Consider the following 144,179-nt stretch of genomic DNA (forward strand, 5'->3'; position numbering starts at 1 on the left):
CTTTGAGAAAATCAACAAGATAGATAAACCCTTAGCCAGACTAACGAGAGGACACAGAGAGTGCGTCCAAATTAACAAAATTAGAAATGAAAAGGGAGACATAACTACAGATTCAGAGGAAATTCAAAAAATCATCAGATCTTACTATAAAAACCTATATTCAACAAAATTTGAAAATCTTCAGGAAATGGACAATTTCCTAGACAGATACCAGGTATCGAAGTTAAATCAGGAACAGATAAACCAGTTAAACAACCCCATAACTCCTAAGGAAATAGAAGCAGTCATTAAAGGTCTTCCAACCAAAAAGAGCCCAGGTCCAGACGGGTTTAGTGCAGAATTCTATCAAACCTTCATAGAAGACCTCATACCAATATTAACCAAACTATTCCACAAAATTGAAACAGATGGAGCACTACCGAATTCCTTCTACGAAGCCACAATTACTCTTATACCTAAAGCACACAAAGACACAACAAAGAAAGAGAACTTCAGACCAATTTCCCTTATGAATATCGACGCAAAAATACTCAATAAAATTCTGGCAAACCGAATTCAAGAGCACATCAAAACAATCATCCACCATGATCAAGTAGGCTTCATCCCAGGCATGCAGGGATGGTTTAATATACGGAAAACCATCAACGTGATCCATCATATAAACAAACTGAAAGAACAGAACCACATGATCATTTCATTAGATGCTGAGAAAGCATTTGACAAAATTCAACACCCCTTCATGATAAAAGTCCTGGAAAGAATAGGAATTCAAGGCCCATACCTAAACATAGTAAAAGCCATATACAGCAAACCAGTTGCTAACATTAAACTAAATGGAGAGAAACTCGAAGCAATCCCACTAAAATCAGGGACTAGACAAGGCTGCCCACTCTCTCCCTACTTATTCAATATAGTTCTTGAAGTTCTAGCCAGAGCAATCAGACAACAAAAGGAGATCAAGGGGATACAGATCGGAAAAGAAGAGGTCAAAATATCACTATTTGCAGATGACATGATAGTATATTTAAGTGATCCCAAAAGTTCCACCAGAGAACTACTAAAGCTGATAAACAACTTCAGCAAAGTGGCTGGGTATAAAATTAACTCAAATAAATCAGTTGCCTTCCTCTATACAAAAGAGAAACAAGCCGAGAAAGAAATTAGGGAAACGACACCCTTCATAATAGACCCAAATAATATAAAGTACCTCGGTGTGACTTTAACCAAGCAAGTAAAAGATCTGTACAATAAGAACTTCAAGACACTGAGGAAAGAAATTGAAGAAGACCTCAGAAGATGGAAAGATCTCCCATGCTCATGGATTGGCAGGATTAATATAGTAAAAATGGCCATTTTACCAAAAGCAATCTACAGATTCAATGCAATCCCCATCAAAATACCAATCCAATTCTTCAAAGAGTTAGACAGAACAATTTGCAAATTCATCTGGAATAACAAAAAACCCAGGATAGCTAAAGCTATCCTCAACAATAAAAGGACTTCAGGGGGAATCACTATCCCTGAACTCAAGCAGTATTACAGAGCAATAGTGATAAAAACTGCATGGTATTGGTACAGAGACAGACAGATAGACCAATGGAATAGAATTGAAGACCCAGAAATGAACCCACACACCTATGGTCACTTGATTTTTGACAAAGGAGCCAAAACCATCCAATGGAAAAAAGATAGCATTTTCAGCAAGTGGTGCTGGTTCAACTGGAGGGCAACATGTAGAAGAATGCAGATCGATCCATGCTTATCACCCTGTACAAAGCTTAAGTCCAAGTGGATCAAGGACCTCCACATCAAACCAGACACACTCAAACTAATAGAAGAAAAACTAGGGAAGCATCTGGAACACATGGGCACTGGAAAAAATTTCCTGAACAAAACACCAATGGCTTATGCTCTAAGATCAAGAATCGACAAATGGGATCTCATAAAACTGCAAAGCTTCTGTAAGGCAAAGGACACGGTGGTTAGGACAAAACGGCAACCAACAGATTGGGAAAAGATCTTTACCAATCCTACAACAGATAGAGGCCTTATATCCAAAATATACAAAGAACTCAAGAAGTTAGACCGCAGGGAAACAAATAACCCTATTAAAAAATGGGGTTCAGAGCTAAACAAAGAATTCACAGCTGAGGAATGCCGAATGGCTGAGAAACACCTAAAGAAATGTTCAACATCTTTAGTCATAAGGGAAATGCAAATCAAAACAACCCTGAGATTTCACCTCACACCAGTGAGAATGGCTAAGATCAAAAACTCAGGTGACAGCAGATGCTGGCGAGGATGTGGAGAAAGAGGAACACTCCTCCATTGTTGGTGGGATTGCAGACTGGTAAAACCATTCTGGAAATCAGTCTGGAGGTTCCTCAGAAAATTGGACATTGAACTGCCTGAGGATCCAGCTATACCTCTCTTGGGCATATACCCAAAAGATGCCTCAACATATAAAAGAGACACGTGCTCCACTATGTTCAACGCAGCCTTATTTATAATAGCCAGAAAATGGAAAGAACCGAGATGCCCTTCAACAGAGGAATGGATACAGAAAATGTGGTACATCTACACAATGGAATATTACTCAGCTATCAAAAACAACGAGTCTATGAAATTCGTAGGCAAATGGTTGGAACTGGAAAATATCATCCTGAGTGAACTAACCCAATCACAGAAAGACATACATGGTATGCACTCATTGATAAGTGGCTATTAGCCCAAATGCTTGAATTACCCTAGATCCCTAGAACAAACGAAACTCAAGACGGATGATCAAAATGTGAATGCTTCACTCCTTCTTTAAATGAGGAAAAAGAATACCCTTGGCTGGGAAGGGAGAGGCAAAGATTAAAACAGAGACTGAAGGAACACCCATTCAGAGCCTGCTCCACATTTGGCCCATACATATACAGCCACCCAATTGGACAAGATGGATGAAGCAAAGAAGTGCAGACCGACAGGAGCCGGATGTAGATCGCTCCTGAGAGACACAGCCAGAATACAGCAAATACAGAGGCGAATGCCAGCAGCAAACCACTGAGCTGAGAATAGGTCCCCCGTTGAAGGAATCAGAGAAAGAACTGGAAGAGCTTGAAGGGGCTCGAGACCCCAAAAGTACAACAATGTCAAGCAACCAGAGCTTCCAGGGACTAAGCCACTACCTAAAGACTATATATGGACTGACCCTGGACTCTGACCCCATAGGTAGCAATGAATATCCTAGTAAGAGCACCAGTGGAAGGGGAAGCCCTGGGTCCTGCTAAGACTGAACCCCCAGTGAACTAGACTATGGGGGGAGGGCGGCAATGGGGGGAGGGTTGGGAGGGGAACACCCATAAGGAAGGGGAGGGGGGAGGGGGATTTTGCCCGGAAACCGGGAAAGGGAATAACACTTGAAATGTATATAAGAAATACTCAAGTTAATAAAAAATAAAAAAAAATAAATAAAAAAAAACACAAAACCAAAAATGCAACAAGATACTATCAACAATTGTGGACTGAGAAATGTTTGTAGAGTGTAAAGTAAAACAATTCAGGCACTGAGCTCCAAGCCTGTAATGCCAGCAGTAGAAGGGCTGAGGCAGGAGGATTCAGAGTTCTAGATACAAAGCGAGTCTGAATACTTCCTGTGCTACACAGCAAAAACTTGTCTCAAGTATTCCTATGCCAAAAGATTAGAAATCATCATTTAAAACCTGTAGGAAATGCATGTAATTTTATCTTTAAAACTTCAGAGAGTCCACATGTAGATTTCGTGGGCTTGGAAGGAGAGAGTAACACACGAGAGGAGAAACGAGAAGCTGCCAGGGGTTAGCTGAACCATAAGAACGTGGTCCTGAGGCCTGGCTGATTGGAGTTAATAGAGCCCAAGTGAAACATAGCAAATAGTGAGTAATAGGGAAGTAGATTTGAACAGCATGGAGGGCAGGCAGCTGCCCAGCTACTGTGTGCCTTAAGGCTTATTAATTGTAAATATAAAGGCTGCCCGTGTGTCCTTCATCTGGGAACTCAATAACCAAGGGCAGAGTAAAAGCTCCTGGTAGGGATTTTAATAAGTTTTACTACATATAACTGTCTGTAATTCCAGTTTCAGGGGATCTGTCACCCTTACACAAACATACATGTAGGCAGAGCACCAATATATAAGGTACGAATAAACTAAAAAGCCCCCAAACACTAGAATATAATGCTGTATGTGTACATGTTAATGTATGCAAGTATGTACGTGCACTATGTGTACAGGCCAGAGGAGGACATTGGGTTCCTTCTCAATAGGTCTCCACCTTATATTTATGTTGTATTTTGAGACAGGGTCTCTCACTGAACCTGCAGTTTGGATCCTGTTGGGCTGGTCTTCCTCCTCAGCACTGGAATTATAGGCACATGCTGCTTCACGTGGGCTTTTTATGTGGGTCCTAGACACCTACACCTAGGCCCTCATGTTTATGTGGAGAGCACCTTCCTGAGACTCTCCTGAGTCCCTCAATGACATTTAAACAGTTCCTACAAACAAGGTGGATCTGGTTTTGAAAACCTGCTACACAGTGGGTGTTAAAGTCAGTTTTGAGCACGGTCATTACTATTACTTAGTAAACAATATGAGTTAAAAATGGCTTCTGCATTTCATCAAGAGTTTGAACATTATCAAACTGTAATGTTATCAGAACAAAATTCCCACAAAGTATAATTTTTATTCCCCCTTCCCATATTCTGTAAAAAAAACTTGGGGTGTTAGTTTAAGTACAACATTTTACTATTTAATTTTTTTTTATTTTTATTCTATGTTACTCCAAACCTGGACAACAAAGTTTCTTACCTGACCTTCAAGAACACTGCAGCCCCTACAATGAACTACAGTGGAACGGAATGCTAGTACACACAACAGCTGCTGCCCTCAGTTATTTCAATGGAATAAGCAGTGGATCACCAGAGAAGCTGATTCTGTGAAGCCTAACTCCTTCTGCAAAGTTATAATCAACGATCCAAGTAAAGGTCACTGAGATTGTGCGACTTTATGTATCTTAATTATTCCTAATTAAAAGTGATTGTGAAAATGTGAAGCCAATACAGGGAGAATGTGACATTCTTACAACGCCAACATAGAGTAAGAATAAAGGGAACACCGAGACGTGTATTAAAGAAGCTGTTTGTCATTCTTTGTTTAAGAGATTACAACACATACAAGTGAATTTTATCAAAATACAGCACATTTCTTCTACTATATTCATAAAAATCAATTCCTATGTAAAAGTACTGAAAATCAACTAAAAATGAGTTAAAATTTACAAAGAGTTGTTAAAGGGTTTCAATCAAAATTATTAAAACTATACAGTACAATACCCAATTGATAACAGCTTGAAAGAAGTGCAATATTGAAGTTCAAATATTTTTAAAAGTGCTGACTATTTTGACTAGAAATGGAAATGAGTCCGACTCATTTGTAAAAATAATGTAGGTGGTGCTTTAGCTAGTCCTGTAAGAACAACCAATCAAGGTTGAAGAAAAGAGCATAACACATTAGAAATACCCAAATTATGCTTCTCTGAAATTAAAAAAAAATGGATTAAAGAACTGAGTATTGCTTTAATAAGAGTTTTCAGACTAGCTTCTACTAAAAACGGTTGCTGGTCTCCTATGGCACTTGTCTCTGGTCCAAATAACCGTGCATTACTTCTTACCACTGCATGTTACCCAAATTTTATTTGATTATATTGAACAAAAGCAAATAAAATTAATGGTTTGGATAAACAAAATTAATAAACTTCTATCAATACTTGTTACAGTAACTAGGAACAAAGGCAATTGGTGGTAAAACACTATCACATCGGTACATTTAGAAACCCTTTAAAGACTCTGAAGTGTGGAGTTCACATTGAATGCTCTCTGTAAGAACAGCCCTTAATCTTGACACTTTACACACTGGCAGGCTTCCGGGACCATCCGTCTGCTCTCCGCGGCAATTCTCTATCGCTGTGTCAGTCTCACCGACTTGCTTTGGTTTCCTAGCTCCATGCACACTCACGTTTCCTCTCACTTTACCAAGGCAACGCCAGGCCAACAAAACCAAGAGGCTTTCTGAAACCTTCTGATATTTTATATTATGGGTGAGACACAAAACTTAAAACTGGCTTTTTAGTTTCATTTGCTTATTATAACAAAAATTATAAATTAGGTTATGATGGAGTGCTAATTATAAAAATGAGGTTGCAAGTACCACCATTTATCAAAGAAAAAAGTATCAGAACTTCATAGTATGAGAAATGCGTGGACATGCATCTACATAGTTAAAAACTTCAGTAACTAAAAAATTAAAAATTGAATCACCAGTAGCAAATGTATAGTCAATAGCTATGACAAGAATCGATCTTGTAGAGCTCATAAAATGCAATTATTGTCTTTTAAAAAGACATTACGTATTTTATTGCATTATTCTATTAATAAAAATACATTATCAGATAACTTTTTTTCACCATTTGCCTCAGATTTTTATAGGAAATAATGCTTTAATCTGGCCTTGAAAAGTGAACCCACCAGCACCAACTTCATGTACTCACTCTTCAGTATGCACATAGCAAAAGCCAACACTTCAAATCTCTTACCACAAGGAAAAAGTAGTTCGGCAGAAAAACCATTAATACCAGTTGGATAAAAGTTAGGACACAAAAGCTAGGAGACAGAGAGCACTGCAATCTGTCTCTGGGCTACAATCAAGGCTAACTATTGCCTTGCATACAGTCAGTCATGTGTATGAAATCCAAAAATAAACCTACAATCTATACAAAAACAACAGAACTTTGTTTTTGTAGCCTTGATTTGCTAAGTTTAAAAACCTAACAACAAATCTTAAATGATTTGAATCCAAGAGTCTCTTTCATCTTCTGTACAGTGAGTGGTTCTTCCCTCTAAGCACAAGCTCCATTATTTCAGTAATGTACAAGTTCCAAGCCAACAGTTTTTGTTCTTCTTTATATATAAAAATAAGCAAAATAGTCATTTCCCTTGTGTCTTCAATAATCTTGCTATCGTCCCCATTTTTTTTTTTTTTTTGTCTATACTGCTTATGAAGAAACTTCTCGTACAATGATGAGTTCTACTGCATTATGGAAAGTTTTTAACAAGGACACTGCTTGTCCATGTTCAATGTTGATAAAACTGTAGCCATTAGCCTAGAAGAAAGAGGAAAAGAACTGTTAGGAAAAATTTTAGAAATGTATTTGCAGTTCTAGATGTAATTTTCTGACAGTTCACAAACATCTTAAAAAAAAAAAAAGAACTATTCTAGCAATTTAGAAAAACATACTGGCTAATGAAGTGGCTCAGAGAGTAAGGCCATTTAATTGCATGTGGGGAGCCTTGAGTTTGATTCTGGGGACCGCCACCATAGAAGGAGAAAACAGACTCCTTCAAGTTGTTCTCTGACCTCTACACTCATGAAGTGAGCACATATCTGTACACACATATATGTAAAATTAAAAACACAAATAGACTAATTGCCCCTACACTATATACTTATGGAAATACAATCTCTGAAGAACTAACCAGGAGCTTGTGTTCTGTATGTGTATGGGGATTCTGCCTTCATATGTGCCAGGCTTACCAAACTGCAAGGGTTAACTGAAGGCAGTGTCTAGACTTCTGGTACCCAAAGAGGCCACAGAGGGTATTAGATGCCTTGACACTGGAGTACAGATGGCTGTTTCTGGGAACCCACCCTGCATCCTCTGGAAGAACAGCCAGTACTCTTAGCCACTGAGCCCCTTAGAAAATTCTAACATAGTGATGAGATACCGGAAGTACTTGTCCAAGACAGGATCAGACAGGTGTTGTGTGTATGTGTTAAAGTACACCCAGCCTTGCCAAGAGGAACTGAAGGCAATGTCCAGACTTCTCATTTACAGGAACCCTTGGTTCAAGACCAGCATACAGGCTATAGAAAGGCTAGTCGTTATTTATTGAGCTCTTACTCTGCAACCAGATTTCCATGTGGTTCAGAATAACCACTCCTCTCTCCCTGCCTCATGTGCGTGCGTGTGTGCGTGTGTAGAGGGAAAATAATAGTGGATACTACAGTTGAGTATGTCAAAATACAACCACTTTTGTTACCTGGTTCTTGTGAGTTTTCAGAGTTAGAAAATTATTTAAATATAAAATTAAAAATTAAAAAGTTGGAGTACCATGAGCTTGTCTGTCATTATTTGAATCACTTCAATTTTATTCTATGCACTGCTGGTGCAGGCACTAAGTTAACATTAAGAAGGGTTGAGCAGGATTCAACCTGAAATCTCTACTGTCAGCCATTAAACTCTAATGTGTCTATCATTTTGGTTTGAAGGTCACTTCTTGTTATCTGAACTAACAACAGTGGAGTAGAGGGAGGAAGTGGCCTATCCTTGTGTCCTAAGAGAAGGCCATAGTGATATTTAGGTAAAATGAATGACTGAAGAGTATTAGGAAAGGACTACAAATACAAAAAGTTTCTCAACTTTTGAAATTTTACTATTTGCTATAATGATAACTCACTTCCAAGTAAATGCCTTAAATTAGTAAATATTAACATTTCTAAACTTAAAATGATTTATCAAACGTATAATCATGATTTGTAATGTGTAAAGCAGAACTATTTAAAAATAAAATGTATATAAACACTAGAAAGTATTGTAAAATAAAATGATTATAAAATGAAAAAATAATAAAATTACTTAATTTTATTAATTACCTGAATAATTTTATCTCCTGGCTGTAGTAATTTTGATGCTGGTCCTTCGGGCTGTACCCTTGTTACAAATATACCCTTTAATGAACATTAACAAAAAATAGTTATTTATTGCCAAACTACAAACTGAAAGCACGAATCAATAACAAGGAAATATTTTTTCAATACATGTTAATATGCGAATATAGTGGAAACTGTCTCCTTTACTTTTCAGAATAACACTCTGACAGGTCACAATAATTTCTCCCTCTGACTTTATCAATGTAGCAATATCACTTCTACTGCTTTTTTGGAGAAACAATAACAAAACTAGAAATAACAGTAATATCATCAATATTCACACTTTTGGTTAAATTCTTTCCTTCAAACAACATGGAATGATCAAATTTCAAAAACTAAAGGAAATAAAGAAAGAAAAAGAATGAGAGCCATATAGATTTATATTTTCACTTCAGTATGGGATTAATAAATGACACCTTATGAATATTCAAGGACACATTACAAAACAACTTACATCATCATCAGGTCTGAAAGGGTTTCCTCTACCCCCGACACCTCCTGATATGCTAAATCCAAGTTCTGGATCCTTTTCTACTCTTACTCGAATCTGATTTAATATGAAAATAAAGGAAATATTACTATATCAGAAAAAATACAATAATATCCTATTTATATACTGGTGAATTAAATTTAAGCAGAATATTTAAGGATTCATGAAAAGCCTTTGGGCAGATAAGATGACATGACAACATAGAACAGCATTAATGTTAATGAGTTAGTGAGTTAAAGGCACAGTGGGATCACAAAGTGTAGCCCCTAACTTTACTACTGATGAACTTAGTTCATCAGCTGATGCTGGCCCTATTTAACTTTCGGCCAGCATGATTTTTAATGGCACGGTGCACACCTACAGAACACATATTCCCATCAGTTTTCACTTACAGACCATCTAAATTCCATGCTGTCATTGCCATAAGATATGGCATAATAAGATACTTATGACGGTCAGAGCTGGTTTTAAGAAATCAACTCCCAATTCCCTCTGTTTATATGCTTCAGGGGAGTTAGGATGTTAAGATCAGATCAACTGACAGCAGTTTTTATAAACGACTGTAAAATGAGACTCCAAAAACATTTTCTTGAGACAGGGTCTCACCATGCAGTTCTGGCTGACCTGGAGTCAGCTGTGTAGTAGACCAGGTTGGTTAAACTCACAGAGATCCTTCTGTCTCTGGCCCTTATGTGCTGGATTGTATTTTGACACAGGGTCTCACTAAATAGCCTAAGCTAGTCTGGACCGTCTGATGCATCCAAGCTGGCCTTGAGTACACTACTCTCCAGCCTCAGGCGTCAGGGTGCTGTACACAGTGGGTGGTAGAAGCTAAATTCTGTTACAGGATGCTCCTGTTTACACAGACTCAGTCAAAACAGAATGTCATCACTACCAAAGGTTTCAATACAATCAGCATCATCTCATAATCAACAACTAAGGCATATGAAAGCATGACCTATAAGCTTGAAGACCAAACCTCCAGCCCAGTCTGGAGACTACAGCTGTATTTCTAACTCTAGGAGCCAAGCCTCTGGGGTAGAATGGAGACTAAATGGTCTACAATTTACAGTCTTAGAAGAGGATCTACTGGAGCACCATCAATCCATTTTGTACAAGTAATAGCCTTAGAATTAAAAAATACCACACCCCAACACTAAATTTTATGTTACATGATTATAAAGCCAAGTTAAAAACTACAAAGTTTAATACTTTAGAAAACTAAACTTTATAAATAAAACAGTAAAAACTACTGTTAAAATTCAATATGGAGTTACTGCTGTACACCTATAAGGATATATGAAAAGTTTTAATTTCATATTTCAAACAGTCTTCGTCTTACCTCTTGCTTTGCCAGTTCATGGCCTTGTCTAGGAGAACAATGGGGATGTGTATATGGAGGCTGGTGGGCCACTTTCAGCATCAAATAATCAATTAGTTGTTCTCTAGAGGGATGCCTTGCCACAGATGCCTGAGGGGGATGATGTGTTTGACTATAATTTGCCTGAGGCCTGAGAGGCTGGCCCATTTGTCCATTACTCAAAGGCATCTAAGAAAAACATGAATTATCTTAATATTCTTCTTAGATTAATACAAAAGCACTAGAGTTCTAACATTCTACATCATTCAATACTGAGTTACTATATTCTTCTAAATCATTTGATTAAACCACTATATTTCTCTAAAACTATGTTTCCAAAACAAAAGTTATTACTGTCTTAATTCTAAACTTGGTTGAATGTTTACTTATTGAATCTAATGGCAAACTTTTAAAGGAAGGCCTCATGTATATTTTACTGTTACTTTGACCAAATGTTAAAATAGAAAACAAGTATATTGAAAAACCTTAACTATTGATATACCTAAAACAGAACAAATCTTTATTTACTAAAAACCTTAAATTTGTTAGCCTATTAGAAGGGTATCTCTTCATACCAAATCATAACACACATACACAAAAAAGTGTATTTTTTTCTCCTGACTGTCCTGGAGTACACTCAGTAGACCAGGCTGGCCTCAAACTCAGAGATGCCGATGCCCCTGCCCCTGCCCCTGCCCCTGCCCCTGCCCCTGCCCCTGCCCCTGCCCCTGCCCCTGCCCCTGCCCCTGCCTTCCTAATGCTGAGATTAAGGACATGTACCACCACCGTTCACCTAAAAAGGTAGATTTTTTTTTTTTAATGTTTTTTCCACTGCAGGAAAAAAATAATTTAAGAGTGCAGCTTTTTCTTGATTTGAATATATTTGCTACCTCTATTTCTTCCTTTTCAGAACAAGTCAATTCAGCTATCTACATAGGAATTAAGTGATTTATTGTTTATGTATGTGCGCATGTATTAGCAATTTTCAAGCTCTCTAAATATTAGTTCTGTGTAATATTAAAATTCCAAGACTTAAGTACTGATGTTCTATTTTATTTTCAACAAGAGGAAAAAAGAACCCACCACCAGATTTAAACCACCTTTAATACCAACCACGTGTTAAGAAGCTGACCCTGGATTTAGACTTAGGATTATACTTGAGGCAATTAGTTTTTCTGTTCTATGAAGGATCTAGCAAAGAAGTAAGCCTACATTTATGTTATAAATGTTCATATGTAAAAGGACTTTTAAACAGAAGAGGAAATAAATACTTCAGTTACTTAATCACTTAAAATATCTTTGTTGGCTAGCAGAAAAGTATTTTTGAGCAGAAAGTAGCAGAAAACAAACATTTTTAAAAATTATCCAAAACTAGGTTTGGCAAAAGTTTCAGAACTGTATATTGTGAACTTTACCTTGCTAAAAGTAGAGAAAAGTTTGGTGTTTGGTAAGAAAACCTATTCCAAAAGGACACTTTTGGTCACTGTTACACTAAACTTTCTCAAGTCTATGGGTAGTTCATGACAGTGGACAAAAATGATAATATTCTGTGACAAATCTTATACTGGGATAGGCACTATATTATGCTTACATGTCTGGAAAAAAATCTACTACAGGTATTTGTTACTGGATAACTGCAGATTTAAAGCTACTAATGTATCAGAAAGCGCTCTACCTGGCTGTGCTACTGTCTTACTATTTACATACAATTCTATAGGGCCCCCACTTTTTTCTCTGTTTATACCATTTATTCCATATGCAGACTTCATTATCCTCCTCTGACAAAAACCAAGATAATGCCTTCTTCAAATGCTCTGTCCCAGTTACAACTCCACCTTCTAGATGCCTGAACGGCTCTTTTTGTTGCTAGTGTTAAGTAACACTTATTTATGTGTGTATATATGCATGCGTGCAGGTGCATGCATGGCCATGACATGTGTGTAAGGAGTCTGTTTTCTTTTCCCACCATGTAGGTTCCAGAGATTGAGCTCATGTTGTCAGACTTGAGGACAACTGCCCTTATCCATTGAGCTGTCTTTCTTGCTTGGCTCTCCTTGACTTTAGCCCACGCTGGCCTCAAACTCTTGATCTTCCAGTCTTGGGTTTCAAGTACTAAAACATATGTGATTATGAGCCTATCCTATTCTTAGGACCTGCTGACAACCGGCTACTTGGTTCTGTCTAATCAGTATTAAATAAAAGGAACATATTAAGCTATGTTTAGCCAATGTCTCATGAAATTAAAAAAAAGTTAAGAACAAAGTTATAAAGATGCATATTGAAAAGAAAAGGAAACTGAATGATAACTTTGACTTAAGAGGAAAAGGGATAAAATAAGAAAGCACGTATTAGCTCACATATGGTATGCCTAGATGCTTAGCCTCAAGAGTAAATTGAGAGTTTTCGATAAGAAACGTGACCCATAGTTGTGTCTGATTACATTAGGGGTATATAATTGGTTAAAACTAGAAAGTGGCTAAGAGAGAATGAAAATTATCTCTGACATTGACAAAATAATTTATATGTAAGTTTTTATGTATAAAATACTAAAAACCATAATGATCACCTGTTCTATTATATATAAATGTCTTTCAAGATGATTTCTAACTATATTTAAAATTTTTCAAATGATCTTAGTTAACAGTAAAAGATTGTAGAATGCAGAATTTAAGATAAAGTCATCTTTTTTTTTTTTTTTTTTTTTTTTGGTTCTTTTTTTTCGGAGCTGGGGACCGAACCCAGGGCCTTGTGCTTCCTAGGTAAGCGCTCTACCACTGAGCTAAATCCCCAGCCCCGTGATAAAGTCATCTTTTAACTTCCCAAATAGGTTTTTATTATCAAGAACACAATTTATTCTTGATCAAATAAATACTAAAGTAAGCAGGTGGAACTATAGAAATCAAAGTAACTATAAAATGATTCTCTAGTGTAAAATATCATGGAATATACTGGGAAACAGCAGAGTCAAATTCTATCCTGTATTTATGAATCATTTCAAAATAATCCTACATAATGAATGAAAGAAAGGCCTCATAAAATATTTGCAGTCGAAGTACATGAAATTTCAAACACTGCGATGCATAGCTGGTGTCTCTGGTGTGGGCACCTACTTTCATCAGGCTGTCTCGAAGATCTCTGTGACTAAGTGCACCCAGTGGGTGGTTCTGCTCTCCTGACATGAATCTATCATCTTGGCAACAATCTCCTGGACTGGATGTCTGGGGATGCTTCAAATAAGGAAGAAAAAGGTAAACAAATTATATACTTTAAGATGTGAAACAGAACAATGATGGCTCATGAAAGGAGGAGGAAACACTGCTAGACTGCAGAAGGAGAAAGACTCAGACTGCACGCTGTGATCATCACTGCCTTCGTGCCTTTACCTTTCTTCAAAGGTACACGTAAAAGTTCATAATGTATACCATTTTTTGTTCTTTCTTTTTATTTATACTCCTAAGTTAGTATCTCTAATCAATAAATGTAGTCAGTGGTTAAATTCTCTCCAATTTTAAGAGGAATTAATACATTACTGTTAAGCACTAAGGAAAGTGTTTTTCATTAAAAGAAAATGGACTTTGACCTTATGGTTCTACATAGAAAGTTCCCTGAATTATAGTGATGTGCAATCTCAATAAGCTAACTGTATGAAACTCGCTGGCTGTAATTCTGTCACATTAACATTAGCTCAGTATTTTAAAGGCACTGTTTTACAGAATGCTTTAAAAATTAATTGAGGGGCTGGAGAGATGGCTCAGCAGAAGAGCACTGATCGTTCTTCCAGAGGTCCTGAGTTCAATTCCCAGCAACCACATGGTGGCTCACAGTCATTTATAATGGGATCCGATGCCTTCTTCTGGTGCATCAGAAGATGGCTACATGTGTACTCATATACATAAAATAAACAAGTAAGCTTTTAAAAAATTTATATCTTCATATGTTAAATAGTTACTCATTACAGTTTAACTTAATGAGAACCTTAAAGGGAAAAAAAAGGCTCAATGTCATTCTCTCTGAATATTTATTACACATGATATGAATAAAATATCAATATTTACATTATGCTTATGCTAAACACACCTAATTTAGAAAATAAAACACAGTACACTGTTTTACTATTATTTTCAACCTTTCAAAATAGAATATTCCTAGCACCAAAGAAACATATCAATTTTATATTGAAAAGTAACTCAAAATACACTCCATTATAATGCACCATGGAAATGTAACAAGTTTAAGGATTTGGAATTTAATCTTTAAAAAAAAATGAAACAGACCTATCATGTCCAATTATTTGCTAGTTCAACACATGGCTAAGCACTTTTTCGTGTGATTTGATCTAATTTTGTCTACTAACAGTATGTATTTCATTTTTCTTCTCTTATTGTAACATATTTCTAGAATACATAATGATAAACATAGCTCACTGTTGAAACTTAAACTCCAGCCTGAACAGACAGCTAGTGTTATGCACTTAAAACAGCAAGCACATCATGAGTGAAAGACTGAACTTCAAGCCAGACGGGCTTTAAATTTAATAAAAATACAGGCAAAATATTAATGTAAAACAAATTGGAAAGAACAATTGTTCTAGATGACTATGAATGCCATTCGTGATCTGCTGAAATCAAAAGCTGGCTCAGCCTTTTCTTCCTCTTTTACCCTAAGACACTCCAATGACTGTTACTGCTATACAGCAAAGAGACCAAGTAATGGCTAATGGCAGAGTATAGGCCAAGACCAGCTCAGAGCAGCCACAACGAACTGAATCTGGGAAACAGTTCCTGCCCTGGTACATAACAGAGTACAGCCAGGGACAAAGGCAAGGGAGACTGACAAAAAATAGAGAGCCTAGAAGGAAAGAGTCCGGTGGAAGTTACCCATAAGAAAGAATAAAGTAAGGTTGTAGAGAAGAAAGGGCTTTCGGACCACAGGAATATTTATTTAGGAGCTGTGCTACCTCTTTATGTCCTTACTGAGCCACGACAGATTTGTATTTACTTTTAAGCTTTCACTAGAATAATAAATCTTTCACCACTAAAGACCATGATGAAATGTGTTCAATTAAGTATTTGGATTTTTCCTTTCCGCTGATACTTTTACAACTTCTCCAGTCTCATATTTAATCATATTCTGTGAAACATGATTAAATTCCAGTGCATATAATGCTTATTACTCGAATTAAAATCTAGCTGGCTAAGCCATCAACATGTGGTGACCAAAGAAACAGGGACAGATACTGTAGAACTAAGTCATGAACTCAGAAAATACCAAGATTTCTAACTTGCACAAGTTTTTCCCCTAGAAATGTCCAAACAATCTGAATTCTCTCATGTATGTGCTAAAAGTGGTGGCCTACTGTAGGTACTCACTCGAAAACTGTGCCCACCAGAACCTCTTCCGTCTGCAACATTCAGGGCAAGGCTGCCCTGGCTGCCATGCAGATCCCTAGAGCTGCCATAGTGAGAGCTGCTTACAGCAGTGAGATTGGAACTAAAGGACCTTGACAGCATGCTCTGAATAAAGAGAGGATAGAGGTACAGAGATTAGTACAGCATGCAAACCCACAAGACATGTTATACACACACACACACACACACACACACACACAGAGAGAGAGAGAGAGAGAGAGAAATGTATTACAAGTAACCCCACCCACACCACGAAAAATGTCATGCAACACTGGAATTCAGAGCCTGAAAGAAATTGGTATATAGGGCTACATAACAACAAACATATACATGAAGAACATGTATAATCATAGCTGCTCAGATGCTTAAGAACATCTGAACATGTTAATAAGTTGCTTTTGTTTATTAAATACTACCATTTCTTTTATGCCTAATGTATATGTTAGAAATAGAAATTGATATATAGTTGTATATAAGCCACTTTTTATTATCAGATGAAATTTACCAGCAATTAGTAATTCTGAGTCAAATTTCTGAAGGCTATATTTCATTCTACAGGAATTCTTGTTGAATAATATCAACATTTAAACACACATGCTATAGCCAAATGCATTTGTGATAAGCACCTGAGTATCAGTTATTTCACTCTTTCAAAATTTATTTTCCACATTTTAAAAAATATTTTAAATTTTAAGATGCAACTTTAAAAAAGATTTTCTATTTTTTTATTTGAACATATGTCCTGTGCACATGTCTATGTATAGCCATGTATGTAGGTGCCCACAGAGACCTGGGGGAAGAGTCAGATCCCTTAAGTTGGAGTTATGGGGCTTGATGGCTGAACTAGGGAAACAATATTTAAGGAATGGGCTAAAATAGGGGAATGAAACAATAATTATTTACAAACTGCTCTTAGGAAACATAGGGCTTCTCCAGATTTGAAGTTGATAATACCAAGAAATGAGAAAGAATTGCAAAAGAGAAAAAAACCTATAAAATTATTACTCCTCTTTCTGTGGACTCTAAGGAGATTTGAACCTGTTAACCTGATCAAATGCTAGGTATACTGCCCTAGGCACTGCTGTTCAGTGTTGCTGATGGTTATCTAATAGCACAAACCAGGGCTGAGTCCACACTTGAGTGTTAGCAAGGTCCTAGACCAGTGGTCCTCAACCTTCCTAATGCTGAGACCCTTCAAAGTTCCACATGTTGTGGTGTCCCCTGCAAGTTTTCCTCTCACCACTGTGCATGTATACACACACACACTAAATGTAATTTAAACATTTAAAAATTGGTAGTTGTGTGTGTTGGTGGTAATTCCAGCACTAAAACTGGTAGTTGTGTGTGTTGGTGGTAATTCCAGCACTTTCAGGGATTGGAAACGGGGGTTGGTTCTAGAAAACAAACAAAATCAGAAGAATACAGTCTAGAAAGAATACAGCGGACCTAAAGATAACAGCAATGCTATTCTGGTATTTGCTAGAAATATTTCCTAAGCAGTGAGCTGGCCTATACTACAGCATTCTCACTAGTCATTTAGTACTCAAGGAGGTAGGACTATGGCAAACCTAAAAACAAGGACAACTCCATGTAACAGAGTAAGTGGTATGTACCCTAGGAAAGACAGCTCTCCTGGCAGCTGTGGGTTTGTATCCAATGTCCCAGTTCCTGTTCTCACAAGTTTTCTATTTCATTAATTCACTGAATTAGTTTTTGACTTATAGGACACAACTGCAAAACTATTGTCATATTTTCTAAGAAACTGTATATCAAATTTCTAAATTCATATTTTATGCAATAGAAAACAGAAAAGCTAAAAAGCTCACTCAATAATGAAGTAGGTATTACTTGCTTCATATTTACTTTAGTCCAGACCCACTCCTGTCAAACAGAACAGTGAGAGAACAGCTACTTACACTGTAAACTACACCAAATAAAAACCTTCTTCCATATAAGAAACCCCTTCTTTATATCTGGCAATAGTGGAATTCCTAACAGCCACTTACCCAAAGCAAAAACCTTCAAGTTCTGTCCCTTATTCACAGCGACTTTAGAAATATTCAACCAGAAACAAATGCTAAGGATGTCTACTCTACTTCAAGTCTCCTGAATTCATTCCTATATCTCAATAAACTGATAAACACTTCATTTGCTCCTACCTGTGTCTCTGAAACAGCCTCTTTGACAATAACTTTTTCCTTCTAAAATCCATTTCTACACGTGCAATACAACTTTATTAAAAATTAGAGCCGTGGGGTTGGGGATTTAGCTCAGTGGTAGAGCGCTTGCCTAGGAAGTGCAAGGGCCTGGGTTCGGTCCCCAGCTCCGAAAAAAAGAACCAAAAAAAAAAAAAAAAAAAAAAAATTAGAGCCATGCTCGTCCTCTCTCAGCTTAAGAAAATTTAAAATTCCCAACAAAATGAACACAGCCTCAACAGTATGGTGTAGAGATATAGCAAACAGAAAAGACAAAGGAGCTATAGCTCACAGATATTAGCTAAAAATCTAACAATTACAGGCTGAGATTTAATACAACTGGATAGAAGGTAATAATCACATTTTAGGCATTATTTTATCAAAAATATTTAAAAATTTAAAAATAGTAGACTAGCTATGTTCAGCTGTATTTAAAATTTGTTACATATTTAATAAGAAATGGTAATTTTAAAATAAAATCAGTATATGTGCACATATATGTGCTGAGTCTTAATAAAAACATATGTGGGAGCAGGTGAGCAGGGGAAGCAAGGACCCTATAGCACAGGCTGGTTTCAGACTGGAGATGCTCCTGCAGCCCCCTAAGTGCTGCAATTACAGGTGTTATGATGCCATACCTGGCTTAAAGCGTGTTCTTTATACATTTGAGCCACGTGGCAGTGTAGTAACATCACTTTTACAGGATTTTGCTTTTTAATTCCTTTCAAAAAACACAATTTACCAATAAGATTATGAAGAACACAAGCACTAGTTATTTTAGCAATATGTCCCAGTTGCATTAAGCCACAAAACACTCAACTGACTTGTTCGAGTACTCAAGATGCAGTCTAGCAATGTCAGGAATAAATGCCATGCCAGAGTCACCTGTGTCAGTGATGATGTTAGTTCATTTAATACAAACTGGAGAGAAAAAAGGCTTTTTCGATGAAATATTTACATTTGGAAATACATTTTCTGTTATTTTAGTAATTATACATTAAATTGATATTTTCTTAAAATATTTACATAATCACTGGTAGTGAGCAGAAAACACTGAACACAGTTGGTATACGTACTGTATCTAGTATGTGTGTACTAGCTACAAGGGACATACAAGCATGTCCATTGGAGATTCTGAGGAGTTCGAAAGCAGCTTGCACAACCAGCTTACCTGGCTTCAGTTAAATATAGAACTATGTTCCCAACAACAAGGGAAAACAGATTATAAGTAGATTAAAAACTCAGAGTGTCTTATTTCACTGATTAAAAACAAAGGATGAACCAATTCTAAGAAAAGTAAATTCATAAAGAGAATAAAAAAACTCATGTTCAGTTACCTTTTCTAACTTTTTGGCCTCAATGTGTCGAAGTACTTGTTCCCGCCAGTCATGAGGAACTTTACTTTTCCCTGGAGGATCTAATAAAGAATGCTCAGAACCAACCCTTGCATTGGGTCTTTTGGAAGGACTAGTCCGTGAGTAATTGAAATCACTGACTGACATAGTTCTCTCTGGTATTTCACTTATAGAGGGCCGGGCACTCTGAGGCCTTGATGTACTTGGGCCATCAATGCTGAATGCTCGTGCGGAAAGAGGTCTTTGTGATCCTGACGTGACTGGAGTTCTTCCCATTGAATGTAACTCTCTGTATGATAAATAATCCCCTTCAGTACGCCTCGTGGGACCAGGATCACCAAGATTTACAGACGCTGTTGAAGACACACTACTCTGTCGCTGAACAGTAGTCCGAGATACTGCTGGCACTAGCCGGTCATTCGGAGAGACAGCCCACATTTCTCCATGTCTGGTTGGGGCAAGTCGCTGATGTAAATGGTATGCAGTATTGGCTCTAACATTGTTATGGTTAGAGAAATTCATATTGGCAGAATGCTTTGTGTAACTGTGATTTTCTGCACTCTCAGATCTTGGAAGGCGCTGAGGAGGAAAACTGACAGGATCTATCTGTGGATTTTGTTTAGGGTGCCACAGAGTGTCTTTCATTGCAGCACTGCCACTGTATTGGACATTATATTGTGGAGGACCATACAGTTGAGGTATAGACTGTGGGCCAGGTACTATGGAAGCCCTTATTATATCTGGGTCTTCAGGGTTGTGATTTGAATCAAACTTGAAAACTGCCTTTGTACCTGACAGTAACTCAGAAGATGAGGAAGAGGCGGTGAACACCTGCAGGGGCTGATCATACAGCAGTGTGGCCGACTTGCTCCTGACTATGTTTTTCCCATCCATAGTAGAAGCGACTTTCACTGTTGCACCTGGTGGCTGAGGACCATCGTCACTAAGAATGTCATAGATTTTTAGGCCTCCAGTCTCCATGTTAGTTATACTATGAGATTTCACAACAGATCCAGCTGGACCGCTTCTCTGAGGAGATAGATCTTCCGTGCTTTTAGAAATACCCACATCAGCAGGACTGGTATTCTGTGGTTCAATCCTACCAGGAGACTGTGCAGTATCCTCAGAAAGACCATTTACCTTATTTATGGACTCCGAATTTAGAAATTTATTTCCATTTTCAATATGCTCAGCTTCACTTTTAGAATGAATACTTAAAAAGCCTGTTCCAAGCACTATATCCTGCATCTTTGATCTTTCCATTATTTCTGGTTGAAAAATATTATTGGTCACCAGTTTATTAAGATTCATGTTAATATGGTCTAATTGGTGAGAATCCTCAGATGTGGCTTTTGAATCAACATCTTTTTCAATCAGAACTAATTGCTCTTCAATATTCAAATCATACTCAGGTAACTTAAAATCCTTTTTATCATTAATTTTGAATTTTTCCTCTGGTGAATTGTTTAAATTAACTCCATTTTGCAAAAGGCTGTTAAAATTTTCATCTTCTTGTCTAAAATAAAAGAGAATTTTATGAGAGAGAAAAAAAAACAAAAAACAAAACCAACAAGTTTTCTTGGTAACAAAAGATTACTAGTTGTGTAGCTAACACAGGAAAAAGAATTGGTGAAGCTCCTGAAGAAGACCTTTGTTACGATATGCAAATATCAAAACAATACCCTATTGAATGTACAAAATTTGTGTTTTTGTATCAGTTAAAGTTAATAAAAAATTCTGTCAAGTACAGACTTATATTGTTAGGGAAACAAGTAAAACAGCTAAAAGTCATCAATAACATCGAGATCAATTTTCATCAACATACTAAATATAGCTTGTTACAGAAAAGGTTACTAGGACTATGCTGAGAACAAGAGTAGAATGGTGTATCTTTTGTGTCTTTTCACGAATGTGCTAAAACTTAAAAGTTAAACTAAAACAAAACTGTATAAACGCCTAAGTTTATAAAGGAGTCAAAAGAGAAACTATGCCTGAACATCACTCTGAGGTACAACTTGGCACCTAGTACTAAGTCTACAGCATAAAATTTAGCATAAAATTAAGAGAACAAATAATGTAATAGCTGTACTCTCTCAGACAGAAATTTTTTACAGTAAGACAAGTAACAGCTTTCACTGAAGCTCAGCTGACTCTAGTTCCAGTACATGGTTCAGAGGCCACCTAAACCTTCCCTCAAGCAGACTTCTAGTCGACAGACTGAATCCACAAAACTGTATGCACGGCATGGCCTTGTTTTGACCTTATTCTGGTAACCAAGTGTCTTTGAAGCTTAATAATAAAATTACTTTTAAACTTCTACTGAACCCAGAGTAAAAGAATTTAAGTTTGCATAGTTTTCTCTCAAAAGATTTTCCCTACAACACTGAGGCTGAATACACAGCAGCAAGTGTCTGAATGAACCTTTATGGCGTCTCCCCAGAGTGACCCAGCGTTTCTGTGGTGGTCCAAGTGAGAAATGTCCCATATAGGCTCATGTGTGGGAACACCTGGACTCTAGTCAGTGGTGCTATCTTGGGGAAGTTTTAGGGCATAGGGACCTTGCTGGAGAAAGGCTACTACTAGAGGCCAGCTTTGAAAGTGTATAGCCTTGCCTCATTTCCAATTTGTTCACTCCTTTCTAGCTGTGATTGGAGATGTGATCTTTCAACTGCCTGCTGCCACGACTCTCCCACCATAAAAACTCTTCCTTTGCAACCATAAAACAAAATAAACTTTCCCCAAAAGTCACATTTTGTCATGGTGTATTATCCAACAACAAGAAGACAGAAACTGGCACCAGAGAGTAGGGTCATTGCTGTGAAGAATCTGACCAGGTTCATTTTTGGAGGAATTTGAAAGACCTTTGAAGGCTACACTAAAAATGTAAGCAGAGCTTCCAGGCCATTCTAGGAGAAGTTGGAGACAGCAGCACTGAGTAAAGAGGCTCAGAGAGATCCTGATCTGTAAAGTTTCAGAGGGAAGAAAAAAACATCTCAGCAACTATGCTGCATGCCATCTAGTGATATGCTGGCAAAGAATTGGGCTGCCATCTCTGTCCTAAGAACTGATGCTAAACAAAAATATATCCAGCTGTGGCTATGCATGGGAGGCTGAAGTGAGGATCTCTGTAAGTTCAAGGCCAGCCTGGTTCTACATAGCAAGGTGCAGGCCAACCAGGGATCTGTGGTGACTCTGTATGAAAACAAAAACAATAAGGAACTGATTTCTTTGGTGGGTGAAATCTGAAGACAGCATAACGCTGAGTCTCGGCCACAGTTACTACTGGTTACTCTTTACAGTGGTCTATAGTGAAAAACATCAGGTAGAACAAAAGAAATGAAAAAGTACAGTGTGAAGAGACCGGGAACACTGGGAAACAATATTATAGCGATGAACATGCTAGAAAGAGGAAGTGTTTTAGAGATATCACCATTAAGGACAGTGCCCTGCTCTGCACTGGAACAATGAGAAAAGTGCCCTCAGGCCAAGACCCCACTCAGCTGACTTCCAACTTAAGAAAGAGCCTAAAGGATTTCTGTTCCTAGAGAGCAACTGCTTAAACACATAAAAGACACTACTAAGGTAGGGTGAGGATCAAGGGTCCGTCCTATGTGGTCAGTTTAACTTGCTAGTGTCATCTACGGTGGGAAAGACGGAAGGGTGAGGTGGTCATGGCAGTGGCCATAAAACCTCCTGTACAGTTTCAGAGAGCCCTGAAGACAGGCAAAGTCTGGCAAAGCTGGAGATGCTGTGAAAGGAAAGTACACGAAACATTAAAAGAAAAGCTTGGGGGTTGGGGATTTAGCTCAGTGGTAGAGCGCTTGCCTAGGAAGCGCAAGGCCCTGGGTTCGGTCCCCAGCTCCGAAAAAAAAGAACCAAAAAAAAAAAAAAAAGAGAAAAGCCTGGCTTACAGCAGAAAACCCAAACTGCTAGATACCGGAGTCATGAGACATCTGCTAAGAGCTGATCACATCAGAGGAAGCAGCCCCAGAGAGATGCATGCACAGGACTCAAAGCCGGATGGGCGGAGCCACCTAAGCATCTGGCATGGAGATTGAGGATTTGGAGCGTTCTCTGCTGGGTTTTGGTTCAGTGTTCTCTCACTATGTCTTCATTCTTCCCTTTTAGAATGGAAATGTATATTCCATACCATAATGTCCTGGAAGTATCCTTCTTTAAATTTTATGGGTTGGGAGGTCACAGTTAAGAGACTGTAGTGAGTTTGAGAAGATACTGCTGACTTTTGAGTAGTGTTAAGACTGTTGAGTACTTTTAACACTGATTTAGAAGCATTTTACATTTTGATATGGCCATGATCCATAGGGAACATAGCACTACAGAAGAAAGTCATCACTAGGAGGGGCTTGTGAATTTTAGCCTCACCCCACTTCCAGTTTGCCCTCCTGCTTTCTACATGCGGCTGGAGGTGTGTAGTGTGATTTAGTTTGTGTGCAGAGCCCTTTAAGTGATCCTACTATGCCCTTCAATGTTGGCTGCCTCTTGGAATTCTGGGAACAAGAAAGGCTATAACAAAGCCAGCAGAGGCTGAGAGTATTTGGATTGAGCAGGTTCCAGGTAGCAGAAGAGCAGGGTCCGTGTCTAGGGTTAGAGAAGACAGTTGGTGACAGTTAAGACGGGGGAAACTGAGCCAGAGAAAATATTGTTAAGAGACAGGAGAAGAATTCACACAAAATAGCTAAAAGAGAAAGAAAAGCAAAGCTACAGAGGTGTCGTCTCTCAGCTTCCTGCTGTCATGTCCCCTTCACCATTATGCACCATCCCTCTACAATTATAAGCCAAAAAAGCTGTATTTCTCCCATAAGTTGTTTTTGGCTATGGTGTGTTATCACTGCAACGAGAAATAACATGGTTTCTAAGAATAAAAATAGCTCTTTTAATCTGAAATTCCTCCAATCAGCTGTTTATATGTTTTGACACCTAAAAATATTTTTGTTCATTTCAACAACAAAAAATGGTTTTAAAACAACTTTATAATCACTGTAGACCCTGAGCCACATTACAAGAGCTGTCAAAGCTATGATGGCTACTTCTCTCCCCAGCCTGTGGCACCTTCACTGTAAAATACTACCACAGGAACTACCGAAATGGTGGCTTCTGTCAAAACAGGGGCACTTCCTCAGCTTGCTGCTGGCATGAGGTACCACCACAAGAGCTGTTCACCTCCTCTCCAGCCTCCCCAAGCAGCTCAATAATGGCACCTCAGCCAAAGCCGACTACAGTCTTCCAATCTAAACCCATTGGCCTGATTCAGAGAAAGGTGTGGAGGGAAAAAAGCCACCACTCCCTGAGTTGGAGTACCCACCAATCTCTGAGCTTCTTACAAAACCCCACCACTCCCTGAGCTGGAAAACCCACCAATTCCTGAGCTCTCCAAGTCAGGGCTTAAAATCCTCACCTCACCAATCCTCACTCTAAAAATCTGCCCTGAAAAGCACCGCCCCCTATATAAACTCTGTTCTTTGTTCAATTCCTTGCTGTCCACTCTTGGGAACAGAAGCAGCCAACACTGGATTCATTACTCCATACCCTAAACCCTCCTGATGAATCTCTTTTATGCAAGATGTTGCCTGGTATGACTCTCATCAGAAAAGCCAGGAAGCAATGAAGAAAAGAAGGGAAGAAGTGAAGAGAAGGAGGAGGGCTGGGAGCTGCAGTGGCTCTGCTGAGGAGGTTTTCTCTCAGAGCTTCGTGGATCCTGGGCCCCCATGTTTCAGGACGCCATTCCATCTAAGTAGGGACACTAACAACCTCTACTCAATTACTTCTAAAATGGAGTAAAGAAATTTATTGTATAAGTCACTTAAATATTTGTGAAACCATTTATGTTTAGCCCTATTTTTTCTCTTATTTGTATTATTATTTCTATTTATTGTATAAGTAAATGCACTGTTCAAATGTTCACAAACCTGATTTTGGAGTTACTATCGATAGGAATTTGTTTCGCTGGAGAACAGAGTGCGGTGTCTTGACTGCTGTCAGTATTAAGAGACACTGAATCAGACATCCGAGATGGGGAAGAACAATTGCTGTTATTTTGATTACTATTGTGTGTGACTTCATCTGATAAAGAATCTGTATCCTTTGCATCATCTGAAACAAAGTAAACGTGTTTAAGCACAATGATAAATTCACCAAGAATTTATGGAAACCTTTTTACCGATTCTATGTCTGAGGGGATAAGTTAAGTAGGTATTAAGTCCTCTGTGTCTCTCCACCTCAAACACCTGCTCATAAAGTGGTAATCTCTCAATGAGTGAGGTGCCTGTTTAGAACAATGAGAAGCAATCGGTTTATATTCACTAAAGTGGAAGTTTAAAAGGAATTTGAAAATAGTTGTAAACAAGCTCTTTATGAAGACCTCAATACTAGCCAATTCAAGGATCTATTACACCCAGACATACCCACATATGGATTAAAGATATGTTTTTTGTTTTTAGAAACAGTGCTCAAATGGTTTAGAAACCCCAATCTCAAGGTACTTAAGTCTTGGTTTCTTAATTTATAAAAAGTACCGTGAGACAGCCTTTGAAGTACTTTTCATGGAGCTAGGATGACACCCAACTGTTCGGCAGCCTAGTAACAACTGCCTGGTACCTAAACAACAGTGAAAGGACTCAGGAGCTTCTAAGTATCAGTATACACCCCGCTAACCAAGTGCCAGCTTGGTGATGTCACTAGCTTTACGGGAGCAATGGTCTGGACAAGCATTTGACAGAGATAACGCAGAGCTAACCAGGCACTACTTGTAAGAGCGGTGTGATGAGATGGGCGTTCTTTACAACTTTATTTCTAAGTCTAATATTTTGTTACATGAAAATTGGTTGGCAAAAACTGGGGAAAAGAGCTTAATATCTACCATTGCAGAATAGATAAGAATAAAATAATGTGCACATAGAAAGAGGTACTATGCTATGTATTATATGCAAAATCCTTCATTAGCCTCACTACAACTCAAATATGTCATCTATTAATGGATAGAATGAAGCACACAAGGAAGGATAAGTATCTAGAAAACACTCAATAGAGATGGAGTTATAACCTAGAATTCCATCCTTCTAATGCTCATGTCCTTACAAAAAAACTCTGCGCGGGAGTAGGAAGGGACTACCAATCTCTTTAAAAATGGGAAATATGGAGAATATTTTGGAAAGGCAGTTTTAAATTTTGTTTTTAAAATGTTTCAATAATGTGACTCCCACATTTATTTATTCACTCCCAATAAAATTTACTCCCACAAGTTAATACATCTTACTTAGGAAATTTCTAGTCTTAATGTTACCCCTTCTTAACATCTAACCTTTTTTATTATTACTAAGTGCTACGACTTTGGGCTGATTAATCGAGGTTTCAATTAATGGAGGTCGCATCTCTGCCATTTTCATTTCTTCATCAGAAGAAAGTTCTTCAGATTCCTAGTTTAAAGAGAAAAGAGATAAATACACAAATTAAACTTTGGACTCTGTAAATGAAAAAAATATAATAAAAACATCACTGGGAAAACAAAACAACTGTTAAGACCATGTATAAAAGTGCTTTTTAATGGTAAAATAGTTGACAAAACTGCATGACTCGGCTTTTTCAAGTGCAGCAATCAAGCTCCAGGAGTAGTTTAACAACACATTAAAACTTCTCATGTATCATTTTTTTGGAGCTAAGCCTTACCGAGTAGATATTATGTGCCAGAGTGTGAGGTTACTGGCAAACAAAAATGACCAAAGCACAACCCTGTTCTGAAATTTCAACTTAAGCAGTCCCTCCACAGAGTCTCTTCTGAATTGTTGGGTAGTCTCATAACTATGCTTGGCTTCTACAATGAACTACTACTAATGTGAACTATTAATTCTATTAACAGGTGAAAAAAACTTCACCTATTTTGCCACAGAATTGTTATTTTCCATATTTATTTCCTGTAATATGCCACAGTTGTTCCAGATTACCTATTACTGAGTAGTGTCAGCAAAGAAAATGACTTCTTACTCATCAACTATTAATAGAAATTTTAATATCATATGGCACACAAGAAATGAGATCTCTCACCAGTTAAATCATTCCTGCACACTAAGATAAAACTAAAGCAAATGCTTTACAAAACTTGCTTCCCTGAAGGAAAAAAAAAAAAAACAGTGCTAAGGACTTTATGTGTTTTAAGTGCCATAATGAAGATATGAATAGTGGAGGAGTCACTCAGTGACTGAGAGCACTTGTCTTCAAGAGGACAAAGATTTGTTTTCCAGCACCCACATAGTAGCTCTATTTCTTCATACACAAAAATACTATTTTAATGAAGTAGTTCGCAATCTCTATTTATATCTTTACAGATGTATTTATTTCTATTTTCTGTGTATGAATAAACATTCATATTAAAGTATGACTGTGTGCTGTGTATTTGTGATATCCATGGAGGTTAAGAGGGTGATGAGGGGTTGGGGATTTAGCTCAGTGGTTAGAGCGCTTGCCTAGCAAGCGCAAGGCCCTGGGTTCGGTCCCCAGCTCCAAAAAAAAAAAAAAAGAGTAAGAGGGTGATGAGTCTCTGGAACTGGAGTTAAGAAAGAACCAGCACCACCATAGAGTTCCAGCTAGGCATAACAGCTCACACCTAGCATGCGAGAGGCTAAGACAGGAGTAATACCACGAGTTACACTAGCTTGGGATGCACAGTGAGCTCCAGACCATGGCCCATAGAGATCTAGTCTCAAAAAATTGAGAGTTCTGTCAGTAGCAGTCTCACTTACACCTAAGACATACTTTCAGCAGAATACTATTCAGATGCCATAGAAATGAGATGCAGCACTGAGAGATACTACAGTATGAACTTCAAGAGAAATGCCAAGTGAAGGAACGATAAAAGACCACTTAGTGTATCAATCATAGGCAAAGTATATATGAGATGCTTACAGCTAAGGGGGATGCAAAGCCTTAAGAGACAAAAAGTATGCAATTTCGTTTTTTATGGCTATAAAAATATTCTGCAAGTAACTGTGGTGATGGTTTTACAACTTTTTAAATTGTTTAAGCCACTGAATTATATATTTGAATCAGTAAACTGTAGGGTTTGAGCTATCTCTTTTTAAAAAGGCCTCCTGCCTAAACTAGACAACTTTTACTTATTCAATAGTAGAAATTATATCTAGGTTCTCAGACACTGAACAAGGGTAACAATCAATGATGAGTGTTTCCATAAGTTAAATGATTGGGTATATCTAACACTTTCTCTTGACCTGCCCCCTTTTTCAAATGCTTGAGATAGAATCCAGGGCCTTATGCAAGCTGGGACAGCACTCTACCACTGATCTACATCTTCAATGGTCATTTTGATGCTACAGAAATAAAAGCAAGGACTCAGGATGCAGAAGACAGACCATGAGCCTACTATGTACAATGAACTGAACTTGATCCCCATTACTGCAAAAAATAAAGATATAAAGGCACCTGTAATTAATTATTCACTTTATATAACACATCATAATTTTATTTACCTACTAGTCATTTACTCACAAAGATAAAAAAAAACAAATTTCATGTGATGAGTGATTTTTAGCAGTCTGAAATTTCTCAAGGATACCTCAATATAAATACTTGTTATATTTTTCTGCAGTCATACTATCAGGCTTCTGTTGTTTACAGCAATAAATCTGAACATAGAAAACTCTCAACATTATGTCAGAAGTCATACCTCAAAAACGTCATCATGGTTGACAAGATGCTTCATGTTCCCAGACGATTTCCTATTTGTAGTCACTGGTGAATTCCCCGCATTGGTCTCGGCTTCAGGCTCACTCGTTTTCGGTACAGAGTTCATATACTTTTCTCTCTCATCAAGCTTGCTTTTTGTTGTAATACTTTCTGAAGGCTGCATAAAACATAAAGATCTCATGTAAATTATATATATATATATTCTTGTATTAAATACTACATAAATGTAAGTAATATATCGACTTTCAATTCTAAATTAATATTAAAGAAACTATGACTATGCAAATTAGACTTGGAGAGAGAGACATGATTATATTGAAGTACATCATTAGTAAAAGTTACTTTCCTACAAGAAGACTGGAAGGCTGGTGTCGTGAGTCACTTAGTTCAGCATACTCACAAAAGGATAGAAGGTAAACCATTTTTCCTGCTGTGGAATGTTCAGTGACTCTAATGGCATGACAGAAGTTTTGTTTGGAGGTGGGGAGCACTGAGAAAAGTGCACTGAAAAAATGCATAGCTTAAGAAATTTGTGAGTGCTTCTGAAACAGTCCAGAGAAGTGTCAAATGTCTATAGTATCAATTAGCTAAAAATTGGAATAAAGCAGATTAGTGTCATTAAAACAGGTAGGGAAGAATATTTGTAGAATATTATGTCTTATTATTTGTTCAAGACAAGGTTTCTCTGCATAGGCTTGGTTGCCCTGGAACTCTGTAGACTAGGCTGGCCTTAAACTCAGAGATCTGACAGCCTCTACCTCCTGAGTGCTAGAATTAAAGGCGTGTGCCCTCAACCCAGAAAATATTATAGTTCAAAGCCTTGGAGTCTTGGTTTGGTTTTGGTTTTTTGAGAAACACAGAGGGTTTCTCTGTGTAGGCCTCACTGTTCTGGAACATGCTCTGTAGATCAGGTTAGTCTCAATTCAAAGAACTACCTGCCTCTGCCTCTCAAGTGCTGGGATTTAAGGTGTGTGCTACCACTGCCCAGCAGCCAGTGATTTTTTTAAACAGCTATCTAGATATTATCCTGATAGAAGATGAGCAATGGGGAATTCAAAAAGTTTAGGATTTAGACATCTGAAAACAAAACTACAAACTAAGTATCATATAATTAAGATCACCATATCAATTATGTCAAAAGCTTCAGGTCACTACGAACATAGATCATTACTTGGAACTGAGTTTCCTAACCTTCACACCCTTGTCCTTATTTACAACCTGCTGATCTTCATGTTGTTTTAAATCTCTCCCGGACTCCTCATTAGTTTCTTCATCCTTTAATCTGTGTACAATGGTTTGTACAGTCTTGACCATATTCTTAAGCTCATCTGGGTACGGTGTTGGATATCTCTTTAAGTTTCCCTCCTAGAGAAATAAGAGAAACATGAAATATTAGTATTTTTAACATCAACCTCAGAACTTAATGTATAATCCATCTGAACTGTGAAGACAGATAATGGTTTTTTTTTAAAAAGTTCTGTTTTTCTCATTTATTTATTTATTTATTTATTTATTTATTTATTAATACTGCAAATTAGGCAGTTTCATTTATTTTTCTCTTTCTTTCTTCCAGTGCTAGGGATCAAACTCTGGGCCTTTACATGACAGACAAAAGCTTCCCTAGTGAGCTCTCTCCCTCCCTGAAATATACCTTGTAATGGCAGATTTATATTGATCTCAAATCTTTTCGTACGTGACATAATTTGGATTAGTAATTTGGATTGCTTTAGGGTAAGCAATGAATCCAATACGTCTTTGTAAGCACAAATAGCATAACATAGGTATACAGTACGGACGTTAGTTAGTGCATCTGAAAGAAAAGCTGACAAGACTCACCCTGGGAGGTGCCTCCCTTTCATCTTTGTCTTCATCACATTCAAATGCTACTTGAGCCCGCTGTTTTCTCTGTTCTTCCCACAATGCAGGGTTAAAACTTTCATTATCTGATATGAACATAACTAAAGGAAAGTAAAAGAAAAGCTACTATTATTTTACAATGATCAAAGAAGACTATTACTCATAAATTTTATTATAAAAACAAGTCTAAGGGGAGATGATAATGCATGCCTTTAATTCCAGCACTCAGAAGGCAGAGGTAGGTGGATGTCTGTGAGTTCGAGGCCAGCCTGGTCTATATAACAAGTTCTAGGATAGCCAGGGCTACAGAGAAACTCTATCTTAGGAAAAAAACAAAACAAAACCCAGAAACAAACAAAAACAAGTTGATGGCAGTTAAAACTGGTCCAGGACAACAGCAACAAATTCCAGGTGAAATCGTTTTATTTCTTACAAATATTTTAAGTACTAACATTCTTTACTACCAAAAGGATAATTATTTGATCATATTATATAGTAATATTATTTATAGGACTCTCAGAGATTCTTACTGTATCAGCCAGGCTTTTGCATTATTAAGACTAAAGAATCAGGAGAAACAAAGGAAGAAAGCTTTGTTTTAGTTCCTGGTTTCAGAGGTCTCATTTCATCTTAATGAGGCAGACATAAGTAGATCCAGAGAAGTACATGTCAAGGCATCACAGAAGCAGAGGTGGTGTTGTAAGAAATAAAACGATTTCCTAGTTCACAGAGGATAACATTTTAATGTTCTATTTACAGAATGACATACCATTTCAGTAAAGGGCCATATAATAAAGTACTTCTGTTGCTAGCACTCAAGTATAGGCTAGAAGTAGTCAAGGACAGTAATTGGCTGGTTCAAAAGGAACTGGTAAAGTAATTTAAAGATGAGGAAATAGAAGCTTAACCACCTAACTTGCCACGGCATATTTTACTTTTATTCTATGTGTATGTGTGTTTTATGTATGCCTGGGGCCCATGGAGTCCAGAAGACTGATTGATCACCTTGAACTGGAGTTACTAGCAGCTATAAGCTGCCAAGGGGATGCTGGGGACAGAATCTGGGTCCACTGGAAAAATAGAAAATGCTCTTAATTACTGAGGCTCTTTCCAGCTCCCTGGAAGAAGATATGTTAGACTAACAGTGCACTTTTCTTCAACATTATATATTGAGTTAATTTCTAAGTAACTTCAGACCATAGTTATTTTCACTGTCTTAAATAAAGGAGGAAAGACACATACCTACATAACCTACCTACCTACACACACACACACACACACACACACACACACACACACACACACACACACACACACAAAGACATTTCAAGTATAATTTTAAAAATGTTATATACACACGGAGAACAATTTATAAATATATGAGGCTGGAGAGATTGCTCAGTGGTTAAGAGTACTGGATGCTCTTTTAGAGGTCCTGGCTCACAACAATCTATAATGAGATTTGATAGTATCTTCTGATATATATTAAATATACCAGAAATAGTTTGGACCTCTGTCTTCACACACTAATCCACAAGTACACACTTGTGGCCAGTATGAAATAATATAGTCTCTTTTGATGGGCAAAACCCAGGAAGTAACTTAGCAGTAACATATGGTCAAAGACTATAGATTCACAGATGGCCTTGGTCTAGTGTGTACATTGCAAGGGCATTCTATATTTTAGTACAAACTGCTAATCACACAATGTTAACAAGCACACTCAAAATTTAGCTAAGGACTATTGAAATAAAGAAAGCTACAGTTAATAACATTATCAATGGAACTTAAAGAAAACACACCTCTAAGTTCAACTCAGAGATGTTATTATCATCCAACTACTGAAAACTTTCTGACCAATTTTCCAAACTCTTGATGAAATAATAAAAAATTCTGGGGCTAAGAATTCTCTTAGTACTTTTGTTAAAGGGAAGGGGAGAAAGTAATTTTCAATTCCTACCATCTTCAGTCCTTGGTTGCTGAGGGAACATGTAATTAGTAAGCACCATTTTCTGAGTTTCTGAATCAGTTTCTTTTTGAAGAGGTATCAGAGGTTTGGACTAGGAAAAAAAATAAATTGTTAATAAAAAAAAAACCTACAAAAATACATATCTAACAATCCCTTTAATGACCACTACCAATTTGATAAAGTGTCAAGGTGCAAGCTAGAAAAACACATTTGTGTATAAATACAATAGCACTATGAACACTCATTTGAAACCATGGAGAAATCTAAAAAATGAAAATTAAATATTAGTAAAAGACAGATTCAATATATCCTAATTATTACTGAAAAAAATTTATAAGATATCAATAAGCCAAGACTATCTATGGCCTATGAATTATTTATTACATAGTAATTGTACTAATAAAGTTATAAAACACATTTCTGTTTTATATTATTTTCTGTCTCCAGCATTTCCTTTTACAAAAATGCTTTTAAGGGAAAAATATTTGCAAGGCTTAAACTAATTATCTAAACATTTATTCCAGTCGCTAAACAGACAGCAAGTTGAACACTGCTTCTCTCTTACACTCTCTCCGTCAACAGTACCAACAGGACACTTGTTGGAGGTCCCAGGGATTTCAAACTTCATTCTTTTCTTACTATATTTCTTCTAATGGTTAATAAATAGTATCAATTCCTATTTTACATAAGTATACCTAAAATTCTACCAGTAACAGCCTTAAGTGATTCCATGTAGATAAGGAAATAGAAGTGAATCCTATCAGTCATTCTTTGGACAAACTCTTGTTAAAACATGATTTTAGCCTCAAATCTTACTCCCAAATATTTTAAAATTTTGGTTCCTCCTTGTTAAAAAATATACTGTCCTATATTTTCAAATCTGATCATTTTACTTGATTTCCTCAAATAACAGAATGGTCGTCCTACTCTTCCCTAAAGACCTCTCTCTTGACATCTCAAGTCCAGGGTGGTTCTTTCCTGCCTCATTTCCCACAAGCCAGACAGGGTGACACCTACTTACACTGCTGTGGGCACATCCTGTATTCAAATATAAAGACGCTCCTGCACTACCATCCTCATCCTGGTTTCTAAATTCAATCTCTTTCTTAATACCCACCAATCCCCTCCACTCTCCATAATACTTATCATCCAGGAGAAACATGCTTAATTGAAATTTTTAAAATATCCCAAAACTTTGAAAACCCTGAGCATAGACATGATTGTCACAAGTAGAAAAGAACACATTTGACCTCAAGAGACAGCATGATAAAAGCATGAAATTGATTTTTAAATGTTACATAAAATTATTTTCAGGATATATAGGTAAGCAATGCATGAAACACTAACAAAGTTTATATTTAGACTTTGATTCTTAGTCCATTAATTGTGATTATTAAAAGAAAAATTTAAATCTCCAAAATATACCATCCTAAGCATGTTAGTTAGTCTGCATTCCTACCTTTCTTATACCAATTATTTACACAGTCATAGTTCAACTGATACAAAGTATAAATAACACAGACAGACTTTTGGCCTATAGCTTCTTAGTGTGCAAAGAAGAAAAGAAGACCCCGGTAAATGGCATTATCAAAATTATCTAGGGCATTTTAAAAATCAATTTCCCTGAAAGTATTTTGCTATTATTCTTTTATTACATGACCCACTGTATATACCAAACCAACACATTTAAAAATGGGTCAACTGAATGAATGGCATGTGAATTAAACCTCATAAAATTTGTAACTAGCCATTACTACTTATTTAGTACATAAAACAGAGAAAATAATTTAATCAAGCTTTTCTAGTTTCCTTGAATGCCTAACTATTGATCTATAATCTCATTTAATTTCAGGTACTCACTTCTTTTGTCCTAACATTTAGGACATCGGTATTCTTGCCCAAAATCTAAAATAACTCATTTGCTAAACATAAATACTTAACAGCATTTTATTTCAAAGCATTAAGCATTAGATGCAGAAGGCAGCAAAAGAAGTATCTTCACTGAGTTTGCAGTATAGAAGAGGGATGATATACCTAACAAAGCTGGCTATTACAAACGTCGTCACAGGCTGACAAGGTGTAGGTACTAGAGGACACAGGAGACTGCCACTCACTTAACAAACAGGACAGCACGGCTAAGAGGTTTAAGGTGAGGAAAGAGAATAAAGTGGGCAGGGCAAAGAATGTTCTCAAAGAGAACTCAAGTTGGTGGAAAGAACGAATGGGTAAAGGATAAAAGAAATACCTACAGCATGAATGAGACCTCGAGGCCTATGATATGCAGGAAACAACCAACATAATTTAGGGAGTGGAGTGCAAGGCTAAGACTGAGAGATCATGTGAGTTACACTATCAGTGTGATGAGGGGCTAGAAGAGGAAAGCAGTTAACAGTAGAGGAGAGACCCAGAGTGTGTCAGCAATCTGAGTCAGCCTGTCCATTTGTAATTATCCAGTAGCTATACTTTTTTTTAAGGAAAAGAGATGATCTAGTGCTTGGCTAGTATAGAGGAGGCTCTGGGTTTGAGTCCTATTAGGGGTAGGAGGGAAGCTGGGCTATCAAGATAGCATATGCCTATAATCTGAGCATCCCACATACCAAGACAAGAGGATTTTGAGTTCAAGGTCACCTGGGCTGCATACCAAGTTCTCAGGAGAAAAAGTGGATGCAGGGAGAGTTCAAAAGAGATAAAAATAATTTTAATAATGCACTCAGTTTAACCTTATTAAAAACATTACAATTTTCAGCATAAAATCCAAAATGAAAATTTCACATTTTTCAGATCACCCCAGGGCAAAAATTTAGAATATAGTTAATTAGATGGTATCTGACTTCGGATTAAGCACGCATGATACCCCTGGGTTCTGCACTGAACAGGAAGGTATACATGAAATGACATACACAAGGTATTATCCAATACTCCTGAGAACCCGGTGATGGACTGGGCTGTCACAGTGATGGTAGGAGCTGCACTCCCGTGTTTGACTCCATAAAACATTTCTCAATGAGCTAAGGATCCCACGAAACATTTGGGGCACAAGACTACGTATGCCGTCTTAGGGAAAGCCGAATCTGAGATAGCTAGGTATCAATATTGGAGAGATACTTGGCTATATGTATGATCCAGACATAGCTACTAGGTTAAAGATGTTGCCAGACGTAATGAGAAATATGGAAAGTAATTTGAAGGATAGTGTACAAAAAATAAAGCAGAGGGATGTCATTCTGAAAGGCACTGAGAGAAGAGCCATCAAGTAAGCAGCAGAGGCAGGTGCGGACAGCAGGCAACACTCAAATCCACCACTCTCACCGTGCCTGCTAGTCATCGTCTCACCAAGACTGCTCAGTTTACATCTTTCAATTCCCTTTCATTTGTTCCTTTCTTTACTACGTGGCAACATTTCACTTCAACCACTCTCTTCTCAATAACCAAGATCTCTTTCCTGTGATGGCCTTCTCTTATACCTAGGTTGGCAGTTCTATTCACAGACCAGTCATGATGGCATACACCTTTAATCCCAGCACGCAGGAGGCATAGGCATAGACATAAGCATAGGAACAGGCACAGGGACAGGGGCCAAGGGGCTGAGAGAAGGGGAAGGGCAGGGGATGGGACAGGGGCAGGGGCAGAGGCAGAGGCAGGAGGATCTCTATGAATTTATGACTAGACTGGTCTACATAAGAAAATGCCAGGCCAGTCAAAGCTGTACAAAGACATCCCTTATACCCATCTCAAAACACCAAATAAAATAAAGTATTTGTATCACAAAACTAAACAAAATATTATCACTCCAAATCTGATCTTTAAGACTTTCTCAAAATTAATTATAAAAGTATCTCCTTTTTCTACTACTATTACAAATTTCTGCTTTATTACATCCCCACAAATCTGCAATGTTATTCCACTGGGGGCTGTAAAGACAGCTCAGTGGTTAACAGCTCTTACAGTGGACCTTGGTTTGGTTCCCAGCTCCCACATGACAGCTTACAACCACCTGAAACTGTAACTCCAGTTCTAGGGAATCCTATGCCCTCGTCTGACCTTTTCAGGTACCAATCACATATATATACATTCATGCAAAACACTTAAACAAACAAAATAAAAACTAAGAAAACAGAAATCAACCTAAATGTTCATCAGTGAATGACTGGCTAAAGACAGTGTAGCACACACACACATAATGAAACACAAGTAAGTCTTTAAAGGAAAGAATATCTTGTGAAACAAAAAGATAACTATCACATGATGTCATTGAAAGAGGAAAACTCAAAGAACGAGAATAAAATGTTCTAATGGATTTCGGATGAGAGTGTATTGGAACATGTTGGTTCAAGCACATAAAGCTGATAGAATAAATTCAAGAGCTTTACTGTAGACTATGGTAATTTCACTCAGAAATATTTTAACACTCAAAATTGCTGAATTGATTTTATGTGCACTCAAAACAAAGTGACAATCACAGGAAGGCACAATACAAAGTTACATGGAGTAGAGTAGATTGCCTCATCTTTATAGTTTTGTGGTTTTGGAAATTTGCTAAAATACAGTAAAATTTATTACTCATCTATCTATGTGTTAAAAGTGTTTCTAAATACAGAAAGATAAATGTAATTTTACATGTGAACCAAGGTATAACTGTCAAGTGGCTCTATATAAACTAAAGAGTATCATTATATATGCTTGGAAAAGAATATATATTGTTATATACATGAAAATGTATGCTATATATATGAAAAATACATACAACTGGAATTCTAGCCAAATTTACTAGGTCAATACCTACCTGATTATCTGACAGCCACATAGCAGTCAACTGTTGTAGCTTTGTAAAGCTAAAAGGCAAATTCTTTAACCTGAATGGAAAAAAAAATTAAACTTAAAAATAAAAGTATTTAAATAATAAAAGATTACATCAGAAACAGTGGTATAGCACTTACCTAGCATGAACCCTATCTTCCTACCTCCTACCACCAAAAAATAACGAAAATGAAAATATAAATCACCTGAACAATGCTATATAATGGTATATTCAGGTAAGATTTAAAAAAAGAAAGTAAAGCCACATGCATAGGTTAATATAGGAAAAAGGACAAACACATTATCCAGTCTTAAATATCATATGCGCAAGCCCAGGGGAGGCTGTATTTCCTGAGGGTGAGGAGTACCTTTGTCCACAATGTAAGACATGAAAAGCAACCTCCAATATTAGTACAAACCCTTCTAGGTATATCTGACAACTCTGTTCTAGGACTGGTACATTAACTTATCTAATATTAGCGTTCCTACTTTTTTTTAATAAACTGAAAAAAAATCAAATCTGCTAAAAAAATAAAAACTGTCCATTCCATAAAGAAAGGCAAGGCTACATTGAGTACTTACTCACAAAACGGCTTGTGTTTTGTATTCAGAGAACCAAAGCTGTAGTGAGATTGTTTTTAAAAACACTGTACTGTTTAGGGGTCCATTACTATTTTAAAATGATAACATGCAAAAAGAAAGTGACCTATGTGTTTATTACAGTCCAATTAAAATGGGATTTTAGTGGCTTAAAAGAAAATGGTCTCCATAAGCTCATAGGGAGTGAGACTACTATTGTGGCCTTGCTGGAGTAGATGTGACTTTGTTGGACGAAGTGGGATGCTAGGCGAGGGTTTGAAGGTCTTAGAACCTCAAAAGCTAGGCCTACTGGCTAGGTCACATCCCATTGCCTACAGATCAGTATGCACAACTCTCAGCTCCTCTTCCAGCACCATGCTGACTGCACGCTGCCATGCTTAGCACCATGATGACACTGGACTGAACCTCTGAACCTGTAAGCCAGGCTCAGTTAAATGTTGTCCTTTACAAGAGTTGCCTTGGTCACGGTGTCTCTTCACAGAAATGAAACCCTCAACCTCGGCAATCACTGTTCCGGTCTAGCAATCGTAGTGGTCAATCTGCTTGCTCTGCACTTTGGCTTTTATGGCTCAAGCTGTGTGAGTAAATCTATGCCCAGAAAAACATTAAGCCAAGATTACATTAAAAAGTTGCTTTGCTCAACATCAAGCAGTATTAAGGTGAATTTGGGACTTTAGGAATTGAAGGTCACATTTTGTAGTAATTGTGTTGGCCGAAATGAACCATGACAATCGCAATATATTAAGTAACATCATATAAGCTTTGTTCATTCTTTTAATTAAAAAATTTAAGAAACATCATGTAAATCCCATTCATTCTTTTAATTAAAAAATTTAAATATATGTAAAGAGAAATAAGCTTCAACTAGTGTAGTATTTCATATGAAACTTTAACTTTATTCAATGTATTCTATAAGCCAACTAAAGATTACAAACCTATTATCACTTAAATTGATAACTTTTAATTTCTGCATATCACCCATTTCCTCTGGAAGCGTCTCTAGTTTATTAGAATGGAGAAACAGCACAGTTACATTTTTCCAGTTTCCAATCTGGAAGAGAAACAAACTGGAGATCACAAACCTGGGATATAAACTGAAAATATTAATATATCTGAAAGTTCTCAAAAATACTCTTTACATTTGCAAAAATATTACTTTTATAATAACTATTCCTTTTAAATCAAAAGAAAAGCATTTAGGAACATCTTCAAAGTTACACAGCATGTTATTATTCAGATAATATATAACTTGATTAATCAACTATTTTAGAAAGAAATAAAACACAAACCTACTTAAGCTATTTAAAGAGCAGGCAGAAATGTAAAATAAATATAAAATGCTGTACCTCTGGGGGTAGCTGTTGTAAGTAATTGTGATCTGCAGCAAATGTTCTTATGTTTGTGAGCTGTCCGATAGAGGAAGGCAAAGCCTCAATTTCATTGAAACTGCAATCCAGTTCTTCTATTGACCTTAACCTTGAATAATAAATAGTAACACACGGTTTTTAAAATCTGTACTATACTCAAAACTTAACATGAACTTTAGCAAACAACCATAATAAAATTTAATAAAGTGCTTACTTAATGTTATCAATAATAAATAAGCCTATTTTCATTATAAAAATAACTAAAATATGTGTCAATTACTTATTTTAAATGTTTGTGGAATCTGCTTTAGATGCTCCTTGTGTGAATCTGTAAATCTCTGAAACACATGCTGAGAAGCATACTAAGTTAACAGTAACATTTTCCAGGGTCTATATGTTCACACACAACTCACCCTCCTATTGAGTCTGGTAGATACATTAATTGATTTTCATCTATTTTAAGAGTTGTGACATTTTTCAATGAACCTATTAAGAAAAAATAATAAATCATTTTCAGCTTAGATTAGAAAGCAAGTCCATCAACAGTCAATGTGAAACACTTTAGATTTGACAAGAATTAGAAAACATGATTAATAAATCTACCTACAAGAGATACTATCCCAACATCAGCCACTCTTACTCTCTTGCCAAATACTTGCTAACTTCATGCACCTCGTGTGTGTGTGTGTGTGTGTGTGTGTGTGTGTGTGTGTGTGTGTGTGTATGCATGCACGTGCTACATGCATGTACTTGTAGAGGGAAGAGGTAAAGCCAGGGTATCCTTCCACAGAAGCTGTCCTCCCTGTTTTCTGAGCCAGGCTCTTCTCGTACTGGGACATGGGGCTCATATAAGGTTACACTGGAAGGCTACAGAGCCCAGGGATATGTCTCCTCAGTGCTGAGAACAGAAGTGCATGCACCATTAAGGCTGATTTTTAATGTTAGTACATGAAATCAAACTCATGTCTTTATGCTTGCCAGGTAAGCCCTTTAACCAAGTATCTCTTCAGCCCCCAATGCATTCCTTAACCTAATTTGGATAATAACTAGTTTACTACCCACCCCCAAACTAAAATACAAACTACACAAGAAGACAGACATTTTGTCTCCACTGTTCACTTTGTCTGCATAATTCACATTCTTAAAGACGGTGTCTTTAGAATCCAATTTGCTGAATTAATAAAGAAACAGCAGTATGAAGGATGTTTATCACTAAATAAGAAAACAGTATATATAAATAAATATATCTCAATTTGAATATTGAAAGTACTGGTTAAATGAGGAGAGAATTCTAAAATGTAAAAATGTGCTTAACTTTAAAACAACTGGTGCATTTCACACTTCACCTGAGAAATCTATCATATCACCTTGAACTCTTAAGGTTTTAGACTTTTCATCAAAGTGATCTATCTCCTAATACTTCATCAAACAAACAATTTCAAAGTAGATTTAAAACAAATTGTAGACTGTTGCAAATTTTAAAAAATCCTTCATTTTCTTATCTGTCAGTCAACAGTGAAGTAACTACAGTTTCCAAATAATGGCTAGGAATCCAAGAAAACCTAGGGGCTAGCTTCGTTGTGAACAATTTATTGAAGTTATAAAAATGGAATTTGCTTAGAATAAGAAAAAATATCAAAAACAGTAAGCAGTACAGTGTGCAATGGAGCACGTCAGGGAACTGCCAAGTAACATCTGTGTGCGACAGCACAGTGAGATGTTAACAGGAATACCGAGTTTCTATGGAGGTCTGGAGTCAAAACAGACGTCTTTAGTAACTTAAAAAAAATGGTTTGAAAGCAATACAGACCGATAGTCTCAGGCAGCTGCTGAAGGGAATTACTTGATAAGAGGAAGTCCTGGAGATTTTCGCATGTTGAAATTCCTTCTTCAACCATTTCAATATTATTTTTAGAAACATCCAAGTATGTGAGCTGTCTCAAACTACCAATAAACTATAAGTAAAAGACAAAAAATACCACTATTATATCAAATAATTTTTAAAATTTAAATTAATAATTAAATGTGAATGCTTTCTAAATGTAACCAGACATGTTTGATAATGAAGATAAGGATTAATATTAGTCAAGCAGAGTTATGTTTTCTTGGGGAAATATTCATCACCTCCTGTGGAATGGAGAGGCTATTATGTCTTCTTAAGATATAAGAGCATGTAATTTCTAAGTTGATAAAGCAAATATCATTTTAGTTTAACTATTTCTAGAAAGACTGAATTGGTACTAATACAAATATGTTTTTTCATTAGTAAAGACCATTTTTAATAAAATTTGTTATGGAAGTTTTTAGATTTTAATCAAGAATGGGTACATGGTTTTTAAAAATGATAATTTGTTTCAAACTGCTTAAGAACAAACTAAATAAAAAATTAACTAAATGATTAAAAATATCTTTTGAATGTATGATTCAAATACTGAAAAAGAGAGGCAGTAATAAATGAAGAACCGCTGAGATTGTCATGTACATACCCCTGGAATAAAAGTCAGTCTATTGCCATCCATCCAAAACTCTCTCAATCCACTCAGTTGTTCAAGTACTTCAGGCTGTTGACACAGGAGGGAAGAAGTCAGTTAATTTCCGTGACTAGGTATCTGGCCCTGGAATTTCCAAGGTAATCTTTAGTTAGAACATGAAAGGAGAGAAGAGCAGGAAGCACTGCCAAGGTGTGTGCACACTTGTGTATGAACTACGGTTATCAATAGGAAAACCAAAGTTTTCAAAAGTAGATCATATAAGTTTAAGTTCTGAATTACCCAATTGGGTCATATATTTATATAATTGATAATTAAATGGGACCCACTATTTAAAATGTATAATTAAAATATCACTATTATCAAGAGATAGAACCTTTTAGAAAACTTTAGGAAAAAGGTCAAAAGTGAAAAAAGTCAATATATGATTCCCCACTCGTGTGTGTGTGTGTGTGTGTGTGTGTGTGTGTGTGCGCGCACGCGCGCACACATGTGTTTACATGTGTGAATGCAGGAAGGTGAAGAGAGATCCAGATCCCCAGAACTATAGTTACAAGTTGTGATCTGTCCAATGTGGATGCTGGGAACTAAACACAAGTCCTTTGACTGAAAGAAGAACATGACAACAATATTTTATGTAAATTCCAGAGAGAAAATCAGAATATGTAAAGGAAAATTATACATGGTAAAGAAGAGCTAAACTCACTAACCCCCTTATGTTGCTGTGAATCTTGGTATCTTGTTCTATGTACACTGGATTGTACAACCCCTTGAAGTTATATGTCCCTTAGCCCAAAGACCCACATATAATCATTACGTATGCAATGGAAAAGAATATGATCATGAACGGCACGAGTCATACTTTAAATTCATATAGTTCTTATTTATTATTAACAAATACAGGTAAGTTTTAAGCTGTAACTTCAGTTAAAAAATACTTCACTTTTATAGAAGGTTTTTTTACCATTGTTAATTCTAGCAGTAGTAAGTGTTAGGGGATTGATTTTTGTTTAGCTGTACTCCCATGTGGTGGGATTACTGGTGTAGACTACCTGGCCTATCTTCCAAATACTGTTTTGTTATTCTGACTGTGACATTTATACAAATTCTTTTTTTTCAAAGGATGATTCTGAAAGCTAATAGGACTCACAAAACAAGGACGAAAAGGATAACTTAGGGAGCACAGCATGCACTTTACATTAAGTGTGCCTTTGCAAATATAGAAAAAAAATCACAAATCATCTTCAGTTAGAATATGAAAGAGTAGGCTAGACCAGTGGATAGGTAGTAAAAGTGTATGGCTCAGTGGTTAAGAAAACTGCTGCTCTTTCAGAGGACCTGAGTTCCATTTCCAGAGCATGCTGGCTCATAAATATCCATAAGTCCAGTCCCAGGGGATCCAGCATCCTGCATTCTAGCTTAGTCTCTTCAGAAGCCAGGCACACAGTGGTGTACAGACACACACACAAAAGCAAAACATCCATACATATAAAATTATGAATTAAAATATATTATGCAAAAGTACTTCAGAGAAAGTATAAGGTATTCCAAATATCCTGGTATTTTACCGACTATTGTTAAAATGCACAAAACGCACAAGAGAGATTCTTGTTCTTGACACTATTGTTTGAAAACTGTGAATTACAGTTATTAAATACCTTTTTTTTTTAAAGGCACCTGGCTTATTTTCTCAGCTATTTTTTAAAACCTACTTAAATACAAACACTGCATACTTTTGCCATTCCTTTCAGATTCACTTAGAATACAAAGAACAAATTCAACTGACAGATCTCAAGGCAAAGTCAAAACTAGTAGTTTACCCTCAATAATTTCCTTTTTAAGCAGTAAGTAAAACTACCTCGGTGTGACTTTAACCAAGCAAGTAAAAGATCTGTACAATAAGAACTTCAAGACTCTGAAGAAAGAAATTGAAGAAGACCTCAGAAGATGGAAAGATCTCCCATGCTCATGGATTGGCAGGATTAATATAGTAAAAATGGTCATTCTACCAAAAGCGATCTACAGATTCAATGCAATCCCCATCAAAATACCAATCCAATTCTTCAAAGAGTTAGACAGAACAATCTGCAAATTCATCTGGAATAACAAAAAACCCAGGATAGCTAAAGCTATCCTCAACAATAAAAGGACTTCAGGGGGAATCACTATCCCTGAACTCAAGCAGTATTACAGAGCAATAGTGATTAAAAACTGCATGGTATTGGTACAGAGACAGACAGATAGACCAATGGAACAGAATTGAAGACCCAGAAATGAACCCACACACCTATGGGCACTTGATTTTTGACAAAGGAGCCAAAACCATAAAATGGAAAAAAGATAGCATTTTCAGCAAATGGTGCTGGTTCAACTGGAGGTCAGCATGTAGAAGAATACAGATCGATCTATTATCACCCTGTACAAAGCTTAAGTCCAAGTGGATCAAGGACGTCCACATCAAACCACATACACTCAAACTAATAGAAGAAAAACTAGGGAAGCATCTGGAACACATGGGCACTGGAAAAAATTTCCTGAACAAAACACCAATGGCTTATGCTCTAAGATCAAGAATCGACAAATGGGATCTCATAAAACTGCAAAGCTTCTGTAAGGCAAAGGACACTGTGGTTAGGACAAAACAGCAACCAACAGATTGGGAAAAGATCTTTACCAATCCTACAACAGATAGAGGCCTTATATCCAAAATATACAAAGAACTCAAGAAGTTAGACCGCAGGGAGACAAATAACCCTATTAAAAAATGGGGTTCAGGCGCTTACCTAGGAAGCGCAAGGCCCTGGGTTCGGTCCCCAGCTCCGAAAAAAAGAACCAAAAAAAAAAATGGGGTTCAGAGCTAAACAAAGAATTCACAGCTGAGGAATGCCGAATGGCTGAGAAACACCTAAAGAAATGTTCAACATCTTTAGTCATAAGGGAAATGCAAATCAAAACAACCCTGAGATTTCACCTCACACCAGTGAGAATGGCTAAGATCAAAAACTCAGGTGACAGCAGATGCTGGAGAGGATGCGGAGAAAGAGGAACACTCCTCCATTGTTGGTGGGATCGCAGACTGGTACAACCATTCTGGAAATCAGTCTGGAGGTTCCTCAGAAAATTGGACATTGAACTGCCTGAGGATCCAGCTATACCTCTCTTGGGCATATACCCAAAAGATGCCCCAACATATAAAAAAGACACGTGCTCCACTATGTTCATAGCAGCCTTATTTATAATAGCCAGAAGCTGGAAAGAACCCAGATGCCCTTCAACAGAGGAATGGATACAGAAAATGTGGTACATCTACACAATGGAATATTACTCAGCTATCAAAAACAGTGACTTTATGAAATTCGTAGGCAAATGGTTGGAACTGGAAAATATCATCCTGAGTGAGGTAACCCAATCACAGAAAAACACACATGGTATGCACTCATTGATAAGTGGCTATTAGCCCAAATGCTTGAATTACCCTAGCTGCCTAGAACAAATGAAACTCAAGACGGATGATCAAAATGTGAATGCTTCACTCCTTCTTTAAAAGGGGAACAAGAATACCCTTGGCAGGGAATAGAGAGGCAAAGATTAAAACAGACACAGAAGGAAGACCCATTCAGAGCCTGCCCCACATGTGGCCCATGCATATACAGCCATCCAATTAGACAAGATGGATGAAGCAAAGAAGTGCAGACCGACAGGAGCCGGATGTAGATCGCTCCTGAGAGACACAGCCAGAATACAGCAAATACAGAGGCGAATGCCAGCAGCAAACCACTGAACTGAGAACGGGACCCCTGTTGAAGGAATCAGAGAAAGAACTCAAAGAGCTTGAAGGAGCTCAAGACCCCTTATGAACAACAATGTCAAGCAACCAGAGCTTCCAGGGACTAAGCCACTACCTAAAGACTATACATGGACTGACCCTGGACTCTGACCTCATAGATAGCAATGAATATCCTAGTAAGAGCACCAGTGGAAGGGGAAGCCCTGGGTCCTGCTAAGACTGAACCCCCAGTGAACTAGACTATGGGGGGATGGCGGCAATGGGGGGAGGATGGGGAGGGGAACACCCATAAGGAAGGGGAGGGGGAGGGATTAGGGGGATGTTTGTCCGGAGACCGGGAAAGGGAATAACACTCGAAATGTAAATAAGAAACACTCAAGTTAATAAAAAAAAAACAAAACAAAACAAAAGAAAACAAAACTAGGAGCTGTGTAACATAAGGCACATTTGATGGGTTTCCCCCACCCACTTGTAAGCTGTCAGATTTTCTACTAACATAAAAACATTTTTATTATCTCTTCCACAGACTTCTCATCAATTTCCTATTTTGTCAAACCATTTGTCAGATTATTCTTTGGTTATTTTTTTTTTACTGGACTTAAAGAGTTCGGGTTAAGATTTTTAAAAAAAGAACTGGGCAGTTTCACCTAATTTTTACCAGAAATATTATCATTTGCACATTGTACTCCTGATCAAAGGCTGGACTTATGGCCAGTGAAACTTAGAGGACTTACCACTTCTGTGAATTCATTACTTCCCAAATCCAGTCTTTCCAGCTGGGTCAGTCTATTCATGGTTCTATTGACAAAGTAACAAAGAATTAATCATACAGAAATATCAACAAAACAGACACTTTCAAATCTCATGGTTTAAAACATACCCATATAATGGAGAAAACTTTCAAAGGTTTTGTTAAGAATACAAGCAGAATTAGATACTACGTTAAATTAAAGCAACACGGGTTGTAGAGATGGTACAATGCTTGTAAGTACTTGCTCTTCCCCAAGAGGACTAGGGGTTCAATTCTTAGCACTCACATGGTAGTTCACAACCATTCACAACTATAGTTCCAGGGTATCCAATGCCTACTTCTGAACTCCACAGGAACCAAACATACTTATATGGTGCACACTTATACATCCAGGCAAAAACACTCACACATAAGATGGGTACATCTAATAAGAAAAAATTATAAGTTAAAGCAATAATATATCATGTTCAACATTCACCCAAGAGGTTAATATTTCTTTGTAAAAAAATTAAAATTAAGCGCAAGGCCCTGGGTTCAGTCCCCAGCTCCGAAAAAAAAAAAGAACCAAAAAAAAAAAAATTAAAATTAAAGCAACAGGGCTGGAGAGATGGCTCAGTGGTTAAGAGCACCGACTGCTCTTCCAGAGGTCCTGAGTTCAAATCCCAGCAACCACATGGTGGCTCACAACCATCTGTAATGAGATCCGATGCCCTCTTCTGGTATGTCTGAAGACAGCTACAGTGTACTCATATATAATAAATGAATAAATAAAATTTAAAAAAAAAATTAAAGCAACAGCAGGGGATTTGTTTTAGGAAATCTACAGTCAGTTCTCAGCAACTCTGCAGTGGCTCACAATCATACCTAATTCCAGTTTTCATGGACCTGCTGCCATGCCTGACCTCTGCAGGCACCAGGTACATTCAGACAAAACATTCATACATTAAATAAAATAAATAAATCTAAAAACAAATTAAAAATAAATTAGAAAAATGCAGATTCTGAAATGAAGGAAATTATGCCATAATTTTATTTCTATGACAAAAAATGTTTTAAACAAAATTAACTGAAAATTCATTCAAATGTATATTTATGTTAGGAATTGCTTAATTAGAAAAACAACTCTTTGTATACACTTAGGCACTATCACATTTCACACAAGAAGTGTGCTTCTTACACACTAAGATTTCGCAGCATGAGATAAAGTAATATGACAAGTTCATTGAGCTACCATTAGTATTAGACTTTCAAATTTTATTGTATTGGAAACAAAATCTTAAAAACAAAGGGACCTGAACATTTTTTAAAGTATGTAAGAATAAACAATAAACTCTATTAATATATTTTTCCAGCTTTCAAGAAAAGAATGTCTTTCCACAAATCCACCCTACAAAGGATAATAGATGGAAAATTCCAACACATGGAGGGAAACTACATCCTAGAAAAACCAAGAAAGCAATCTCCTTGCAACTGAACCAAAAAAAGAGAGCTACACAAACATAATTCCATCTTTAACAACAAAAATAACAGGAAACAACAATCACTATTCCTTAATATCTGTCAACAACAATGGATTCAATTCCCCAATAAAAAGATAGAGACTAACAAACTGGATGTGTAAACAGGACCCAGCATTTTGCTGCATACCGGAAACACACCTCAGAGAAAAAGACAGACACTACTTCAGAGTAAAAGGCTAGAAAACAATTTTCCAAGCAAATGTTCCCAAGAAGCAAGCTGGAGTAGCCATTCTAATATTGAATATAATCAACTTTTAACCAAAAGTCATCAAAGAAGGAAGGACACTTCACATTCATCAAAGGCAAAAATCCACCAAGATGAAGTTTCAATCCTGAATATCTATGCACCAAATGCGAGGGCACCTACATTCATAAAAGAAACCTTACTAAAGCTCAAAGCACACACTGCACCTCACACAATAATAGTGGGAGATTTCAACACCCTGCTGTCATCAATGGACAGATCACAGAAACAAACTAAACAGAGACACAAAGAAACTAACAGAAGTTATTAACAAAATGGATTTAACAATTATTTATAGAACATTTCATCCTAAAACAAAGGAATAAATCTTTTTTTTTTTAATTAACTTGAGTATTTCTTATATACATTTCGAGTGTTATTCCCTTTCCCGGTTTCCGGGCAAACATCCCCCTCCCCCCTCCCCTTCCTTATGGGTGTTCCCCTCCCCAACCTCCCCCCATTGCCGCCCTCCCCACAACAGTCTAGTTCACTGGGGGTTCAGTCTTAGCAGGACCCATGGCTTCCCCTTCCACTGGTGCTCTTACTAGGATAAGAATAAATCGTCTTCTCAGCACCTCATGGTAAGTTCTCCAAAACTGACCAAATAATCTCAGTCACAAAACAGGCCTCACCAGATGCAGGACGACTAGAATAATCCCATGCATCCTATCAGATCACCATGGACTAAGTAAGGCTGACCTTCTTCCTTTTTTATTAATTTTAATATTCTTTATTAGACTGGTAATACCTGAGAGCATTTTTGACTCCTTGGGAGACATTTGTTAATTTCTAGAGACATTTTTAGTTGCCAAATGCTGGTGTATCCATTGGACAGAGCCCAGGGATGTAGTGAAATTGGTTATGGTGGATAACATGGCTACCAAACAAAGATCTCCCTGGATTGCAAGTTAAAGTGGAGGGATGGAAACTGCACCCACCAATTTTACTTGGACAGTAAAAATAAAACTAACACTTCCCATAATTTTTCTAGGTAGGGGTGGTCACAAGACCTAGAAACTTATGAAAAGAAAATGTCTTGAGCAAAATTACAATGCATGTTGAGGTAAAAATCCCAATTATTCCACTCCTTCCAGTGATGGACTGCCCCTTCTTCTTTTTAACATTTTAAATTGGATTTTTAAAAATTTATTTACATTTCAAATGTTATCTCCTTTCCCAGTTTCCTGTCCATAAACACCCTATCCTATCATCCTTCCCACTTCTTCATTGAGGGTGTTGCCCAACCCATCTACCCACCTGTTTGTGCCTCCCAGTCCTGACATTCCCCTAAACTGGGGGGTCTAAAGCTGACCTTCAATAAAATCAAAACAGTACAACAGTAAGCCCACACATACATGGAAGCTGAACAATGCTCTACTCAATGATGACTAGAGACTTTTTAGAATTTAATGACAATGAAGGCACAACATACCCAAATTTATGAGACACAATGAAAGCAGTGCTAATAGGAAAACTCATAGCTCTGAGGGTCTGCAAAAAGAGACTGGGGATACAATAACAGCTTGATAGCACAACTGAAGGCTCTAAAACAAAAAGAAGCAAACACACCCAAGAGGAGTAGACAGCAAGAACTAATCAAACTCAGAGCTAAAATCAACCAAGTAGAAACAAAAGGAACTATACAAAGAATCAACAAAACTAGGAGCTAATTTTTTGAGAAATATAAACAAGATAGATAAACCCTCAGCCAGACTAACCAGAGGGCACAGAGAGTGTACCCAAATTAACAAAATCAGAAATGAAAAGAGAAATATAACAACAGAATCTGACGAAATTAAAAAAAAATCATTAGATCCTATGTCTATATTCAACAAAACTGGAAAATCTGTGGAGGAAATGGACAATTTTCTAGACAAATACCAGGTACCGCAGTTAAATCAGGAACAGATAAACCATCTAAACAATCCCATAACTCCTAAAGAAATAGAAGCAGTTATTAAAAGTCTCCCAACAAAAAAGAGCCCAGGACCAGATGGGTTCAGTGCAGAATTCTATCAGACCTTCATAGAAGACCTCATCCAATACTATCCTAACTATTCCACAAAATAGAAAGAGATGGAGCACTACTCAATTCCTTCTATGAAGCCACAATTACGCTCATACCTAAACCACACAAAGACCCAACAAAGAAAGAGAACTTCAGACCAATTTCCCTTATGAATTTCGATGCAAAAATACTCAATAAAATTCTTGCAAACCAAATCCAAGAACACATCAAAACAATCATTCACCATGATCAAATAGGCTTCAACCAAGAGATGCAGGGATGGTTCAACATACATAAATCCATCAATGTAATCCATTATATAACAGACTCAAAGGAAAAAAAAAAACACATGATAACTTCATTAGATGCTGAGAAAGCATTTGACAAAAACCAACACTCCTTCTTGTTAAAAAGTCTTGAAAAGATCAGGAATTCAAGGCCCATATCTAAACATAGTAAAAACAATATACAGCAAACCAGTAGCCAATATCAATCTTAATGGAGAAAAATGTGAAGCAATCCCACTAAAATCAGAGACTAAACAAGGCTGTTCACTCTCACCCTACCTACTCAATATAGGACTCCAAGTCCTAGCAGAGCAATTACACAACCAACAGAGGTCAAAAGAATATATATTAGAAAGGAAGAGGTCAAAATAACACTATTTGCAAATGATATACTATACTTAAGTGACCCCAAAATTTCCATGAGAGAATTCCCAAACCTGATAAAAAACTTCAGCAAAGTGGGTGGATATAAAATTAACAATCTGCAATTTGCAAATTCATTTGGAATAACAAAAAACCCAGGAAAGCAAAAACTATCCTCAACAATAAAAGGACTTCAGGGGAATCACTATCCCTGAACTCAAGCAGTATTACAGAGCAGTAGTGATAAAAACTGTATGGTATTGGTACAGAGACAGACAGATAGACCAATGGAATAGAATTGAAGACCCAGAAATGAACCCACACACCTATGGTCACTTGATTTTTGACAAAGGAGCCAAAACCATCCAATGGAAAACAGACAGCATTTTCAGCAAATGGTGCTGGTTCAACTGGAGGGCAACATGTAGAAGAATGCAAATCGATCCATTCTTATAACCCCGTACAAACCTTAAGTCCAAGTGGATCAAGGACCTCCACATTAAACCAGATACACTGAAACTAATAGAAGAGAAAGTGGGGGAAAAGCCTTGAACACATGGGCACAGGGGAAAATTTCCTGAACAGAACACCAATGGCTTACAATTTAAGATCAAGAATCGACAAATGGGACCTCATAAAATTGCAAAGCTTCTGTAACGCAAAAGGACATTGTCTATAGGACAAAACAGCAACCAACAGATTGGGAAAAGATCTTTACCAATCCTGCATCTGATACGGGACTAATATCCAATATATACAAAGATCTCAAGAAGTTAAGACTCTAGAGAGTCATATAACCCTATTAAAAATGGGGTACAGAGCTAAACAAAGAATTCTCAACTGAGGACTATTGTATGGCCAAGATGCACCTAAAGAAATGTTCAACATCCTTCATCAGGGAACTGAAAATCAAAACATTCCTGAGATTCCACCTCATAACAGTGAGAATGGCTAAGATCAAAAACTCAGGTGACTGGGGTTGGGGATTTAGTTTAGTAGTAGAGCGCTTGCCTAGGAAGCGCAAGGCCCTGGGTTCGGTCCCCAGCTCGGGGGGGGGGGGGGGGGACAAAAAAAACCTCAGGTGACAGAAGATGCTGGCAAGGATGGAGAGAAAGAAGAACACTCCTTCATTGTTGGTGGGATTGCAAACTGGTACAACCACTCCCGAAATCAGTCTGGCAGTTCCTCAGAATACTGAACATAGTACTACCTGAGGACCCAGCTATACCTCTCCTGGGCATATACCCAAAAGATGCCCCAACATATAACAAGGACACATACTCTACTATGTTCATAGCAGCCTAATTTATAATAGCCAGAAGCTGGAAAGAACCCAAATGTCCTTCAACAGTGGAATGGATACTGAAAATGTGCTACATTTACACAACGGAATACTACTCAGCTATTAAAAACAATGACTTCATGAAATTCATAGGCAAATAGATGGATCTAGAAAATATCATCCTGAATGAGGTAACCCAGTCACAAAAAACACACATTGTATGCACTCACTGATGAGTGGATATTATCCAAAAAGTTCCGAATACCTAGGATACAATTTTCAGACCATATGAAGCTCAAGACAAAGATTAAGACCAAAATGTAGATGCTTTGGTCCTTCTTAGAAGGGGAAACAATATACTCATGAGAGGAAATACAAGGACATAGAGTGGACCAGAGACTGAAGGAAATGCCATCCAGAGACTGCCCCATCTGGGGGATCTATCCCATAAGCAGCTCCAGTCATTTTTGCTGATGCCAAGAAATACTTCCTGACAAGAATCTGATATGGATGTCTTCTGAGAGGCTCTGCCACAGCGTTACTAATACAGATGAGGATGCTTGCGGCTAACCATCAGACTGAGCACAGGGAACTCAATGGAGGAGTTAGAGAAAGGACTCAAGGAGCTGAAGGGGTTTGCAACCCCATAAGAAGAAAAACAATTATCAACCATCCAGATCTCCCAGAACTCCCAGGGTCTAAACCATCATCCCAAGAGTACACAGGGATGGACCTATGGCTCCAGCAGCATATGTAGCAGAGGATGGCATTGTCTGGCATCAACAGTAGGAGACGCCCTTGGGCCTGAGAATGCTCATTTCCCCAGTGTAGGGGAATGCCAGGGTGTTCAGGTTGGAGTGGGTGGGTGGGAGGGGGAGCAACTTACCAGAAGCAGAGGGAGGGAGGATTTGAGAGGGGTGAACCGCAAAGGGGATAACATTTGAAATGTAAATACATAAACTATTCAATAAAAAAGGATGTTTAGGCATGTAGTGATAACATGGAAAAATTATAGCAATGATTTGAATAATATGATCAATAAACTAATGGACATTTTTGTAAAAATAAAAAAGAAAGAAGAGAGATGGCGGAGGGAGGGAGGGAGAAAAGAAGAAAGAAGAACGTTAACAACACACACAGCAAATGTAGTGCAATTATGTCATGGGTCCAAACTGAATAAAGACACTTTTCTCCAATCTGAATATTTTAAACATGGCATTCAATCACAACTTCTTTAATTCATTTCACAATTTGAAAAAAAGTGACTTTTACATAAAAGTGACTTTGTTAAAGATTACATAAGAGTGCCTAACGTGTGGAAGGAAGTACAGTTTTATTTCCCTTATTCATGTCCATCTTTGTCTATGAAGCCTATTAGTTCTAATTTCCTTCCTAAAATACAACAATTTCCAGGATCTTTATCAAATGTATAAAGTCACATGCTGTTATCAAGTGGATATCTTCCAACTATTATAAAGCTAGATGGGGGTATGAGAAAAGTGAAGCAGGTTGTTAAGAGAAATAATTGAAAGAACACAGACACACATTCTTGTTTTGATATTGTCAAACTGACAAAATGACAGAAATTTACTTGTAGCAATTAAATACACAGTAAACAGTTGGGCAGCTTGAAGAAATGTAACCTACTCTTGGGCCAGGGTACAAAATAAAAAGCAAAGTATTGGAAAAGCTCAATCACTGATAGTGTCCTGGAAACAGTTCAAAGCAAATTTAAAAATGAAGAATAATATAGGTAGATGACAAAAAGAAAAAAATCCATTACAAGTAATCAGCATTTAGTTTCTGATCTGAGCAACCTTGGTTCTATTTGTATATTTCAGAAACCTCAGGGGAAAAATTGCATACTCGAATAAGAAATGCTGCCTAATTCAAGGAGAAATTAGACTGCTCCTCAGAACTTATCTATCAGTGCCCTTCAGAATCCTCCAGGCAGTATTATTTCACTTAACTGTACATGTAAAACAAGTTTTCCCACTGTTTTAATCACACACAAATCTAGAGTTTGCAAGATGGATCAGTGGATAAAGATGCTTGCTGCTAAGTCTTACAGTCTTAGTTTTATTCCTAGGAGAGAACTGACTCCTTCTCATTCTACCCACATATGCACACATGCATACATGGTTGCTTTCTAAAATTTAAATCTGGTCACACAATCTAAATGCCCATATATATTTAATATTTAAAACATGGCCTCTGTATTTATACCTTATAAGTTATAGATTAATTTTAGTTATACTGTTTTCTAAAATAAGAAAAAAACTGTATTAAAGTCATTTATATGGCTGCATGACTCTCTGAAGAGTTCAAGTTCACTGAGTTGCCTATGGCATCAAAAGGTCTGGAGGCTACAGCTTGCATCTTCTACATCCCTGTGAAGACATGTTACAGACGTGGTCCCTAGCCTGTAGTATACACAAAAGTGGTGGAACCCATAGGAAAGCAGTCCAGTGTTAGAAAGCTAGACCAGGGGAGGGTAAAGAAGGGGCCATAGGAACTTGACCACCTGACTCATGCTTTTCTCTTTCCTTCCAAAATGTCACACAGTGATCACTTTTCTCTACCTCACTAGAGTGTCAAAAGCCAGGGATCAGCCAACTACAAGAAACACTGGACATCATGACCTTTCCTGAAATAGACCTTTCCTGAAAGTCTACATCAGGGCAATAAGATGTCAGAAGGAAGACACTCACCACATGTGACTCTTGAGACTGATTCCCAGAGCCCACATGGCGAATGAAAAGGAACAGACTCTGGTAAGTGGTCTCCTGACTTTAACAATCAAATCATGGCATGAGCGCGCGCGCGCGCACACACACACACACACACACACACACACACACACACACACACACACACACACACACGAGAGACAAAGAGACAAAGACAAAGGGCAATAAATTGAAACTGCACTTCTCTTTTAAAGTTTTGGGGTTGAAAGTGTCCGTATTAGCTGTGTTTCTCATTACTATGATAAAAATACTTGAATAAAGCAAAAAAAAAAATTTTTTTTTAACCAGGCATTCTGTCACAGTGAAAGAAAGCTACCTTCCTGTCATTTGCTACTACAATAAACAATTTTTTAGCCTTTTCATACCCTTCATACCCAGAAAAGCTTTGAACTAAGCCAGTACCAAATCAGTAATATATACCTCATAAAATCATAATATGATTTTCTAATTTATACTTATCAGTATGACTACAAAGTTCTACATAATAAAGCAAACCACTAGGCTTAATATAGTCACTTGTAATTAAAATTAAGTGTGGTCTCTGCTCTCAAAGACATATAATCATATAGTTGACATACATGCATGTGTACATGTTAATCAGAGAAGAAGATAACAGAAAAAAGATACATTAAAATTATTTAATATTTAATATAAAGCAAGAACAGCTAGAGAAAATGTAACAGCTGTGGATATGTTCTTCTAAAATTTTATTTGTAAATATGTATGGTAATTCATGTTTAACCACAGACTATTAAACTTTTTAGTGATGCATTCAAAATTCTATTTGTTTAGTAAATGGCCACAGACCACAATCTATTTTGAATTAGAAGTTCTGTCTTACCAACCAGACCCCACCAGAACTCCAGAAACTAAACCACTAACCAATGAATACACATGGAGAGACCCATGACTTAAGCCACATATGTAGCAGAGGATGGCATTGTCCATCATCAATAGGAGGAAAAGCCCTTGGTCCTGTGAAGACTTCTTTCCCCAATGTAGGGTAATACCAGGGCATTGAGGTTGGAGTGGGTGGATGGGAGTGGGAGCATCCTCATAGAAGCAGGAGGAGGGGGGAGAGGGTATCAAAGAGGGGGGGAAAAGGGATAACATTTGAAATGTAAATACATAAAATATCCAAGAAAAAAAATTTTTAAAAAGTTCTTTTAAATGATTTAATATTACTATTTGTTAAGAATCTGTAAGTTCTTGATGTTAGCTTGTATTAGAGAACCAATCACTACTTTCTAGTTTTACAAGACTATAAAGTCATATAAAAAGTTCTGTAGTATGGTGGGTTGAATAGGTTTGGCCTCCAAAGACTCATGTGTTTGAATGCTTTGCCCACAGCTAGTGGCGCTATGAGAAGGTGTGGTCTTGCTGGAGGCAGTGTGCCACTGTGAGGGCAGGCTTTGAGGTCTCCTATGCTCAGGCTCTGCCCAGTATGGAATGAGAGCCTCCTCATGGCTGCCTTTGGATTAAGATGCAGAATTCTTGGCTCCTCCAGCACCATGTCTGCCTGGACACTGCCAGGTTTCCCACCATGAGGTTAATGGACTGAACCTCAGAAACTGTAAGCCAGTCCTAATTAATGCTTTATGAATGATAGTTGCCCTAGCATGGTGTCTCTTCACAGCAATAGAACCCTAAAAAGACATGCAGTTACAAAACCTCACAAGGACATCTTTCATGAATCAGTGTGAATAATGACCATGAGCTCTACCACAGAATCTGTCTGAAACTCATATTTTCTTCTTCTTCTTCTTTTTTTTTTTCTTTTTTCCGGAGCTGGGGACCGAACCCAGGGCCTTGCGCTTGCTAGGCAAGCGCTCTACCACTGAGCTAAATCCCAACCCCTCACATTTTCTTAATATTAGATTTTCTGTGTCATATGTAAGACTGTGGTTCAAAGAAGTAAAGGTCAGTGTTATCATACTACCATACTTAATACCAACAAACTCATACCTTTTTATATTTAATACAAAGAATTATATAAAAACATGTCTTCCAAAATAACATACTTGTATTTTAAATAAAATGAAAAAGTCTTAACTGGATTTGGAAAAGCCACACACTGACTTACTTAGGCAACATTTTCAACTGATTTTCTCTAAGTTCTAGTATCTGGAGTTTAGTTAATCTGTAAAATAAAGAACAGATAAAGACAAAACAATCAAATACAAGGCATTGCATTAACAAGTGCCACATTTGAAAGTTAACTGTGTAATTAACTACATGTAAAGCAAGTTGATTGTGAAAGGAGGGGAAAGAATTTTAATAGAGCTAGGTATCCTTTAATCCCAGCACTCTGGAGGCACAGGCAGGTGGACGGGTCTGTGAGTTCAAATGCAGTATGATTTACGTAGAGTCCCACACCAGCAGGGGTTACCATCTTGAGCAAAACAAAACGAACAAGCGTGAGGAAAAAATTGAGCTCAATTTCTTTTTTATTGCTTTTTCTTTTCTTTTGTTGTTGTTGAGACAGCACTGGGTGTCCTGAAACTTGATCTGTAGATCAGGCTGGCCTCAAACTTATAGAGATCCACCTGCCTCTGCCTGTGAAGTGCTTGGATTAAAGATGAGTACTACCACAACTGTGGAGCGCAATTTAGAAACCATTTTTTAAATTACTGCATGTGCATTATGTGTATGTGTGGGTGCTCATGTGCCACAGCACAAATATAGAAGTCAAAGGACAACTTTATGCAGTTAGTTTTTTCTCTCCACCATCTTAAGGTTTCAAGGGTCAGGTTCAAGATGCAAGGCTTTCACCTGCAGAGTCCTTTTCACCAGCCCCAGGCTGACCACTGTAATACATTTTCAAAGGGACAAAGTATTTAGTCCTAATTTTCAATTCTAGAATAAATTGTATGCCTTTTACTAAAAAACTAACCTACAAATCCACTTACCACTTCAGTATAATGAGACAACAATGCAAATGGCTAAGAAGAAATAAATTAAGGGAAATTAAGGATCATAAAGAAAAATTACTCTGACACTTGAGAGTGGGCCCAGAGAAATGAAAGAGACCTCAGAAAGAGAACCCCTTTCTTAAGAAGTTTAATTCTCAAAAGGAAAACAGCTAATTGTTAAGTCACTTTAGAATTTTGTAAATGCTAATCCAGCATTCAGTGTCTCAAACACAGATGCACTGCTCACGTTGAAATATCTGATCTTGCCAGCTTAAACAGTGCTTTTTTTTTAAACTGGCATTTACTGTTTATTTGGAGTTGTAAATCAGAGTGGAAATAATTCAAAAGAACTACAAGAATTGATATGCTTGGAAAAACTACAAAAGAAATCCCTATGGACTGTAATTAATGTGTTACTATTTTGAAATTGTGTGAACGTTACAGAAGCTAACAATATAAATGTCTTCAAAATAATCTATAATTTACCTGCCAAAATTAGCTGGTAAGAATTCAAGGAAAGCATCATTCAGATATAACTGGGTTAGGTTTAGCAGCTGAGAAAACCCATCAGGGAGCCTATATAAAATACAAAAAAATTAAATTAAGTACATGTTTAAGATGTCAGTCTCTTGCCAAAAATCTTTCTCAGAATTTGTATAAAATAGCTTCTCAACAAATAATAGTTATGCTTTTACTACTAGCTATCTTTAAATTAAGCTTTTTTCTAATAACCTACCCTGTTGTAAAAATAGTAACAGCATGTCTTTGTAAAAAGAAAAATGTTTTAGTATCATAAATCTGCACATAATATTACATTTAAAATGAGCCACAAACATAATTATGAATTAACAAGTACCTTTTAATATATCTCATCCAACATAAATTAAAAGGGTTACTAGTAAGATATATGGGTCTTTGTTGTGAAAACTGGTCCTATAGGATGTTAAACTATACATATAAACCTGGACTCTACAAACTCAGATAGCAGTAGTATCAGTACATACACACACACGCACGCACGCACGCACGCACGCACGCACACCCATCCCTACCACTACTCACAAACTCACATGCCCACTGGAAAAGAAAAATCTCCAAAATGCTAAATGTCCCTAAGTATTAAACAGTCAACAGTTAAAAATCACTGGGTTTATATTATTTTCAGTTTCAACCTTTATATATAATATATAAATGACTAAGGTTGTAGAGCTTCATAATGAGCAAAGAAGAAATTGAACAGGTAAATGATAGATTAAGGTCAGGTAAGAACCTGTATTTATTTTATACTTCTATTCACATCTGCTCACAAAGCAAATTACAGATGTCAAACTTGATGCGAGAAAAAAATCCAAAAGTATATCTATTTCATCTTTCGATATTTGTCCCGGATTATTACAGGCACAAAATCCCCATGCAGTAAGATATATCAGACTTTGACTCGTTTATTTTTCCTTTACCTCATAATATCCCACCATCTTCAAAACCAAGTAAACCAACCAAAGTAAAGTTCTGGTAAAACTTCTCCTGGAGTATAAAGTTCTGGTAAAACTTCTCCTGGAGTAAGTATTCTAGTTATTCTTTCAACATGGTTGTCCTAATCTCTGCTTCATTCTATTCACTGCTAGACTAACATCTCAACTTTGTAACACTTAACAGCTTTCATGATGAAAATCTTTGTTTACAGACATTACTATTATAAAAGAACACATACCCTCGGGTATATGCTGTAACTACTTATCTGCCTTTCTCTTCAGTTTTCTTAGTTTGTTTTGAAAGGGCACCATCTGGTGGCATGTTCCAATTTTGGTCTCACTTTTTACACTGACTGTGAGATCTAAAGCACTGACATTCTCTCTTTAGATCTCAAATTTGTATCTGAGGTATATGGGTCAGAATGACTATTAGAAGGTATCTAAAATGGAATCTCTGTGGGGCTGGAGAGATGGCTTAGGGTTAACAGTACTGGCTGCTCTTCCAGAGAATCCAGGTTTGATTCCCAGAACCCTCAGGTGGCTCACAAGTGTCTACTGCTTCAGTTCCAAGGATTCAAAGCCCTCTTCTAGCCTCTTTAGGTACCACGCAAACACATGGTACACAGACATACACACAAGCAACACCCACCAGTTTTTCATACGCATACACACACAGTGCATGTAAGAGTGCACCCATGTGGTACACAGACATACATGCAGACCTAACACTTATTCATATACATTCATTCACACACACAGACGCACGCACGCAGGAAACAAACAAACTTGAATCTCTGTATAACTTTAAGACAGATAATTTTTGTTAAAGTAGTTAAAGAAATATTCTATATTCTACTGCAAAACTGTCGTTGCTCTCTAATTGTTATAGTGAAAGGACAGCTGACAATTCAGCTGAAAGACTTACTTAGAAATAGGGTTTACACTGGCCTCCACAACTGTCAAAACTTTACAATTTTTAATATTTTCTGGAAATTCTTGTATTCCTAGAAAACAAACAATCAAATTAATAGACTATATTAGAGATACATCAGTCTTTAAAGAGAAGTGTATTACAAAGGCTAGAATAATAACACTCATTGTGAAGATTCAGAAACTAATTACCAACTAAGGAAGAACTCAGGAAACTGACACACTAATGTGATCAAGCCACTTCCACAACACTCTATCTCCCGTTTAACTTCCCTTCACCTGCCTGTTTATATCTGCTAACTACTTCAATTAGTTTTCCTTCCCTTTCTTAGCACTTCTGGAAAGTAGTACTTTTTTATGGACTGGTGAATGATAAAGACACAAGTACAGAACAGTTAACATTCTGGTTTGCCCTCAGGTAAAAAGAAAACTGCTTTACAACAGTGGGCTCCAGAGTAGGCTGGTGCCTAGCACACATGAATAACAAACGGACCTGCAAGTGAAGACTGGAAATACGGATTAGACACACCCTAAAATGTGCCCTGAGCAAATACTGTCTAACGCCCAAATAAACATGTTCTTATTCTTCCCAATCTGTCTCCCCTCCTTTCCAACATTCTTACTTCACAAAGCCCACTGGGACACTTCCAGTGTAACTACTTAAGGGCCACAGTATTTCTGCACATTATCATGTGTATGTTTCAAGTGACCTAAGCATTTTAGTTTCTGCATGTTCTTCAGACCAGTAAGGTAAATAATTTCTTTTTAATACCCAATCTGCTATACACCTGGGTATTTGAAATAGACCTTTAAATTATTATCAAATATTTCCAGTTTTATTTATTTTTTATTGAATATATTTCTTTATTTACATTTCAAATATTATTCCCTTTCCTGGTTTCTTGCCCATAAGACCCCTATCCTCTCCCCCTCCCCCATAAGGGTGTTCCCCCCATCCACCCCCTATTACCACCCCCCATTATCAAGTTTTGATAATGATTAGATTTGAAAATATTCTAAGCACATAATCATTTCCTTAGCTTATTACACCAAAAATATAGGAACAAAAAATCTGTGAACTGGAAGCAAACCACAGACAAATTTTAAGTACTAGCACCACTCTACTCTGAATGAACACTAATTAGGAAACTTTCAAAAAGCATCCCCCAAGTGAATTTTATATAGTTTCAGTCATTCACACAATATCATTATCCAATAAGGTTGTCAATATATGGTTATTTAAGATCCTATCAATTTCATCACAAAAAGGTTTTACATTAAAAAAAAACAGAATTCCACATGATAAAATGAATGATGTAAAATCTACATTTAGCAAATTACTCTGGTCAAAACTCACTAATAAAGTGGGTGTGGCAGAATGTGTACTTAACATAATCAAGGTCCTGGGTTTAATTCCCAGCACCATTAAAGAAAAAAATTACCCACAGATGCCAAATATTAGTAGATTAAAAGAACAATAATAATATTGTCACAGAGACTCCTCCTACAAAGTACTTCTGGAATAACAAAGAGTAACTGAATGAGTAGCACCTAAATGAAATGCTGGAGGCCAACAGTTCTCACCCTTCCTAATGCTGCGACCCTTCAACCTAGTTCCTTATGTTGTGGTGACCTCCAACCATACAGTTACTTCATTACTATGTCATAGCTGTAAACTTACTACTGTAATGGCTAGTAATGTAGAAGTTACAAATGACCCAGCAACTCTCTACTACTAGGTATGTATCTAAATTATTATTTAAATGTATTAGGCATGTAAAACATACATTCAAATAAAATGTTGCTCATGTTATTATTTATAATAGCCTTGATGCCCATCAATAACTGAATATATAAACATAATAAACAGAATATAGTATATTCACACTATGGTGTAATCAATATGATACACCATGAATGAGTCCTGAAAAATATTATGCTAAGAGAAGGTAGCCAGACACAAAAGGCCATATATTATATGGTTTTCTTTATTAGAAAAATCCACAATAAACATATTTTTGTTATCTTCAGAAACAAAGCAAAAAGAAGGTTGCCTGGTGTTGTATAACTATTCTCTCCAAATTAAAACTTTCAATTGGAGTTCACAGACTTAGAAGGCTCAGCAAACTTCGGAAGAGTCCCACAGCTTCTCCCCAAGATCGTGTGAGAGCAGTAAACAATCACTGGGGAAGGAGACTCCAGGACAGCTTCTCTACAACCTGGGCAGGAGGCCGGGTGATGAACCTTTCATGAGCTGTCAGCAGCTTCGTGATGATGCAGCTGCCCTTGTAGCCCTACTTCTACAAGCAGCACAATAAATGCACTGCCTCAGAATACTAGCGCTTGGGACAATCTCTTTGATCTGTCCATCACTGATGTTCTATCTGATGTAGAAATAAAGGTTGCCCACATCTCCACAGAAGAGTTAGTTACACCAGCGCCTAGGAGCTACTAGACAAGGGTACAGAATTCTCTAGAGGATGATAAAAACATTCTATGTAAGTACTGGAAATACTGGAATAAAACTAGAGCTATGCTAAATTCTACAAAAATGCACAAAATAAGAGTTCTCTTTAATTTTCAAAACTCTATTATTCCTTCCCTTTCCTAAACTCCGCATGACACTTTTTAAATACTAGGTTTTGTTCCAGTACTTCAGATCCAAACACATCTTTATTTTAGTATTCAGCAAAAATATGCCAAAGACAAAGTGGAAGAAGACGTGTTATAAACTACAAATCCTAGGACATTATCAAAAGTTAAAATGCAGTGAGTAGTCTGGAAAGTGCTTACAGTATAAGAATGAAGGCCTGAGTTTTGATCCCCCACATTCATGCAAAAAAGCTGGGCATGACCAAACCCAGACAATATTGAGGAAGCCAAGAAGTGCATGCTGACAGGAGCCTGACATAGCTGTCTCCTGAGAGGTCTGCCAGAGCATGACAGATACAGAGGTGGATGCTCACAGCCAACCACTGAATTGAAAACAGGATCCCCAATGGAGGAGAAGGAACTGAAGGAGCTGAAGGGGTTTCCAACCCCATAGGGAGAACACAATATCGACCAACCAGAACCCCTGGAGCTCCCAAGGATGAAACCAACATCCAAGAGAACACAGGAATGGACCTATGTCTCCAGTCACATATGTAGCAGAGGATGGTCTTGTCAGGCACCAATGGGAGGAGAGGCCCTTAGTCCTGTGAAGGCTCAATGTCCCAGGATAGGGGAATGCCAGGGTGGGGAGGAGGGTGAGTGGGAAGGTGGGTGAGTGGGTGGGTGAGCACCCTCATAGAAGCAGGGGGAAATAGAGGGTTTCTGGAGGGGAAACTGGGAAAGGGGATAACATTTAAAATGTAAATTTAAAAGCCAGAATACAGCAAATACAGAGGCAAATGCCAGCAGCAAACCACTGAACTGAGAATAGGTCCCCTATTGAAGGAATCAGAGAAAGAACTGGAAGAGCTTGAAGGGGCTCGAGACCCCAAAAGTACAACAATGCCAAGCAATCAGAGCTTCCAGGGACTAAGCCACTACCTAAAGACTATACATGGACTGACCCTGGACTCTGACCCCATAGGTAGCAATGAATATCCTAGTAAGAGCACCAGTGGAAGGGGAAGCCCTGGGTCCTGCTAAGACTGAACCCCCAGTGAACTAGTCTATGGGGGGAGGGCGGCAATGGGGGGAGGGTTGGGAGGGGAACACCCATAAGGAAGGGGAGGGGGGAGGGGGATGTTTGCCCGGAAACCGGGAAAGGGAATAACACTCGAAATGTATATAAGAAATACTCAAGTTAATAAAAAAAAATAAAAAAAAAAAAAAAAAAAAAAGCTACGCATGCAACTACATGCCTGTAACACCAGCTCTGGGGTGTTGAGACAGAAGAAGACAACGGCTTCCTAACTAGCTATTTTAGCCAAATCAGTCAGTTACAGGCTCAATTAAACACCTTATCTCAAAGAAATAATGTGAGAACACTATTTGACTTCAACCTATGCCACACAAGCACACATATACAAAGTCAGACAGACAGATAGTCCCCGCCCCCCTTCTCTCACACACGCACGCACTCACGCCCGCACGAGTGTAGAAAAGAAAATAATTTTACTGTACTTCACTCGGGTTCATTCTCATCATCTTCTGTCGGTCTTCTTACTCTTTCCGATGTCCTAAGGTTGTAAGGTATAAGCATTCTTTGGGCTCATCCCCCATGCTTATGACCTTAGTGAATCTGCCTAATCTTAGTCATTACATATATGCATTACGTATTCTCAAATGCATACATCTAGAACTTTTTTATGACTTAACTCCATACTTAAAAATAACTGATGAGAGATTGATATCTCAAACAAGAAAGCAAGCAAGCAAATAAAAAGCCAGAGTTCCTGAGATAGCCTAGAAAATGGAAATCTTCAACAGCCACAACTTAAGACAAGGAGTTAATAAGTAGAATATATAAAGAATTGCAAAAATTAAACACATACATGCATAACCCACAAACGTGGAATCAGTAAGTAGGGTAATGAACTTAACAGACAATTCTAAAAGAAAATATGAATGCCAAACAAAGAAACATACAACTACTTGAGATCTACCTCACCTTAGTCAGAATATAACCACTACAGTAATCAGTATAGAGACTTCTCAAAGCACTGAGAACAAAACTACCATACAACCCGGCTACACATTCTGGGGCAAATACCCACAGGGCTCTTTATCATACTCAGAGGTTCTTGCACTTTCATATTTATCGCTGATCTTTTAGTAATAGTAGAGAAACAAAATCAGCCCAGATGCCCATCAGCAAACAGATGATAACAATGTGAGACATATACACAAAGGTATTTTTATTCAGTCACAAAACAAATGAAGTTATGAAATCTGCAGGAAATGGTAAGAACTAGAAAGCATTAAGTGGTGTAACCCAAACTTGGGAAGACTTCAAGCCCTATTTGCTCTCTCTCATAGTCAACTCTCAGCTTTCTTTTATGTGTCCTTTTTTTTCTGTGTGAATTCCTGTTTCTTTCCCCTGCTTGATTATCTGTATACTACACATAACTAGTGTCTAGAGGCCAGAGGTTCCCTGGGATTGCAGTTAAAGGTAGCTGAGAGACTGGTCCATAATGAGTCGTCTCTCCAGCCTAGGCTGGCCTAATCCATGAGCCTCCTGCTTCCCCTTCCTCAGCATATTCTCTATGAGCTGCTAAGTCGTGGCTTCTAAGTGTTAAACCTGGATACCTAGGTGGAAGTAAACATGGGAAGAGAACAAAGAATTAGAACGGGCCCCTGCCAACGTAAAAGAACAAGAGAAAATGTAGAACGGGAACTGTGGACAGTTCAATGTAAACAGGGAGAAGGATGGGCAAGGAGATGAAAGAGTATCTAAAGGTGGGGGAATTAACCAAAGCAAAGTGATTTATGAAAATGATAGAAGGAAACCTGTTACCTAATAAACTAATTGAAAAACATTCCTGAGTTGTTCCTTGAAACTGCAGGGCCTATCAGTTCCCCCACCTCAGCTAATAGCCCTCCTGCCTTCCCAGTTGCATGATAAAATCAGCAAGATCACATTTATACTTCCTCTCATGCTTACGGGCCAGTCTGTGTTTTGTTTGGTTGTTTGTTCTTAAGGAAAGGTCTCACTGTGTATTTAAAGCTGTCCTGGACTCACTGTGAAGTCCAGACTGGCCTAGTAACGATGCAGTCCTCATGTCTCAGCTTCCCAAATGCTGAGATTACAGGCATGAGTGACTATGCCCTGCTTAAAAGACAAGTAAGTCTTAACACCCTTGTGCAGCCTTTTTTGCCCTGTAGCTTTGCCTAATCAGATTATCTTTTTTTTTTTTTTTTCGGAGCTGGGGACCAAACCCAGGGCCTTGTGCTTCCTAGGCAAACGCTCTACCACTGAGCTAAATCCCCAGCCCCTGCCTAATCAGATTATCAACCACCGTGGGATCTCACATACCACAAAGGAGGGGAGAATGGGAAGATGGTTCATTTGACACATAAGCACAAAGACCGGAGTTCAGATCCCCAAATCCACAGTAAAACAAGCAAATAAGCAAACAACCCTGTATGCATACCACTAATCCTTTGCTGGGGAGCAGGAGCTAAGAAGACCCCTGGGAGGTTGTTGGCCAGCCAGTCTAGCCATATCAGTTCAGATGGAGAAGGTGTCTCAAAAAACAAAAGACGCACCCCTTTACTTCCAGAACTCAGGAGACAGAGACAGGCAGATTTCTGAGTTCTAGACTAGACTGAACTACATAATAAGTTCCAGGGCAGCCAAGGCTACAGAAAAGACCCTGTCTTAATAAATAAGATTAAAAGACAATGATTGAAGATATCCGACACTTATCTCCACATACACATGCACATGAACATATATACACAAATGCACAATTGGGGGGGGGGTGTCCATGTGCAATCTTTTGATGTAAAACTTCAGAAGTCATTGACCCTAATGCAATTGAGGGTTCTAGAGAAACCTGTATCCATACCTGGGTATATCCCATCCTCTCAGTGCGTCTCTTTCTATTAATCAGTGTGCTTGAACCCATGTTTAACAACCCCCTCCCCAAGGTTTCTCCGTGAAGTCTTCGATGGCCTGAAACTCAAAAGATCTGAATGCCTCTGCCTTCCAAGTGCTGGGATTAAAGGTGTGCACCACAACCACTAGGTACCAATCTTAATAAACTCTAACTTTTCTCTTCAGACTAGGTTGTTCTGAATAAAATTCCATTGTGAGATACAATGAAGAACAAAGACTTCACATGAGTAGAGGTCTTGTATGGAATTCCCTAGCTGCTATAAGGATGCCCCACTGCCAATAACATACAGGGTCAGCTCATTTTGTTCTTGTAAGAGCAAAATAATTAGAATTTTGTCACACTTACTTAATTCTCTTATGGTTTCAACCAGCAACAGACTGTTGGTCATAGTTAAACTAGCCAGGCATTCAGAAGGAGAAATTAAGTGTTCTGCTAAACTACTTCATAGGACATTATTATCAGACTAGGTCACTCTAACCATGACATAGCAAGACAGAAACAAATCTGTAATCAATTCCAAACAAGGACAAAGTGTGATTGCCAACCAAACTAAGAAGTATCAAGCATCCCTTGCTTCAGTGAAGACATGCTTACTGTGTCTTAGCCAATGACAGCTTTATCCTCATTGTAGTCTGTCCTACAGAAAGTTTAAGATACAAAGTTTAAGATAGCCAATCACAGCATTAGTCCTAGTAGCATTTCTCTGTGGAAATGCCCTTTTTCTTAAACTCTCCATAAAATTACCAAGTAAACTGAAATCTAAAGCCTAGATCCTATAAGATCCTATGAGATTCAGTCAAATTGTAACCTATAGGGTTTCGCTTTCTAAAAGTTCAAATTCTTTAATTATGTGAGTTCACCTTTCTAGTTTAGATGTGTCCTGTACAAACTGACAGTCTTCATGCTTGCAAAGCAAGCACATTATCTAAGCCACCTCACAAACCACACTTTAATCATAATCAAACAGTACTTTAATCATAATCCATACTACTAGGCCAACTGAAACAGAAAATGACTATGTAAAAGACCAACAATTTTGATGATAAATGTCCAAATCTTTTGGTTTTTAAATAAATACAACTTGCTGAAGAAATTAATAATAAAGTACCAGCAATGTTCTGAATCCTTCCAAATAGTGAATAAGAGCTAATGAACTCAAAACGGTACCTGGTGTGTTAAGATATACCTCAAATATTAAACTTAACTGATATAATAGTTAAACGAACACTGTATCTTACTTTTATAAAAGTTTAGAACTTCTTATCCAAGATTTAGTATGTTAAAACTTAAGAAAAATAAAAAACTTCTCGAAATATATCTATATATAACCTGGTAGTCATGATATAAACCCTAAATAAAATTTTAGTAGCTTTAAGATTTAATAAAGACCATTGTTACTTAACATACTGTGTTGGTTAGTGTTTATCGACTTTACACAAACTCGAGTCTCACCTGGGAACTGCCTCCACCAGACTGGTCTACTCGAGTGTCTGACAGAGGGCACTTTCTTAATGACTGACATAGGGTCAAGCCCACTGTGGGCAGTGCCACCCTTGCGCAGGCAGTCCCAGGGTGTATAAAAATGAAGGCTAAGCAACTCATGTGGAACAAGTCAGTAGCAGCCATCCTCCCTAGCCTCTACTTCAGTTCCTGTCTCCAGATTTCTGCACTGGCTTCCTTTGATGGTGCATTATAACTGCGAATTTCCTTTTGGTCATGGTGTTTATCAAAGTAATAGAAAGTAAACTAGGATACATACTAACCTTTCATTTACACAAAATATCATGTAATCGAAAGTCCAACTAACAAAATTAAAATTTCTCACAACCAGCCACACAGTTTTAACCCAAAATACATGTTATTATCTCTTTAATAAAATGGATCTCTAAATAGCCCTAGGCAACACATTAAGGTTAAATATTACAGGCTTATCAAAAAAGTCACCTCAGCTCCCGTGTATAAAATGTGTTAATTACATCACTTATAATGATGAGCATAAGGAATCAGAATGACTAGAATTTATTAAGCAAGGTAAGAGCTCTAACATTATCTGTTTCCATGATCTGTCCATTGATGAGAGTGGGGTGTTGAAATCTCCTACTATTATTGTGTGAGGTGCAATGTGTGCTTTGAGCTTTAGTAAGGTTTCTTTTATGTATGTAGGTGCCCTTGTATTTGGAGCATAGATATTTAGGATTGAGAGTTCATCTTGGTGGAATTTTCCTTTGATGAAAATGAAGTCCTTCCTTATCTTTTTTGACGACTTTTCTTTGAAAGATGATTTTACTGGATATTAGAATGGCTATTCCAGCTTGTTTCTTCAGACCATTTGCTTAGAACATTGTTTTCCAGCCTTTCCTCTGAGATAATATCTGTCTTTGTCTCTGAGGTGTGTTTCCTGTATGTGGCAAAATACTGGGTCCTCTTTATGTATTCAGTCTGTTAGTTTATGTCTTTTTATTGGAGAATTGAGTCCATTGATGTTCAGAGATATTAAGGAATAGTGACTGTTGTTTCCTGTTATTTTTGTTGTTAGAGGTGGAATTATGTTTGTGTGGCTCTCTTCTTTTGGTTTCGTTGCAAGGAGATTACTTTCTTGCTTTTTCTAGGGTTTAGTTTCCCTCCTTGTGTTAGAGTTTTCCATCTATTATCCTCTGTATCTTTTTTTTTTTTTTTTTTTTTTGGTTCTTTTTTTCGGAGCTGGGGACCGAACCCAGAGCCTTGTCTCTGTATCTTTTATGGACTGTTCATAACGACCACATGTAGTAAGCTTTATATAGTTTGCATTTAGTAAATAAATGCGTATTTACATAAAGATATATTTTTACTTTAAAGTTTTCTCTTTTTTCTTCTCTCTCTCTCTCTCTCTCTCTCTCTCTCTCTGTGTGTGTGTGTGTGTGTGTGTGTGTGTGTGTGTGTAAATACTTAGTTACTGACTTTGCCAAAGTTAACTGTTACATGTAAATACAAGGTAAATATGATGATTCTAATTCATCCTAAAATAAAGCGGAGTAAGTCCTAAAGTTTATGAGAGCCAATACAAAGAATGTCTATATCTATACACTCATATTAGAACAAAGAGTGGTCTTTGAACTAGGGCAATGAAATATAATTACTGTGTACTGTCTACGTGTGCTGCTCTACTAATTTGGTAGAACTTGTTTCTAAAGATTTTTTTTCCAAGTGGTGAAAAGAAATACTTTAAAACTATCTCTTATTTAGTGCTTATTGAATGTTCTATTTTGGGATAGGGCATTAAAAATTATCCTCATTTGATTTATTCTTTTTTGTTAATTGTAAAATATTTGCTCATTTAAAAAATTTTAAGAGTTCACCTTTTCTTCTTCGCCATCTCTCTTTAAGCTTTAAAAATTTAAAATACTGCCTTCTGTGATAGGTACAGAGAGCTAAACAAAATTTCCTTAGCTGTTAATTCATTATTCAGGAATCTATGCCTCAGTAAAATATGGAAGGAAAAATCCTTCAAATGCAATTATTACCATTTTTTGTAACTTCAAAAAATGTCACACGAATTATTTATAGAAGTTCTATTTTTCAGCATAATAAAGACCCAATATAAATTTACAACAGCATATTTAACAATGAAAAGTTCAAAGCTTTCCTCCTACAATCAAAAACAAGAAAAGATCCCTATGTCACTATGTCTGTTCAGCATAGTATAGTCCTGCATCAAACGATGTTTTGGTCAACTGTCAAACACATAAGCATCAGTAATCAATTACCAAGGAGTTACAAAATGCCTGTTCTCAAATGCTATGGTAGGCTTCAGTGTCTGAGTACAACACGTTACTCACATCTATGTGGAGATATGCTGTAAACTAACCTGTGCTACCACTCAGAGAAAACTAGCCTGACAGCTACAAACAGCATATAATGCCAGGCCAATGTTACTGGTTTATACAGTTACTGTTTTATATACTGTTAGTCCTGTAAGAAAGCTTGTTATGATTTAGGCCTTAAATATTTCCACAGAGCTATATATTAAAAGTTCTATTGACAGCTTCTATGCTTGTTAGTAGAACCTTTAGATAGGGTAGGGTCAAGTAATTAGGGCACAGTTGAATGACATCAGTCTTCCTTTCTCTGTTTGCTTGCTGGCTGCCAAGGAATGTGTGGATTCCCAACACATGTTCCTCCTGCACTGTGCCACCACCATCCAAAAGTAATGAGACAAGAAACCATGTACATAAATCCCAAATTGTAGAACTGCCATCACTATAAATCTTTGATTCTTACAACAGTATTTTCTCAGGTATCTTGTGACAACAGTGAAAACCTTAGCACTGAACTTCTCCCCGCTTATTAAGAAAACATTTACTGTGTTATAATCCAAGTGGCATTCCCCATACTGTCCACTTTACAACTGCTTGATTAGATCAACCGCCATGGCAGATAACCTTAAGGGTGCAGTAGTGGCACTCATACCTCAGTGATATGGCCTCTCATTGGACCTGCTCTATAAGATAAAAGAAAGCCAGGGCTAGTCAGCCATGAATCTTGAAGGAGAACCTACACCTGCCACTTTAATAAACCAGCATGATCTCTAATTCCACTCTAAATATTTGTCTCCATGCCTATAGGTAAGTACAGTCCTCACTCCTCATCAAAAGAAGCCTTTCTTTGCAATGGAGACTACTATAGAAAAACCACAACTGATGAAAATGTAGAGAAAAGGGAATCATGTTGTGCCTGGTATCAACTTATATGCCTACAATACAACTCCTGAACTGAAAGTTCAGGGTTCATTGCAGAAGAGGGGGCAAAATGACTCTAAGAGCCAGAGGACTAACAGAGTTAACTAACAGAGATTCTGACTTCTAGAAATGTAAAAGAAGTTACACCCTCTGCCTAGGTAAGACCTGAACACCACCATCACCAATAAACATGCTAACATGAAAGGAGAAAAAAAAATCCTGTGAGACCTCAACCCCAGACAAAGAACTACAGGGGTCAAGTATGATGGCACAGGCCTTTGATCCCAGCACTTGGAAGACAGAGGCACATGGATCTCTGTGAGTTTGAGGCCAATCTGGTCTACATAGTCAATACCAGGACAGCCAGGGATATGTATAGAGACCGTGTCGCAACCCCCTAAAATACACACACAAATACGCATGCACTCATACATGTGCACTACAAACTGTTAAGAAATATGGAGAGTGGGAGAAATAATTTTCCCAAGGAAGGGCACCCAGATTGGTTACCCAATACTAAACAGTCAGCCCAGAAGTCATATATTTATATTTATGTAAGAACAATTAAGAAAAGGAGGCCATGAATTTGAGAGGGAAGGGTTATATGAGTAGGGCTGGAGGGAGAAAATTATATAATTATAATTTCAAAAAATAAAAAATGATTTTAAAAAGACCATATTTTATAATGCTCATTACAACAAAATTACCTGTGACGTATTTTTCAGAGGAAGTTGTAAATATATGGCCATTAAGCTACTTATAATAGTTGTACTAAGTCATAACTAGGACAGTCAGGCAACAAAATGAAAAGTATCCATATTAAAATGCAACATATAGGGCTGGAGAGGTGGCTCAGAGGTTAAGAGCACTGACTGCTCTTCCAGAGGTCCTGAGTTCAATTCCCAGCAACCACATGGTGACTCACAGCCACCTGTAATGGGATCCGATGCCCTTTTCTGGTGTGTCTGAAGACAGCTACATTGTACTCATATGAATAAAATAAATCTTTAAAAAAATGGAACATATAGAACTCAGTTACATGTCTGCATGATAAAAAGAATCTATCAAATTTTTTTCTTTGAAAGCACTCCCATTTGAGATAGCTAGCAAAAACCATAAGCATACTGAGAACAACAAAGCTCTGAAGAAACACCAGGATGACAAATGAATAGGAAGAATGACACCCATCACTCCAGATTAGAAGGAACAGAACTGTTAAAATGTCCTAACCATCGAGCATCCTGCTGATCCAATATACTAACAAAATTCTAAAGACATTTTTCACAAAAAAAAAAAAAAAGAAGGAAATAATCCTAAAAAAAAAAAATCACAAAAGACCCTTGGAGCAAAGAACAAAACCATGGACCTCATATAATTTAACTTCAAAATCTACTTGGAAGCTCTACTAATGAAAGAGTACGATGCTGGTATAACGAACAAAATGCCAATGGAACAGAAGAGAGGGCCAGAAACAAATCACATACGTATATGCAACTGATTTCAACAAAGGTACCAACAACATATCACAAGGAGAGGAGGGTCTCTTTAATGGGACTAGAGAAAGCAGATGTTTCTGAAGAGACAAAGGGTTCAAAGCATGAGACCAGGTAATTGTAAACCTACTTATTGGAAAGGAGAGGAAGCCCAGACAATGATTTTCTAAAACTAAACACCAAAAAGACAGATAACAAATACAAAAATAAACCAGTTATATACAACTAGAAAGTTGTGCACAACCAAACAAGCAATGGATAGAGTGAAAATAGTCATCTGAGCGGGAGAAAAATGTTTGCAAGCCACAGGACTTCTGAGGGAAAAGAGAGAAGAAACATCTGCACTCCTATACTCACCGCAGTATTATTTACAATAGCTAAGATGTGGGGTTAATCTAAGCTTCCATGAATAAATGAGTCAATAAAGAAAACATAGTTTACATGTAAAGTGAAATACTCTTCACTTTAAAAATGGAGACCTAGCCATAGGATGGAAGAACATCATGTTAAGTATAATAAATCAGGAAGAAGAGAATAAATATCCCATGATCCCCAACACTGACTATGAAAAGGCAAACTCACAGAAGCAGAGAATAAATAATAAATAATAAAACAATAGTCAGAAGAAGCAATTAAGGTGTTGATGCAGGAGAAATAAACCTGAGGGACCCAATACACAATGTGGACTGCAATCATGTATCTAAAATCTACTTATTTTCCAGCTGTTTTGAGGTATCATAAATTTTATATTTATAAATAAATTCTAAGCTAAGGATATGATGCTCAACTTTATTGTATTATAAAACTTTTGAAAGGAGAAAATATTTTTATATTTATGTAGAACAGATTCTATATGCTGCTAGTATATTGCAATCTGACTTTTGGAAAACAGAAATTCTACCAAAGAAATATGTCTCCAGGGACAAGAATTTCAAGGACTTACCATTTTTGCTGACATCCAGTTCCCTGAGATTAATCAGATTTGCAATGGAAGCTGGTAATGTTGTTAAATCATTGTCTGGCAAACTTAGTTTATGTAGAGACTGACAATTAAAAAGTTGCTAGGGGAAAAAGAGAAAAAGGATTCTGATTATCTTTCATATTTCTCTGAGTATTTCATGGACTAATTTTTAATGCAATAAATATTGTCCATATTAGAGATAAATGAGTTAGGCCTACATTAACACTGGGAAGGGGCTCACATTTTTCTGTCTAGGCTATTGTGGGTCTGAATAAACCTGAGTCCATTTGAATTACAAATTACATTAGAATGAGGCAGGAGGATTGCAATGAAGTTTGAAGCTTGCCTAGATCACAAAGTGAGATCTTGTCTCAATAAAGTTTTTAAAAATTTCATTACCTAGGACAGCAATGGCTTTCAAATACTTTTGAATACTATCATCCAGAATGTTCATAAACATATAAATATCAAAACAACTATTTCATGAAATAAGGCCTATATGCAACAAGCTGTAATATCTGTTATAATATAGTTAGGATTGCTAGATCAAATACAGGATACCCAATTAAATTTGAATTTCAGATAAACAATTTTTTAGTTTCAGTTGACCTATCCTACATACTGCATGCTTATACTATTTCTTTTTCATCAGAAGTTCTAAGTATCCTGTAATTTTGTTTTCTAAATCTCATAGTCCAAAGCACAGGGTTTCTTATCAGAATTCTGATAACACATATTAAATTGTTCATTGGTAACTGTGGTCAGTTGGTTTTGAAAACAAAGTCTCATTACACATATGATCCAGGCCATGGCAGAACTCACTGTAGAGGTCAGACTGGCCTTGAACTAGAGATCTTTCTTGCTTAGGTACCACCACGCCAACCTGCTTTCTAAGTCATCAATTACAAGTCTCCACTCACGGCTTCAAAAGGCATGGTGCTGTACACCTTCAATCACAAGCCTTGGAAAGCAAGGGCAGACCGATCTCAGAGAACTGAGGACAGTCTAGTCTACAAGGTAAGACCTTGTCTGCTATACAGAGGGTTACAGACTCTAATAAACAATTTAAAGCTATGCAACTTTTTCATACATAGGAAAACAAATACAGATAATAAGAGAAGAACATACTATAATAATAATAATAATAATAATAATAATAATAATAATAATAATAATGTAACAATCTGAGAAAGAAGTTCACAGCAGCAATCTTCCCCCTACCAGTTGTTACTAGACTTCAGAGATGCACTGTCTCCAAATCAATTCTATATCAAATGGAAGAAAGCAGAATCCCACCTCTAAAAAGTTACAGAACCATAAAACCATCATGTGGTAACTGAAATCACAATTAGCCCCAATTAACAATGAGTATAAGGGGCTTATAAAAATTATAAGACAGTAAAAGTTCAGTTTTCTTAGTCTAGTTAAATCTACTGGCTCCAGATTACATTTATACTGATTATCTATTTTAATTGTTATAAATAAAAATAAAATTACGTTATCTATACAAGTACTTAAATAAGTTGGACAAGGTTTAAAAATGCACATCATTTTGAATTGTGCTTACAATAAGACTAAACCAATAAATGGAAACAATATAAGAATGTAAACTTCTATGCACAGACATTATCTAATATAATTCTTGACATTATTAACATACCTTTGGAAGCTCTTCAATCTGATTAGCATCTAAATAGAGCTCCTCTAAAGTTTTTTCAAAGGTGAAAATCTCTTTGGGAACTTGTTCCAAGCTGCAATGAGAATAATCTAGAGTAGTGACTGTCTCCTCTTCCCCTCGTAGACAGCGACATGGTACCAACCGCACAAACAAACTTCGTTTTGTAGTCATTGTTAAATGCTGCAGCATGTACATAAAAACAAATCAGAATATATATAATGTAACAAACAACTTCTCCCACATATTACCATCCATAGAGCTCAATTCAACATACTACAGACCAACAAAACCCCATATACCCCCAATGGTGCCTACTAATATCTACATTTATATTAGCTACTGGACTTCAGATTAAACTCAGGCATTCCAGTCCTTTACAAAACAATCCAAGAACTTAACACTAAACAAAACACTCATATGTTTTTATAAAATCGTGTGTTGTGAAGTCTGCTTAGCTGTTAGAAACAGTGTAAGATTTCCCTCTAACTTCTAGCTCTAAGAGTTTTTTCTGTCTCTTAGTCAAGAACTAGACTATGTGCATTTCAGAAAAGGAAATGACTGTGCAGACATTTTCAGGTGTTCTTAACCATCTGTCAGAGGTCAACCACCACTTAACTTTCCTATGATTCTCCTACATGAAAATTCCTATCTACTGCAAGTATAATTTTGTTTTAATCAAATACTAGCTTATAGTTTTTGAAAGAGCTTGCAGGTTCTAAATGGTTTAAGATTACATGTGTGCAAACTCACTTAAAATACAGTCTCTCAGTTAAAAGGGAGAAAAATTCAGCTTTGAATTAATAAAAATTCACAAGGCAAATTTTATTAAAACTTGTGTATAAATTCTAAGTAGGCTGAAATTAAAGTAACTGAGAAATTACTTAAGGAAAAGAGAGCGGTCACCAATTGATTAGTCATTCTTTGTGCATGAATATGGTTCTTGCCTTAGGTACAAGAACAATACTTTTGAACAGCAATAAGCCAGAGTTAAAACCAGTAAGACCTCAGGCACAAAATATAAGAAAGTATCAAAAACTCAGTAAGAGAAATACTTTAAATACTCTAATTACTGAAAAAATCATTTATGAATAAAATGCCAATGTTCAAATAAAATATATATAATCAATACTGCTTTTCCTTGCCTCAGGATACAATGTGGCTCAGCAAGGCACTAAAGGTTCTACTTCCCACTTTCTGATGTATCAATGTGCAACTCTAGACGGGAAGGGCTGCCCAGTGCCACTGTTTCTACCCTGACTTTACTCAGTCATCAGGCACTATCCAGAAGTTCTTTGGATAAGATTTATAAATATTTTCTTTATCTTCATTACAATTTTCTAGAGAGAACCAGAGCTTCTTAACTAGAAACAACAGCCAGAAATAAAGATCTTTAACATAGTAGTTAGAGTTGCTTTTTTAGAACTATGCATACTCATAAAATATTTTTTTGAAAAAGCATGTAATATACATTTGAACTAGAGCCCCAAAATCTGTATCAACAGCTCTATTTATACACTACTTAAAGATTAAAAGGAAATCTAGTAGGCAAAGCATCAGGTGTTTTCATGTGCAGCTGAAGGCACAGCGCAGTGATAAAGTGCTTGCTTATTGACCATACACGGCTCGCACGGTTTAGAATTCCAGCATCACAGACCCAAGAAGTTTCCTTCTAAAATCTTTAGAGAGAGAGAGAGAGAGAGAGAGAGAGAGAGAGAGAGAAAGAAAGAAAAACAGAATTCTTACTAACAACTCTATGTTCGTAAAAATGTCCATTTTACCAACAGGATAAACAGCTCATTCAATAAGGAATGTAACTCATAAAAAGTTGTATACTAATGAGACAAATTTTTAAATCCCCAAAATAGATGTAAAATCCCTCATTTAAATGGATAGTTAGGCAATTTAAAAACCTGCTGCCTGTTGTCTAGTATGGTAGCCAGTAGACATACATGCTTAATATTACATTTAATATTAAGGTTAAATCAAATAAAATTTAAAATGCCATTTCCTTATTCCCTACTAGGGATACTAAAGTGGATCAAACAGTTACATAACATTCCCATCATTATAGAAAGTTCAATTTCATTGAATTACTACAGTGATTCAAACTACGATTCTCACATAGCATACATTAACAAACATGTCTGAACAAGTAACTTAACAATGTATAAGAACCTGGATGATATGGCTTTTTTTTTTTTTGTTTTTGTTCTGTTTTTCGGAGCTGGGGATCAAACCCAGGGCCTTGCAAGCGCTCTACCACTGAGCTAAATCCCCAACCTCATGATAGGGCTTTTTAAAAAGTGCATTTCCAAGAAACCATTCCAGATTTAGAAATGTAATGCTAAATGAGATGTTATTACCTCATGTATATAATCTGAAAGACAGTATATTTATTTTGGATATGATGTAGGAAATCTGAAGTACATAATAATTTATAAGGTAACTGTTAAATTGAAAATCTCTAGTGTTTGTTTTCACAGAGGAAACGGATACAAAATTATAACAGGAAATTAATCCAGAAAAGGAGTGCTAAATATGTGTGCTGTTCTAGAAAGCTCCATAGCAAGCACACTCAAACCAACACTTCTGTGGATGAAAGCTACAAAGAGTAATTCAAAGGTCAGATGAAATTCAGATTTTTCTTTTCTTACTGTCATTTTTTTGTTTGTTTGTTTGACAAGGTCTCATACTGCCCTAGGCTGGCCTCCTGGAGGCATGTGAGCCTCCTGACTCAGCCTCAAAAGTTAGTACTACAAGCCTGAGCCACCATCCCAGATTCCTAGTCCTCAAATTAAACTGAGTGGGCACAGAGCCAATGCAAAAATTGACCTGAATGCTATATAGGTCTGCAGATAGAATAGTATAGAATGAAAGCTGCTGATTTAAAAAAAGAATCAAAGGAACCTTAATCCTTGAGAGGAGGGAACACATGTACTACAAAGAGAAAGCTAAAGAGTAAAATTACTTAAAGCAAGATCTTCCCAAACATAATATTACAAAACAGTCAAATTGTTAGGCCGCTAATTAGAACTTTAGGAAAAGCTACTATAAAAGCCAGAGGTGATACTAGAGTTAAGAATCTTCTAATCATAAATGAAGAAAAATGGTCAACCCAGAAAAGGAACATAATAAACTGACAACTTTCTAACAAAAATTAAATCTAACCTTTTATCCCAGCCCTTGGGAGATAGATCTCTTTGAGGCCAGCCTGGTTTACATAGAAGTTTCAAGCAAAGCAAAGGGCTAGATAAGTTAAATAAAACAAAACAAAAAAGATATTAAATCTACTTACCACTGAGTTGAATTAATCTCCCTGATGTTTCTTAATTGAGCCAACATTCTATGAAAAGAAAAAAAAATAAAAATATATCTTCATTAACAGCGCTTCTAATTCCTAATTTATAACACAATTGTTTACATTTATTGTCTTCATTTATTCTTCCTGTTGTGTTTTTAAAAATAATTTTTTTTTTAATTTATGTGTGTATGCATGCCAGTAGAGGTCCAGAGGGAGTCAGATCCCTCTGGGTTACAGACAATGTGTGAGCCACCCAATGTGGGCACTGAGGCATGAACGCACATCCTCTAGAGCAGCACTAAGAACTTTGCCACAAGCCATCTCTGTAGTCCCCACTGCTAACCCAGCCTCACATGCTTTGTCCTGCCATTTCTGCACACATACCACATCCGTTACTGAAGGGGTGTGCCAGTCTCCTTTGCTTGTTGACGCTTTGTATATCACCCTCTCAAAAACACAGACCTCAGTCTTCTTTTACACACCTAAATCTGCTCAAACCTACTCCAGTGATAGCTTAATCTAGCCAGAACAAAGAATTTTTAAAGTTTTTATCATACATAATAAAACTATAAATATTTGAAGACAGATGTTTAACCTGACTTAAAGATTATACAGTTTATCTATATCAAAAATTTATATTATTCCATTAACATATACAACTGGATGTTTTAAGGTACTGGTCAAAATTTTTAATTGAAAAATTTCAAAACTACACAGATGCAATATTAAGTATGATAAGCAAATGCATTCTTTGGTTGGGTTCCAACTTGTCCCCCAAACTGGCTGAAGGCAGGGCATGTTTAAAGACAGGTGTTTTGACACATCAACTGGAAGAAAAGAGAGGAGTAATGCAAGGATAATGCAAATCCCAATAACAGGAACGACATCTTATCAAAGTCTTCAATCTGCTGTAACAGAACGTCAAACCTGCTGAGAAAAACACAAAAGGCTCCTGTAAAGCTCTATCTAGAGGATGAAAGAGGAGCTTTTATCCACTGCTCTTCTCAGTGGGAGACAGGAGCAGAGCTGTTTCTGTGGGCATTAAGTCTTCCTCACTACCATGACCTCCTTGCTTTCCATCTAGAAGGCCTCCCACAGCTAAGAAGTCAAAAAAAGGGCAAAAAAAGGAAGACTGCCTGAGACTGTAAGTCCAGTCTCAGGTGAGCCTCAATTCTCATAGTGCCAATTACTATGACTGGAGGCTAAAAATCAAAGATGAGCTAAGAGTAGAGAATACAGTCCACAAGCCATGCCAACTATACTAACATGAGTCATTTACTAAACTCAAACTTGCATATCTAACTCTCTACCAAATGTTCCATTTAATAAAGGTACTAAGACTGCTAGGAGAGAAAGTACCCTGAACAGCTTAGATGTTCAGGAGAGAGAAGCAGGAAGAACTCAGGCTTAAGAGCTGTCTGGGTTACAAAACAAGTACGGGGTCTGGATGTAAGTTAACAGCACTGTCTAAAGTGAATGAATGAATGAATGAATGAATGAATGATCCAAGGACACAGCTTAGAGCACTTGCCTAGAATGTGTGAAGTCTTACATTAATTGCCAGTGCTACTGGAAAGAAAAAAGGGAGGGGAAGGAAGAATCAAAGAGAAGGAAAGAGGAGAGGAAAGAATAAAAGTAATGAATGATTCTGGTTTAGATAGGAGAATATAAACACTAAGAGTAGAAGTGGGATTCTGAAGAGAGTCAGGAGGAAAAGCACTTGCTGCGAAAGCATGAGGACATGAGTTGCGATTCTAGCATCCATGTTAGAAGCCAGGTGGACATGCACACCTTAACACTAGCGCTGAGGGAGGTGGGAACAGGAGGGCCACTGGGGCTTGCTGGCCACCACCTCCGTCCAAACTCAGATGAAGACCAGTCTCAAGGAAATGAGTAAGGCAGAAAATGATAGAAAACACACCTTCCTCTGGTCTCCAGAACAACCCTCCTTCCCACGTCACCCACACAAGGACACACACCATGCTCACAAAAATAGAGGACAGAGAGAAAGGCCAGGAATGTACCTAAGCAGTAGAATGCTTACTCTAGCACTCCCAACACACACAAGCACACAAAGACTTCTGAGGGTGTGAGTGCAAGAAGGGGTAGCATGAATCTTACGGAGTGTGAGCCAGCTTACCATTCCTTGCAAGGTCAAAATGTAGACAATTTCTCAGAACACTCAACAAACACAAAACATACAGAAGAAATGAGAATGGGTATTCATTAGTACAGAGAAAAAAATTTAAATTGCTAGATTCAAACAGTAGTTTGAAAATATGAATAGCTTTTTATAAAAATGTAACATTAAATCTCATTTTCTAATTCATTATTATAAATTCAATATAACTTTGATACTGTATCTTTCAAAGTTAGCATAAATTACTATTTTAACATGCAGACTCAAGAATGCTTCAAAAGAGTCTGAGGATGACAAGTTGAAGGCCAATCAGGATTATTCAAAGAGACTTTTTATTAAAAAAAAAATTTTTTTTCAGAAAATCCTAAATTCAGCCTGGCCTAGTACATATCCCAGCTCTCAAGAGAAACAACCAAAAGTATCATTTGAGGTCAGATGTCCTACATCATAAGACAACAACAGTAAAGTCTAACTAAGGAACGCCAAGATGAATGAACTATTAAACTATTACCTATAGATCTCAAAAGGAGATAAAAAAGAAAAGTGAATTTTCTCCCTAAATATCAAATAACATCTACATAAACAAAAATGCACATTCATTCTTGACAAAAATTTTACTACATTACAAACAAAACTATCTCCTCAGTTAAACTAATTTAACCATCAAATATCACTTCCAAGAATAAAACAAACACTAGAGACATTCTTGATAATTTAAAGAATATTATTACTACAAGAAAGTTGAAAAGACACCCCACAGAACTGGAGTATAGCTTTAAACCATCTATATGACGGTGAACTTGTAACTATATTATAAAGAACTCTTAAAATTCAACAAATTGAAGTCACAAGATGGGCAGAGAGATATATTTCTATTAATAAACTATTTGAAGCATGAGACCCTGGGTTTAATCCTCAACACAACATAAACTGAGCATGGTGGTAACACATCCCTGTGATACTCAGAAGTAGAAATAGGAAGATTATAAATTCAAATTAATCCTTGGCTATATAAGGATATTGACCAGTAGTTAGAACTCCTGACTCAAAGACAGAGACAGACAGAGAGACATGCACAGAAAGAATTTGAACAGGTTTTTCTCCAAAAGTAAACAAAAACCCAGAGCACAGAAAAATGCTAGCATTTTTGTCATTAGGAAAAATACAAATCAAAAACTCCAGTAATTCAACAGTATGCCAGTAGAGGAATTATCAAGACAGAAATAAATGTTACAGGGGATGTGGAGAAACTAGAACTCCTATATATTACAGATGGAAATATTAAAATGGTACAGCCAGTTAGGAAAACAGATTGGCAAATTTAAAACATTAGACATACTGCTGGAAATGGTTGCACACACCTTTACTCCTAGTAAAAGGGAGTGGGGGAGGCAAGTGGATTTCTTCAAGGCCAGCCTGGTCTACATATTGAGTTTCAGCACAACCAGGGTTACAGAGAAACCCTTTCTCGGGAGGAAAAAAACCAAAAAACCAAAAAACCAAAACAGTTGCTATATAACAACACTAAACAAATATTCTCAAAAAAAGAAAAAAAAAACTGTAGTGTGACAGCATTATACAGGAAGCAAAATGTTGAAGCAGACCAAAGATTTATCAATGACCTAAGATAAACCAAACCTCACATCCATTCAGCTATTTTTTCAAAAAGGACTGGTATATGTTATAGCAGGGATAAACCCTGGAGACATCACACTGTGCAAGAAACACATACCAGGCCTCTTTAGAATAGCTTCCTACTTCACAGAGACTTCTCTAAAACAATGTCACCACAAACCCATAGCATGCCTATGCTAAGGCAGAGTATATATAACAAGCACCCAGCTCAATAGAGCGGCCCTTCTCTCAACGCTGTTCTCCCATATGAAGGGTGCTTCCCCATATCCACTGTAACAGCAACATCCCTACACACCAAATAGCTAATCAATCATCTCTCTCCAAAACACGGTAAAACTAAGACAGTATCCGTATAACGAGCAGACCAGAATCAAAAGCTCCCATTAATGAAAAATTAATTCCTAATAACTTTCTAATTATTTGTTCCAATTTCTTTCTGAAACTAACAATTTAGTCCTTGAGTGCCCACAAGGCCAATTATATCCTTCATATAATCTTATTTTTCTAGTCTCTACTTCATATAAAGGGTCAGTCATATTGACAGTTTTATACCAAAGATTCTGAATTCAAAATTTAGAAAAAGATTCAAATACATGAAAAAATCTAATATAAATATTCTCAGTTACTTTGTAAATCACTATCTCTATCTTTCCATCCACACTGAAGGACTCAACATCATAAATTTTATACCAGAACCCAAGTAAACACAAAGTGGGCGTAGCAGCAGAAAGTACAGACAGGAGGTCTCTGGGGAGAGCTGGCTATCAAGACAAGCCTTATTATAAAGCTCAATGAGGAAGGTGGGAAATGATCTTTAAAACTAAAGATGTCGACCTTGGACCTCAACATAACATGCACCTACGTGCACTCACACATACACATGAATGTATATACATGTATATATTCCACACAAACATGCAAAACAAAATCAGTAAAGGAGTTAGGGAGCAGGCGTAGCAGTTAAAGAGCGCAATCATAAAAACCAGAGCTTAGAGTCTATCATCTACTTATCAAGTGGGTACTCCCTGATGCCTGTCACTCCAGCTCTGGGGTGCAAAACAATAACATGAGAATTACTGTGGCTTTTTGGCTTCCATTTTAGCCTAGAAAACATGAGCTCTAGGTTCAGGGAGAGACCCTGCTTCAAAGGAACAGGCAGAGAGTGATAGTGATTTTTAAACTAAAATGGAGAACAACAGAGGAAGTTATCTAAATCAACCTCTGCCTTCTCTGTGCATCACAGGGTACACTCCTGGACACATGCATATATCACATGTGTGTTCACAACATAAAAGCAAATGCTTTATCCTGTCCTTTATCAAATCATAGTAATTTTAATATTGATACATCCCAATAAATTAGTTTCACAATCTTCTAAATTTTTTTAACTTATATATTTTCTTTCTCCTGGCTCCCTCCCAGCAGCACATGTGTGCAGGCAAACAAAAAGAATATAATATGCTATTTGAATGGTAAATAATGTTTATGTAAAATTGTATTTAGTAACAAAATTTTGAAGCAGGTATATTTGATTTTATTTATAAATGATTTGCATTTTGGCTGGAACTCTTTTTAAAAGATAGATTAAATAGTTATGTAGCAAATAAGAAATCTCTTATTATTCAAGTCAAGAAGTAACATTTCAGTATTATTTATCTTCTTAAACTCAGTATGAATTGTTTGTGAAGAAAATTGTAGACTCTGGTGAAAATTTTTATACTAGAGATTGAGAGAATAGCTCAGGAGTGAAGCACTTACCTAGAATACATGTGCCCTAGTTAAATAAGTTAATATAAGTTCTTAAAATAGGGGGGAAATAAAGTACAAAATCTAAAATTATGATTATGAAACAACTTTATTTAAAAATGCTTACATATAGATATACCTTCATGTTTTATGCTGTATTAGTTATGGAAATTTAAGCAGAATCAAAGTATACAAAGAGTACTGTTGACTCTGTCATATTGCTACGCTACTATTTGCTTTAAGTTGTCCACGTACAAATTACCTACAACAGAAACACATCTATAGTATAGTTGGCCCAGAGAGTGGAGCTATTAGGAGGTGTGGCTTTGTTGGAGTGGGTGTGACCTTGTTGGAGGAAGGGGGTTACTGTGTGGGTAGACAATGAGACCCTACTCCTGATCACATGAGATCCAGTCTTCTCCTAGCAGCCTTCAGATGAAGATGCAGAGCTCTCAGCTCCTCCTACACCATGCTTGCCTGGATGTTCCCACCATAATGATAATGGACTGAACTGAACCTCTGAGACTAAGCCAGCCCAAATTAAATGTTGTCCTTAAAAGAGCTGCCTAGGTGTCTCTTCACAGCAATGTAAACCCTAAGACACTGGTCAAATGCTAGATCATTAGTTTTCTGCAACACAATTTAAAAAAAAAATTGACATTCAAAGTGACCTCACTACTGATGATCTGCATTGCCTCTCCTGATACCAAAAAATTCAGAGTACCACATTGGCTGGTTGTTCTCAAAACTGACAGATGTCCCTTGGTTTCATGGTTAAACAGCACTTGCTGCTCTTCATAGGACCAGATTTCAGTTCCCAGCACTGTCATCTGGTTGCTTACAACTCCAGTCCAAGGAATCAGACACACTCTTCTAGACTGTACGTACACCTCTACACCAGTGACTCTCAACCTGTGATCACACAACACCTTTGGGGGAGAACAACCTTTTCACAGGGATCCCTAAGACCATCTGAAAACACAGATATTTACATTATAATTCATAACAGCAAAATTAGTTATAAAGTAGCAATAAAAGTATATGGTTGGGGTCACCACAACATGAGGAACTGTATAAAGGGTTACAGGATTAGAAAGATTGAGGACCGCTCTATAGAGACCCACAGACAGACAGACAGACACACACCCTCCCCAGCAAAGACACCTAAAATGCATCTTCACATATTATCTAACTCAAATGGAGAAGTACAATTCCTTACAGAATAAGGAACTGACACAGTAAAACACCACATCTGACAGGAGTTCTCACAGATATAATAAATTGTAAATGGAGTGATATCGTGTAATTGGGAGTCAATCCCACATAACTTTAAACATCCTTTAGTCATAAATCTGGGAAAACACAAATATGTGTATTTGGAATGGCTAGATTGTTTTGCTTTTTTCAAAATATTTTATAATTGTTAAAACATCTTTAAACATCTAATAAATTATGGAATATCAAGACTTTGTTTTAAAATTTATCAAGCACTTTTTGTCATCAAATCTTGGCACAAACAGCAATGTCTCTTCTAATTGTAGCTTATTTGGCAATACAACATTCCTGTGTCAATCTACACGTGTAACAGGTGCATTCATGATGGCACCATCCAAAGGCAAGGTGTATCTGTAACCAATGATCTCTTACTTACTAGTGAACTCACAGTTCTTAATTATAATACCGTAATCAGACTCCATGAATAAGCAAACACCCTAAACAAGTTAAATCAGAATCTCTGGCAGGCAGGATCTAAATGTGCATATTACTGTCTGTTAGTAAAATTCTTATTATATTCATGTATTGTGGATGAACACGTCATATCACACAGATGTCAGAGAAAAACTTGCAGGAATAAAATTCATGTTGTAAGGATTGGTAGCAAATGCTTTATCTTCTGAGTCATTTCACCTGCTCTGTTTTCTTATTGGTTTTTGTTGTTTGTTTTCGGCAAAGTTTCATACAATGAAATGAACACATCTTAGAGTATATACTGGGGTTTCGGGACATTTTCACTACCAAAAATTCCCTTATATCCTTCATCCAGTTAATGCCCCTACTATCCAGAAGCAATAAAGTCATACCCAACACTAGAGCTGAGTTTTACATTTCATAGTAAATAGACTCATACAATATATACTCTTTTGTGTCTGGCTTCTTTCATTAAACAATGTTTATGAGATTCATCTGTGTTTCGTCAATAATTCACTCTAAGTGCAGAGTGGCATCTGCTCTACTCTTTTAACTAATCCCTTCTATAATTAATCAACACCGGAATCGGTGTCGTTGAGGACTATACATATTTTGAAGGCGAGTGTTTATTCTCTTGCACAGACGGAAGTGGAACTGCAAAGGTATAAATTCCATTTTAAAAGGAGTGAGCTTTGATTTTTTTTCAACTTCTCCACAGAATACTAATATGCATCTTTAAAATATTCAATGACAGCCTGGCGGTGGTGGTGGTGCACACCTTAATTCCAGCACTCAAGGAGGCAGAAGCAGGCAGATCTCTGTGAGTTCAAGGTCAGCCTGGTCTATATAGAGTAAGTTCCAAGACAACCAGGGCTACACAGAGAAATCCTATCTTGAAACACCCCCCTACTCCATCCCCAACCCCCCCCCAAAAAAACACTTAATGATATTTTCTAACAAAATCTAACAAGATCATGGCAAACAATATGGTTATAACAATAGTATTGTTATCTATTGTTTGTTCTAGTTAGTAGAAAAATAGGTCACCCCCTCCCTTTTCAATCCTTGTATATAGTTTGGAACATTAAAGTACCTATGATTTTTCACTTCAAATAAAGTATATTAATTAATTTTCCATTGCTATCAAATAAGACTGGTACTTTTTAATGAAAAGTAGCTTAGTTAGCTCAAAGGAAGAATTGTCTTGCGTGTGTGTGTGTGTGTGTGTGTGTGTGTGTGTTTGTAAAACAGAGACCAATAGACGGACAGATGGACGGACAGATGCAGAGAGAGACAGAGACCCACCATGTAGCTGAGCAGAGACAAGAAGTTCACTGTGTAGTTCAGATAGTCTCAAACTTTCGATACTCCTGTCTTAACCTCTAGAATGTTGAGATTATAGGAATATACTACTAAATATAGCTCAGCTCAGTTTTGAATGTTAAAATCCAAGTGACAAAATATACTTAAGTAGAAGAGACATAAATAAATGTAGACTCACAACTACAAACTATATCTATGGAGATGTGTTATCCAAACTTTATAACAGGAAAATCATTACAAGGTATAGAACATATATTAATTCACATAGCCAAGATGAAATCTCCACTTACTAGTATGGCAAAATGCCTCAGCAAGTAAAAGCACTTGAGGCCAAGCATGATGAATTGAGTTCAAGCCCCAGAACCTACAGGGTCAAAGTAGAAAACCCATTACCCACTGGTATCCTTTGACCGTCGGTGCTTTTATAACCACACACATATGTGAAAAAACAATGTAATAAAAATACTTCACTAAACAGGCTGAGGACATGATAGCTCAGGGAAGTGCAACCCTGCAGCAAAAGGATCTGAGTTAGATCCCCAGAACCCATATTAGAAAGTCAGGCATGGTAGCACATGCTCCTAGCAATGGGGAAGTAGACAGGAGGATCCCTAGAGTTTGCTGGCCAGCCATATCAAAGAGCCACAGGTCTCAGCAAGATACCTTCTCTCAGCAAATTGGACAACAGCTTGGGCTACATGGACAGCCTGTTTCAAAAGAAATAAAAATGGACCCTGAAACATTACATAGATCAAACAAATTTTAAAGGGCTAAACTAACATTTAATTGTCTCTTTTTGCTAAGATGCTTACATTTTTAGATTAATGATAGAAGCCTTCTTTGCTATGTCATAGTTTCTTTTACATAAGTAGTTAAGTGGTCCTATGGGTAAGGGGATTACAAAAGTATGGTAATGAGCTGGGCAAACCTCTATGAAAAAAATATCTATAATGTGTCCAAAGATTTTTCATAGTATCTTTTTTATTTTTTAAGAAAAAAAAGGTAAAAACAATGAAAATCTGAGTTGTCAAAATCTGGAGGATACTTTTAAGACATTGAATGAAATGCTTCCACAAAACTGGCAATTGTAATTCTTCAATACACTAATGTACAATATCACTAAGGTAAATGGAATAAAAAGAACACAGAACCTCACGGCAAACTCTATGTGAACATACAAGTATTTCAAAATAAAAAACTTAACTGAGAATCTGAAACAAAGCATTTTTATAAATAGAGAAAACTCCTACCAACATAACTTCTTCCTTTCCCACACCACATTTAAACTCCAGGCCCTGCCTGGTGAGGCCAGCTAATCTTCCATTCTACCAAAAGCTATTTCCAGATTTAATACAATCCCAATCAAGATCTCCATCTCTCAAAAATGAAAAGGGAGACATAACAACAGAAACTGAAGGAATTAAAAAAATCATCAGATCCTACAAAAGCCTATACTGAACAAAACTGAAAAATCTGGAGGAAATGGACAATTTTCTAGACAGATACAAGGTATCAAAGTAAATCAGGATCAGATAAACCATCTAAAAAAATCCTGTAACTCCAAAATAAATTAAAGCAGTCATTAAAAGTTTCCTAACCAAAAAAAGCCCAGAACCTGATGAGTTTAGTGCCGAATTATATCACACATTCATACAAGACCTCATACCAACACTGCCCAAACTATTCCACAAAATAGAAACAGAAGGAACAATACCCAATTCCTTCTATGAAGCCACAATTATAATTATACCTAAACCACACGAAGATCCCACAAAGAGAACTTCAAACCAATTTCTCTTATGAATATTGATACAAAATTACTCAATAAAATTCTCACAAACCAAATCCAAGACCACATCAAAATGATCATCCATCATGATTAAGTAGGCTTCATCCCAGGGATGCAGGGACGGTTCAATATATGGAAATCCATCAACATAATCCACTATGTAAACAAACTCAAAAAACCACATGATCATCTCATTAGATGCTGAGAAAACATTTGACAAAATTCAACACCCCTTTATCGTAATGTCTTGGAAAGATCAGGAATTCAAGGCCCATACCTAATTATAGTAAAAGCAATATACAGCAAACCAGTAGCTAACATTAAACTAAATGCAGAGAAATGAAGCAATCCCACTAAAATCAGGGAGTAGACAAGGCTGCCCACTCTCTCCCTACTTACTCCATACAGTACTCAAAGTTCTAGCCAGAGCAATCAGACAGCGAAAGGAGGTCAAAGGGATACAAATTGGAAAGGAAGAAGTCAAAATATCACTCTTTGCAGATGATATAATAGTATACTTAAGTGACCCCAAATTTTCCACCAGAGAATTAGTAAGCCTGATAAACACCTTCAGCAAAGTGGCTGGATATAAAATTAACTCAAACAAATCAGTAGCCTTCCTCTTCTCAAAGGACAAACAGGCTAAGAAGGAAATTAGGGAAATAGCACCCCTCACAATAGTCCCAAATAATATAAAAATACCTTGGTGTGACTCTAACCAAGCAAGTGAAAGATCTGTATGACAAGAACTTCAAGTCTCTGAAGAAAGAAATTGAGGAAGACCTCAGATGATGGAAAGACCTCCCATGCTCATGGATTGGCAGGATTAATATAGTAAAAATGGCCATCTTGACAAAAGCAATCTACAGATTTAATGCAATCCCCATCAAAATTCCAACTCAATTTTTCACAGAGATAGAAAGAACAATTTGCAAATTCATTTGGAACAACAAAAAAACCCAGGATAGCGAAAACTATCCCCAACAATAAATGAACTTCTGGGGTAATCCCTATCCCTGACTTCAAGCAGTATTACAGAGCAATAGTGATAAAAACTGCATGGTATTGGTACAGAGACAGACAGATAGACCAATGGAACAGAACTGAAGACCCAGAAATGAACCCACACACCTATGGTCACTTCATCTTTGACAAAGGAGCTAAAACCATCCAATGGAAAACAGACAGCATTTTCAACAAATGGAGCTGGTTGAACTGAAAGTCAGCATGTAGAAGAATGCAAATCGATCCATTCTTATCTCCTTGTACAAAGATCAAGTCCAAGTGGATCAAGGACCACCACATCAAACCAGATACACTCAAACTAATAGAAGAGAAAGTGGGGAAGAGCCTGGAACACATGGGCACAGGGAGAAATTTCCTGAACAGAACATCAGTATCTTATGCTCTAAGATCAAGAATCGACAAATGGGACCTCATAAAATTGCAAAGATTTTGTAAGGCAAAGAACACTGTCCTTAGGACAAAATGGCAACCAACAGAATGGGAAAAGATCTTTACCAATCCTACATCCCATAGAGAGCTACTAACCAATATATACAAAGAACTCAAGAAGTTAGACTCCAGAGAATCAAATAACTCATTAAAAAATGGAGTACAGGGGGCTGGAGAGATGGCTCAGTGGTTAAGAGCACTGGCTGCTCTTCCAGAGGTCCTGAGTTCAAATCCCAGCAACCACATGGTGGCTCACAACCATCTGTAATGGGATCTGATGCCCTCTTCTGGTGTGTCTGAAGACAGCTACAGGGTACTTATATATAATAAATAAATATTTTTTAAAAATACATTTTAGTGGGGCTGGGGATTTAGCTCAGTGGTAGAGCGCTTACCTAGGAAGCGCAAGGCCCTGGGTTCGGTCCCCAGCTCCGAAAAAAAGAACCAAAAAAAAAAAAAATACATTTTAAAAAAAATGGAGTACAGAGCTAAACAAAGAATTCTCAACTAAGGAATATCGAATAGCCAAGAAGCACCTAAAGAAATGTTCAACATCCTTAGTCATCAGGGAAATGAAAATCAAAACAACCCTGAGATTCCACCTCACACCAGTGAGAATGGCTAAGATCAAAAACTCAGGTGACAGCAGATGCTGGCAAGGATGTAGAGAAAGAGGAACACTCCTCCATTGTTGGTGAGATTGCAGACTGGTAAAACCATTCTGGGAATCAGTCTGGAGGTTCCTCAGAAAATTGGACTTGGACTACCTGAGGACCCAGTTATACCACTCCTGGGCATATACCTAAAAGATGCTCCAACATATAACAAGGACACATGCTCCACTATATTCCCAGATGTCCTTCAACAGAGAAATGGATACAGAGAATGTGTTACATTTATACAAGAGAGTACTACTCAGCTATTAAAAACAATGACTTCATGAAATTCTTGGCAAAATGGATGGAACTAGAAAATCTCATTCTGAATGAAGTATCCCAGTCACAAAAGAACACACATGGTATGCACTCTCTGATAGGCGGATATTTAGTCCAAAAGCTGGGAATGTCTAAGAAAAAATTCATAGATCGTATAAAGCTCAAGAAGAAGTAAGACCAAAATGTGAATGTTTCACTCCTTCTTAAAAAGGGAGAACAAAATACTCATGGGAAGAAATACAGGGATAAAGAGTAGACCAAGGACTGAAGAAAAGGCCATCCAGAGACTTCCCCACCTGGGGATTCATCCCATATGTAGCCACCAAACCCAATCACTATTTTGATGCCAAGAAGTGCTTGCTGGCAGAAACCTGATATGGATGTCTCCTCAGAGGCTCTGCCAGAGTCTTACTGATACAGATGAGGATGCTTGCAGCTAACCATTGGACTAAGCACAGGGACCCCAATGGAGCAGTTAGAGAAAAGACTGAAGGGGTTTGCAACCCCATAGGAAGAACAACAATATCAATCAACCAGACCCCACCAGAGCTTACAGGGACTAAACCACCAACCAATGAGTACACATGGAGGGACCCATGGCTCCAGCTCCATATGTAGCAGAGGATGGCATTTTCCAGCATCAGTGGTAGGAAAAACCCTTGGTCCTGTGAAGGCTCATTTCCCCAATGTAGGGGAATGGCAGGGTGTTGGGTGGATGGCAGTGGGAGCATCCTCATAGAAGCACGGGGAGGGGGTATGGGAGAGGAGGGAAAGGGGATAACATTTGAAATGTAATTACAAGAAAATAAAATTAAAAAAAGATCTCAATCCCATTCTTCACAAAAATAAAAAAGACTATCTGAAATTCATATGTAATCAATCATAAGACCCTAGATAACCAAAGTAATCCTGAACAAAATCATCAATGTTGGACAGATCACCATCCCAGACCTCAATCTATACGAGAACCATAGTACTAATAACAGTATGGTCCTGACATAACACACAACAGACCAAAGGAAAAACATTTCAATTTTACAGATACGAATTGCCAAATGTTTATTTCTTCAAAACTACAGGGAGAGGGGTAAGGTGGAGGAGAGAGATGGGGTGAGGAACTCTTAGAGGGGTACTGGGAAATGGGGGCAACATTTGGAATGTAAGTAAATAAAACTTTTTTTTTTGGTTCTTTTTTTCGGAGCTGGGGACCGAACCCAGGGCCTTGCGCTTCCTAGGTAAGCGCTCTACCACTGAGCTAAATCCCCAGCCCCAATAAAACTTTTTAAAACTACAAGTAACTTTCATATATAAGATTCAGTAAAATTCAACTGGATCGCAGGTAAAAATAACTGTCTTATAACAAGAGTATTATCATTCCTTACTCCCACCTCTAACATTAATGCTGCAATTCCTTTCATTTAATATACATCACCAAATCCACTATTGATATTTTTAGCAATAATGATAGAACAAAGTCATTACACATTTGTCAGAATCCACAGGACAACATAAAGAGCAAAGGTGAACATGAACAATGGACTTTGGTTAGTAACAATGTATTGTATTAGCTTAATTGCAAGGAATGTGTCCCATGAATACAAGGTGTTAATAACCTAGGAAATAAAAAGATAGCATAGGGGTTGGGGATTTAGCTCAGTGGTAGAGCACTTGCCTAGCAAGCGCAAGGCCCTGGGTTCAGTTCCCAGCTCCGAAAAAAAAGAAAAGAGGAAAAAAAAAAAGGTAGCATGGTACTTAACCTAATGGCAATTGTGTGCAATCCTGATACTACACAAAGAACTCACATATACTTGGAAAAACAAAAATCTGAAATCATGTTGCAGAACTGCATGCATACTGCTTTAAAATAAACTTCTCTATGAAATTTACTGGCTCAAATATTAATACTAATACTTCTTGTAAATTGAACTGTATTCCAGTTATTTTTAAAGTTTAAAAGTTATATGATAAACTGGCATTCACTAAAAAGGAAAAAAATTATTAGTCCATAATTTCCTGACTTAAGTAAACCCAATTTTTTTTCTCTAATACTTATTTAAATCTTTAGGGATTAGTACTATGCTAAGGAAATCAGATTTGTCAAACACACTTTAAAAAAAAAATACTAATGTAAGAATGGATGCAACAGGGGCTGGGGATTTAGCTCAGTGGTAGAGCGCTTACCTAGGAAGCGCAAAGCCCTGGGTTCGGTCCCCAGCTCAAAAACAAAAACAAAAACAAAACAAAAAAAAAGAATGGATGCAACAGAGTTAGAAAAACTAGATTTATATTTCTAATCTCACTTAATGTTACTGACAAGCTAAAATTCCTTCAGAATTACGCTTCCTGCATTGAGCTCAGTTTCTTTTTGTTAATCAAAATAAAAAGGAGAAGGCTTATTCAAGCTAGACTATTTCCAAGTCAGTAATGATGAATCAGGAAAATACGACAGCCTAAGAAACATGCCTTTTTTTTTTTTTTTTTTTTTTTTACAAATTATCTAAGAAATACACTAGGAAAAAGTTAACATTATGATCAACAAAACATGTAAATTAACAGAATTTAACTCTAAAGTATAACTAATTAACCAAGGACCTTTGGGAAGCTCTAAGTAAATTACATTAAGAAGTGGCATTTATATAAAGATCAAGTAAATGACTGAAATAACTGTCATTTGATGATTTAGTGAATTACTAAGGAGTTCAAGAAAAATGTTTATAGACCTTTGCATGGTTTTTTTGTTTTGTTTTTAAGACCGTAAGAATCATGCAGAAACAATGTTCAAGAAGTTCTTCTCAGATGACTGAAGATTTCTTCAAACCCAAAGAAAGAGATAGAAGGGACTAACTATTATCAATCTAAGAATCTTTGTTTCTCAATAAATATTTACAGTTTAGTAAGTTTCCTTCTGCTCCTTCTCCCTTTCATGGCTGACAATGCTAGAGACAGTAAGTGTGAAATGGTACGTTAGCCCTTAGGCAACAATAAAAACTTCCTGAGGGTGAGGTGGGGGTGGAGACACACAGCCTCAGTTGATAGAGCCCTTGCCTTGAATACATGTTGCTCCAGATTTGATACTTAGCACAGCAAAATAAGCAAGTAAGTAAATAACTAAAAAAGTAAGTAAATAAAGCAAGCAAACAAGCTTCAGGAGGAACTAAGGAATATTAGTTAAACACATGGCCAGGACTGTAGAACAATCAATGAAGAATCTCGGTCTGTCTCAACTACCCAATGAAACTGGCCCCTCCCCGATACACACAAAGAACACTGTGTGATGAGATAACAACTGTTGTTAGCCTGCGTATTAAATTAAATCATAAAACATTATGATAGTTTAATTTATGATTCAATTAAAAATAGAAAAACTATTACTAAATTTTATAAGCATATACCTTGAAAGTAAAAGCATATCAACTAAAATTCTATTTGAAAGTTTTTGTGTTTATACCGGACATGAACCCAAGGTTTCTTGCACTCTAAGCAAGCAATCTAGCTTTTTTTTTTTTTTTAAGTCTTCAGTGTTTCTGTGAATAACAAGCATGAAAGTTGCCCTTTATTTCAGGAGCCAGGTAAATGCTTGTCTAACATACATGGGCCCTGGGTTCAATTCCCAGTACTGAAAAAAAAAAAAAAAGGGCAAGCAAGAAAGACAAAACAGATAATACTAGAAACAATTTCAATAACTAAGATAAGAATGATGATAAAAATATACTATAGATGACTACTAAGGGGTGGCAGGTAGCACTTGCTGCAAAACCAGAGCCCACACAGCAGGATGGAAGCAATCAACACCTATAAGTTGTCCTCTGACCTCCAAATGCTCAATGGTATTTATATGTTGACAGACACAGACAGGTAGCACACAGACAGACAGACAGACAGACAGACAGACGCACAAATGGCACTCGCGCACACACACACACACATTCTCCCTCCCCTTCCCTGTCTCTATGTATCTCTGTCTCCCTTGCACTCACACCTCTCACGCCCTCAGCCCCCCCACACAAAATAACAGTAGTAAAATTTATAAGTAAAGATAAAGAACAAAGTTTGCTTGCTTGATCTTTTCCTTGAAAAAAAAAAAGATGACTATTAAGGACTCTGGTTTAGAAATGGCCTTCTCTTACCTACGACATACCAAACAGTATCTGCTATCTATGAGCCCCTTGTAACACACAGTACCAAAACAATAACCACACTTCATGGAGGTCCCAAAGACCACAGGACAGCTAATCCATGAGAAACTTTCAAGATGCTTGCCTGGCCTTTCCTTCAAGCCTAGAAGTGGATTTAACCACATAATGATTAAATAATGTCCAAAATCTCCAAGGACAGTAAACACTGACCTATTAATTCTAGGGTAGATAACACTTTGATGGGAGTGGGAGGGATTCATTTTTAGATTGCAGGTTTCTTACACAGGTTCCAATGCAAAACCTCTACCCCAGGGTTTAAAACTGACCTATGGTTTGAAAATCAAGGGTATCCTTACAGGTAGATGTAAAGCTCTGAACTTTGGAATGATATAAACAACAGAATTCCAACATAGCAGAAGGATCTAGGGAGAGAGTCTCCATGAGTGAGAGTACTTGCTCCACAATTGTGTTCCTATCTTCGGAATTGGAGATTAGAGCCAGTCAGGTACCACAAGCTCCCTAGCCAGCCAGCCTGGCCAAGAAGGGGTTGGGGATTTAGCTCAGTGGTAGAGCGCTTGCCTAGGAAGCCCAAGGCCCTGGGTTCGGTCCCCAGCTCAGAAAAAAAGAACCAAAAAAAAAAAGAGACTGAGCTACAGAGTTCATTCAAGACTAGCCTGAGCAACTGAAAAGACTAGAAATACATGTCAATGGTAGAGACCCAAGTCCTATCCCCAGTAAAGAAAAAAAAAAAAAATTCAAAAGCCTGGCATCTTTAATCCCAGCACTCAAGAGGCAAGAGGGGTGGATCTCTGATCTGAGTTAGAAGCCAGCCTGGTCAACAGAGCAAGTTCCAGGACAGCCAGGGCTACACAGTAAGGTCCAGTTCTCAAAAAACAAAAACAAAAACGTTTTAAATAACTTATAACCCTGTTTGTATAGATTAGAATTAGTGTTACTGTAAACTCATAGTTTTCCTCACATAGATATCAATACAAATATGTGTTCATAAAAAGACTCCCTGGAAGGCCTAAGGCAGTACCCTAGAGAAATAAATACAAGTACCCAGGCACTGCTTCCTAACTACCATTTTCCTCTTAAAATAACCAAGAAGGGTCTAGAGAGGTCTCAGTGATTAAAAGCACTTGCCATACAAATTGTACATGAGGGCTGGAGTTCAGATCCCAGTACCCACATAACAAGTCAGGTATCCTGCACAAGCCTGAAACCTGTCAGCCCATCCCAGTAGGTGGAGGGAGGATGACTGAAGCTTGCTGGATTCCAGTCTAGAAGAAAAAAGAAACAAGAGCTTCAGGTGCAGAGTAGAATCCCAATCAAGGATATCTTCTGGCCTCTGCACCTGTACAAGCAAGCACTCCTACACACAGACTATCTTTAAAATAATAACCAAGATAGTCGCAGATTTGTTTAGAACATGCAAAAAGCATAGTTATATTCTAAAATTAATTTTCAAAAGCCAAGTGGAAGAAGTCCTCACTAGCTAAACAGTAACAAGAGGACTGAGAGCACAGCTTGGTGGGAGTGGACTAGCCTGCCATGCTCAATCACCAGCCCTACCTTAAAATAATGAGCATAAAAATGAATGAAAATGAGTTTTAACTCTGTGAATTGGAACTTAGACTCTAAGTAAATGTAAGTAAATTAAAAATATAATGAAAAAATTTTTTACATGTTTCAAAACACCTATCTTCAAAATACCCTGAAAAAGCTGAGCAGTGGTGTCGCATGCCTTTCCTTAACCCCAGCACTTGGGAAGAAGAGGCAGGAAGACCTCTGAGTTCAAGGCTATCCTGGTCTACAGCACGGAGTTCCATGACAGCCAGGGCTGTTAACAAAGGGAATCCCTGTCTCAAAAAGCCACAACACCAAAAACAAAAACAAACAAAAAACTTGAAAGAAGAAGTTTGGCAGTCAGAACCTTTGCCGCTTAAAGCGAGTATCAGTAGTAAACAAACCACAATTGCCTGGTCCCTGGTAAGATGCCACCAGGACTCAAAATGCCTCATGAAGATGCTAAGAGCTAATCCTAAAACTCTAATATGAAATATAGGAAATAAATATGAAAAACATCAGACAAGTGAAAATGATGGAATGTTCACCAAGGCAATGAAGCTTGTAGTTTTCAAACATGTCAGTGCCTTGAAAGACAGGCACTGTTCCAGATGCAGGAGTAGGAGGACGACTGCTGTAACACATGAAGACAACTGACAGGCCTTAGCAGGCAGTGTTAGAGTCTACCTGATAGCCTCCATGTGGCTATGTGAAAGAGCTTTCTTTACAAGAAGAACGTTTCTTTACATGGAAGTGTTTCAGAGTGATAAGGCATTTTATGTCTTGTCACCGCCTCAAAACTTAACACAAAGACTAGGGATATAATCCAGGTGAAAAGGATATTTGTTGAACTTCCTCAAAGCCCTGGATTTGATTCCTGAGGACAAACAATGACGTGTGCCTGTAAGCACAGCACTCAGGAGATGAGGACGGGGATCAAACAGGAGGACAGAGTCATCTTTAGCTACCAAGTGAGTTTGAGGTCAGTCTCTCACACACACACTCAGAAAACAAACCTCAAACAAGAGAAAATGTTCAAAAAGTCTGTAGCCATTTTAAAATCCTGGGAAGAGTATCTATCTACAGAGTAATCTGAGACTACTAAGGATTGGGGAGGGAAGGTGACACCAAATGAAATCCAAGAGTCCTGTCTATCCAGTTCTGTGGCCTAAAGTCAGCCATAGTCTAAAACTATTTGATAGAAAATTCCAGAAATAACCAATTCTAAAGTAAAAGCTCATACTATCCCTTTATACAGTGCATCTCCACTGTGTACACACCCTATCTATCAGTCACTTCATAGCCATCTAGGGTATCAAATACACGGCAGAGATACTTCAAATGTAAATAGGCTAGTTAAAAAAAAAAAAAACCCACCAACCATTTCCTTTTCAGTAAAAAGGTACAAGTTCTCAATAATAAATGTACTAAAGTCAACATTAAGAATCCATTTCATGGCCAGGTGTAGTAGTACACAGCTATAATCCCAATCACTTTGAAAGCAGAAGCAGGGGAATCAGAAGTTCAAGGCCAACCTCAGCTACACAGTACGCTACACAGTACATTCAGTTAGCCTCAGCTACATAGCACTGTCTCCAAGTCAATAACAAGCAATGTTCCTTCTATCTATTAAATTGGAAAGATAGTTATACTTGTTTTGTTATTCCACCTTAAACAACGAAGGTTACCTGGTAGATTACCTGCCTAGCAGTAGAAGTCCCCAAAGCCAGTATTTACCACTTAAAAAAATTAAAATAAAAAAAAAGTTACAACCACACTACATGGCAAGTGCTTAGTTAAGACGGAAAAGGCATGAACTGGAGAGATGGCTCAGTGGTTAAGAGCACTGACTGCTCTTCCAGAGGTCCTGAGTTCAAATCCCAGCAACCACATGGTGGCTCACAACCATTTGTAATGGGATCTGATTCCCTCTTCTGGTGTGTCTGAGGATAGCTACAGTGTACTCTTATACATTAAAAAAAAAAAAGTAAATAAATCTTTTTAGGGTTGGGGATTTAGCTCAGTGGTAGAGTGCTTGCCTAGCAAGCGCAGGCCCTGGGTTCGGTCCCCAGCTCCGGAAAAAAAAAAAAAAAGAAAAAAGAAAAAAGATGGAAAAGGCATACAACTATAGGGCTTGGTACTATCAGCAGTAACAGGCATCCACTCAGTTTCATACCTTTTATAGCCAAAAGATAAACGAGTACAGCTACCACTATACATATAAGGGGCAGGTGCTGAAAACAAGCATGAAATGTAGCTCCAAAGATACTGTGCTTTCTACACAAGGATCAGGAGAATTTCTTCTGAGCAGTCAGTCAGCTTGTAGACAAAATTACAGTCGAATGTGCTGAAGCTCCACTAGAGCTATCTGTCCTGCAGGAAAGCTGACAAGCCTCGGGATGCTGGAAATAGGAAGGCATCTCCTGAAGGACAGGAAACACCTGTACCAAGAAGCCAAATGATCCACACATCCTAAAGCTAAAACACATTAGTACAACACTCCTCTTCTAAGCAAGTACAGAAGCAAGAACAAGTATTCACTTGCTCCAGGAAAATATGTTTAAATACCAATAAGGCACAAAGTAGGCCAATAATAAAAATTATATCCACTAGAAAAAGGAAGCATAGTATATGAAGGAAACCCAAAACTACAATAGATCTACCAAGTACAACAAGTTGAAATTTTCAAGTAGACAACGGAAAAATATTTTTAAAAATTAATAACTAAGAGATTCTAGTTAAAGTAGACCAAATTACTACTGAACAATAGAAACCAACTCCTTTGAAAAAAAAAGTTCTTAGGAACTGTATTTCAAAAACAAATTATTAAGAACCAAAAACCAAGAAGCTGAAAGATTAAGCCTCAAGATTTTGTCATAACTCAGAATACCCCATAAGTATCTAAAAGGTATTTTGAAAACATTCTTCTCTTTCCTAGAAACATAACTGACAGGGTAGATTTTCTTCACATACTTCAATCAAAATAGCATCCTGAAACAAATGGAGAAACAGATGAGACTTGAGATGCTTTACATTAAGCCTAACATAAGGAACTTGCAAAACTGCAAAAGCATCCTCTTTTTGATTTATTATAGTTAGTTCTCCAAATCCCTAAGTTCAACCATGGTGAAAATACTCAGGGGAAAACTGCTGTTGTACTGAATTCATACATTTCTTTCTTGTCATTATTTCTTAAATACTCCATTACCTAGTATTTACACTGGATTTAGTATTACAGTCATCTAAAGTCATCTTAAAGTATCTCTAGTAGATGGGCTTAGAGTTACAATAAAATGTATACAATACATTCCTATGCCACTTTATGTAAGGACATAAATATCCATGAAAACAATCCACCATGTCATGACTGTGTTCATGTCATGACTGTGTTTGTGCTGCAAAATAAGTATCCTTTTTGCTAAAACAATGTTAGCAGGCAATGGTTTACTGTTATTTTTAATTTTTACTTTAATGTCTAACAAAATTAACTCAGTATCTGACACAAACCCAAACTTGTAGGGATCTCACTTTGTAGAAGAATTAGGAATTCTAAGATCAAAACACCAAATGATCTTAAAACTGCTACTATTTCTCATAATCATCCATTACAACAGAGACACTCCGCTAACCTGCAAATGAAATGCAAAGATGGCATTGTGTCCCAAAACAAGTAGTTTAGACTACAAAGGGTCTCTGAAGTAACAAGGTTCAATTCATGGCTGTTTCACTTTACAGCACATAAAAGTGATACTCTCTCAGCATAAGCTATGTAAGATTCTGATCACTTCTTCAATCGGTAATCCCAGGTATGATATTTCTCAGGAGCCACAAAAAAAAAACCAGGAAACTAAACAATACCCTGCAGTGAACTAGGTTTCCAAAGTGTTTTGGATACAGGTACTCAATTAAGTCACAGGAAATACTGAACACTGTTATAAATTAAGCTTTGTATGAGATGGTTTTGCCCAACTACAGGATTAAGAAGTGCTCTGAGCATGGGTAAGGTAGTCTAGCCTAAGCCATCACACTTAGTAGGTGTGTTGAAGTGAGTACATTCTTCATTAGTTCCAGCTCTGATCAGTTTATCAGCACACAGTACCATCCTATCATAAGCTCAGAACATCTGTACTCTCTAAGTTATTCAATCCTCTTTCCATTTTCCCATTCTCTCACTGTAATGCTCATTAGTCATAATTCCATGGTGCTGTCAGTGTGCCTTTTCATTCCTTCTAGCACACCAAGAAGCCAAGAAATAGTTCACTATGCATAAAGATATGAATTAAGAATGTGTCCATGAATAAACTTTGCAGGCTTTATTATACCTGTTTTGATTACACAAATGTGGTTTTTGTTGTTTCCTAGGGTTTGTTAAAATATACTGTGCAATTAAATTCATAGATACCGTTCCTATTGAGTAGAGCTTTATTTTACTAAGGTTACTTTTAGATGGTCTTATTTTCTATTCTCTTTCACACTAGCATTTATAAAGCATGTCAAGGCCTTCCATTCAGTGGAACAAAACTGGAAGTGACAAAAGTAATATGGTAGAGCAGCAATGCAATTACAGATGGAGACAGACAAATGTATACAAAGACTGACTGCAGAGGCAGGGGGAAAAAACGATGAAAGAGCATAAAACAAAGCAGTATACTAATAAACATGAATGTGCCATGGACACTGAGTTGGAATGCAAACGTTATCAGAATTACACTGATCAAATCAATTATTTTGTTTCATATTTCAAACACTTTGAGGAGAACTATGCATGGACTAAAGAACTTCAGGGAAAAGAGGCAAAGTAAAATATAACTATTTGATGAACATGGATAAATAGGATAAACAAGTACATTAATAAAAGAAAAATAAAAATTAAAGGAATTAGAAGAGAAAGTTGAGTAACAGCAGGCTTTAAAATTAGGAAACCCAACAGAGGAGAAAGAAAGGTAAACTCTAAACCTGAAAACTGGGAGTGCAGTGAAGAGTGAGACTGACTAGTGCTGAGGAAGGAGAGAAAATGAAAATGAAATTCCCCTCACTAACTCAGAAGGAGATAGCACAGAACAGAACTCATATATGCATTTTTGTACTCCAACAAAAAAATAATGTGCATTCAAGAATTAATCTATTGTGAACAGTTAACGAAATGTAACACTGGTGCCAAGAAAGGAGGAAAGCCATTCTGTGTTGTTGGTGCTTCTTAGACAACGAGACAGAAAAAAATGGATGAATAAAACAGCCAAGCTTAAAATGGAAGCAACAAAACAGGTGTATTTAAAGAAACTCTACATATGCAACAATTATAAAGAAATGTATTTGCTATCCAACATCACTAAATTCTGTATAATCCTAAGTATTTTGTAAGTATTGCCATAATCTTATTCTACAACAAAAAGCAACTTAAATAAGCAATTATCGCAAATAAATGCCCACATAAATACCTAATTTTCTCAAAATTTAAAGTATGCTCCTTAGCAGATGGTGTTTAATACAAAGTATTTTTGAAATGAAAAACAGTCAAAAATAAAAAATAAATAAAATGTCAAACAATCACATTTCAGAGGTTTACTACCAATGATTAGTGGAAAATACCTCTATAGTTATTACTAGGTTAAGAACAGCACAATAAAACTGTTTCCATTCTTTAACCTCTCTAAGCATTTTATACATGACATTGACAATAGCTTGCTCTTAAATGGCAAGGAATTGACATAATACTGAACCAGGTAAAGCTTTGAAAGCTCAATATTATTCTCATTAACAAGCCTCTTTACGCAATCCAGACAAACACTAGGAAGTATTTTATCTCACAATTTAATCGGGAGTTGGGAGGAAGGCTTTCCCTCACACAATGCTGAAAATACATAAATTTTAAGGCCATTCAAAAAGACTTCAAATCACTGTCTTTTAAATAAGAAATCTCTTTTCAGACCGTTGCTGCATTTTAAACAAGACTCCAAAAAATATTTGACTTGAAAATAGTATAAAACCTAAAACTCACTAAGCTAATTTGATGCTAAATTTACCCAACTTTAACTGCAAAATAAATGCCTTGTTGAGGAAAAAGGGGGAATCAAAGGTTCACAAAGGTGGAACCTCACATTTTCAACATGTCAAAAAGCTAAACATACTACTCTTTCAAAAATAACCTACTTCTTTAAAGGGTGGGTGTGTTAAGTAGGCATTTTCAAGTGACATGATACTTTATACAAAACAGAATGACACAAAAACATCTTTGCAAAGTGTTCATTCTCTAAAAGACTTGCTCTATTAAGGCTCTGAGGCTGAAGCCAAGTAGAAGCCATAAAAGGAAAGCGAAGTTCAATGTCATTTATTTTGTTCCCCTCTTTCATGTGCTCAAGAATAACCTCTTTCGCTGCCTAATTATATGTCCCCAAATCATAAAGTTCACCAGTTATGCACTTTAAACTCCTTCATAAAGCAGTCTGACTTTTAACAGGAATAACTTGATGGTTCACAAATCTCACCAATAAAATAAAAATGAAAACAAAAACTCCAGAGACCAGGCCCTAATAACACAACAACATAAATACTGGAAACAATTCTCTTTTTGAAATGTACTTAATAAAAGCCAAATAGCCAAGAACAAGTTGTGAACTCACTTGATCCTGATCTATAAAACCTATCTTTCCTCTTTCAACTAAAGGAAGTCAACTCTTTCCCCTCAAGTTTCTGGTAATTATTTTGGTAATATCTGATTAAACATCAATTTAAGCTTAAGCTACATCTACCTATAGTTAATATTTATTTAAAACACAGTATTATCTGTCACTTCCCTTACCACAAAAGCACTTGGGGGGAAGAGGGGAAGCAAACAAACTACACTTACAAAGGCACACAATTGAAGCACTACTAAGGGAAAAGACAGTAGGGTAGACTGCAACCAAAACTAGTTTTACCCATAAAGAAGGTTTCATTGGTTCAGAAGCGTTCCTAAGTCTGACTGGTGGAATGTCTGCCATGCTTCACGAATTCCTGCCCGCACAGTCTGTACCTATCACTTATTAGGCAGAACCAAACAAAACCAGATGGGCCAACACGAAAAAATATGAGGACCATACATCTGCAAAACAGCGCCACTTTTTCGCACAATGTGACTCTCCTGAAAATCTTAAGGATTTTATTTCTCTTCCCTTCCAATGTTGTTCCTAATCGGAACGGCATACAAGTCCTGACTAATCAACTTCTTGCAGGTGTTTGGGTTTTGTTTTGGTTTGGTAGCCATATCCTTCTCCGTCTCTATCCATACTCTTTACGACATTCTGCTTCCTAGAACGCCAGTTTCAAGAAAAATTTAGCAGCTGCTCGTCCTCAATCAGGTAACCAAACAAGCACTGTAAGCTACGGACTGAAAAGAAGGCATGACTTACTACAAGTAGTTCCTTGGCCGTCCAGAAAAAGCAATCGAGAATGGCAGGCAGGCAGTTTCTTAAGTCCAAAGAAAAAGACGTGCCTTAAAACGACCTCCATGTAGGATTAACGCGAAAACCAAAACAATCCACACCAACATAAACAAATGTGGCAGCCATCTCAGTGAGAGCGAATCAGTCTCTCCCCGCAGCGAGACTTAACTTTCTTCCGAAACAAAAGTTGCCAGACTCAGCAACTTGATATACATTGTATACGTCCCGGAACACTAAAACTTCTGGCCCTTATGCTCAACAAAGGAACTCTTTCTTCCGACGGCTGAAAAACTTTTCGTCCCACCACATTCTTACAACCCCATCTTAAAAAGAAAGGAATCCAGACGGTAGACGGGGCAAGGGGGTAAATCAGTTTTACTATTCAGTTGCTAAAACGACAAGGCATTCCGACCAGGGAGAAAGAAGTCAGACAACTCGGGCAGAGCGAGGTAGACTAAAGTACCGTCGCTTCCGGCCCACGAACTTGGCTGGACGCTTCCCGTAAAAAAAAAATTACCTCTCCGGGTGTCTCAGGGCAGCCGTCCCGAGGCTCGGCTTGACATGGTTTCCTGCCCTTCCTCAGTGGCTCCGGGCCCCGCCGAGGCTCCCGCGAGGACTAGGCGGATGTGGAGCTGCCGCCCGCAGCAGCGCGGCTGCTTCGGTGGGGGCTGGGGTGCGGGCTGGCTTCCTGCTTGCGACTTCTGTCAGGAGTTTCCCAGCCTCGTCTAGGTTCTCCGCCGAAGGAAAAAACTTTTCACTCGTGACACCGCCCGGAATTGCCGTGCGAAACTCACTTCCTGCCTGGGTGAAAAGCAGGATCCAGCTCGGTGCCCGGGAACCCGGAACCCCGGGGCGGCGCGCCGCCGAGGGGGAGGGGACGGCGCCCGCCCCGAGCCGCGGGACCTTGCGCGGCCCACGGGGGCGAGGACGCGGAGCTCCGCTGGCCTGGGCCGCACTAGGCCTCCGCCCCCACAGCCGCGCCGCGCGGGTATTGTCTCGAGTGCGCCGGCCGCACCCTGCGCCCGTCCGGCCCCCGCCGCCCCGAGCCGGAGCCGACCGGCCGCGCAGGCTGGAAGGCGACCGTCGGTCGGGCAGTCCGACCGGCCGGCCCGGTCTCTGCCACTCCCGCTCTAACCCTCCAGTCTCCCCGCCGCAGTCCCTGCGCTCTCCCCGGTTCTCCTTCCCCGCAGCCGCGGTGGCGCGGTCTCCTCAGGAGCTCGCGGGCCCGCGCCAGGGGCCGAGGCTGCGTCGCGCGCCGCCGCGCCACCTTCACTCGAGCGGGAGACGGAGAGGGGAGGCGAGGCGGAGGAGAGAAAGGAGGAGGCGGACCCGGGCCGGACCGGGGTGGAGGGAGTTTCTGCCTCACAGGCCGCGGCGGCAACAGCGCCACCGCCCCGGCGGCTAGGGGGCCGAGGCTGCGCGCGGCGGCGGCGGCGGCGGCGGCGGGGGCGGCGGCGGCGGCGGGGGCGGGGCGGCCTCCCGCGGGGGCGCCCCAACCGCCCACAGCCGGGCGAAGGCCGGCGCGAGCCAGTCAGCGCGCACGGGGTCTACGCGCCCGACGTCGGCGGCGGGGGGCGCGGGCCGGGGGCCGCGGGCTGGCTGGGAGGCGCGCGACGGGAGGCCCGCCCCCCGAGGCCGGGCCCGCCGAGCTCCCCCGTACGACCCCGCGAGGCCTCCGCCGCCCCGGCCGATCGAGTTTCTTTGTACGATCGTAATTGGTGCAAAGAGGTTGTTCAAGTGCAGCCCCGATTTCCAGGCAGCAGGTATCTCTTTCAGCCGCAGCACTCCGACATCCTCTAATGGCACGCTCAGGTTGCAGGAAACCACGGCCGCGGCTCCGTGCAGCTTCTTTCCACGCCGGGCCGGCCTCCGAGCTTGCTGGAAGCGGCGACGCGCCTGGGGCCCCTCCGAGGAGACAAAGCTGGTGCTGGGAAGGGGAGCGGGGCCCGCGAAATTGCCTCAAGACGGTGCCTTTGTTAGAGGAAACATTGGATGCACTCCGAGCGCTGCGCAGCCTTCCAGCCCCTACGCTTTCGGGCGTGCAGTCGTTCAGTCGCGCTGGCCCTGGTAGTTCTGCCTGGCAGGGTTTGCGTTTATTGCAGAGAGAGACTTAAGCATTCTGTCAACACATATGGCTTAGAAAGCTTCAACCATAACATTGCCGTTTTTACAGTTACTGCTTTAAGTATGTTAGCAGACAGAACATCCTTGTTTTACCCGAGGGAATGGAATAGATTCTGGGCAAACCATCGTCCACCCCCACTCTTCTGTATTAACTATGCACAGGGATGGTAATTAGCCTCTGGGTCCTTCAAGCCACTGGTTCAGTACTTCCGTCTGTAGCCCAGAGATAATTATTCATCACCAACTTTGAATAAAAAGCTATATGCCTTACAGATGAGTTTTGGCTTGCATCCAAGGGAATGAGTTCACGAAGTCCACCAAAGAATTATTTACTAAAGTGAGTTCTACGCCAGAGACGAATACTTGGAATAACTCCAAAGATATTCAAGTCATTTTGAATCGAAGTGGAAGCATTTTAGCTACCCCCAAAACTGCTAGTATTAACACGAACATAAGATTCTTAGCACAGAGGACAGTGGTATCAGGCCTCTGAAAACATTTGACAACAGCCCTGGGAATGGCAGATCTAGTAATTTCAATTTGGGAATCTAACTTACACTGACAGGGATCTTAACCAGTGTGTATTTTTAAAAAAAGAACAAAACAATGTATTTGTACAGACCGTTTCATCGGACATGAGAAAGTCTTACACCATCTTCAGAAAATGTCTGGAGTTTGATCAGAGCTCAGTGGCAAGGCTGTGATCAAAGGGTCACTATCCTGAAGTGTCCTGGATGAAGCAACTTCCAATCCAGTGAGAACTCAGTTGACTCCTGGGATTCCAGTACTACTGCATCCTGTAGATTTACACCCTGTTAGATGTGATTCCCTACGTAGCTCAGTAGTAGAATCCATGCCCTGGGTTTGATTCCCAGCACCATGCAAGAAAGGGAGTAGTACAATAGATTGAAATAAACCTAACCCCAGCCTAAATAACATGAAACCCCATCTCTAGGTTAAAACTTGCTCTGGTCCTAGCCTTTTTTTAATGTAAATTCCTGCTGGGGACTACTGTAACTACCACCCAGACTAAAAGTTGCCATAACTCACCTGAAATTCTGTCTGTTGCATTTATTCCCTCGGCTTTATTTCTCTAGAGCAAAGCCATAATCCTAGGAAAAGTAATGTTTTAAACCTTAACAGTAGTCATTTATACCTAATTCATCAGATTGATCCCTAAAGCAGCTTTCAGTGAAAGAGAGAACAGAGATAACATATGTCAATGCTGAGTGAATAGAGGAGAATGAGCCTCAGAACAGTACAGGAGAACAGAGGAATGCAGGCCATAAAATGGTCCCGTTCAGAACGTCTGACTACGCTGTAGAACGATCCCTGAGGGTGATGCACATTTTAGTATGTCCTGTACAGCCGAGACAGAGCTATAATAACATTGCTCATAATTTTAAGGAAAACATTCCAGGCTAGTCCATGTGTGTTTGAAGTCAGGATACACCACCTATTTGGTCAAATGTCTCTTTAAAAATCCCTTATGAAGTGTTTCCCAGAGTTCCGGATCCATGAAATAGCCTCTCCATGTATGCTCAGGTGTCCGGTGCTCACAAATGACCAGTCTTTTGTTACTCAACACTGTTTAACAGGGACAGACACAGAAATGGCCAAATCTTCTCTCTGGGCTTCCTCACAAACACTCTTGTTCTGTCCTTGACTGATGTGCCTCCTTTGAAAATCCTCTCACAGGATCTTGAACTAAAGAAGGACTGTGAGCTCTTCACTTATGATTAAACAGAGAACTAAAACCTCACCTTTAGCAAGGCTGCCTGGCTGTGACTCTGCGCAGGTAAACTGGCCTCTAGGACCACCTTCAAGAGAGAACCGTTGATAGCAGTACAGCTTCCCCATTGTCGTGTTCTGAGAAACACAAGGAGCCACCCTTTGTGATCCCCTTCTCACCCAGGGCTGAGGAGAGCACTGATGGAGATAAAGTACTTCATCAAAATAACACTTGTGAGGCCTCGGGCATTCCAAAGGGTGCTAATACAGCCCACCAGAGAAAGGAGCCAGAGAAAGGGCACTGGCACTGGTATTAGTTTGATGTTTTTTTTTTAAAGATGCTCTATCAGAGCACCATGGCAGCCAAGCAGTTATAATATGCAGGCACCGGAGAAGAGACACTGGCAGACTGCAAGGAAAAATCTGAGATGATCATTCTTCTTTTCTCAGCCTTTGCCACAGAGTTAGTTATCTAAAGTCAAAGTTTTCTGTATTTCATACATGTGTGTATATGGGATTATATGTATGTATGTATGTATGTATGTATGTACGTATGTACGAATGTGTGTATGTATGTATGTATCACAGAGTTTAGGAGAATGAATCTTCTGGCTACCAAGGGGTTACATTAAAATCAAGACTACAGGCTTTAGATGGCCTAGGTCAACTTGTATCGTGACATTTTTCAGAAATAGAGACTCAAGTTCCCTCTTTTCACTTCCCTCTTGGCCCCTTGATAGAGCAAGGGCAGGAGGTCAGGGTGCCAGCCCAGGACCTGCAGGAACCAATACTAGGATTTTTTAATAATACTTTGGAAATAGAATTACCCTTCCCACGGCCAAAAAGAGATTTATTAATACTTTATGACTTACAGGGAAAGACTATTGGTGAAAAGGTTTCCATAAAAGTTTTTGGAGTTTCCCCCACCAGTTCAACGGTTCCTTCTTATGCACAGAAACATTCCCAATGTTTCTTCTTCTTAGCAATGCCTAAAACACAAACCATACAGTACCAATGTTGTTTTTCGTGTAGATACATACTGATGAGAAATCTACCTTATAGATTAAGTGCACTAAAAGATCAGCAATAACAGTAAGATAACAGCAACAATACATAACAATAACAGTCATGTGAGGTCCAGTGAGATGGCTCCCAAGGTAAAAGTGCCTGTCACCAAGCCTGATTGTTGGCTCACATCCAACCGCCAGGACTCCCATGAGGGAAACAGCTCTCAAAAGTTGTCCTCGGGCCTCTACACACCCATGTACACACGCAGGGGCACACAATTAAAATGTAATTTTCCTTTTTTTTTTAGCTATGTGAACGAAGTCTTTCCAAATGTCTTGTGTTACATTTGTGATGTTGGAAGATGATAAAATTCCAACGAGATAGCAGGACACACCTATAACCCCAGACTCACAAGGCAAAAAAGCAGGATTAAGGCCACTCAGGGGTATATAACAGGACCCTGTGTCAAAAACAAAACAAAGGACTGGAGAAATGGCTCGGTGGGTGGTTAAGAGCACTGACTGTTCTTTCAGAGGTCCTGAGTTCAATTCCCAGCAACCACATGGTGGCACACAACCATCCGTAATGGGATCTGATGCCCTCTTCTGGTGTGTCTGAAGACAGCGACAGTGTACTCATATACATAGAATAAATAAATAATTCTAAAAACAAAACAAAACACCCCAACACATAAAGCCGACATGATGAGACAAAGAGAGATGACGATGTGACAGTGATGGCCTAAAACACTCGGCTTCCTTGAACACAGACACTGAGAACCCATGACAAATCGGTGGTATCACTAAAGTGGCTAATGGGTGGATACTGTATATTATGGGAATACACTGGGCAAAGGAGTGATTTATACCCCATCAAGACAAAGCAGGACAGCACCTACCTAGTTGAAAAATGTAAGAACTGGTCACTTCTAGAATTCCCATCAACATTTTCAGACCGTATTTGACTAAGGATAACTGTAACTGGAAATGAGAAAGTGTGGACCCAGGAGGTGGGGGAGGGGCGGGGGGCAGGGGAGAGGGCGGGGGAAAGGAGGGGGGGGACCGGGGGCTGGGGGGAGGGGCTGGGGGAAGGGGGTGGGGAGAGTAGGGGGAGGAGGCGAGGGGAGTAGGGGGGCGGGGAGGGGACCATTACACACACTTGCTAATCTTTTTTCTTCTAGAGTATTCATTTCTATGCTACAAGTCTAATTTTCAGGTACCTCTGGGTATTTTTTAATGTGAGGAGACTATAACCAGTGCCTAAGGATTGTCTGTGTGGCTTCTGTAACAGGACTGAATCAGAGCCATGGTTAGTGGACTCCGGTCGGGACCAAGTTCAATTTGAGTGTTCTCTTTGGAATGGGGACTCTGATACTGACTACATGGTTGATGATCTGCAGCGCTAAGCGGAATAGCTACTCAAGTGCTTCACTCATTACTTGGCAGACGCAGGAGTGTTAGCGAGAGTTAGCGGCGACTTTAAAATACACCGATGATAACATGCCACATTCCCACCATTGCTAAGACCTCCATAGTCTACCATCCAGAGCAGGGCACATTGAGAATGAAAACAGACGAATGATTATTATTTAGGGTGTCAAATGTGAAACCCCAACTGCCCTTGATGCTGGGGTAATCGTCATCCTAATCATTTCCACCCTGCTTCCTTTCTAACCTGCTGCTCCCTGGTATGAATCACGGTCTATTTCTATCATGTTACAGTACGCATGTCTTTGCAGATTTCAGAAGCATTAAAGCAACAGAAGTTTAAATACTGATGTGCATCGCCCATCCATCTAGGCTTGCAATTCGAAGGAAGTTGAAAAAGAGTAACAAGTCTTTCTCTAACTAACAACATCACTCCCTTCTTACTTATATCTACCTTTCGTGAATTAAGAGTTTTCCTATAGCATTTCATAATAATAATAAAAAAAAAAGACAGCATAAAAATACCAGGAAAAGGGCAAATGCATAGGCATTAAAAATAATTTGAAGTGTAGTAAGTGGTTAAATGTCCTGCTCTAAAATACCAGCTAAGTTTTTTTAAAAGGCTGCTTTGTAGTTAAACCTTGTATCATGCCTGTCTCAGAAAGGGTAAATCCTCTATACTGTCAGAGGCTGGTATGTTGTAAGTGTAACGCTGGAAAAATCTCATCAAAATCTGACTTACTCAGTGTCTGAAAATGATATCTTTTGATTGGGTCTTCTAAAATCATTCTGAACGTGCTTTCCTAAACTTACTCTCTCCTCCGACAGATACATTTATTTTCTGGAAATAGCCTGCAAATTCCCTTCCACACTGCTGATTCAAACGGCGATGTAATTTCAAGTGTTTCATCTCCTCCCTGCTTCCCCCATCCAATCTCTTCATTTCTATTTTAAATGAATGTCAACCATCCCATCAATTGTATATTTTATCTTTCTTAGCTTTTAATTAATTACTCTTTTTTCCCACCCGGTTTCCTTCTATGACAGATGCTTAATTTCTTTCTACCTCTTGCTACTCCCTTGCAGGTTTTGCATCTCCTTACACAGAGTCTTACATAACACATCATTCATTTCCCTGCTATACAATGTATCCGTAGAAATGCTGCTTCCCTTTCGCAAGATATTAGTTTATAGTCAGTATGTAAATGCAAACATGTGGAGAAGAAATAGTTCTCAGGCTTTTCAAGAACCTTATCTACGAATTTCAAATAGTATTCTTTTTTATAGTTTTTTTTTTCCTTTTTAGGTGGGGGTGTCTCCCCATGTAGCACAGGCTGGCTTCAAACTTTCCATGCCTTTGCCTTAGAGAACTAGAAGTACTCTTCTGTATGATTCTTATTTAATTTACTCTTTTGGTTTTTTGAGACAGGGTTTCTCTGTGTAGCCCTGGCTGTCATGGAACTTGCTGTGTAGACCAGGTTGGCCTTGAACTCACAGAGATCAGCCTACTTATGCCTCCCAAGTTCTGGGGCTAAAGGTGTGCACCCCCACTACCTTGTGACAGCTGATATTTCTACTTCATCTTCTGTAGTAAAGTAGCATAACCAATAAAACCTTTCTTATCAATGTGGTCACCTTCCAGAAAAGTTCAGGGATTGGTCTTGAGACACTTGCTAGTTGAGAACCATAGAAAAGTCGCTTAATTTCCTCAGGTGTGGAATTAAAGTGGGAAAACAGCCCCTGTTTGTATCGATGTTCGACAGGGATTGCAAGTGCCAAATAAAACAGTGGACATGAAAACACACGGTAAACAGCACATGAGTAAAATAATGCTTTCATCATATTTAGGATAGCATAAGCCGTATTAAATGTTCATTGACTTGGCAGTTACAGAGCCGTCTTAGCATCTGACTCTTCAAGGCTTGTGTGTTAAAAATGTGGCTGTCAAATGACAGCTTTCTGACATGTAACGGATTTGAGGGTTCTGTCAATGGTTAACTCCCCAGAGGTGGGGCCTAGTTGAAGTAAGTAGGCCACAAAAGGGTGTTGAAGGAGCATATCTGGTCCCTGGACTCTTTTCCTTGTCTGTCTCTGATTCCCAGCAGCCATGAGGTGAGGAGCTCTCCTGCATCACATAGGAGTTCAAGCATACAACAGCCCAGAACGCACCAAAGAAAAATTTGACAGATACAACTAATTAAAAAATTCAAACTCATTTTGGCAAAAGACACTGTAAACAAAGTTGAAAAATAAATGGCAGACTAAAAACGGTATAAGAAACAGAAGTTAGTATCAGTAATACATATAAAAAAATCTAAGTCAAGAAAGAGTAACAGTCCAACTTAACTATTTACAAAAGACATAAACTGAGAGTGTACATGTGTGTGTGAGCGTACACACACACACACACACACACACACACACACACACACACAGAGTTTAAAGAGCCAATGAGCATTTGAAAAAAAGTAAAGGCTTTAAAAGTCCAGCTGGAGGGTAGGAGGGGGAGCTCACTTTGTCCAAGCAAGCCTAGCAGGCCAGAAACACTGGCTTCCCTCCCAGCACCCTTTAAATGGGGAGTATAACCCCAGCACTCAGGAACTCAGGAGGTAGAGAAAAGAGGATTAGAAGTTCAAGGTCATCTTTAGCTACATAGTGAGTTTGAGGCCACTCTGGGATACACGAGACCCTGTCTCTCTAAAATAGCATTAGCAATAGTTAAAGTACTAGAAACAGAAGTCCAGTTGGAACTGCCCCAATCTAGGATAACTGAAACCTTTGCTGGCTTCTGCTACTTACCCTGAAGTTGGGATAGCTAATGCTTTCTTTTCAGTATTGACAAAGCAAAAAGACCTACACTGTCCTACAATCAAAGGGTGTTCCTATGACATGGACACAGAGGCAAGTAAACCAACCTGATGACAAGCAGACTGGAGTTAAAATGCTTGACCCTGGCCCCCCAGAATGTGGGCTACCAGGTTTCATGGGAGTGGGCTTTCCTTAGTTTACCCAAATTCCAATGCTATATACATTAGGAAACATTAATTTTAAGACACAGTGGCCCTTAGTATCTGAGTTTGACACAGATTCAACCAATCACAGACTGGAAATATCTGGAAGAAAAACGTCTATATTGAACATTTGCAGACTTTTTCTTTCATTCCCTGAAGAATACATACAACTATTTACATAGAATGCAACATTTTATCATGTATCATTAGTCACCTAGAGATGATTTAAAGTATGTAGGAGGATGTGTGTAGGTTACAGGAGATACTGTGCTATTATAAAGGGGACTTCGGTATTTGCAGAGACTTCTGAAGCCCATTCCCAACAGGAGCAAATAGGTGAGGTGCTCCCACATACGGGTTGAACAGGATGAGATTGATGGTAGCAAGCAGTTCTAGCAAATCATAGTGGCTTTCCAAGGGAGAGGTATGAGATGGGATTGAGCCTTGAGGGAACTGAGCCCTTGCGATTCTCTGCAAGGCTGGTAGAGCACAATTCTGTGAATCCTGGAGAATCCAGTGGGAAGATCTGAGGAGGCAAATGCTGGAGCTGAGGCAGGGAGGAGTTGGAGAGGAAAGAGAAAGTCTCTTCTTGTTAATGTGAACTTTCACTACTCTCCACACGCCCTTGGGTTTGCTTCCTGCCAATCATCATCAACACAACCAATAAAGAAAACACATAGATCTGAACAGAAAACAAAGTGAGGCCTAACATCACTTTAAAATAAACTAAGGCAGCTAGAGAGATGGCGCAGCTGTTGCACACATCGTTTGCTCTTCTAGAGGACACAGGTTCAATTCCCAGCACCCACGTGGCAGCTCACAAGTGTCTGTAACTCCAGTTCCAGGGAATCTACGTCCTGCTTCTACACTGGGCATACGTGTAGCACCCATACATACATGTGAACCGAGCACTCATATATGCAAAATAAAGATATCTTTTAAAAATCCCATAAATTTTAAAATAGGCGAAAGCAAAACCAAATGAGAGCATGAATTAAAAATCTTTTTCTTTCTTCTTTCTTTCCTTCTTTTAAAAAATGGGATCTCACGTAGCCTCGGGGTTTCTCAAAATCACTACTATTTTCAATTTGTTTATTTTTAAGATTAATTTTTTAACTTATGTATATTTGTGTTTCTGGGAAAGTCTTATGTGTCCAGGTACCCATGGAGTCTAAAAAAGAGTGTCAGATCCCCCTGACTATGGGCACTGTGAGCTGCCCAGTGTGGGTGTGTGGGACTGCATTCAGTCCTCTGGAAGAGCAGCAAGCACTCTTTACCTACCGAGTGATCTTTCCAGTCCCTCAGACACACTATGTAGTCATGGTTAGCTTCCGATTTCTGATCCTCACACCCCCGACATGCAAAGATCTTCGTGTACTACCACGACTAGCAGGATGAAATCTCTGGAAAAACTGAAGTAAGTTTGCAGGGACAGTATATGAGCAGGAGAGAGTTAAAATTTGCTAAATAAATCAAGCAGAAGGGAAGAAATTTAGCATTACATTCTTCATAAAAATCAGAAAATTATGACACATATATCCACCATATATAGGATATATATTTCCCATATATATAGGATATATATTTCACACACACACATATATATATCACTAATATATATATCCCCATATATATGATATATATTTCCCCATATATATGGGAAATTTTTGTTGTTTCAAAATAACAACAAAAATACATTTTAAATAACAGAATTGGCATTTGGTGTAGTAATTTTCGTCTATTATATAAAGCATAACAGAGCTACAGATATAGTTCGCTGGTAGAACACTTGATTAGCATGTACCAAGCCCTGGGTTCCATCCCCAGCAAAATACATCCACACATCTGTGCAGTTCTGAATCCGTTAGAAATAAAGAAAACTGGAAGAGGCCATTAAGTTCCTAAGTTGTCTGGTTTCACCAGGAGACAAGGTCCACAAGCTTCCTGAGCAGAGAAGGAAAGAAACTGAAGGCCATTCCGAGAATGTCCTTGGACTCTCAGGTTCATAGCTCCCGGGGTTCTCAGCGCTCTCAGGAAGTGTCTAACCTACGTCTGCGGCTGACACAGCAGAACATCTTGCCCTTTACACGGCCCTGCCTGGCCCTTTACTCCACTGTCCTCTTCAATCCATCCTTATTAGAGCAGTTAGTTATGACGCCAGTTAATAGATAACTCACCTGCAAACGCGTATGTACCTAGGAAACTACAGAGCTGGGATGTAGACCCGGCCACCGGGGATCAGCGCCGAGGCACCAACTATTAAACTACCCGCAACCTCTTAACTACTTTTAGTTCTGGTACCAGAAGGTTTTCTATACCACAACTAAGCAAGCATCTCTCTTCGAAAGCACTGGGTTTGGTGGTCTGTTGATTTTTTTTCACAATTCATAATCTATTAAATGAAAGCAAAAGAACTTCAATTTTATTTTTATTTTATTTTTTTATTTTATTAACTTGAGTATTTCTTATACACATTTCGAGTGTTATTCCCTTTCCCGGTTTCCAGGCAAACATCCCCCTAATCCCTCCCCCTCCCCTTCTTTATGGCTGTTCCCCTCCCCATCCTCCCCCCATTGCCGCCCTCCCCCCAACAATCTAGTTCACTGGGGGTTCAGTCTTAGCAGGACCCAGGGCTTCCCCTTCCACTGGTGCTCTTACTAGGATATTCATTGCTACCTATGAGGTCAGAGTCCAGGGTCAGTCCATGTATAGTCTTTAGGTAGTGGCTTAGTCCCTGGAAGCTCTGGTTGCTTGGCATTGTTGTACATATGGGGTCTCCAGCCCCTTCAAGCTCTTCCAGTTCTTTCTCTGATTCCTTCAACGGGGGTCCTATTCTCAGTTCAGTGGTTTGCTGCTGGCATTCGCCTCTGTATTTGCTGTATTCTGGCTGTGTCTCTCAGGAGCGATCTACATCCGGCTCCTGTCTGCCTGCACTTATTTTTAAATATATCCTATATCTTCCTCTTACAAACCCTCTAAACAAAAAATGGTCTCTTCCTCCCTTTGTTTGTTTGTTTCTTTCTTTCATCTTTCCTTCCTTCTTTTTCTTTCTTCCTTTCTGATATAAAGGCAATGTTTATGCATTGAGTAAATAGGCAGCTTATGAAGGATGCCTGAACTATTCCACCCAAAACAGCTAAAAATGAGACCTTATTAACAGTGTTATTCAAGTGCCCCAGTGAAACTGCGTAGATGGTGGTTCAAGGCCCTCTTCTCTCTGAACAGAATGCTCATCTTGAACTGCAGCAATTGCTAAGCGAAAAAGCTCATAGCTAAGACCAGATCCCCCACCCTCGACACACTCCAGTTCCAACTAGCTCTTGCTGTCGTTTACCTACTGTGATTGTCTGGTTTTGCTTTTGTTCCTTTGAGATAGTGGCTTACCACGTCCCAGAGAGCCTGGAACTATGGCAGACAAGTCTGGTCTCAAGTTCATGACACTCTTCCTACCTTAGCCTCAGAAGTCCTGGGATTGCACACATGAGGCGCCATGCTCGCCTTGAAATAAAGACTAGCATTTTCCCTTATTATTGTTGTGTGTGCCTGATGTATGTAGAAGGAGAGATTCCCATGCCACCGTAGAGAGATGCCCATGCCACAGTGCATATGTGGAGGCCAAAGGACAACTTTGTGGAATCAGTTCTCTTCATTCACCTTCATTGTGCAGTCCTTGGATCAAACACAGGTCACCAGGCTTGTATAGCAGGTACCTGTACCCACTGAGTCGTGTCAGCCAACTTTTTTTTTTTTTAAGATTTTTTTTATCTCAATTTTATTTAATAATTTCACCTTATTAAACCAACCATCACCACGCTGGAATGTTTTTAGTAACCATTTCCACACCTATACAATGTAACGTTAGCAAGGCTCTGTTGATAGTTACTTTCAAAATCGCTGCCTTTGTTCCTGGTCTCCTTTCCTTCCACATGTTTAGGACTCAGTGCTGAGTCACGGCCACTGGAGGAGAAGGTGGTTGAAAAACCATTATCAGCATAAACCTCCATTTTTACTTTCTCCCATCACCCCATTTAAGGTCTGTGTGCTTTAAGATACAAAATAGCCCTAAAAGAAGGTATCATGTGTCTCAACTGTTGCTCTAAAAGAAGTGGAAAAACTACTGCTGTCTGATAACCTGAACCCACCACAGGTCCTTTTAGTGGGAAGCCAGTCTGTGCGGAGAGCAGGCGGGGTTGCAGTTTAAACACTACAGGGTCAACTTCAGCGTTTGTTCCATCCTCAGACTCCCCACTGGCATCAGTAGGACTCCTGGGAAGCAGGATTTCTCGCTCAGCTCCATGATTTCTGGAAGGACTTCTATTTTGTCAGAGAGTATTCACAAAGAGAAAACATATGCAAAACTCATCTTAAAAAAAAAACCTACAAAATGTCTACAAAATGCCATCTATAGAAAAGTCTTTTTTTTTTACCAGACATGATTTCTAAGCCACGTCATAGTGACTAAAGGAAGAAGCCACACCATCATTCCAGACTGATCCATTTGCAATTTTTAAGTTTTTCTCTCTATTATTTATTTATTTTCTGTTTGGTGTTTTGAGTCAGGTTTTTCTTTGCGTAACAACCCTGGCTGTCCTCAAACTCACTCTGTAGAGCAGGCTAGCCTTGAACTCACAGGGACCCACCTGCCTCTGCCTCCTGAGTGCTGGGGTTAAAGGACTCCACCATCACAACCAGAGCATTTTCACATTTCTTTACCTGCGAAATAAAAGGCACAATTACTGCATTTAGCCAGCAACCTTTGAACCTCTAAATTTTCCACCCTAAACGATATCAGAATTGGCTAATTTGTAACATAGGGTTCTTAAGCCTATTAAACCAAAATATCTGGATTTTAATTTCAGTTCCACCATGATCCCTAGGTAAGTAAAATTTGATTAATAGAAAAAGCAAAAGCATTGAATCTATCTGAGTGCTAGAAGGACCCAGAATGCTATAATGTAGCTTTATTGCTAAGTTACATCACGGCATAGGAAAACTAATTATTTTGTAAGGTAATCATAATCTATACTTAACTCCCTGTTTATGTGGCATGTTTTAGAAAACCTGTGTTTTAATTTTTTAAATGTGTATTTATTTATGGGGAGGGCACATGTACACTGGCCAGTCCCTTCTCTCCTTCCACCCTGAGGGTTCTGGGATAGAAGGTAGGTAGTGACTGTCAGTGGTTAGCCTCTTCACCCACTGAGTTTTCTCACTGGCGCATAGATCTGTAGTTTGACATATAGATTTTATTTCTTTGAATAGGTATAGGTGCTGTCTAATTCATGTCATGACCAGGGGAAGTCACAGACGAATTACAGTGTCAAACAACATGTTTAAGGATTTTTAAGGTTTCGAGAGAACATCTGAAGTTTCTGTGAGGCCAAAAACATACTCTAGACTCAAAAAAAATCTGGTGTGTTTTGCTTAATCTTCAGAAATATTTTTAAACAGACTGGGTTTCAAGCTTCATTAGTTTTCTCTAAAAAGCCTTGGCATGATTTATTTGCATTTCTTGTAAGGGAGTGCTGTAGCTTTTTAAACAGCATCCTAGGCACTTGGGAGACACTCTAGGCAATGGGTGGGGTTGGGCTTTCAACAGTTGCAGGTTGAGAAAGAATTAGTGTTCAGATAAGGTGCTCTAAGTGAAAACCAGTTGTTTGCATGTCTCTCCCCCCAGGGCTTCCCCATCAAAGCCGTTTTAAACCAAAGAAGTTGTTTTCTAATTGTTCTCCGTGGCTTTTTATCAACTTTACTGAATTATGCTCACCCAATAAAGAACTTCTAATGGTTAGGAAAGAAAATTAATCATATGGGCACATTTACATGGAGAACATACTTTTTTTTACTTTATTTCTAATTACATATACATATGTGTTTATAAGAGGACAGTTAATTACAAACTATATACCAGAATATTGACACTAATTGCTTGGGTTCTTTAATTTTCACTGTCATGTGTATTTTCTAAGTGTTGATTGGAAGACAGAAATATGCTTCCTATTACATACAAGTATGAAATGGGCGGCTGGAGAGATGGCTCGGGCAGTGAAAGTGCTCTGTTCTTGCAGAGGATCCAAGCTGGGTCCCTTGAACCCATATCAAGGGATTCACTACCAACTCTACCTCTAGCTGCGTGAGCTCTGACAGCCTCTCCTCCCTTCCATAGGTCCCTGCACTCACACCCTCCTCCACACACACATAACTAAACATAAATGCTAGGGGGATGAGGTGAGACTGGAGGAGAGAGAGAGCTTCCTAAACTCAAGGCCTGTGTTCCTTGGTCTGAACAAGAAAAGGAGAGGAGGAGGGGAGGAGAAGAAGAAGAGGAAGAAGAGGAAGAAGAGGAAGGGAGGGTGAGAAGGAAGATCCTGTTAAAAAATAACATGAATTAGAATTTTTATTATTTAACAGATACAGAAGTTTTGTTTGGGATGAAAAAATAGTTATGGAAAAGCGTATTGTAGGGTTTTGTTTTGTTTTTTACGACACAGTAAGTGTACTTACTGACGTACACTGTTAAAATGGTTGAAGTCATAATGAATATGTGTACTTTACCACGACAAAAATAAGAGATAAGGGAGGACTATAGCTTGAAATAATAGTATCCCTCAAAGCTCATGTGCTAAAAGCTTGGTGACAAGCTTGGGTCCTATTGGAAACTTTAAGAGGTGGGCCTAGTGCAAAGAGTTGGGTCGTTAGTGATGTGTCTAATGAAGCTGCCTGTCTCTTTAGCTTCCTGGCTGTCATGAGTCGCACCTTCTGCTACACTTGCTAATCATGGTTTTGCTATAGACCCAAAAACAACGGGCCAACCAGCCAAGGGCTGAGACCTCCAACACTGTAAACGAAGGGAAACCGTTGCTCTTATAACTTCATCTATCTCAAGTGTTTCCTCATAGCAATGGAAAACTAACCCAAGGTAGTATTCTTTTTTTTTTTTTCTTTTTTCTTTTTTTCGGAGCTGGGGACCGAACCCAGGGCCTTGCGCTCACTAGGCAAGCGCTCTACTGCTGAGCTAAATCCCCAACCCCAGTAGTAAGTATTCTTTTTTTTTTTTTTAAGATTTATTTATTTTTTATATATGTCACTGTTACTGTCTTCAGACACCCCAGAAGAGGGCATCGGATCCCATTACAGATGGTTGTGAGCCACCATGTGGTTGCTGGGAATTGAACTCAGGACCTCTGGAAGAGCAGTCAGTGCCCTTAACCACTGAGCCATCTCTCCATTAACAGACCAACCCTACTGTTAAATGAGATGTAGTCAGTGCCACCATCTTGCCAAGTTCCCTGCTATCCCTGGGCCAAGTATCCAAACCGTTCTTCCTTGCTTGATATATAATGCAAATAAATAAAACTGGTAGATGGGTCACTTAGCACATGTAAAGGCCAGGATTTCCTCTCCGAAGCCAAAAAGTAATAGGTAAATAAAAAGAATAAAGATTTATATTTATTGAGAGTCTGAATAGCATTTACATACAACGTATCACTTCGTATTTCTGAAAGGCAAATCTCATGATTTTCTCTTTTTTTAATATGAGAAAACTGAGACTAAGGAAGTCTATGTAGTTGGTCAAAGACCACGTAACTACTGGGGGTGAATCGGGGTTTGACTCGAGGTCTGTTTGGCACCAGATCACTGTCCCTCACCACCTTGCTTTCAAGAGCGTGACCACGCCAGCTTGATATTGCCTTATGTGGACTTTTTATACACTACCCCTGTGGTTATAAAACATTCTTTGCTAACTTTCCAGCTATGAGTTTATGTGAGAAGTGGTCATGCTTATGCTTCAACTTTTGAGTTTCCACTATATTTTTTTAAAAAACTGATTAATAGAGATTTTGTGAGAATTACTCTCATTATTAATTTTCCAGTCTTAGGAAACAGTGTTAGCCATCCCTTCACTCTACTTTCATTAGAGACAAAGCCAACGTGAAGACGTAATTAATGATGCCTTTTTGTTTGTTCGTTTTTATTTTTATTGGATAGTTTTTGCATTTATATTTCAAATGTTATCCTCTTTGCCAGTTGTCCTCTCTCCCATTCCCTCTCCCCCTGCTTCTATGGAGATGTTCCCCCTCCCACCCACCCACTCCCACCTCAACATCCTGGCATTCTCCTACACTGGAGAAATGAGCCTTCACAGGACCAAGGGCCTCTCTTCCTATTGATGCCAGACAATGCCATCTTCTGCTACATATGCTGCTGGAGCCATGGGTCCCTCCATGTCTACTCTTTGATTGGTGGTTTAGTCCCTGGGAGCTCTGGGGGGGGGGGGGTTGGTTGATATTGTTGTTCTTCCTATGGGGTTGCAAACCCTTTCAGCTCCTTCAGTCCTTTCTCTAACTCCTCCATTGGGGTCCCTGTGCTGTCTGATGGTTAGCTGTAAGCATCCTCATCTGTATCAGTAAGGCTCTAACAGAACCTCTCAGGAGACACCCATATCAGGTTCCTGTCATCATGCACTTCGTGCCATCAGCACACGTGACTGGGTTTGGTGGTTTCATATGGGATGGATCCCCAGATGGGACAGTCTCTGGATGGCCTTTCCTTCAGTCTCTGCTCCACTCTTTGTCCCTGTATGTCCTCCATTGAGTATTTTGTTTCCCCTTCTAAGAAGGACTGAAGCATCCACATTTTGGTTAATAATGCCTTTTGAAAACAGTTTTCCAAGGTGAAGTCAACACCTCTCTGGAAATGCTGGTGAAACAGTCACCCAATTATCTTCCTAGATTGCATTTCAGGGTCTAGGTTTTGGGTCATGCCCATGTTTAAGAGGCATACACTATAACTTTCCCCAGGGTGGAAGCTTAAGGAAATAATTCATAGTCTGCGGTAGACTGATTCTGGGACCTACTCTTCCGGCTGGATGTTGGAAGGCTTGGGCCCGGTAGCATCTTCCGGTTTGGTATACAGCCCCTGTGGAGATCCTGGAACCACTCTACTCCTTCCCACACCAGCAAGGGTTTAAATTCTGAGTTTGACTCCTCAGGACCCTTGTGGTAGAAAGAGAGAACTGACTCATGCAAATTGTTTTCTGAACTCTACATGGAGGCTGTAGCACATGCTTGTACACACACACACACACACACACACACACACACACACACACACAAATAAATACATACCATTTAAATGTTTTAAAGATTGACAAAAATTTAAATTATGTATATATGTGTGCTCTGGAGAGCGTCTCAGGAAAAGAGTGTCTAAAGTCGAAGACAACTTCCCACAGCATGAGGATTTCCATGTAAAATGTTTTTGTTATTTGTCAATCCTTTCTCTATTGTCCTGGCTGGTTTTGTGTGTCCACTTGACACAAGCCAGAGTTATCACAGAGAAAGGAGCCTCCGCTGGGGAAATGCCTCCATGAGACCCAGCTGTAAGGCATTTTCTCAATTAGTGATCAAGGGGGGAGGGCCCAGCCCCTTGTGGGTGGTGCCGTCCCTGGGCTGGTGGTCTTGGGTTCTATAAGAAAGCAAGCTGAGCAAGCCAGGGGAAGCAAGTCAGTAAGTAACATCCCTCCATGGCCTCCACATCAGCTCCTGCTTCCTGGCCTGCTTGAGTTCCAGTCCTGACTTCCTTTGGTGATGAACAGCAATGTGGAAGTGTAAGCTGAGTAAACCCTTTCCTCCCCAACCTGCTTCGTGGTCATGATGTTTTGTGCAGGAATAGAAACCATGATTAAGGCACCTATTTTATCTCTATTTCTATAAAGGGACTCTCAACCTCAATACTATATACACTTTGGACTGGGTAATTTTCATAATGAGGGTGTCTTGTACTTGATTGAACGGGCATCTCTGGCTTCTGTCAATAAAGAAAGCATCTCCCACAACTGTGACAACCAAATATGTCCACAGACTCTGCCAAATGTCTCCCCCTTGAAAGACACTGACTTATCCCAATAGCAAAATGAGTTTGGCTTTGCAGCCTTGTACCTACCAGCTGAGTGGGAAGAAAAGTAGCCCAAAAGAGTACAAGAAGGAGCTGGCTCAGGCCAGAGAAAATGTATTGCAGATAATCTGCAGTGCAGATAATCAACAAGTAATTCATGGGAATTAAATATAGGGCTTGGAGCATCTTATTAGAGCCCGTTGGTAGACAGTGAGTGATTGAGGTTGATATAAATACCGGACACTGTATAATCACCTTCCGGGCACCAGAGCCTGGCGACTGAAGATCAAATCAAGTATTCCGTTTATAGAACTGCATGACTTCATACACATTGTGCAACTGAGCAATTGCTTGTTGTTCAGTCATTGACAGCTGGGCTTGCAGAAAGGCTGCCAGACACTTGGGCCCTGCAACCAATCTCGCAAAACATATTGGGCCTGAGGAAGTTATAAGGTGATGACTATGGAGTTCAAGAAGGGAAGGCCTTCTAATTTAAGCATAAGTTGATAAGGCTTCTGCTGGCTTTGGATGATTGTATATGCCTGTATGTATTTTATGGACTAAAAACTTATTTCAACAAGAAAACCCTGGGTCTTGGGTTTTGCTTTGAGACAGGGTATATCATGTAACCCAGGCAGGCCTCAAACTCACTTTGCAGTAGAGGATGTCGGTGAACATCCTTCTGTTTCCGCTTTAACTGCTGGGCTACAAGTGTGAGCCACCTAGCCTATAAGAAAGGGCATGTACGGGGCTGGGGATTTAGCTCAGTGGTAGAGCGCTTACCTAGGAAGCGCAAGGCCCTGGGTTCGGTCCCCAGCTCCGAAAAAAAGAACCAAAAAAAAAAAAAAAAAAAAGAAAGGGCATGTACAGAGAGAGAGAGAGAGAGAGAGAGAGAGAGAGAGAACGAGAACTAGGAACTAGACTGGTCTTAACAGCACAGATGATGTCTACAGAATTTATGTAAGTAGAATGTCTACTAGAAGTAGAATAATACAGTGTGTGCTATTTCACATGTGGCTTCCTTCCTTGACATCCTTTTGTGAGGCTCGTCCAAGTTGCTGAATATAACTAATCTGTTCTGTTCTTCTTGCTATTTTGGTTACAGTGAACTAATCTACCATAATTCATTTTCTCTATTATTATATTGTTTCCAGTTTGATATTATTAAAAATAGTAATTTAGATGGACGAGGTAATCCCAGAATTCAGGAGGTAGAGGCAGGTAGATTTCTGTCTATCCAGTACTGAGGCAGTTAGGCCTTGCCTCAAACAACAGAACACACACACACACACACACACACACACACACACACACGTAAAAGAACCCCAGGGACAAAAAAGCATTTCCTTTAGGAGAATATGTTGACTCTGTCTTTTTGTTCTTCTACTAGTTGTACTGCCTGGGCCCTGAGTTGTGCTGTCTGCTTGGTGTGAAGTATTTGTTGTTTTCTTTATGTAGGGTCGCCATATGCTGCCCAAGATGGCCTCAAATTCACGAGTTCCGGTGACCTTCTTGCCTCTACTTCACAAGCACCTGGGACAACAGCTTATGTATATATGCCTGATCAGGGTGAGGAATTTAATAAAAAAGTGGTACAGCTGTGGGCCACAGATATAGCCTAGCAGGAAAGCATTTAACAGAGCATGTGCCAAGCTCTGGGCTCGGTCTCTCGCACTGCAGAAAAAAAAAAAAAAACAAAAAAAAACAAAGTAATTTCTTGTGCAGTTGTATCTGGAGAGCAGGATCCAGTTCACTTGAGTCTATTTGTAGCAGGTGCAACAGTCATTTTATTTTCGTTAGTAAATTTCTGTCTATTTATCCTTTCAGAGAAAGAGATGCCCTTACAGATATAGCCTTAAGCAAAGTTTCTGAACCAACTTTAGCCGGGATTTAATGAAGAGCCCAGAGGTATCGGCTGGATGAGCTAAGTGGCTCCTTGGTACCTGGGGGGGCATATGGTTGTTGGGTGAGTAGTAGAAAATGACTGAATTCAGGGCAACTTCAGTAGGACTGGCTTTTAAAACGTTATTCCAGAAAATACTTACAGTCTAACTGTACAGAAGTTTGTTGAAAGATACATATAGACTTTGGATTTTACTCATTTTGGCTTATGATTTTTCTTTTATTTGCAAGTTCTTTATGATAAAGTTTAATGTATATACACAAATGAACTGGGCTATAAGCCCATCTGACTTTAAATACGTCTGTTCCCATCCCCCCCCCCCCCCCCCCCCCGTCTTCCTTCTCCTCTTCCCTTCTTCCTTCCTGATACAGTTTCGTTCCCAGACTGGCCTCAAACTCTCTCAGTGAGTGAGGACAACCTTGAACTTTTTAACTTTTAAACTAGGTAGAACTAGGTAGAAAAGAAAATAAATTCTAATTGTCATAAATAAACATTTCTGTCTGTAGAGAGACTTGTGCTACGCTAGTACGAGGTGGCATTTGGGCAATGGCCACCATTCACATCTGAAAGACAGCTAATGGCTTTGGTTTCCCACAGTCCCTGCTGAGCCCATGGTATTCGATGGTACTGAGGAAGCTAGTGCTTGCTGAGGTTCTGTTAGTCTACATGTTAAAGCGGCAACAGTCCCATCACCCCATCAGGCTTCGCCTTTCACTCCCAGAATAACATCCTGGACAGAATGTTAACCGTTAGGCTCCTTGTGTCTATACCCCCATGTTTTACTGCCTAAGAACTAGGAGAAAGGAGGCAGAACAGTGCAAGAAAAGACATGGTTAAATCTGTGGGTGCATGCACGTATGCGCTCATGCACCAATGTGTGCACATGCGCACAAGCTCGCCTGTGTGCCTTCCTAGTACAGGCCACTGTTCCATCATTCCCCACTTTATTGCCCTGATACAGGATCTCTCCTGGAACCTGGGGCTCACTGTTTTAGACATTCTGGATACGGTGGGGCAGCCATTTTCCTGGCTCTGCTCTCCTCAGTGCTAGGTTTTCAGGTCCAGGGCTACAGGGAGCATTTTACCTGTGCACGGGATGAACCTTCAGTCCACAGGCTTCACAGAGAATGTTCGTAGCCCTGAGCCTCCGAGACCTCAATTTCAACACTTTAAAACTCTGCTTCAGGGCCATTTCTTGTCCTTGGTTGATTGCCCCATTTAGCTCACACTCTGGAATGCCCCTTGACTCCCCTGTCTTGGGAGATAGCTATCAACTGGAGCTGATTTTTACCTCAAAGCCCATGTCGGCGACATCCATTCCTAAAATTTCTGAACTGCATCTAGCCATGGCCTCAGGTATTTGGAGAGAGGTTTGGTAACTATTAAGGTATAGGAATCTCATTAAACAGATTTTAATTGAGGGCGACCACCATGAAGATATATCTAGAAAACATATCACACATGTATACATTTGATTGTGGCGGAAAGGAAGAAATTGTTGACTAAGGAAAAAGCTGAAGGAAAGGGAGTTGCTCAGCCTGGATTTGCGAAGGTCAAGGGTCCGATTGTGTTCTAAGTGGACACCTGATGTGCAGAAGTGAGAGCCATTTCACTTATAAAAAGGAAATTGACTTTTGAGGGTCAGGTGGAAGGACAAACTTAAATATATATTTAATAAATACATTTAAATATAAATATTTTTCTTATAAATATAAATATTTTTCTTATAAATATAAATATTTTTCTTATAAATATAAATATTTTTCTTATAGCTATATATATATCTTGTATGTATAAAATATAAGTCCATTCAATGCAAACCAACTCATATACTGAATATAATATACTGTCACTTTAACTACAAAATTTAGAAGGAAGATTGTTTTGATACTTGAGGGCGGAATGGGGGCAAAGATAAGAGGAGATATAGAATCTGTAGCTCTCCCAGGTCATGCAGAATTTCCTCCAATGATTGGAGTATTTTAGGGCTGATCACTTGGAATGGATTGGCCTGTTAAATTTTTGAAGGAGAGAATAATAGCATTTTCAGGAAAACAATGGAAGATTGTTCTGCACCGTGCAGCTGGGGCTAAGAGAAGAGAACTCGAACATGGCAACTGGCTCTCCCTGACTAGTGGGAACGAGGCGCATGCAGGGCAGGAGGGTGGGAGATTTAAGATGGTGGCAGAACAGTCAATGAGTCGGTCTTATTGTAACTCTTAGGGAATTTAGGAAACACACGGATCAAGATGCCTAAAATTTCTCGAAAGTTTACTTCAATGTAAAAAGATACCTACTATCTAGAAAAGAATTTTTACATTGTTTATCAGAAAACTAACAGTATGCTGTTAAAATATCATGTCTTCAGATTTTTGCCAATAAGACTATGGAAGTATTTTTGCAACTGACATTTCTGAAGAAAGTTTCAAAGCTGCCTATGACATAGTGAGACAATATTTGTCAATGGAGACACTCCATGTCAGGGACCTGTGGGATGATGTCACAGGTGAGGCAGGTACAAGATAGAAGGAGGCCTGTCATTGGACAAGAAGGAAGGATGGGCGGGAGAAAAGTTTGAAGGAAGAGAAGGAACGAAAAGGAGAAGAGACAGGAGGGAGAGTGAGAGAAGCTGTGGCAGGACAATATGGCGGGTGACGTTAAGATTCCACGCTGTACCTTTGCAGGTTGTTACGAATGTTTTTAAGGGATGGATGTGTCCTGGGCTTTGTATGTTTAAGTGGGCAATTATATCTTATCAATTGGGTCAAAGGTTATTGTGTTGTGTGTTCCCTCATGTAGCGATTTAAGTGTAAGAAAGTGTGCGGCGGCTGGTCGGGGCCACCACAGAGTTGGGATGTGTGTTTCTGGCATGGAAACCTGCCTTAGGAACTAGATAGAGAGATTGCTGCCAGCTCAGAGAGAGGCCTTCAGTAGTGTGGTATGGGATAAAGCAGAGCGGGTGAGACGCTTTGTTGACTGAGACTTAAGATATCTAGCAGATATCATGAGGCAACACAGTGCCGGACCTAGTGGGGATAATAGACAACCATACTTTTTTATTTTTTATATTTTTACAACAAGAGGGACCTATTTCTGGAAAAATAGACAAGGGCTGGTAACAATTGCCTAGGAAGGAAACTTAAATAGGTAGGCATTCTAGTGGGAGGCAGAATGTTTATGTCTTCCCTTTTGGTACTATTTGAAACTTCACACTATGTGTCTTGCTACATAATTACTTAATTAAAATGATATCATTTTACCCTTGACTATCGACATCCAGGTGAAAGATATACACTTTCCCTCTTTCTTTTGTGAGCCAGGGTCTCACAATGTAGTACAGGCAGGCTTCAAACTTATACTTTTCCTGCCATGTGGGTTTCCCACGTGTGAGGATTACAGATGAAAGCCAGCACCCTTGTTCTTCTGACCCAAAGCACAGCTTTGCCCAAGAACACGATCTTACCCACCTCTCCTCGATCTTTTCCAAAGAGTATTTTCTCCACAGTGGGGCCAGCAATCTAATCATGTTAGTGCCAATCAGTCCTTTGCATACCTGTCCTCTGTCTTCAGGGAGAAGGAAGACTTCTTTAGATGGCTTACAGAGTCTTTCTGTAGCTCCTGGCCATTCATCATCATCCCTGGACACTCTCCCGTTCTCTGCTCCAGCTTTTCCTTTCTCGAGACTCATTATGGCCTTTCTAGAACAGTTTGTAACCCTGGCACCAGCTAGCTAAGTGTTATCTAGTCAGTTCTCTCTGGTATGGCATCTTCAGGGGCCTCACAGCACTTCTCAACCCAGGTCAAGAAACCATGCTCTGTGCCTCTGAGCACATGGTGCTTCTTCCCAGTGTCTGCTGCTTCACTGTGCAGTGTTTTGCTTCCCTGGTTCCTATTCAAGAGCCTCAACTTTATGCAAACAGTGACATATCCACAAACAAATGATTGTATCTCCAGAAGTTAGCATAGGCTCTGGAATGAGTGAACGTTGAAATCGATTGGAATTACACTCAGGAGAAAAAAACTGTGTTTAAATACGTGTTGAAAAATAAGATTGTCATACCTTGTAATGGAGACCGACGTGACAGGAATTATGGAAAAGAGGGATCTTATTAGTATAGTTTAGGAAAACATGCTAATATAGCTTTGCTTATGAACATTCTCTTACTGAATTCCAGGAAGGAAGGCATGAGGATGTTTCCTTTGGGTCGAGGGTGTGTTTGTATTCAGGGCACAGTAGTAACGCTGGCTTTGATATTGGAAACTTCTGCTCTCTAGCCGTGCATCCTAACTGGAGTGAGATGATAACACACTGTGGTTCTGATCAGCATCTCTCTGGTGACTGGTGATGTTGGGCATTTCATACACTTGTGGGCTATTTGTATATCTTCTTTCGAGAAAGGTCGTCTGACCCTCTTGCCCATTTTTATTGGATTATTACTTTCTGCTCTGGAGCTCTGTTCATATTCTGGCTCTTGGCAAATGCTTTTCTCCTCTCTGCAGGTTCACCCTTTTGACAGCCTTCTTGCTGGGCAGAAACTTTTGAGTTGAATGAAATCCCATTTCTCTATTTTTTGTTTCCATTCTCTGTGCTTTCGGCTCCTCTGATAAGTCCAATGTCCTGAACCGTTTCCTTTGTCTATTCTATTAGTTTCGCAGATCTAAGTCTTACATCTATGTGTTTAGTGCGTGTGGAGTGGGTTCTCGTGTGCTGAGGTTCAAACTCAAGGCCCCGTGTACACCAACCACTCTTCCACTAAGCTACATTCTATCTTTGCATGCTGTGAAAGACAGGGGCCTAATTTTCTTCTTATGCATGTGCACATCCATTTCTTCTAGCACCATTTACTGAAGAGACCATTGATTCCTCAGTGTGTGCTGTTAGCAACATTGTTGGAAAAAGTTGACACGCCATGTGCTGTTAGGGATATGGAGCCCAGAGACCTGTTACACACTGTGAGTGGGAGTGCAAACCACTACTGACTTTATAGAAAACAGTACAAGGTCTAAAAAACAAAACACTGTGTGATGGTTTGCATATGCTTGGCCCAGGGAGTGGCACGATCAGAAGGTGTGGCCTTGTTGTAGGAAGCGTGTGTGTCACTGTGGGGGTGGGCTTGGAGACCCTCCTCCTAGCTGCCTGAGGATGCTGAGTCTGTTCCTGGCTTCCTTCAGATGAAGATGTAGAACTCTCAGCTCCTCCTGCACCATGCCTGCCTGGACGCTGCCATGCTCCCACCTTGATGATAATGGACTGAACCTCTGAACCTGTAAGGCAGCCCCAATTAAATGTTGTCCTTTATAAGACTTGCATTTGTCATGGTGTCTGTTCACAGCAATATGACCCTAACTAAGACACACTGCCTTAAAATAGGACTGTCAGATGACCCAGACATCCCACTAATGGGAGGTACCCAAAGGAAATCACTATGTCAAAAGGATAAGTGCACTTACTTCTATGTCTCCGTAGCCAAGACTCAGACTTAAGTAGCACGTCAAATGAACAGACACAGGGAATGTGAAACGTACAAACAGTAGAATGGTATTTGGCAATACAAGATTGAAGCCCGCCATTTACAACAGCAGGAACAAGCCTAGAAGACATCCTGAGAAGGAAAGTAAGCCAGATTCAGAAAGACAGTACTGGCATCCCACTCACTCCTGGAATCTCAAAAACAACAAAACAAAAAAGAGAGAACTCGGGGAAGCCAAAGGTAGACAATGATTGTCTGAGGCTGGGGTGTGGGAGGGGAGAGGCCTGGGCAAGCACAAAGGTACAGTTGGGTGGAGAGCGTGAACTCTGGAGCTCTCGCTCTGTCAGGAGAGGAACGTTAACGGTAATGTATTGTGTGTTTCAAAATAGCAAGAAAGGAACTTGAAGGCTTCACTGGAGAGACATGATAGATGTTTAAGGTGATGGGCATGCTAATCACATTGATTTGATATTAGACAATGCACATGGCCACCAAACCATCTTGTCGTAGCCCATAGACTTCTATGATTGCTACATCCCAATGAGCAGTAGAAGTAGAAAACTTATTAGTGCAGGTACACGTGGTTACTTGATTCAAATTTTTAAAATCTTCCCAAAAGTCATCTTCGTTTGTCCCAACTCTTTCTCTGACAGGCTTGTCTCTGCTCAAAACCTTCCTCAACAGCCTCTTTCCAGTTCAGAGCACTGTACACTAGTCTAAACACATTGACTTTTACCTCTGAGTAAAATGGTATACACTCAGATGGTTACAAAATTGTACAGGATAGACTTCCGTTTTTAAGATAACAAACACACCTTTTTCTTTTCAAGGGATAATTATGAGATTAAGCGTAATCAACAGGCAAGCATGCTGGTACACATCTATAATCTCAGCACCCGGAAGGCAGAGGCAGAGAGACCACAAACTCAGAGCCAGCCTGGGCTGTATAGTATGTCGTTTTCTCAAAAAACAAAACAACAACAACAACAGGCCACCAATGTAACCAATGATATTAAGATTCAGATCAATTTAAAATATATTATTATGAGAAACACTCCTGGCTGTATTTTCACATATACCACTCCATCTATTCCAATAAAAGAAGTCGATACGGAATTAGAAAAAGAAGTAGCAGGGACTGGAGAGATGGTTCAGTCAGAAGAGCACGAGATGGCCTTCCAGAGGACCAGAGGTTAGGTCGGTCCCAGCACCCATGCCTGGTGGTGGATGATCAGTCACCAGCCCCAGGGGATCTGACACCTCTGCCCTCTCCGACGCCCGCGCTCACAGCACACCAGCTCGCATACAGGCAGGGCACACACGGAATTAAACAGAGGAAAAGGAACGTAAGATGTTAAGGTGGATGCAGTGTGGGCTGTGGTCGGTTTTAGTTTTTTTCATTCCTTCCCACAAAAAGAAGGAATGAGCTTTTTCCATAATGAGCGAAGATGAGTGAACTTGAAAAATAAGCACGGGAAATTTTAAGAAAAAGAAAAAAGAAAAGAAAAAAATAGTCCTGCTATGCTTAGTGTGGTTTTACTTCACTCGTGGATGTTCCTGAATCTGCAGTCTGTCAACTGAGTTGGAAGATCTTAACTCTGACTAGACCCTGTCTATACCTAACATGGCCACATTGCTGGCCCTCCTCCACCCTACCCCACACTTCTCTCTTCTTGCCACCCCCCCAATCACTTCTTTCTTTTATTATTCAGTTGTTCTCCCTTCTGGTGATAATTCCATAGAATGCTTTCGGCGAACCTTAGGTCACCATCCCTTGAGTATCTGACCATTTTGTCTTTATCAGTTCTTGTGTGTTTTAGGACATTTCAAAAATAATCATTCCGGGCCTCAGACACAACCATGCTTTCTCAAATGAGCTACCAGGGAGGTCACTCTTCAAGAGTCTGCAGATGCTACAAGATTTTCCTGAATAGTTAGTGACCTGAGTTAACAGTAAAGAGAGAGTACTTAGTAGGTATTCCATAAATGTTTCTTCCTCCTCATGTTCAGGACATGTGTGAACAGGATGGAGAATCTCAGGGTTCTAGCATGGCTCAGAATTCTCTTTTGTCTGCAAATAAGCAAATTTTTAGTTTTTATAATTGCCTCTGTTAGCTTTCTATTACAGCAACAAGATAACCACGACAACGAACTTTATTGCTTATTAAAAATATACTTATTTTTCATCTATCTGGATGTTTTGCCTGCATGTGCGTTCGTGCACCACCTGCATGCACCGTGTCTGCAGAGCCTGGAACTGGAGTTATGGGCAGTTGCAAGCTACCCTGCGACTGCTGGGAATAGGACTTCTGTCCCCTTGGAGAAGCAGCCCGTGCTCTTAAGTGCTGAGCCATCTCCCCGGCCCACTGTAAACTTGAGAGGGGAGTAACGCTCTTTCTCTTAGGCTTTAGACCACAGTCATCGGTCTGATTGCCCTTGAGCCTGTGACAAGGCCCTACGTCATAGCTGTAGCACACCGTGCCTGAAGCTGCTTGCCTCAGGCACGCAGGAAGCAAAATAAAGAGAAGACACCAGTGTCCCACAGACCCCTTCAAGGCTGTGCCCCCCAGGGATCTAAAACCTCTTTCTAGATCCTGCATCCTAAAAACTCCACTACCTTCCAATAGCACCTCCAGGGCCAAGCCTTTAACCCTGGGCTTTTTTAGTGTACTCGTTCAAACCATAGTGCCTTCTTATATAAAAATCAAAACAAATGTCTATAAAACGTCATTTCCAAGAAAGCAATACTAACTTCAGTTCCTCACATTTTTTTCAAATTAGATTATTTAACAGCTATTGATTATCTACACATACCTTTATTAATCCTTATTGTCAAGTGATTTTTTTTAAAGTCAGATTAATAATCCTAAGGAGAAAATGCAATCGTAAATTGGATCATTATATACAAAGTTACTAGGTCACTTCATACCGCTCCATAGCACCCAGCTGAGAACCTACAGCCTGGCACTGGCCACCAGAGTAGCGCTGTGCAAAGTACTTAGAAAACCTCTTTGTACCGCTACTGTAATTTTATATGAAAGTATGTGTGTTTTTCAACAAAGCACTTATACATTAGTCTCTGTTTAGTTATATTGAAAGGGAGCATTACTTTCCTGTATACTTGACAATCAATCACTTATTGGTTCATTTCATCTCCACTAACACATCGGTCATTCACCATTTAAATACCTGACTTCGTTAGAAACCGTTTGAACACTTTTTCTTCTTGCCATAAAAATACAGTAATGTGCCCTAAAAAAACAAAAAACAAAAAACAAAACAAAAAAAAAAACCCACTATGACCAAGCATCCTGGTCCCTACTCTCCTAACGCTTCTGAGTCAGATGTTTACAGCAAGTCAGCAGGCTGAAGCCGAGAAGCCAGTCTTCTACTTGAAAGTGCTACACTCTGGAGTCTGTTTTCTATGCCCTTCCTCACGGCCTAACTTACGTACAGCTGAAACTACCAACTCCAAACTATTACACAGTACTCATTCCTCTCTGTTCTGTTAGTTTAAGTAAACACAACTTACATCTAACATAGTCAGAAAAATACTTAAGCCTCAAGGTCCCCAATGATTTGGAGTACTGAACAAGCTCCACCCTGACACTTCTGACAGAAGTAACGCTTTACTCAGAGAGAGGTCTCTGTGAGCTGCTGTGAGAACCTATGCACACACAACACTGATAGCCAATCACTGTTCACGTGGTTTACACTTCAGGCGGTCCTTTGCCATCAGTCAGCTTTAACTAGGCAGAGTCCAGCAGGAAAGTGCACGGTACGGTACCCAGATCCACCACCTTTAGGTTGCTACTCTTTTCTCTTCTTTACTGAAAGCTTACACTGAGCCAGCAACCCATGACAGGCCAGCAACATGAACACTTTTTTTTTTTTTTTTTTTTTTTTTATTGTATGGGTACACTGTAGCTGCCTTCAGACACACCAGAAGAGGGCATCAGATCTCATTACAGATGGTTGTGAACCACCATGTGGTTGCTGGGATTTGAACTCAGGACCTCTGGAAGAGCAGTCGGTACTCTTAACCACTGAGCCATCTCTCCAGCCCCAACATGAACACTTTTATTGTGCTGTTCGTCAGCCTTCTTTTTCTGAGTCGGCGTCTTTTCTCTGGCCTCATCATGTACAGAAGGGTTCCATGGAGAAAAGCTAATAGCATAGGGGTCTTCTATCTTCAGCTGGTCAAACAGTCGAGCAGGGCAGACTTTAACACTGTCAACCGCCTTACTTTTAAAAAGCTGAATGTCTTTTTCATACAGTACTGCGGCTCCTGGGTTTAGGGGGCTTGTTGTGTCGATCTTGTAGAAGACTCTCCTTGCATACATTAACACCTGCCATATATGATTATGGTTCTGCCTCCACTTTGCTCTTTTCACATCCAGCTCACTCGAGGTGGGATCAACTAGCGGGTGAAAGACGGGAATATCAAACAGCAAGCGTGGACAGTCGCCGTCTGGGTAGTTATCAGGGATATACACCGTAAACCTGAACACGCCATCCTGATACAGCCCGTGCTGTATGAATATTACTCCAAACCACACTAATGCAGAGCAATAAGATGGCTGTACGTAGACTCCTGGCAGCTTCTGCTTCGCTACCAATGTGAATTCTGCAAGAAGCGAACATTCCAAGTAGAAGGGTCCGTAAGAGGCATGAGTGCCATTTGTTGACTACGCTGCTGGGGCAGGCGATGTAGGCTTCGATATGGGCAGAGCATTTTTGGGGATAGAAGGAGGCTGCTTTTTAGGTGCACTTCGTGGAGGACTGGTTTTCACATCCCCTGCTAATGTCTTCTCTTCACTCAGCTCGTTTGCTCAAAGAGCCCGCGGACATGCTCCACAACGGGTTCATAACGCGTACTCCAAACAAGGAACTTCAGGGCTGTGTCATCAAACTCTTCTGTCCTCAGCATTCCCGCTGCCTGAATCAGGAAAGGAGGGTAGAGTCCTGTCCCTCCTACTGCAAGAAACTGCTGGACGCCCTCGGTGCAGAGCGCTGGCGGCCAAGCACCAGCCGGGACCAACAGCATCTCGGGCTAGGGCCATGGTGCAGCCCGGCCCCTGCCGCTCCTCTCCCTCACAGCCCCGCCCCGCCCTAGTTCCTCACATTTTGATGAAAGCATCTACACTCTGGTCAAGGGACAACACAGAAGTGTCACTTTGAAATAAAGCATTAGTAAGTCAGCATTTGCAATTGTTCAGAAGAAACAGAAATGAATGTAAGTTCCCTCAAGTAATCATAAAGGTTTTCCCAGTACCAGACAATTCTACTTACTCCCTACTTTTTTATTTCAATTTTAAGCCATCTGGGGGAGTTCTAAATTCTGATAGCATAATAATTCTCCCCTTCCCTCTTACTTCCTCCCCTTCTTCCTTCTCCTCCTTGTCTTCTTCTGCAGGCAAGGATTTACAGGTATGGAATCTTATACGGCTTTATTCCCCCCCCCCCTTTTTAAACCTCTGTATTCCTGTATACATGTATATGCAGGTACACAGAGATGTGCGTACACAGAGGCCAGAAAAAGGTGTTAGATCCCTCAGAGATGGAATTACAAGACTTTAGGGGACACCTGGTTTGTTATGTGGGTGCTGGCTTCCAAACTCTGGTCCTCCTGTTTGAGGAATGAGCGCTCTTAACTGCATCTAAGCCCTCTTTCCAGGCCCCTTCTAAATCTTACTCACGGCACAATTCTATTTTTTCTTTAGTTGCTCTTATTGAAGAAATCAGTTCATCTGTGAGGAGCTCGTGGGTTGCTTTCTCTTGTAGCTCAGCAGATTTTTATTTGTTCTTGTGGCTTCAGTCACCAGGTCTGTACTAGTGGTTTGAAGACCCCCACGTCTTTTGCCAAACTTTTCCTGAATGCTGAATGACCAGTTACCAGCTACATAAGAAGAACCTCGTGTGCCCTGTATTCATTTTCTTCTCATATCCTTCTCTAATCTTCAGTTTCCTACCTAATTTCCTACCTGTACCAACTGTCATCCATGACCCACCCCTGTTCATTTCTTCATCCAAATGCCAAGCCTTACACATTTTTCTAATTAAACAGATTTCAAGCCATTTCTCTCCATCATCACCACCATTAACAGAACAAGCTACTATAATGTCTCCCCTTAACCATAGCAAAAAAGTCCAAAAATCCCTTCCTTTCCTTCGGTCTGTCCTCAGAGATCCAGTAGCTAGAATGATTGTTCTAAACCACAACCTAAGCTCACCTTTCTCCTGTTAATGTTTAATGGTCAATGCCTTCAAGATTAAGTCCAAATTTCTCAACCTACAGACGTTCACAATCTGCTCTCTCTACCTGTTTCTACAGCTCCACCTCTTCCAGCGTCCCTTCCCCCAACGTGGCTGCAGCAACAATGAGTTTCTTTCTGTGTGTTCTGGTATTTCCTGGTCTTTGCATATACCAGACGCATTCACCATTTGGAACAAACCAAGTGTTCTCTGTATCACGAGATACTCCTTATCAGCTACCCAAAGTTTCAGATCTCAGTGCAAACCCCCACAGTTCTCCGGCATGGCCTTCCTTGCATCTGTCTACTCTAGACTGAGTAAGGTGTCGCCCTCTATTCCCACAGCACCCCATACTTATTCCTGTCAGAGTTTATTACTCGCTGGATTTTCATTTTCTCATTGTTTTTGCCACCCTTATTAGATTGCCAGTTCCCTCCTGACAAACACAGTGTCTTGTTTACTTTAACATCCCCGGTAAGGTGATAGCTTAAAGGTCTTGGAAAGGACCCAGTAGAGGCCTGGAACCCATAAGCTCTCATTTCCTATTGACTGAACTAATGAATGAAGTCACAGAAGTGGCAGTCTCCCTGGCTGCTAGAGCTGTTACAAATAAAGCTTGAGTTACTCTGCCTGGATTAACAAGTGAGCCTTCAGGCCTATGCCAGATTGGGGAAATCAGGACCTTGATTTTCATGGCCTAGACTGACCCCGTCCTACAGTCAGGTGTCTTGGCTTTAACAGTCAAAGGCCTGTGAGTTATAAAATACTTTAGTTTGTGATGTGATGTGTGTGTGTGTGTGTATGTGTGTGTGCATGCGTGCAGTGTGTTTGTGTGTGTATGTGTATTTGTGTGTGTGTAGTGTTTGTGTATATGTGTGTAGTCTGTATGTATGTGGTGTGTTTGTGTGTATTGTGTAGTGTGTGTGTATGTGGTGTGTTTGTATATGTGTAGTATGTTTGTCTGTGTGTAGTGTCTTTGTGTGTATGTGTATGTGTGTGTAATGTGTGTGTATGTGGTGTGTTTGTATGTGTGTAGTATGTTTGTCTGTGTGTAGTGTCTTTGTGTGTATGTGTGTGTAGTATGTGTGTGTAGTGTGTGTTTATGTGTATGTGTGTAGTGTGTGTGTAGTATGTTTGTATGTATGTGGTGTGTTTGTGTGTGTGGTATGTGTGTGTGTAGTGTGTGTGTAGTATGTTTGTATGTATGTGGTGTGTTTGTGTGTGTGGTGTGTGTGTGTAGTGTGTGTATGTGGTGTGTTTGTATGTATGTGTGTTGTGTGTGTATGGTATGTATGTGTGTATGGTGTGTGTGGGGGGGTATGTGTGTAGTGTGTGTGTATGTAGTGTGTGTTTGTGTGTATGTGGTGTGTTTGTGTGTATGGTGTGAGTATGTGTGTGTGTAGTGTGTGTATGTGGTGTGTTTGTATGTATGTGTGTGTATGGAATGTGTGTATGTGTGTATGGTGTGTGGGTGGGGTATGTGTGTATGTGTGTATGTGTGTGTGGTGTGTGTGTACCTTTAATGGCATTCTTTACCCCACTCACTTTGGTTTTTGAGACAGGGTCTCTCACTAGCCTAGAACTGGCCAAGTAGGCTGGGTTGGGTATCCAGTGAGCCAGGATCTGCCCATATCCACTGGGATCAGAAGTGTGTGCTGTGGCACCTGGTTGGTTTTATGTTCTGGGAGTGAACTTGGGTCCTGACGCTTGCAGAGGAAACACTACCAACTCAGCTTTACCACCCTTAATCCTTGGTTTTGACAGAAGCTATTTCATCCTCTCAATGAGTTCTAAACTAGGCAAAAATGAACCTTTTCTTTTTTCTTTAAAAAGGGGATTGTTAACATTTAATGGCCTCTTCTCTCGCCTAATACCTTCACTCTGCCCCAAAGCTCTGCCGCTGAAGCATCTGTCTCTCACAATGACAACCTGCTTGGAGAGCTTCTCTTCCTCCCAGAACTTTGCAGAGCCTCAGAAGGAAAGGGTTTCTAGTACACCACAGGCATTGGTCGGAGTCCTCTAAAGGACAGAACTGACAGAATATCTGTTATATAACATAAAATGATTAGTATACAGGACACAGTCTGGGTAGTCCGGCAATGGCTGCTGCATGCTGGAAAGGCAGAGTATCTGGTAGTCATTCAATTCAGGAGGCTGGAGGTTGCAGTAGTTCCAATCTGGATGGTGCTGGAGTCCTGGAAGATGACTGCGGTGCTGCTGGTCTTCAGTCTACACTGGAATCCAAACTTTCCAGGAGCCAGATGGCCATGTTTCTGATTTGAACACAAGGAGAGCATTGATTGTCCCTACCATGGGGGTCAAGGCCAACAGACTCAAGAGGCCAAGGGAAGGGTGTGTCAGCCCTCTTCTTTGCTGGAGGTTTTAACATTAGACTCTAGCAAGTCAAAGATTATTGCTGGAGAATAATGCAGGGACAGAGGTTTGAACAACTGGATTGAAAACTTGGGAATATCTTATTGGAAGCATGCCAGGAGCAGAGTTAAACAAGAAACAATGTCTCGGCTAGTAGATGAGAACAATCCAAGACGCCAAAGACATCGACAAGATCGGAAACGGATAGGTGCTGAGACGTCAGAACGGGGAGATCCAGTGAGCATGGGGGCGGCTCTCTCCACAGATTCAGGGAAGTCCTCTTTGAAAAAGGGATGTCTGAGCTGAGACCTGACTGCTAAAAAGGAGGGAGGCGGATAAAGAGATGCAGGAAGGATAACAGTGTTGGAAGAAATAGCAAGTGCAAAGAATAAATTTGCACGTCCAAGAAACAGGGGAAAAGGAGCATTGGTGACAGGGACGCGTTGGTGCTGGTGACAGCAGCTCTCAGGCTACCCACCGGCTTGGGCTTGACCACTGAGGAAGCACTGGAGGCTCTAGGCAAGTGATTGGTTTCTCTCCTAACTACCTTAAATGTGCACTAAAGAAGTGGAGGCTAAAGGGGGTGTGGGGGCAGGGAGCCAATTATTTTTAAACCTCTCCCACTTAATCTAAAACCATTTGTTTGTGCCCTGCCATATCTCAATGGTCAGGATGGATTGTTGACATATTAAAATGCATTTGTGGAGTCTGCCTCAGAAGAATGAATCCTCCCTGCACGCTTTGGCTTTTTTTTTTTTTTTAAACTGTTCCTACCCAATGGGAGATTAGAAAGTAATTTTGTTTAAGAACTAAAATTAAAGCAATTACTAATTTTAACCTCTTCTCCTCCCAGGTGGTTATCGCAATTAAAATCAGAACCTATAACAGTCTCATCTGACAAGAGCACAAAGCTTTCAGATCCTTCGTTCTAGACCTTTGGGTGAAGGGATGAGATTTTGCCAATCTTCCTCTATTTTAATTGCAGCTTACATGGCCTTTCTAGAGAACCTGTGAGGTTTAAAGGTGAATTCAATCTGAGTGTAATTAAAAAGCTATGTATGCAGGGATCCTGGCTAGGAAACATTATCCATGTAGCGTTCGTTAATGACTTTGACGTTGGTTTGTTATCTGCTTGCTGTTCAGAAGCTCCTCAAAACAAAAACAATATATTGTGGTCCTGAAAAACTATTTTTCCCCCGAGTACCGTAAAGCGTTCTGCTGGTGTTTTCTCCTTTGTCCTCATCATTTCCAAGGTAAGTAGATGGAAAGAATTATGCACAGACAGCATGAGCAGGAACAAGGCCAAGAGAAATGAATGACCATGCCCAAGGTCACGGTCTACGTCAGCCGAAAGGGAGGGATGAATCTCGCGTCTTTTCATTCCCAGGGATCTGGCATTTTGTAACGTCAGCTAGGTACCAAACCAGCTCTCGTTTGGTTTAGTACATGTCAGTCTCCGTGTGTACAATTACTGTGAGCTAATAAGGCATCTGTTTGAAGTTACATCTCTGAACTTTGTGTTTACATTGGCAGTGCTTCTTAATGGTTATTTTTAGCTGCCTGTTTTTCTTCTTTTCTTTTTCAACTGTTGTTTTATAATTGATGGCGTTTGAGGTTTAAAATGTGGTGTGATTATTTATCTCATAAATCATAGGTGGACTGTCTTTCTAAGAACCGATGCTGGCTGTATATAACCTTGCTATTTTGCTAAAGACAAGATTTATTGCCTGCTGTTTAGGACTCTCTCTCTCTCTCTCTCCACATTGAGTTCTGGGTGTCCTTCATCCATAATAGGCCATTTAAACTTCTGAACACCTGCAAAAAATAAAGGCAGTCAGAGCTTTGAGTTCTAGACATTTTTTGGTTCACATATTCTCTCATTCTAGAATACCTTTTTGGCCCCACCCATTTTTCCGAGTCAGGGCATCACTACCTGTGAGGCTGGTTTTAAACCCCACCCCGCTTCCCCGAGGATCACTCGGTGCCACTGAGTCCCACTGTTCCCTTACCTTATTTTTGCTGCTTCCTCCTTCCCCCATGCCTGGATATTTATTGTAAAAAAGGGAAAAATCCCAAGTATGGGCAGGTTAAGTAAAACTATTAGCGACCTCCACAGGGTTGCCACCCTGAAGGCAGTTACATTTAAGTATCATTATATAGCGATAAAGATTTTTAACCACACTTACTTCGTCTGCTACTTTTTTCCCCCATAGCCTGTCTTTTCCAAACTAAGTCACAGACACCAAGTCACACCACCTTGTAAACTTGATCTCTGAATCTCTAAAAAAAATCTTTTTGGGGCTGGGGATTTAGCTCAGTGGTAGAGCGCTTACCTAGGAAGCGCAAGGCCCTGGGTTCGGTCCCCAGCTCCGAAAAAAAGAACCAAAAAAAAAAAAAAAATCTTTTTAATTCACAGTTGTAATGTCATCATCACACAGAAAACTCACCATAATAACCCTGCATCGTGTAAAGTCCACTACACAATAAAGTTCTTAGACATTTACACAAACCGGTCTTTCCATCTGCGTGGTCAGATCAGGGTCCCCAAACAGCCTTTGTCTGCTCAGCCATCCTGTCTCTCTAGCACAGATCTCTCCTTGCTTCTTGCCACATCCTGCCATTGACTGAGCTAAGAAGCCAGGTACGTTGCCTAGAGAATGCCCCGCAGTTTAAAATAATCTCTTTGCCTTTATTTCCTGTTTTTTTTTTAATAAAACAACTTGATTACTTTCGAGTTCTGGAGTTTATTGATTATTTTTTAATACATTTTGCTGAAAGGACACTTCATGGGGGTGCTGTGAGCCTTCTCTTACATCCCACGAGGAAAGCCACAGTGCCTGGGTTATTGTCCTCTCCATGGTGCTAGAAGTAACCAGAAAGCCCATGTGTCACAGCCTGATCCTTCTGTTGGCAAGGTCCCACCAGCCTTTTCGCTACCAGGATCAAGCTATCAGTGATCTTTGCCTGCAACAGGTATTTCTCGGCTCTCAGATTATCTTCGAATCCTGTCATTCTTTGTTTAGTTGATGAAATCCTTCCTACAGAAGCTTTCCTCACGAACCTAGCTTATTTAAAAAGCAGAGTTGCTGCTCAACTGTTTGCTCTCATCTGAGAAACGGATAATTATAGTTACATTCAGTGGTGTCTAATAAGACGTTTCGAATAACGGCATTCACAAGTCTTGAGACTCAAATTCTTGGACATAAACTTTACTTCTAATGACAATTCCTAGGGAAGGAATGTAAAACAGGGAGAGTATTTGATCAACGGCAGAAGTGAGGAAAGCACACAAAGACTCAACCATTAGCCTCCCATCCCAACTGGAGCCTTCCTTTTGTTCCTTTGCCTTCACTCTGCTCCCTCATGTGCACAAATGCGAAGGAGAAACAAAAGGACGAGAAACAAGATAGCAACACGAAGGTTGTTGTGGTGGTCTGAATAGATCATAGACTCATGCGTCTGAATGCTTGGCCCAAGGCGAGTGGTACTGTTAGGAGGTGTTGGAGGAAGTGCGTCACTGTGGGGGTGGGCTTTGAGGTCTTCCTGGTATTTAAGCTCCTCCCAGTGTGGAAGTCTCAGAGCCTCCTCCCCCTGGCTGCCTTCTGACCAAGATGTAGAGCTCTCAGGTCTTTCTTCAGCACCGTGTCTGCTTGCACGCTGCCTCGCTTCCCACCACGATGATGATGATGGACTGAACCTCTGAAACTGTAAGCCAGCCCCAATTAAATGTTTTCCTCCGACTAAGAGTTG

At 39.0% G+C, this 144,179-nt stretch overlaps 1 protein-coding gene and 1 pseudogene across 13 annotated transcripts; both read right to left on the bottom strand.

Moving 5' to 3' along the window:
• Positions 1-4,760: 4,760 nt before the first annotated feature.
• On the bottom strand, positions 4,761-106,946 carry Erbin (erbb2 interacting protein). 13 transcript variants are annotated; one of them, XM_017591180.3, is made up of 27 exons: positions 105,747-106,946; positions 79,386-79,433; positions 76,073-76,270; positions 74,395-74,512; positions 60,688-60,766; positions 58,777-58,866; positions 57,462-57,518; positions 46,908-46,971; positions 42,384-42,458; positions 41,708-41,852; positions 40,311-40,383; positions 39,877-40,006; positions 39,466-39,581; positions 37,917-37,986; positions 33,125-33,224; positions 31,144-31,265; positions 30,526-30,672; positions 29,288-29,464; positions 26,912-27,026; positions 25,521-25,704; positions 19,576-21,109; positions 16,005-16,148; positions 13,746-13,862; positions 10,618-10,824; positions 9,240-9,332; positions 8,729-8,803; positions 5,147-7,178 (listed from the first exon to the last, which is right to left on the bottom strand). In XM_017591180.3, the coding sequence occupies exons 3-27, from the start codon at positions 76,259-76,261 to the stop codon at positions 7,071-7,073; spliced, it is 4,329 nt and encodes a 1,442-aa protein (XP_017446669.2). In that variant the 5' UTR covers positions 76,262-76,270; positions 79,386-79,433; positions 105,747-106,946; the 3' UTR covers positions 5,147-7,070. The 13 variants fall into 13 exon arrangements, with proteins under 13 accessions (NP_001414744.1, XP_017446669.2, XP_038959418.1 ...); XM_039103490.2 differs by having other exon boundaries at positions 30,499-30,672; XM_063282243.1 differs by lacking the exon at positions 16,005-16,148 and adding an exon at positions 88,215-88,288 and having other exon boundaries at positions 30,499-30,672.
• Positions 106,947-135,683: 28,737 nt separating this feature from the next.
• Positions 135,684-137,199, bottom strand: Aktip-ps2 (AKT interacting protein, pseudogene 2; annotated as a pseudogene).
• Between the last annotated feature and the right edge of the window lie 6,980 nt (positions 137,200-144,179).

Source organism: Rattus norvegicus, chromosome 2, assembly GCF_036323735.1.
Source record: "Rattus norvegicus strain BN/NHsdMcwi chromosome 2, GRCr8, whole genome shotgun sequence".
NCBI classification, from domain to species: Eukaryota; Metazoa; Chordata; class Mammalia; order Rodentia; family Muridae; genus Rattus; species Rattus norvegicus.

Excerpts from the sequence above, each read along its gene's own strand:
- Erbin (XM_039103490.2), bottom strand. The coding sequence starts at position 76,261 with ATGACTACAAAACGAAGTTTGTTTGTGCGGTTGGTACCATGTCGCTGT. Across the intron at positions 30,673-31,143 it reads AAAGGGAGGCACCTCCCAGG|GAGGGAAACTTAAAGAGATA; the intron begins GTGAGTCTTGTC and ends TTATTTCTCTAG. Across the intron at positions 7,179-8,728 it reads CAGGAGATAAAATTATTCAG|GCTAATGGCTACAGTTTTAT; the intron begins GTAATTAATAAA and ends TCTTTCTTCTAG.